The sequence below is a fragment of the Eupeodes corollae genome, chromosome 1 (genome assembly GCF_945859685.1).
Source record: "Eupeodes corollae chromosome 1, idEupCoro1.1, whole genome shotgun sequence".
In the NCBI taxonomy this organism is placed as follows: Eukaryota; Metazoa; Arthropoda; class Insecta; order Diptera; family Syrphidae; genus Eupeodes; species Eupeodes corollae.
This window is the reverse complement of record NC_079147.1, coordinates 15,546,275-15,668,924: the sequence shown is the minus strand read 5'-3', so window position 1 is coordinate 15,668,924 and position 122,650 is coordinate 15,546,275. Positions and strand designations below refer to the sequence as shown.

General features: G+C 34.2%; 3 protein-coding genes across 3 annotated transcripts; 1 reads left to right on the top strand and 2 right to left on the bottom strand.

Annotated features, from left to right (window-relative positions):
• Positions 1–29,637: 29,637 nt before the first annotated feature.
• Positions 29,638–98,242, bottom strand: LOC129938652 (major royal jelly protein 1). Its single transcript, XM_056046324.1, has 7 exons — positions 97,867–98,242; positions 31,372–31,718; positions 31,059–31,270; positions 30,868–30,995; positions 30,624–30,810; positions 30,376–30,570; positions 29,638–30,321 (listed from the first exon to the last, which is right to left on the bottom strand). Exons 2-7 carry the CDS (start codon positions 31,675–31,677, stop codon positions 29,808–29,810), a joined length of 1,542 nt encoding a protein of 513 aa, XP_055902299.1. The 5' UTR covers positions 31,678–31,718; positions 97,867–98,242; the 3' UTR covers positions 29,638–29,807.
• Positions 41,514–46,649, top strand: LOC129945741 (uncharacterized). Its single transcript, XM_056055675.1, has one exon. The coding sequence runs from the start codon at positions 41,514–41,516 to the stop codon at positions 46,647–46,649; it is 5,136 nt and encodes a 1,711-aa protein (XP_055911650.1).
• Positions 98,243–116,940: 18,698 nt separating the features above from the next.
• On the bottom strand, positions 116,941–117,601 carry LOC129945667 (uncharacterized). The gene is made up of 2 exons (XM_056055550.1): positions 117,000–117,601; positions 116,941–116,947 (listed from the first exon to the last, which is right to left on the bottom strand). Exons 1-2 carry the CDS (start codon positions 117,599–117,601, stop codon positions 116,941–116,943), a joined length of 609 nt encoding a protein of 202 aa, XP_055911525.1.
• Positions 117,602–122,650: the final 5,049 nt, after the last annotated feature.

Sequence of the window (122,650 nt, the reverse complement as noted above, 5' to 3'; positions counted from 1 at the left end):
TTCCGATTTGAATGTTTTAGAAGTGGTTCTTTACAAGTTGTTTAAATAAATTATCATCTGTTTTCCACCATTTTTTCTGTTATCACATGTTGTAAAAATATTTTCTTTTTAAATTACTGACAATTTTTTTCTTAAAAGGTATTTTTAATTATATGATTTGTTTTATTTACGTGATGGTTATATAAAAATAAAATTAATTAATTTCCCAGAAACTTGTCTCGTGCCAAAAGAAGATTAATAAAATAATTGTTAGATAAGTTTGTTTATTATTTGAACTTATACATAATAATAAAAATAATAATAGTTATTATTTTAAAATATTATAATAAGTTTAATAATAATAAAATCTAACCGCAAAGTGGTCAAGTGGACATTTAGTTGTAAGTTAAGAAAATAACTAAAACAGCTTTCGTTTCTGTTTTGTTTTGCTCAGATAAAAAAATATAAATAAAAACAATAAAGAAGTAGTTTTCGATTTGTTATTAAAATTGTAAATTTCTTATAATTAAAACTTCATTTTATCTATTATCTATTTTTTTGTATTTTTATACTTATTGAATAACATTTTCTTAGATCAAATTATAAAAATTAAAATATATAATTTCAAAACAACTTTTTTTCAATCCAATGGAGACATGCCAAATTCAGTCGAAAAAAAAATTTAAATATTTTTTAAATTTTAAATGATTCATTAAGATTAAACAAATATAATAAAGATCAATATTTACAAACGTTTAAATTTAATTGATTGCAAACAAATAAAGATAATTTATTTTTAACGGTAAAAATACTTTGAAACAATACAATATCAGATTTATTGATTTGATGGAAAAACCCTTCGGTTGCAAGACGTCAAATAATATAATAAAACAAATATTTTTGTTTTTGTGACTAACAATTTCAGCATCACAAGTGTTAACAAAATATTGAACAGTAAGTAGAAAAAGGTGTTTAAAGTATAAGATTTAGTGGCACATACATTTAAAAAGGTCTCCTATGAATAATTTGCAATAAAATTGAAATGTACATATTGCACGAATGAAGTATTGGATAATTTTGGAATTTCAAAGGAAATTAAATGTGTGATTTTAATAAGTCCTAACGTGGTGTAGAGAAATTGGAAAAGAACTTCTTCTGATAAAATTATTACTTTCAATTTAGAAAATTAAAATTATTACCTTACATCTTCATGTAACCCGGTTGAGGATGGTTTATTATCTTTGAAAACAAATCTTGTGATTGAAGAGATACAAAAGTTAGGTAGATAAGTGATTTTTATTGAAGTTATTTACGTGTATACAAAGTCAAATATTGAAACAAAAAACCAACCAAAAAAACGATCTGCCAATTGGCAATAAAAGAGTCTAGAATCAAATAGATATTTACATAATGATTTTAATGAACCTTTATTTTTTTGTAACAATAATTGGCAGAAAAAAAATGGAAAAGGAGTGACAGAAATTCATTGATACCTAATTCTTTGCCTATAAATCAGGGCAATTTGGAAGTACTCAAAAATTTTGAAGGCATCCACCACATTTAATTATAATATGACTTGATTATCTTATGTATGCTGCTTCCAAAAATGCATCTTCTAGTTTCACTAGGTTAGGTTAGGTTAGGTTTAAGTGTTTGCGGGTACAGAACCCACACACTTAGGCCAAAAGAAAAGGCCCATTGTGACACCACAGGAATCTAGAGAATTAGTTCTTACTGTTACTAGTCGAGCCATTTTGAGCTTTTTATAAAGCGAAAAAGATATTTGATATCCTTATTAGCTAGTTCACTGGGATTATTAAAAAGGTAGTCTCCCAGATGAAGTCTGCATCTGCAAGTGCACAGAAGTTGAGAGATTGTTTATTCTTTTTCCCCATCCATAAAGCTCCTGTAGCAGTCATTTGAAGCTACACCAAGTCGTATTGCGTGTCTGCCTATAAGACAGTGTCCCGTAAGGACTTATCAGGGAGCTAATATAAAGTCTGCTTTGAGATAACAAGTCTTTAGAGCGCTTAAGGTCCAGTGAAAGCCATATGAGTTTTGTGGCTGCACACGTTGGTAAATTGTGCCACCTGGAGTTTGTTATCGTAAGAGCTGCTTCTTTTAGCAGAAGTTTACATGTAGCTTACGGTATACCTATCTTCACCCGGTTCTATTTTTAGCGAGTTTATTGGCTCTACAATTTCATGTGATATCTCTGTGGTCCGGCAAAAAACAGAGGTGAATGTTAAATTGCTGCGCTATCTCCATAAGAGACGATAGACAATCGAGGGCCGTTTGAGTGTCGGTTGAGACACTGCCAAGAGATTTAAAGCAGCCTGATTGTCAGAGAAGATGCGCATATCAGAAGTTGATATCACGTTTTCTCTTAGCCAGGAGAGAACCTCTTTGATCGCCAAAATTTCCGCTTGGTACCCGCCACAATGATTAGGGAGGTAGAATGAGATGCTTAAATTAAGCTTTTCTGAGTAAACAACACTACCAACTCCCTCATTTGTCTCATTTGGATGCAATGGATGCCTGGGAGTTTTTCCAAATTGGGTCTTTGGAATAGTGTGGTCTATGTACTTTGGTATAGAAGCGAAGTATTGGTTGGGTGACCGATGTGTATGGCCAATAGGTTATGCGAGGTTGAAAACCCCATTTGCTTACTATGGTTTTCTTGCAAGTGAAAAGAGCTACTGTAGCTTTCTTAACTGTTCCCTGAATATTAGGTTTCCAATTTAATTTTTTGTCTAATCAGACCTAGTGTCAGTGGGTACTGGACACTTTTTGATAAAACGTATTATATCTTTCCGTTTACTTAAGTTCCATAGGCTACATTCTAGCGGTAGATCCGGTCTTAGTGGAATAAAACTTAGATTGAGCATTCCACTCCTTAGTTTGACCCTCATCAGTTGTATGCTGTTTAAAACCCAGAAGTAATTTTTTTGTGTAGATTGTGGAAAAGTCTGCTATAAGTTGGTCAAAACAGGGACTTTCCCGATTCCACTTCATACTTAGCTCTTCACTGTTCATCAATAAATCAAATCCAGTATCGTATCGCATCTTTCCATCATCCTCAAACGCCCTGCATACAAGCTACTACGGTCGTAAATAGATTTGAGGTTAAATTTCTTACTAGAGAAAATTCAGTCATCCTCAGGACTTTAAGCAAATAGTCCACTTGGATTTTAAGAGTTTTTCGAGCATGACAATGTGGTTACTAAGCGTTGTGTTGTTATGGTATGTTTATTGCTTGCTTGGCCTTTTCTAGCTTATCACTGAAATTTTTCTCATGTTCATTCTACTCGCAAATTTTAACCCAAAATATTTAAACTATTTGAATATTTCAATACATTCACCACTGAAAACCCATCTTTTATTCGCAACTTGTCTTCCTCTTTTGAAAATCATAACTTAAGAATCTTCAGTGTTGAGATTACATAGCTAGTTTGTCAACTTTGAAATTTCCTGGAATGTCTCTATGACCCGGCACCCAAATAAGATAAGTGTTGAACTGCTCCGCCATCTCCAAACCAGATGGTTTCGACAGTTTAGGACTTTAAGTAAGTTTATTGAGAAAGAGTTCAATTATTTTATGGTCAGCTTGGCTATATCTGAGAAGATATTATTAAACTAATAACAAAAGATAATTGGGACTTTAAATGAATTTAAGACATAGCGACAAACTCTGGCTGTCTGATAGCCATTGAAAACTTTTTAAAACTGTTACATTTAACAGAAGTTTCTTTTTAATGTAAAGTTAGAAACTTAAGTTTTATCTTTCCTAGTCTGATAAAAAGTAGCTCGTTTAATTACATACTTCTTTGAAGTGTGGTTAGAATGTTCATATTGTCTACATCCGAGGAACTCCATGCAGATGAGATACCGGAAAAAAGCAAACATGACCAACAAAACAATATATTTATTATTTTTATTCTCGCCTTTAATAGCTATTGGTAAAATTATATATTGAATATTGGATTTCACCAATATAACAAATCTGTAGACATAAGAATGCACTTTCTTAAGTCACTTTCCTTTTAGCGACCCTCAAAAGAATTTTCCAAACAAAAACTACTTCCTATTAAACATTTGAATAATCCGCCTTAACTCCATAATGTTCAACTTTTGAGTTTTGGTTAGTAATTCTAATACCAAATAATGTACATATTACAAAGTATGACTATGAGGAGTCGCCCCTGTCTACAGTGAGGAGGCTTTAACTCGAATGGATTTTCAGAAAATGATCAGCCTGTTACACTGATCATTTGCTGAAAATATCTAGCACATCAATTGCTCCACTTATACATGAGCAAATTGTTCGTTGGACATTTCTGAGTTGTCAAAGTTTATTGCTGTGTCCAGCGCAGTCCATTATACTGATACTTCATTTATTAGTATCGAAATGTATAGCCAGTTTGTAATACGGTTTGTAGACCCCATTTATCACTAACAGGCTTTTACCAAGAGAATAGGACCGAACACCGTATTGTATCGGTATAACATTTATGTAAGGAGGGTCTGTGTAGGGGATTTTTTAAATCCTAGTAAAGAGGACAAAAGTTCAGTTTTGTGGGAATAAACACTAATTCCACACCGTTCTGCCCAGTTAATGAGATTGTTTAAAGCAGTTGGTAGTAGTTCTTTCAGTGTACTTATATGCTTCTAAGATACCTCGATACTTTTTCTTACATTGTTAGTAGTTTTATCACTACTAGGTTTTAAAGAAGAGGAGAAAGGACACCACCTTGTGGCGTACCTCTACTGATAGCTCTTCAAGCAGTTAAATTATCCAGTTTTTTGCTAATCCTGCTTATCAGCATTAGACGTATCAACCTGCTGATTGATTTATTTTTTAATTCATTTTTATTAGTTTATTCTTAAACCTATCTTAAAGCTAGACAAAAATTCATAAAACTAGCCTAATTATCCATAACTTACAACTAACTTAATGGTCCCATACGGACACTCTAAGTTAAACTATAACACTTAAAACTAATGCCTTCGGCCCTTAGTTCTATTTCAACTTAATTCAATTTTATTTATTTTGTATTAATTAGAAAATTTAAAAAACTAATATCAATATACTTTTTATTTTTGCTTAAAAACTCCTTAAAATAAGGTCCCTAATATAAAACTTAAGACTAACTTAAACTACCTATTCTACCTATAAACTACTTAAAACTAGAACAACTACAGCAGCAAATCTAACGTTTTTTGTTTTAATATTTTATTGTCTTTTTCTGTATGTTTTTTTTTTATATCCCATTTTTTTTTTTGTTTTTTTTTTATTTTGTAATTTTTTTTGTATTTTTTTTGTGCCACCATGCCTATTCTACTTAAAACTAAACCCTAAAACTATAAAAAAAAGTATGTAAGCCGGCCAAGACTTAAAACCCCATCCCGACTACCCAATATCAAGTGCCGATTGAAGCCACCAAAACTGGTTTTCCTGCTTCACCCTATGAGTACGTTCGGACACAGCCCTACTGAACCCAAGGAGCTCTGCTCCGCCGTACAGGAGTCGCCTATCCACGGTTCTTCGTCTGAAGTGTTAGATTAGCGGAACTGCCAATCTATCCTGTATCAGACCGCATCTGTCTAAAAAAAGGAATTCCTCTGGTGGAATGAAGCCGCTCAAGCATGCACTTTCAAAATACTCGTCGTTCGGATAGAACACCCCGTAAATAAAATTGTTGGTCGAACGAGTTTTATCACGAAATTGTCAATTCTGTTGATTCGAGCCCCGTTGTATAGGGCCTCGTTGGAATAGTAATGCACATAAGAAGATACGGCTGTTCGATATAAGCCGGTACAGCGTCGTAAACACTGCCGCTCGAACACACAGGACAACCATAAACGATCATTGGCGGTATGAGGGCCATGTAGCAAATTACCTTCACTCTGGGGTCAAGCCGACTGCTAAAAAACAGCTGTTTCGTCAGAGCGAAGGCTCCTCTGGCCCTGGTCAGAGCAGCATTTATATGTCTGTCAAAATATAAATATTGATCTAACCAGATACCGAGGTACTTCACTACATTTTCGCTCGCTAATGGCTGCCCGTGAAGATCATACGATGACCATCTTGCGCCAATTCTTACACGTATCCCTCGTGGCCCTAGCCAACGGAGTCCGGAACAGAATTGTCTCCGACTTCTGGACATTTATTTTCAGTTTCCAGTCGTCGCAATATCGCTTAATCTTGTCAAAATCACGCTGCAAGAGAATTCTAATAACCTCAACCTTTCGGGCCGTTCTATACGCAATTAGATCGCCGGCGTACACAATTGCTTTGTAAGACTACCTATAAGATCGATGGTGTAAATGCTGAAGAGAATCGGCGAATTTACCGCTCCCTGTTGAAGACCATTTTTAATTGAGAATGTTGTGGTAGAAGTTACATTGTCACTTTTGACAACAAACTTTCTACCGTTAAGCATATCATAAAGAATATACAACAATGGCTTGCTTATGCCAAGCCTGCTCAGTTTTAGGTAATGACCCTCTAACCATACGGTGTGAAATGCCTTTTTCAAATCAACTAGAACAGCGCCTGTGCATTGTTGTTTTGATTTATTCCATTGGATATCAGAAACGAGTTTAGAAGCAGCATGAATTGTGTCATGACCCGCCTTGAACCCGAACTGTTTATCCGGAATTATTTTCTTGTCCGCAGCCCACTTAGTCAGAGCCCTATTAATGATCTTTTCGAAAACTTTGCTGATGCTCGGAAGAAGACTTATCGACCGATAAGATTTGACGGGTTGGAGTTGTCCTTTCCCTTTTTCGGGAGAGGATGAACCACAGCGGTTTCCCAATGCACTTTATAATATGCATTATTCAGTGCATTATTGAAGAGCGTGGTGTAAATGTCAATTGCTTCCATCGGTAAATGTCTTAGTACAACGCTGGATATACCATCGACACCTGCTGACATTTTGTTTTTTATTGATTTGAAAATGAACTAAAGCTCAACCTTCGTCACTAACAACGGACTTGCTCCCGTTTGCTCGGCGATTATGGCATTTACCAAGGAATCGTCATTGAACCGCATGAAACCGCGGTTCTCAGATAGCCATTGTCATATTATTTCGAAGGTAAAAGTGATTAAGTAGGGCTCTGTTTTCCAGGTCGTGGTTGGGGCGAATGCTAATATTTACCTTGTACACTTGCTGGAAAGCAGCTCCCACCGCCTCCCCTTTTTCCTTCGGATTTTCAATTATATAAAAGTCATCGTCAAAGATGGCTTCTTCTGGATCAATTTGCGCTGTCCTCAGCACGTCTCTTGAGCAGTTTCTACAAATGTCCCTCTATTGTATGCATGTTGAGCATTGGATACGTGAAATGAACCTCCTCATCAATTTTGTCGAAAGTTTTTCAAAATAAGGTCAATTTATGTATAAATGTCATTGTTCTGCACTGATTATATGGGATAACGTATAAAAACATAGTTTGAGGAATTATAATTTTGTATTATTCGTGAAATGATATCATTTGATTTGCAATTTTAATGTTTTATCCACATAATTTTTTATTTCAGTTTAGTTTCATGTGTGCAAAAATTAATTTCTTCAGAATTCTTATGATTTCAATAAAACAAAAGACTCTGGCAGCTAAGCCATTTTCTGGAATCAGGAACAAAAGAAGAGTAAAAATAAAAAAGTTACCACCCAAAATGATAAATAAAACTGTTGTTAAGTAAGACTTGCGAGACTTAAAAAACTTCAATCCGCTTTTTGAAGGCGGTACTTTGTAAACTTTGACTTGACTATAATTTGTTATAAAGGTACATACTTTGGTTGGGTTATATTCCTCTTTCCATATTGTTTTGCATTTAAGATTAAAGAGGACAAAGAATGCATAAGTTAATATATCTTTTTAAGAAATTGATACTGATTAATGTCAATTGTGGATTTTGGAATTGTAAGCTTAAGACTCACTTCTTTTAAAAATGTTTTTTAAATCAAAAATGTATTAATGCAACAAAAATAAACTAAGTTAACAACGTTCCTAGTATAAAACTATTATAGATAAATGTGTAACCATATAAATAAAACAAAAAACCCAAAGACCCTGAGTGATAAAACTATGTAAATATAATTGCTTTACCATAATTTGTAGTAAAAGCACCTATGTACGACGTACGTGCGATTCATCTTTTAATTTCTATATTATTAACATATAAGACAAACAAATAAAAACATAATCGTTATATTATTAAAAACATCATTTATTAGAAGCATAAAACATGAGTTAGTAAGCGTACTCGTATGTTGTATACGTCACTGTCTCATTGACCGTTGAAATGTTGATTCATCGCGGGAAATACGTTGTATCTTGTTTACATTCCGTTCAGCTTCAGGGTAAAAAATCAATGAAGTCTATCTAAACAATTCCACGCCCAATATGAATTAAGACCCTGAATATAATTTATGCTTTTAAATCCACTTATACGTCACTTGTAGTTTTATTATGCATTTAAATTTAAATATTTTATATTTATCGAAAAAGGTCTTGTAAACTTTTCAATCTTCTCATCATCATTTTTATGGTAGAGAAATTTTGTATCATAAATCAAATTAAACATACAAAAGTACGTAATAACCAAAGACCAGAATAAAAATGATACACAGATGATTGATATTAAACAGGATCGGAATCTCATCAAATATTCTTGGACTTGTTTAACTTTTTGTCTCGGTTTTAATAAAAATAAAATCACAAAAAAGCCTGTCAAAAAAAATTAAAAGACGTATAGAAGGATATCATCTGAACTTGAAACCGAAACTGAGTAAAGCAAAAGCAGGTTAATGTGGATGGTGAGCCAAATTATGTGTAATTTGAATTCATAAAACAACATTTGAGTACCCCCAAAATTTAAATATCTATTGAATCACACCCAATCTACATCTTATATGAATGTTTATTCCAATATCAGATAATTGTGGTATGAAGAAGACAGACTGATTATAGTTTGCGTTTGGATCCTATCTATACCAGGGGCCCTACCATCTTATTCGATTCTATAGTAAAAATGTTCGAATTCGCAAAATCACTACTCCGTAATTCTTTAAGGAAGTTCTACAACCGAAAATCGAACAGTTTTAGCAGTGGCAATTATTTTTTTTTGTTTTCTTAGCGGAAAATTGGAACTATATACTGTTAAAGTTAATGTCTAGTTCATGCGAATGTGCAATTAATTATTCTATATTTAATGTGTTTGCGAGGAGATCAATTCGAGAATTTTTTTTTCAAAATGTAAGTAAATAAAAGTTATAAATTAATAATTCGTGGAATATTTCATAAATATGGTATTTTGTATGTATAATGTATGTTTTTTTGTCCCAAGGACTGCAAATACAAAAATATCGCAATTTGAGATTCTAGTGCATCATCCAGATTTGTCCAAAAATCGAAACATTTGGGGACTAATTTATCCAAAGATTAAAATGCTGAAGAGCCGACGCACGCACTTTGGGGGAAATGCGGACAAAACCTATTTTTCTGAAAGTAGGATTTTTTTTAAACAGAAAATGTTTCTTAAAGTTAATTGGTTGTAGAATCAGAAAATGAACACCGTTTTTCAAAAAAAAAATGTATACCAAATTTCAAATATCGTGAAAAATGATAAAATAATGGTATTCCTTAAATGATAAATATATTGTGAAATTTGAAAGTTTTAAAAAAATTTTTCGCTAACATGATTGAAATAAATAGAAAAACACTACTTTTTTCAATAGATAGTGTAGGGTCTCAGCAACATTTTACAGTAAAAATCTCATCCGGATACGTCCGGAAGCGGTTTTTAGAGCAATTTCAGGTTGGGAAGTCATATAAAAAAATAACAATAAATTAATAATTTAGATTATGGAATATTTTTAATTAACCAGTTCTGACGATCTTATAATGGTAAAAGGACGATTATGTGAAGAAAGTTCTTAACTAACCCAGCACTGAGTAAACAGAATTATATCAACAAGTTTCGTAGAAAGTACTCCGATTTTCTGAAATTGAAAGTGTCGTAATAGGATTTTATGGTACTAACAATATGATATAGATCAGCTACACTCAACCTGCAGCCCGAGGGCCGCTTGTGGAAATTTGCTATACTCTTGGTAAGCACATGAAATCGTTCACCGATGCAGAAATTGTCAAAGAACGTTTCGTAAGTGTTGCCGATATACTGTTTGATAAATTTATCAACAAAAAACAAATATTGTCTGAAATAAAAATACTACAGCTGTCTGATTCAACATGTGTAAGACGTTTCCAAACATTTCCAAATATATTCCAAACATTTAATAGAGAACTTAAGGAACTGTATTTTTTTTAGCTTGGCTTTCGATTCCAGCACTGATATTTCAGCAACATCTCAATGCTCGGTGTTTGTTAAATATTGCACAGAACAGAATTTAATCTTCGAAGAATTTTTCAAATTCCTTCCGATAAAAGTACAGATGGCTGTCCATCAAGGAAAACTAAATAGCCATAATCGAAATTTACAAGAAAAAAGTAACATAATTTCACATTTGGCAAGTAAAATATTTGCTTTTGAAGAAAAGCTTAATATTTTTCATGAAGAAATAAGAATTAAACAGCTGAAAAAATTTCCAACAATGGTGACAGCTATAAAGGACCTCATCGACATCTCTGAAGAAAACTGCTCAATAATATTGAAGTACTTAACAGCACTGTCAAAAAAAATTGAAAAAAGGTTTCATGACATCAGAAAACTAAAAACATGCATCTGGAAACAACGACTATCTCACAAGTGGCTTCTGTTTCAAATCAAGATCAGGAACAGTTTTTTTATGAGTTCATCGATTTTAAAAACGTTTCAAATCTTGGAGCTCTGTTTAAGGAAAAAAGGGAAAGAGTTGAATACTTAGAATTTTGAAGCATCGTCCCCGAAAAATACGCAATCGTCTAAAGAAGTTAACAGATTCTGCTGACATTATTTGGATCTATATTTGTTTGCTAACCTTCGCTTTCCAGAATGAATTGTGCAGAAAAAATATTGACTGAAACAAACTTACGGACTCCCACTTAGATGATGTCATTAGGTTGGCATGCAGCTACAAGCCAGATCTAAATAAAGTTTTAAAAATGTGTTCTCAATTTCAAAAATCGCATTAAAATATTTTCAATAAATAAATAAATACATAATGTATGTATTTATGCAAATTAAAATGAGTATTATTATTTACGTTATAAAATTCTTCTGGCCCGCGGTAGCGTCACAAAATTATCAATATGGCCCATTGAGTTGGTTGACTGATATAAATCATCGGAAAAAATAAGATAATGTGGTAAATAGAGTTTTATATCCATCCTTTTTTTAGCTTTCAATTATTTTGTATTTCTTCTCTTTCTCTTTACCTATCCTTAAAGCCATCTATGGAACAGAATACGAACTGATTTTTGGTTCATAAAAAAAGCTCTCATTAGAGAGCTATGTATATCGATTGTTGCTTTTGTTTTAAAAATAATAAAACACGGTTAATATGTAGATACTTTTAAGTATCAAATTCAAACCGTTATTTTTATCATACGCGGTTAGCTTTCATCAATTTTGGTTAGCACTAACTGAATAATTTCCAAAAGAAACCTCTTCTGGAGTTGAAGAGTTTGCAATCCCAGTTCTTTGTAAGACAATGTCAATAATAACTCCCCATCCCGTCTGTCGATTGTTGGAAACAATAGTTCTTATAAGTTAAATTTAACTAGTGGCCATAATCTCAAATTTTTGAAAAGATATTTAAGTCGAAAATCAATTTTTACCAACTTTTGTTAAATTTTCTTTTAAGTTCTTATTTTCTGTAAACAAAACTGTCAATTAGATTTTTCTCTGAATTTTTCAGAATGTTAAAACAATATTTTGTATAAGATAAAATAAGTTTGAAGCCATAATGTAAAGTTTTTGCAAAGATATTGGAGCCGAAATTCAATTTTTATCAAACTGCGAGTAATGTTTTTTAAGGTTTTTATTTTTTATAAAAAACTGTCGATTAGATTTTTCTCAAAATTTTACCGGATGTTTAAAGCGTTGTTTTTCGTTGCAAAAAATTGTTTTGGAGATAAAATCATTTTGTCTTCGTTAAATGCATGTCTCTACCTCGAGATGCTAATTTTTGTTTTCAATTTTTTTGATTTATGAAAAAAACTGTTAACTCAAGCCTCTAGCGTTATTGGTGGTTCGTAAATTGTTTAGGGTTTTCACCTATTTCTTAAACTGCTGTGGTAAAAAAATTCACATACCCAATTTTCTTGGGAGTCCTTTCTGCATCTTTCTGCATTATTATCTGTATAACAAAATTTATTTGAAATCGATATCTCTTCTGATTCTTGAGCTATAGATGACGAAAAAAACGTCACGAACGTACTGAGGTACGAACGTACGTACACACACACGCACAGACATCTTTCTTAAAATCTTTTATTTCGACTCTAGGGACCTTGAAACGTCGAAAAAAGTCAAAATTTTCAATTTGACAAATCGGACCCATTACAATAACTTCTTATGGGAAGTTAAAAATGTTAAGAAGGTTACTCCGACAACTAAAATTAAAGAAATACACGACCACATCAAAAGTTTCCAAACAGTAGACTCGCATTATTGCAGGGCAAGTTCAGGCCGAAAATATTTAGAAAGCCACCTCAACATCACAAAAATGTACAACTTGTACGGAGAGTTTTCGAAAGATCCGGTTAGAGAAAATATGTACCGAAAGGAATTTAATAACTCATTCAATTTGTCATTTAATAAGCCCGAAAAAGATCAGTGCGATCGCTGTTAAACTTTTAAAGCAAAAGACAACCCAACGAATTCTAAAATTGTTGATTTTAATATGCACAGGGATGAAAAAATATCCATGAAAGCTGAGAGAGACCTTGATATGAACAATTTAGACCCAAAAAACTTAATAATATTTTTTGATCCTTGGAGCTTTCGAAAAAAAAGAAGTTGAATGTTTTTAATTTGACACCAACAATCTGTTCCTCTAAAAATCCAAAGATTAAATATTGTGCTATTTTGAGTGAGGTGCACAGCGTTAGAACTGGTGATGATATTTCCAATGCCTCAATCAAAATTTTGAAACAAGTTTTGATTGATTATGAGGACATTGAAGTGCTGACCCTTTGAAGTGATTCTTGTGTGCCACAAAATAGGAATACAATTATGACTGCTGCATTAATGCACTGTCTCCACAAGTCGCCAAACTTAAGAACAATACTCCAAAAGTTTTCTATTCACGGCCATTCACTTATATAGGAGGAAGACTCGGTGCATAGTGTCATAGACAAAAACCTCAAACACATTGAAGTGCACAGTCCTTTGTCACTATTTCGACAACTTGAAAGCATGAACTATATAAAAACATCTCTCAAATTAATTCAAATGCAAGCTTATGATCTTAAAGCATATTCCGCAAAATCAGACCACTTGGTCTATGCGAAGGATTTAAGATACGAAATGTGCTCAATCATTAAAAAAGCCACAGACCTGCACAATTGTTGTAATTACGATCTGAAGCCTATTAAATATTAAATTTTGCAAGTAGTCCTTTTACTTCATCGGGGTTATTACTTAGTTATTGCAAGGGTGAATTGTGTTATATGGTAATATGGCAATAAAGGACACTTTTAAAAATCAGATAAAGTAGTGTTTTTATTCAAAAGTTTAAGGCTTATAAAATACACATATATCTTTTTCTTAATTACTTTACTATCTAAAAACTTATCCCATTGGATATTTATGAAAAAAAACTCATTAATAACTAATTAATCAAATTTTATACACTCATTTAAAGTACACAAATAATGAACAACAAATAATATGAGCTAAAGTCCAATTTTAACGTGTTCGAGTGAAATATCTTAATTGAATGCAAATCTTAATATATACATACATGTAAATTACTTGACACGATGTTTGTACTCCATGGACTCTTAACTTACCTGAACGATTTTAATCAAATTTGTATACTATATGAAGTTTTATCCAACTTGAAAGATGGGATAGCTAACACCTCTAGATATGATCGCAATATTATTTTATTGCAAATTATAGAAGTCTATTATTTGACAGAATATTTTTTCGGATATAAAAAGTAATTACTTGAATCTATCAGTCATCGGAATATAAAGTTGATGTTGACAAAATTAACTTCCTGATACAACAGTTGTTACCAGGTGTTCTGATGTCTTCTAAATCAATCGATACTGTTTTTAATGAAAATGATAGTGTACATTTTATAAATAATAGGTATATACAAATAATTTAAATATTATTATATACACACATAAGTGATAAATTACTTTTAATAAGATATTACAGTTTTTTAATAAAATAGAATCTATGTAATCTAATAATCTATCGGGTGCCTAGTACCTCAACTGGAGATTGGGTTCCAACCCCAGTGGAAAGTTGTTGGGGGCAGCAAACGAGAGAGGTGTGGAGAGTGTTTCCACTAAGGCATCTCTATTTATCCAGACGGCAGCGGAGGAATTCCCGAGATGGAATTAACGGTGGCGTCTACAGTTCCAGTAAGGTTGAACTACTTAGTGAACACCTTATAGCGCTTCTTCGACTTATTCGGAGCCAAGGCCTGTAAGGAGCGGTTTTATCCGGCTCCCCATCCTTGAAGTTATACTTAGGATCTGGCCCTCCAGGTTGGGGGTTGTGCGTCGGGGTGACTTCCTGGCCACGTAAAAGCTTTCATAGTTTCGAAGCACCAACAAGCCTCGGATACGGACGGATTTACTGTTGACAACCAACGCAAACGAATAAAGGAGTGTTAGGTCCCTTAACAGACCAGGTGCGGCCGAAGAATTAACGGAGGCTATAAAACGATATAAAGCAAATATCACCGCCATCCATGAAATACGATGGAATGGGCCGGGCAAAAAGAGGATGAAAAACTGCGATATTTACTATGGTGACTGCTACCACGAAAACCAACACCGCTTATTTGGATGCGGATTCGTCATCGGAGCCATACTTAGGCAAGAAGTCTTGAGCTACAGGTGCATCAATGAGCGCCTCATGACCATAAGCATCAAGGATGGAGAATTCACTCTGCTCCATAAAGGTTGGAAACAACTAAACAGAACCTTTTGATGTCAAAAAAGGTTTTAGACAAGGTGATGCGCTGTCGTGCGATTTTTTTAACATCGTGCTTGAAAGAATTGTGCAGAGCTCACACGTCAACACTAGAGGCACTATCTTTCAAAAGTCTGTCCAATTACTGGCATATGCTGATGACATTGACATAATCGGAAGAACTCAGCGTGATGTCAATGGGGCTTTTGTGAGTATCGAGGCAGAGGCGGCAAAAATGGGTTTAACGGTTAATGAGGGCAAAACAAGGTATATGCTGTTGTCAAGAAAGGATATACAACGCCGACGTCTAGGTCAAAACGTCACCATCGACAGACGTAACTTTAAGTTAGTCAAGGACGCCGTCTACCAAGGCTCCACTGTAAACGCAGAAAAAAACACCAGCGCTGAGATCAAACGCAGAATAACTCTTGCTAACCGCTGTTTCTTTGGACTAAGAAAGCAATTGAGTGGTAAAGTCCTCTCTCGAGGGACCAAAGTGTTGCTATATAAGACCCTTATCATCCCCGTCCTGCTATACGGTGCAGAAGCATGGACCATGACAAAAGCGGATGAAAGCACCTTGGGTCGCTTCGAGAGAAAAGTTCTTCGTGTGATCTACGGTCCCGTATGCATGGGAGTGGAGGAGAAGATGGAACGACGAACTGTACGGGCTGTACAGCGACGTAGACTTAGCCAGAAGAGTAAAAGTCCAACGACTAAGATGGCTGGGTCACGTAGAGCACATGGAAACCAATGCTCCGGCCCGGAAAGTCTTCGAATCCGCACCCACAGGACAGCGCAGTACAGGAAGACCGCGGATCAGGTGGCGCGCACAAGTGGAAGGTGACCTCACCCAACTTGGAGCGCGAAACTGGAGACATCTAGCTAGGGACCGAGCTAGATAAAGAAGTTTGTTGTGTGAGGCCCTAGTTCACACAGGACTGTAGCGCCACCTTAAGTAAGTAAGCAAGAATCTATGTTAAAAGCATGGTGGTGCCCAGCCCATGTCTGATTTTCTCCTACCGTTTCCCTTAAATACATAGCTTAAAATAATGTAAAATGACAAAACCGTAAGCCACAGCAACGCGTGACCTGGTCAGCTAGTAATATGTAGTAAAACGCACTACTGGATCGCAAGAACTGCACGAACATCCTGTATACAAAGAGTCTATTTAAAAATAGTACCTGTAATTACAAATTTGATAATATGTATATATGCAAAATATTATTTTATAAAATTAAAAAAAGTTAGATCGTTTTTTGTATATTAATTTTTGGTCAATGTGTTAAATGTTTCAATTAAAAAATATTTATAAAAATCAAAAAACAAGTTTTTGATTATCAAATATTTGTATACGACACACAGACACTGCCCATTGCCCACTGCCCACTAGAGGTGCATTTACCACTGACCACTGACCACTGACCACTGACCACTGACCACTGTCCACTGACCACTGACCACTGACCACTGACCACTGACCACTGACCACTGACCACTGACCACTGACCACTGACCACTGACTACTGACCACTGACCACTGACCATTGACCATTGACCATTGACCATTGACCATTGACCATTGACCATTGACCATTGACCATTGACCATTGACCATTGACCATTGACCACTGACCACTGACCACTGACCACTGACCACTGACCACTGACCATTGACTATTGACCATTGACCACTGACCACTGACCACTGACCACTGACCACTGACCACTGACCACTGTCCACTGACCACTGACCACTGACCACTGACCACTGACTACTGACTACTGACCACTGACCACTGACCACTGACAACTGACCACTGACCACTGACCATAGACCACTGCAGGTGCATTTACCACTGACCACTGCAGTTGCACTTGCACTTACCACTCACCACTTGTATTTACCACTGACCACTGCCACTCAATGTTTCACAGTTAATTCATACTTGTAATTAATAATTTCATGATGCATAGTTATTTAAAATTATACTACACGATTGTAGTAATCTAATACTAATTACAATTAAGAGGTAATATTTAAATATAGTTTGATGCGTCTATGATGAGAGCTGATGATGAACTCTCTTAATAAGTATTTAAGCTGAAGCTGAGCTTGTTGACGGATGTTTGTTTTTATACTCATCAAACACACACAAATATTTTTTTAATTTCAAATTTAGAAAAATAATATTTTTAAACTGAGACAAAGAGTTAGACTTTCTTACTAAAACATTTTTTAAAAATTTTTGATGGATATTTAAATCTGTTAAACCCATCTAAAAATACAAAAAAAAAAAACGTTCCAAATTTAAAGTTTTATTTTTATTGTTCCCAAAAGTACACCTTTTTTGAAAAATGGAATGGCAACGAAAAGTATGCAAAAAGTAGCTATGACTTTTCAGAATTTAATTAACTACCTTCAGGAGTAAATCAAATTCTTATATGCGAAAAGTTTCGTTTTTATTTGAGCAAACGCAAAGTAATTATAATATTTAAGAAAATTGTCCAGAACTTTTAAAAGTTGCATACAAACACAGTACATGACGTTGTTAAGAAAATCAGGAAATATCAAAAGCTTTTAATGTCAAAATGGAAGATAAAATTGGAGGCTACGCATTCCACATTGCTGTTGTCTGTTTTAAGAAACAATAACTATTCTTAACAATATTACATTAATTAATTGTTTGGCCAAACAGTCCATTGAGAACCAGGGTCTAGTGACTTACAACTCTCAACTATTCTTGTGTGCGAGTACTGTTGTCAAGGATGGAGGAGACCTGCAGCTCAAGCGTGCACTTTTAAAATACTCGTCGTTTGGATAGAACGCCCCGAAAATTAAATTGTTGGTCGAAGACATAGCTCTTGCAATGTGATCGAGCCACGTTGTATAGGACCTCGTTGGAATAGTAATGCACGCTAGAAGATTCGGCTGTTCGATATAAGCCGGTACAGCGTCGCACAGTGGTGCGAGAGCGGAAAAAAGTCTTTTTAAGAAGTTATATTTATCCTTTTAAATTTTATGTTTAAGTACTCTTATATAACCCGAGCGTATGATTTAAAAGTATTTTTCAACATATATATTGTATGTTCTGATTTACAAGCCCTCAAAGTTGAAAAATAATTTTACTCAAATCGCGATCCGTATTTTCAACAAATTTTGAGATGTTTTTTTCCGAAGTTCCTTTAAATAAATTCTCTAGCTTCTTAAATAATTTAATTGGTCTATTTTCGATTATCTAAAATAAAAAAAAATGATTATTTATAAAAGATACCTTCTATAAGTAGTCTGAAGCTTAAGTACTAGGAAAAAATGTGTTTTTTTAAACTTTTTGATTTCAAAAAAAAGCTCCAAGAGACTCCAAGAAAGTAAGTATGCCAGCATATGCTCCATGCATTTATGTAAAAGCACAGAAAAAATCAGCTGCAGATACGTGCAGATGTGGAAGTTATGATCAAAAATGTTTCACTGAATCGGATTTCAAAAAACTGCGTTTTGACGGTGGTGTTTACCAAAAAGTTTGATTTCTTCGTTATTAATTGTCAGAATGAACTGGTTAAGCCCATTATTTTAAGAAAAAATGTCAAACTTTATTTTAAAAATAAAACAAAATTAATACATTGACACAGGTCTGAGAATTTCGATTTTTGCGAAACCATTTATTTCTGCCCGGAAATTTTTTTCAACTTTGAACTCAATTTTCTTGGAAAGAACACACGAAAAGCAATATAGTTTTATGATATTTTAAATTGTATGATAGAGCTTAAAAAAAATAAAGAAAAGGATTAGGGATAATCCTTTATTTTTTTAGTTTTTTGCTAAAAGTAGGGCAGGTAGAAATAAAAAAGGTGTTATTTTTAAAGTTTTATTGCTTTGTTTTTGTTGTGTATTGCGTAATTTTGTATTACCTGTCTTATTAGAATAAAATCTCTTACTTAAATCTATATATATAAAGGATTAAATTAAAAAAAAGTCAGTATTGATCATCATTGTCGATCTTGTAAAACAAGGTACGGGGACAAGTAATGACGGCAACACCTCCAGAAGATTTTTTGCAAATCCAACCATGACTTCAGAAATCACTGGAGTTAGTGAATCCCTAATTCGGCGGTTTGCTGTTGTCCTTGAAGTAATAACGTCGAATGAAAAATTAGATTTAAAAAAAAGTGCAGCTTACATGTGGGAAACTGCTGAATTGTTTGTTGAGAAATATAAATGGTACAATATGCCAGCAACCGTACATAAGATTTTGATCCATGGAGAAGAAATAATTAAAAGCTGTGCATTTCCTGTTGGATCGCTCTCCGAGGAAGCCCAAGAATGCCGAAATAAGGATTATAAAGCCTACCGCAGGTTTCATTCGAGAAAATGCAGCCGAATTGCGACGAATGAAGATGTGATGCATCACATACTCATATCCTCAGATCCAATAATAACAGGTTTAAGGCCACAGGCAACAAAGAAAATACTTCCAATCAGCGTAGACGCTAAAAATCTCATTTTAGCGTCATAAAATTACTACTTCATAATTGTTTTTTATTTATTTTTTGTATGTATTTATCTATTTATTTATTTAATTTTATAATATACATAGTTAGTAATAATATTTTGTTCAAAATAAAAAAGTTAAGATTTTACTTAAAAAAAAACTTTTATTTAAATATAACATCAAAAGCCTCAAATTTTAGAAAAATGTCAATAACTTTTTTTCTAATAATTTTTTCTTGACCAAATTTTGACCAAGCATGTATAAGACTAATCTTAACATGTGTTTAAAATTTCATTAAAATTCGTTTAGAAGTTCAGATTTTACAGACTTTTTTCCGCTCTCCGTTCAGATTTTACAGACTTTTTTCCGCTCTCCCATACAAACCGAACCACTGTGCGTCGTAAACACTGCCGCTCGAACACCCGAAACTTCTTCATCAGGAAAATGACAACGTTGAACCACACAGGACAACCATAAACGATCATCAGCTGTATGAGAACCACGTAGCAAATTACCTTCACTCTGGGGTCAACCCGACTGCTGTTTCGTCTGAGCGAAATTTCCTCTGGCCCTGGTCAGAGCAGCATTTATATGTCTGTCGAAATATAAATACTGATCTAACCAGATACCGAGGTCTTCTCCGACTTCTGGACATTTATTTTCAGTTTCCAGTCGTCGCAATATCGCTGAATCTTGTCAAAATCACGCTGCAAGAGAATTCTAATAACCTCAACCTTTCGGGCCGTTCTGTACGCAATTAGATCGTCGGCGTACGCAATTGCCTTTGTAAGACTACCTATCAGATCGCTGGTATAAATGCTGAAGAGAATCGGCGAATTCACCGCTACCTGTTGAAGACCCTTTTTAATTGAGAATGTTGTGGTAGAAGTTACACTGCCACTTTTGACAACAAACTTTCTACCATTAAGCATATCATAAAGTATATACAACAATGGCTTGCTTATGCCAAGCCTGCTCAGTTTTAGGTAAAAACTCTCTAACCATTCGGTGACAAAGGCCTTTTCCAAATCAACCAGAACAGCACCTGTGTATTGTTGTTTTGATTTATTCCATTGAATATCAGAAACGAGTTTAGACGCATGACTTGTGTCATGACCCGCCTTGAACCCGAACTGTTTATCCAAAATTATTTTGTTGTCCACAACAAACTTAGTCAGAGCCCTATTGGTTATGTTTTTGAAAACTTTGCTGGTGCTCGGAAGAAGACTTATCGACCGAAGATTTGACGGGTTGGAGTTGTCCTTTCCCTTTTTCGGTAGAGGATGGACCACAATGATCTTAAAATGTACTGGAGAATATGCAATATTGAAGAGCGTGGTGTAAATCTCAATTGCCTCCATCGGTAAATGTCTTAGTACAACGTTGGATATACCATCGACACCTGCTGACTTCTTGTTTCTTATTGCATTAAAGATTAGCTGAAGCTCAACCTTCGTCACTAACAAGGGACTTGGTCCTGTTTGCTCGCCGATTTTGGCATTTGCCAAGGAATCGTCATTGAATCGCATGAAACCGCGGTTCTCAGATCGCCATTGTTTCATATAATTTTGAAGGTAAAAGTGATTAAGTAGGGCTCTGTTTTCCAGGTCGTGGTTGGGGCGAATGCTTACATTCACCTTGTACACTTGCTGGAAAGCAGCTCCCACCGCCTCCACTTTTTCCTTCCGATCTTCAATTATAAAAAAGTCATCGTCAAAAATGGCTTCTTCTGGATCTATTTGCGCTGTCCTGAGTACGTCCCTGTTCTCTTCAGTTCTTTGGAGTTTCAGAAACGGAAGGTCATCATTTTAGGGAACATGTTGCGGTCCCCGTACTTGTTAATTGATAACCTATAGTTCTGCTCAATCAAAAGATTGACATTTTTTTTGACTTCAGTGTCCTTACCTCCAAGACAATCACTACAACAATAACAATATGGTATTCCGAAATTCGGCTCACTAGTAAAGTGTTATGAATACCTAGAAGTCCTAGGAGTCTAATAAAATGATCTTACCAGAGAAACGCAAATACATAAATCTATTTGATTAGATTATGGTTTATATAAAATAATGAAAGTCAAGGAATGCAAATGTTTTTGTTATATGTTTAACATTTTAATGTGTTCTTTTGATTGTTACTCAAAAGATTCTCTTTTATATTTGTATCGTTTTTGAATTTGTTATTAAAATCCACAGCAGAGCATTTAAATCAAAATTAACCTATGAAATAACAATTATAAAACTCTTACGAGTAACTATTTAAAAAGGTTTCCATAAGCTGATACCTTTTAAAATATGTGTCTTATGAGACAAATGTTTTTATTAAGTAAATTAAAAAGATACATTATTTAATAAACTGAAAGCGAAAATTCAACCAATATTGTTTTAATTCATTGCACGATTATTTACATTTAAATCATCAAATCAACTTCGTAAGAAACAAAATAATTTGAATATTTGATTAGTTAATTTTTGCAAAGAAGATAAATTTGTATCCATGCTTTGCTAATGAGGATTCAAAAATGCAATTGATAAGGAGCGCTTTAATTTCTTTGATCTTTTTTTCATTTTGCGAAATAAAATTTACTCTAAAACAATCTTTTTTTTTTAGTTTCATAAGTCAAAACTGCAAATGTTGGTTTATTTTTAATCTTTTAAGAAACGGAATATTTAAAAATGGCTTTGACTTTATTTGTGGTCATTTTAGTTTTGCGAAATGTAATTTTTGCAGCTGAATTTAGGAAATAGATCCTTCAAATTACTGTTCAATGCATTTAAGTAGTACCGAAATACTTTTCTACGTATTTCTTGGTCGTGGCTAAAAATTCTCCTGAACAGAACCGTCACCCTGTTGATAGGGCGTCATGAATAAAAAAATTATTAAATGAAACATATATTAAGATTTAAAAGTAAGTAATCGCTTTATTGTTTATCATGTGAATCATAATTATTAACAGAAATCAGTTTTATTATCATTGTAGTGCTTTGTGATATACGATGTTTTTTGTTTGATTACTTAGACAAACAAATTTGACGGTTTTTTAATTAATTAATAATTAATTAATTGAAGATTGTGAGGTGGCAATCCTGGCAAATCCAGCGAGTTTACAAATTCCGGTGGATAGTTGACTACATCATCTTGGTTAGTAGGCGGATAAACTGATTTATATATCCTCGGTTCGCTTGTAATTTGTTCTTGAATTTTGAAATTTAATTCATTTACATCTATGTTTTTGCACCCAACATAGCTCGTTGGCTCAACCAATTATGGATTCTGTAACTTTGAGAAACATCTGCGAACACCTTCTGAATAAGTTTATCTTTTGACTGCATTAACTGACAACAACTTTGAGGAAAGTTAATACAGCCAGTCAACATGCCTATAGGAAATTTGACATTACCAATGTCAATGAGTTGTTTAGAGAATATATTTCCAGATTGGTCATTTTGCAACTAGACATGCATATTCTTATTTAAATGAACTACTATTGACATGTTTCCGCAAATTGGAGGACTTTAGACATGCATTGATTTCATCAACTGGCGTTGATCGTAGAATTACTGGCAATTTTTGACGAAAATCCCGTTAATCATTGCATCACCAAATATGATATTGTTGATTCGTAGATCTTTTAAAGTTCTGTCTAAAGCCTCCAAAGATTTTTTATGTGACATCGCACATTCATCCTAATCAATCAATTTACATTGCTACAAAACGTTTTACATTGCAGAGTTCTTCGAGATGTTGCAGGTTGGAGTTTCATTGCATATTTTATGGCAATGTTAGTGCTGAATGGGCTGTTCGACCACCTTCAAGCAAAGTTACTGCGAATTCCGACGAAGCGAAGGCAAGTGCAATTTTATTTTGTGAGCGAATTGTTGCTAATCATCAAAAAAGTTTTTCCTGTACCATCAGTTGCATCTAAAATACAAATCCCTCCAGTTTCATCATTTGGTACTTTCATGAGGGTATCAAACACATACTTCTGTTGTTCAATCAACAGTCCAACTCTTGGTTAAAAGCATCATGTATTGGACGATTAGGCGCTGTCAAGCCTAATAAATTGAACTAATATTTTGTTTGCCATCATCAAGCACATGTCCTCAATTGAAATCAATGCTTCATAGCAAATTTCTTTACTGATTTATTTGGATTTCCCATTCTACTCCGTATTCGGTACAAAATATCATCCCACAGAAGCAAAAAGAAAAGCGATGTTGTTATGGTTTTTCTGGACACTATTTGAAATTTTCTCGCCGTAAAAAACATCCTCGAACTTCAATGAACATTTAAAAAAAAGAATTGGCCAAATTGGTCCAGGCGTTGTTGAGTTATGCGCTTACCAACACATTTTGCGATTCATTTTTAAATATGTATATAAAAAGATGATATGGTCAACTTGAAGTTATTCTCCAAAATATGTAATTATTTATTATTAAAAAAATCAAACTCGCTCATAACTCACTTTGTTAATTTAAAAATAACTTTCCACAAAAAATATCCATTAAGAGGTTTTATTTTGAATAAACTGCTATTTTAGCAGCTGTCACTCTTGAATCTGTCAATTTGCGACATTTTCAAAAAAATTACTCCTGGCCGTGTTGTTTCTCTAAAAGCTGATCTTTGAAACTATATTTTTTTGCCGTATTTAATTTAAAAAACATTGTCATTCAAATGGTAGATATGTGGATTGAAGAGGACACAAGCGCCCACAGGTTTAAGAGTTAAATCAAGGCCGGTCCGAACCTTCCGAGGAGCTAACATCGACATGTACCTTGTTGTAGCCAAGGTAGAACTTTGGGTTTCCAGACCCAAGGCAAAAGAGGAAGATACTGGAAGAAGAAACAACGCCGAATGTTGAGTTTGGAGCCAAAAAGTCTACAGTCGATAAAGTATTCACATCACGGTTTTTTAAGTGATTGGTAAGTCATCTTAAATACATATAAGGTATAACTGCTTGCAAGCTTTACGAGCAGAAGAGAAGAGAGGAACACCTGGGCTTCTTAGATGGAAAAAAGAGAGCATGAGAAGCGTGCGATCGAGGAGATAGAGGGATGTCACAAAAAGAATGAGGTGAGTAAGTTTAACCAAAAGGTAGAAAAATCCTCCCAAATGTACAAACCATTAACCGAAGTCTAAAAGGACAATCAGCGGAACATCGCAGTCTATGTTGTGAATATGGAAAGACCACATTCTCCAAATTATATAACGGTGATGACGAACCCAATTCTGTTGCAGGGGAGATACAATCACTTAACCTAGGCGACGCAAATCAACAATTCCGCCTATCCGACCTTAACGAAGTGAATAAGATAACTATATCTAAACTAAATTCAAACAAAGCTGCTGGAGCTGACGGTATCGATTCCGAACTATTTAAAGTACCAGGCCATGACTTGGTAGGGAGCATGCACCAACTCATCTGCAAAATATGGTCGGAAGAAAGCATGCCCAATGAGTGGAATCTCAGCAAAGTAAAAGAGACCCTCTAAATTGCGCCAACTACAGAGGCATCAGTCTCCTTAATATTGCATATAAGATCCTTTCTGCCGTATTATGTGAACGTGAGCGTACGTAAAAACGTCGCGTACATGAACTTATTTAAAAACACAGTACAGAGGAGATTAACAATGCTGCTAAAATGACTAGACTCTATTCTGATTCTCCTCAAAAATCGGATAAGACTTTAACAATGCAGAAAAGCCTAGCATTGTACTTAGATTTAGATTTGTCACAAAGAGTTTTTTCCAAGTTATTATAAACTACAAATATAAAGCTGAACTATTACCTGAAAATGCTGCTATGTCAGACACAATTGATGAAGTCAACCTTCAATCGCTATGAAACAAAACTTCTAAAAGCATTGTTGAGATTATCAAGGACAATCTGTCATCTATATGGAATACGAGCACTTTATTCGATCTTATATGCAAATGGGGCTTTGATGGTAGCTCTGGACACAGCAATTATAAACATTTGTAAATAGTGGTAGTACGGATAGCTTCTTATTTGTTACTGCTTTCGTGCCATTAAAATTAGTGGATACTATAAACGGCATAGAAGTTTGGATAAATTCCAAACCACGTTCCACTTATTTCTGTCGGCCTATGAAATTAATTTTTCAGAAAGACAAAAATGCCTTGGAGGAGATTCTTGAACATCTTCAACATCTTCTATATCCATATTGATGGCAGGGACATTAATATTAAATACACAATACTAATGACGATGCCTGATGGCAGTGCAATAAATTCAATGAGCGGTACTTCGCAAATGAACTTATCTGCTTCAGAAGATGGAACAAAAAACACGAATAGTTACAGATTTGGCCTTTCATCTTTACATTCTTGGATCAGATGTTTCGAGTGCTTATTGCACATCTCCTACAGATAACCTATTAAAATTTTGCAAATACGCGGTCCAGAAAATAAAACAGCGTTAGGAGAAAGAAAAGATTGAAAATAGGTTTACTTGTCGACATCCCTAAGCCTGGATATGGAACAAGCAATGACGGAAATATTGCTCGACGAATTTGTTCAAATCCTGAATTAATCTCGGAGATAAAATTGGTGTTAGAGACAATTGCAACTTGTCGTGAAATTAATGTGGAAAGATTCGTGAAGAAATGAAAAATATGTATCTTTCCCAATATAGTTGGTACTACATGCCAAGCAGTATTCATAAGCTTTTGGTTAATGCGAAAGATATTAGATCTTTTTCCATTTACCTATTGGTGTCCTTTTTGAAAAAGTATTGGAAGCAAGTCATAAGGAAATCCAAAAACCAAGGTTGGATGATAGTCGACAGTGCTCCAGAATAATTAATAACTCTTAACCCACTATCAAATATACTTTCCAAAAGTTTGCATGTTTCCAAAGTCCATCCAGATATTGATCAATATCTAGTCAGTAACAATAATTAAGTCTTAACGTTGCCAATTGATATAGATTTGAAGGATATTAATTATATTTTATTTTTATCATAATATAAATAAATAAAGTTTGAAGTTTATTAACCATATACATTTGTTACTGAAAAATAAAGCTTAGTAAATATTTAAAAGGTAAGAAAAATAAACTTTAAGTCCAAAAAGAAGTTCGTTGATCAACTCTCGGTCTCGGTCAATACGTCACCATTGACAGACTTAACTTTGAGGTAGTTAAAGACCTTAGCTCCGCTCTATAAATACAGAAAATATCACCAGTGCCGAGATCAAACTGAGAATAACTCTTGCTTTATAAGACCCTCATCATCACGATGCTGCTATACAAATTCAGAAGCATGGACTATGGCGAATGAAAGGACCTTGAGTCGTTTCGAGAGAAATGTTTTTCGATTGATGTGCCTCGTATGTTTAGAAGGTGAGTGGTGAGAAGATGGAACGACGGGCTGTACAGCGACGTAGACTTCGCCAGAAGGATAAAAGTCTTACTTTCAAATCCACGCCCTCAGGATAACCAAATAAAGAAAACCAAAAGGAAAGGAGATCAGGTGGCGCGCACAAGTGGAAAGTGACCTCACCTAACGTGGAGTGCGCAACTATCAACAATTGTAAGGGACCGAGCTAGATGGAGAAGTGTGTTGGGTTAGGCCCTAAAGGTGGCGTTACAGCACGACTATAACGCCACCTGTAGGAAGTAAATATTGAGGTTAGAAGTTTTTTTTCATAACTAAACACAGACTTTTGAAAATTTCAAAATACATTATTAAATTCTAATACAATGGACTTAATAATGCATAAATGCCAGAAGCATACAATACAATTCTAACTTCAGAAAGTGTTCGCATCCACGCTCACAGGACAACCCAATGAAAACAGCCGAAAGGAAGGCGGATCAGGTGGCGCGCCCAAGCAGAAAGTGACCTCAACCAACATTGAGTGCGCAGCTGGCGACACCTTGTAAGGGACCGAGCGTGATGGGTTAGGCCTTAGTTCAAGCAGGACTGTGGCGTCAAATAAAGTAAGTAAGTATTCTAACAGACAAGCTGTTTCGGCATTGAGTGAAACCCCAGTATGTTAATATTCGAATCCTGCTGAATTTGTTATTAATGGGTATTGCTTGGTGCCATTATTCTTCTCACACCATGGTCTCTCCTCCAATACGGTCATTGTACCAACTCCCTTTTTAATTTCATGTGGTTAAAACTTTCCGTGAATAAGCACATCATTCACTTTTGTTTTCTTTATCGGAGCCCAAACCTGGACAGAGTTTCAACTTCTTAGGAATTTGATGCTCTGTCTGACACCACACAAAAAATTGTCTCCCTGTATCCTCACACTGAAATCGTTATTTCAATGTTCAAAATTCTTCGTGGCTTCGGGCCAGACAATACCCGATGGAATGTGTGCTGAGATTTTTGCTGAGTTTAACCATCTTACTCAGCTTGTCAATGAGCCTATCAGACGTTAACGGCCGAGCAGAAAATACACTTGACTTGTTTCTCACTTCTGATCCTTATAAATACACATTTAGTGAATTGACGCTTCTAGGTACATTGAACAACAGTGTCATATCAGCTAATTTGCCATGTAAAACAAACCCAGTTAAATAAAGAGCTCCAAAGATAACCGTTTGGCAGTACGAGAAAGCCAACTGAGACGGTCTCAATAATTGCTTTAGGATCTTTAACTGGTCGCTATGCTTCCTCGGTAGCGATGTAGGTTCCAGTGCAGATATGATTTCTAGTATGATTCATCTGGAAATGGAAACCTTTATTCCGAATAGTGTAAAAAGTATTAAATCCAAGGTTAAATCATGGTTCGATTCGAGCCAACCCAACAGAGGAAAACCGGAAAAAGTTTAAGCAAGCCAGGAAGGCCTGCAACGCCTATTTTCGAAGGACCAAATTTTTCATGACCAAAAATTACGGTGAAAAATACTGCAATGCCCCGAAGGCATTGGTCATTTATAAAAAACATGAGGAATTCTTTCGCTTTCTCGGTTCTATACGCTTGTTGTCAATGACACTCCTTTAGTAAGCTCTATTGATAAAACCAACTTATTTTCAAGGCAGTTCGTCAAAAATTCCAACTTACCAGATAGTATTATGGCTCCCCCACTTTTTGAACTGATTCTATGGGCCCAATCTTTTTTCGTACTCGAACTGCGGCGAGAGTTCTCAAAGATCTCAACATTCATAAATCCGCTAACCCAGATGGTATGCCCGCTATTAATCTTAAGCTAGCAAAACCACTACGTAAGCTTTTCCATCCATCTAATTCTTCTGGGCTTTTTCCGAGTAATTGGAAAACTGCATTTGTTCAGCCAATCCCAAAAAAAGTCGAATCTTCATCTCCCACAAATTATCGATCAATACAACTAACGTCCCTTCTTTTCAAGGTCATGGAAACGCTGATTAATTATCAGCTTAAGAAATATCTTGAGGAACGGAAGCTTCTTAATAACCGGCAATACGGCTTTCATAGCAATAGGTCCACTGGTGATCTCATGGTTCATCTCACCGAAGAGTGGAACAAATCCTTACATCTTTTTTAAGAAAGTTAGACTATTGCAATTGATATTTTAAAGGCATTTGATAAAGTCTGGAGTCTTGCTCTCTTATCGAAAATTCGTGCTTTCGGTATCGACGAATCTCTTCTTCGTTGAATTCGAAATTTTCATTTGAACCGTTCAATACAAGTTGTTTTGAACGGATTCAAGTCTGAAACTCATAAAATAAATGCTGGTGTGCCCCAGGGCTCCGAAATTTTTCGAGAAATTTGGTGACATTAACATCATCAACTCGTTTACATCACTTAAACATGGACGAAAAGTTTCTTGTCTCACCCTTTTCTACCGTTATTTTAATGGACTATGGAATGTTCATCAGTTTACCTTTGAGCCCAACTTCGACGGTACTATGAAGTACAGAGATTCATCTTTTAGCCGCACTTCGTGAATGTGGAATGCCTTGCCACCTCCTATCCAACCCTTCACTCTTTTCCTAATGTTCACACTGTGTCTTTGGCATATTCAAGGTATACAAAACCCTTTTAGTGTTCGCTAATTATACAACCAAAAATTGAACTTAAAAGATTTTTTTAACATCAAAACACAAACTTTTGAAAATTTCAAAATACATTATTTAATTCCTAAAACAATGGACTTAATAATTCATATATTTACAAAATTTACAATGTTTTTCCAAAAAAATAATAAAATAAAATAATATTAACACACACTTTATACAATAATAATAAATAATGTTTCAAAAGAGAATTTCTCTTCTCCTAATTTATCATGGCGTTTTTCTCTTCAGCAATACTTCTGGAAAATCTATTGTAATGATATCCAGTCGGGGGCAAATTGTCAAGAAATGACCTTTCTGCTGGTTGTCTGGTCAACTTTGTAGCTAAAGCTTCACTTGGGTTCAGTGCAGTGAATGGGTTTCTTGATGATTTCGGGAACAAACTAACCGACTCATATCCAAAGGGACTTAAATTGGGACTGGTGAAGAAATTACCACTGCTCACAGTTGAAGCAAATGAAGATACTGGCCGTTTGTCAATGGTATTGGTCGAATAATAGGCGTAGTTTGAGGGTTTCGTTGCTGGAATCAGAGGTGTTGGACTTGATCGGCCAATATTAATGCGAAGAATACGATTGTTGTACTCATTACGATTTAGATTCTTCAAGAAGAAACGCTGGAATTTCGAAGATACCATATACAAAACACCAGATTCAGTTAGTGGTGTGGCCAGATCGGCTACAAATTGAAGTCGTTGTTGATCTGTTGCAAGAGTTCTGGAGAAGAGATTTTATGAATACATGGATTAAGGAAAAATTCTTAAGACTTACTGTTGACGCCCTGTTGATGGGTTCCATGATGCAACAGCTGTTTCGGTGAGAGGACTAAACAAAAGACTTCCATCGATTGGAGACACAGCTAAGGTAATGCCTTGCGAAGACTTCTTACCAACAAGCTTCACAGGCAAAAGTTGGTTAAGGGCTATCGGTCCCGATCGAAGGACTTCACGGGTTACAGAAAAGACTCTACAAAACATGTTTCTTAGTTTTGGATTTATTTTATTTCTACGAGTTAATACCTGTCAGTAGCCAAGGGCTGATAGTAAATGATTCCAGATTTTTGATCAAAGGTCAAACCCACAACACCATCCATCAATACAAAACGGTCTCCGAGAATCTCCGATTGAGCAAAATCCGGATCAGGGTACATAGAAGGATGGGAAACTCTCCAAGTGACATCTTGCTTACTGTCATATACAACGATGGCTGAAAAAGGTGACTTTTTGTGGTTTAATGATAACAAAAATTAAGATTTGAACTTACCAGGTTCAACAGTATCCGAAATGTAGACGAAGACATCGTCACAGTTGCCTGGCTTGGATGTTGTTTCATCCACAATTAAGTTGGTAAACAATGACTCGCCTCTAAGCACTTGCCGTGGGAAGTCAATTCTGCAATGAAGTCACAACATATAAGACCCCACATACAATCAACTGATGACCAATTTTCCAAACCTTCTAACAACTCTATTCGTGTTAAGATCAAAGACCAAGATCTTCGGTGGACAAGTGACTTCGTAGTCCTCCAAAGACCGTGATATACCAGCATCCAAGGCCCACAGCCGGTTGCACGAGTCAATTTTCATCCTATACACCGATATCAGCTTCAAGTCACTGCAATTAAAGTCTTGTCGACCGGCTACTGCGTACGACCAATCTGGAAAAACCTACAACAAAAAAAAAGCCATATCAAATGAGGGTGTGTCATTTCCAAAAACTCGACTTCACATCGTAGGAAAATCTCTACCAATGCGAGATTGACATATACCTCCAAAACTGGATTATCACCAGCTCCAACCTTCGGTATACTGCTAACAGCTGCAGTAACACCTCGAAATAATTGCGGCGTAGCAACGAAAATCCTATCATAACCCACAGCTAGACCTGTAATTAATATGTTTTCCGGGCTGTAAAAGTTTTGATCGGTTGTTGGCGATTTCGGGGGGAAATTGTACGAAATAAGCTTCCATTGGGTGATTGTTTCCAGTGAGCTTGTGTCTAGTATTCCGCTGACCAAGTTCAAGACCATCAGCACTAGATAGACCAGAGTTTCCAGATGCCATACTCGTACCATTCTTCTGCGGTTTCGAATTACAACTTTATCTTTAAAAAAACCTGTGAATGAAACGAAGAGGAGAGAAAAAGAGGAATATAAGTTAATTGAATTGACTTAAAGCCGGTAGATTTGTTATATGGCTAAAAAGAAGACAGACAGGCGGCGCGGCGCTTATGGTTGGCGAGGCGGCTTGTATAGCTTCGCATTGCGTTGCCAGTGAAGCTCAAAGGCGGTAAGATACGTTTACATTGAGATGAAATTGCGCGAGTTGATAGCGCGTGCCAAAACGTATAAAACTGCCACCGGCTGCGGTGCGGTTTTACGACGAGAAGCGACCATAAAAGAGAGAAACCACTTTGATTGCCTGATGGCTAGATGGAAACGTAAGTGTAATATTCAGAGCTTAAGAAAAGCCAAGCCAAGTCAAGCCAAGAAAGCACACTTGTGGTAAGATGATGTTGGGCTGGAGGTTTCAGTGAATGAGCCATCATCATCATCGTCGTCGTCATATTCATGGCGCAATGTTCGAGTTATTTAATGTGTTAATGCGGTTTGATTGATATGTCGGAGCGGTACGTATGTAAGTAAGTATGAAAAAATTGTAATATCAAGAAATCTCTACAAGATGTGAATTCTTTTTAAAGCCTATAAGCCAACTTATGCATTTCAAGCAAATGAATGGAATTTTACTTGTAATTTAGTTCGTAATAAGTCTACAATAATTCCACTATTTCAGCTACGGAAATTATTACGTTACGTCAGTTTGACGTTTTTGTTTTTGTATGTGACTTTTTGACAGATTGTTTTGTAGGAGTGACAGAAACTGGAGTAACTTTTTGATGGTTAATTGTTGGGATGTGTCAAAATAGAAATTGTCAGTTAAAGTGAAAGGTTGTTTATTAAGTGGTTACAATTTATTCAATGCAGGTTGTACTCGTTTAATTGTGACTTTCACATGCATTTTTAAGTGAGTGTCAGACTTAGCAATGATAGTTGTAATTATTTGCATGTTTGGCCTTGAGAATAGAGTAATATACTGCAGTTATGGAGGTTTATCGTATAGTTCAGTGGCCTTTTTATTGACAGAATCCATTTAAATTTGCATTTTCCAATAACAAAGTGCTTTGATTTTCTATTTATTATGTTTAACGTTTATAAATTTGATATCTTAAATCAGTAAAACATTTTTTTTAAACAAATGTTCTAGTATCATGTAGTAGCTCGATTAAAATTGAAGATAATATGTTGTATAAAGTCACTGTTTTCCAAAATGGTACAAATAAAAATTGTCGAAAAAAAGAGGATATGACAAATTCTAAGACTTAAGCTTTTATTACATATAATAGTTTATAAAAATGAGGCGGGAAAAGCAGATTAACCTCGGATTGGGAAATAAGAAGCTCTTTCATAAAAAATTGCGAAAATTTCTATTCCTGAGTACCTTCATTTTTACACATCCAATGATGTTAACGCTTTTCCTAAAATGTTCATGGTGGACTCATTCTTCTATCTTGAGTTCACGAACAGATGAACTAGTCTTTTACCTATAAATTATGTATTATAATATCCGAGTCTCATTGAATATTGGTCATTTATTGTATTTTTTTAATGTTGCTTGATGCGCTCGTCTTGCTTTTGATATCAACTCGAATGAAAGAAATAAAGTTGATTGAAATGTCAAAAATTAAACAAAAACCTTGGTTGCAATATTTTAGCTTAACCAATTTTTTCGTATTCACAGACATCATCGAATATTAAACAGAAGAAATAAGTTACAGCTTGATATAAATAAAGTATTTTCGATACAACTGTGAAAAGAAGGCAGCTTTTGCTTGCTAGCTTAAACATATGTTTACGAGTAATGATAACATAATTTTATTGTCAACACTTACTTTTACTAAAAAAAAATACTCTTTAAACTTTAATATCTGTGTGGTTATTTTTAATGTCTGGTTCTCATGAATAATAAAACATTCTAGCAAACTCTCATAAACCTTAATTTTTTAAAGAAAATCTACGTTTCTCACAAATCATTCAAAAACGCACAAAAAAGATGTAAAGGCTTAATCTTTTCAAATTCATTTGTATTACTTCAATCTTAAACCTATCTTAAAGTTAAACAAAAATTCATAAAACTAGCTTAGTCAACCATAACTTGCAAACTAACTTACTGGTCTCATGCGGACACTCTAAGTTAAACTATAAAACTTAATTCTGATGCCTTCGGCCCTAAGATCTATTGAACTTTAATTCCATTTTGTTTAATTTTGTTTTCATTAGACAATTTAGAAAAAACTAATATCAATATCCTTCATTATTTTTACTTAAAAACTACTTTAAATAAAGTCCTTAATATAGAACAACCAAAGCAGCAAATCTATCTATCTACCGATTTTTGTTTTTCAGATTTTGTTGTCTTTTTATTCTTTTTTTATTCCATGTTACTGTTTATTTTTTTTTTACTTAAAACTAAACCCTTAAACTAAAAAACAAGTATGTAAGCCGGCCAAGGCTTCAAACCCCATCCCGACTACCCACTATCAAGTGCCGATTGAAGCCATCAAAACTGGTTCTCCTGCTTCACCCTATCAGATCAGTTCGGTCCCGTTCGGACACAGCCCTACTGAACCAAATATAAGTACTGATCTAACCAGATACCGAGGTACTTAACCACATTTTCGCTCGCTAATGGCTGCCCGTGAATATCAACGATGGCCGTCTTGTGCCAATTCTTGCACGTATCCCTCCTAGCCCTAGCCAACGGAGTCCGAAACAGAATTGTCTCCGACTTCTGGACATTTATTTTCAGTTTTCCGTCGTCCCAATATCGCTGAATCTTGTCGAAATCAAGCTGCAAGAGAATTCTAATAACCTCAACCTTTCGGGCCGTTCTGTACGCAATTAGATCGTCGGCGTTAGCAATTGCCTTTGTAAGACTACCTACCCTAGAATTCACCGCTACTTTTGAAGACCATTTTTAATTATTGTTGTTTTGATTTATTTCATTGGGTATCAGAAACGAGATTAGACGCAGCATGAATTGTGTCATGACCCACCTTGAACCCGAACTCTTTATCCGGAATTATTTTGTTGTCCACAACCCACCTAGTCAGAGCCCTATTGATGATCTTTTCGAAAACTTTGCTGATGCTCGGAAGAATACTTATCGACCGAAGATTTGACGGGTTGGAGTTGTCCTTAACCTTTTTCGGGAAAGGATGAACCACAGCGGTCTTCCAATGCACTGGATAATATGCATTATTCAGTGCATTATTGAAGAGTGTGGTGTAAATGTCAAATGCCTCCATCGGTAAATTTCTTAGTTCAAAGTTGGATATACCATCGACACCTGCTGACTTTTTGTTTTTTATTGAATTGAAAATGAGCTGAAGCTCAACCTTCGTCACTAACAACGGACTTGCTCCCGTTTGCTCGGCGATTATGGCATTTGCCAAGGAATCGTCATCGAACCGCATAAAGCCACAGTTCTCAGATCGCCATTGTATCATTTTGAAGATAAAGTGATTAAGTAGTTCTCTGTATTCCAGGTCGTGGTTGGGGCGAATGCTAACATTCACCTTGTACACTTGCTGGAAAGCGGATCTCATCACCTCCACTTTTTCCTTGGGATCTTCAATTATGTAAAAGTCATCGTCAAAGATGGCTTCTTCTGGATTTATTTGGGCTGCCTGAGTACATTTCTGTTCTCTTCAGTTCCTTGGAGTTTTAGACACGGAAGATCACTATCGGTCTTTTTCCTGAATATCTTGTTGATTTTAGGGAATTTGCTTGGATCACTGGAATTAAATAACCTGATCTTGCAGTCCCAGTAATTGGTTATTAATAACCTGTAGTTCGCCTTAATCAACAGATTTACATTATTGACGACTTCAGTGTCTTAACCTCCAAGTCGTGTATGCCACTCTTATTTCTTCATGGTGCGTCAATAGTAGCGTTTCTGTATGCGTCCATTTGGTCCCATTCTTTGTACTTTGGTATTGTCCGTTCTATCGTTCGTTTTATTGTTTCGTCCATCTGTTGTGAATATTGGTCAATTTCTGTATTTGTGAAGTTTCTGTTTGGTTGGTGGGGCTATGTCACTCGAACGAAGTTCTTTCGATAAGGCAATGGTGAAACGAGGCCAACGCATCTTACTGTAGTTGTAAGAGTGCATTGCAACGTATTCCTCCAACTCCATGCGTTCGTTCGGAATCTGCATTGCGGCAGCCAGTCCGCAGTGATCACTGTCGTACTCTACTGTCTGTAAGCAGTTTCGAGGGTGATTACCCACTTTGTCTGTAACTGTCAGTCTGGTGTCGTAAAGCAAAAGATCCAGAAAGGAGCCGCTTCTTGGATACGATGTCTTTTTAGTAGCCAGACAATCCAATGCACTAACCATCATGCCACGGGTACAACGGGGTAGGTAAGTAGCCAGATTATACATATGTATAATATATTTGGTATATAAGGGAGAGAGCTTTTAAAAGGTGGTTACGGTGCACATTGGTTTCGAATTTCTGAATATTGGAATGATTGGGAAAGAAAGAGTGTGGTAAAGCATTTCACATTCATGTAGTACGGCAAAATGAAGAATCTCTGTAATTGACAGAAGGACGGAAGGTGGGCTTTATTGTTTACTGATGAGCATTCCTAGAAGCCCGAGTACTACGGTTGAACTGGTTAAAAGGAGGAATGCAAATTGTTTTTTCTTAAGGGCATAAACCGTTAAAATACCGATGAAAATTGGTGACACAAGAAACTGTGTGACGAAGTTCAAGCGACGTAAATGAACCAAATGATAAAAATATCACTAATCAATTTAAATGCGTTCAATAATGTCTAAAAGGCTGAAATAAATTGCTAAAACACCAGCCACGCTTTGGACGTATATGGGTCTTGTAAGTAACAGCCAGATCAGAGGTCTTGTGATCGTTTCACAAGAGGTGTTTGTTGGTAATATAAATATACCGAGAATGTCAAGGTTTTCAGTCTCCTTGATGCAAATTCGACTCATGGATATTGGCAAAGGTGGTAAATTATTTGTTAAGGACAGTAAAAACTATTGAGTTTTAGACGCAATAAATACCTCTTGATTTTTATTACCGGTTTAAAAATGCTGTCTAGGTCATAATTCAATTAGCTTATCATATATTGCCATTAAGGTCCACATTTAAAGAGAAGGGTTGTGAATCTAAAAACGAATGTGAAAAATTGAGGGTACTTTGGTCAGCTTAACAATGTAATGGATTAGGATTTGCAGATATTAGATCATTTATATAATAAATATTACTTTCTACAACGATGTAAAGAGTTTCTCCACTGTTCTGTGTGATGAACCATGGAGCTAATGCTACAAAAGCCGTACTGCAGGTCATTAGCAATCTTTTGATCTACGAGATATTTCTTGAGCTAATTTTTCGGCGTTTTCATGACCTTGGAAAGAAGAGGCGTAAATGCAATCGATCGATAGTTGTAGTGTGAAGAGGATTCGCCTTTTTTGGAAATGTGCTGGACAAATGAAAGAGCTTATGTAGTGGTTTTGTCAGCGTTGAATACCATCTCTTCAGAAAAATAGCGGTATAGATGAGAATCAGCGGAATTAAATATGTTGTTGTGACTTAATTTACCACAGTATTAATAAATAAATTTGGTGATGCACCAGTCCGTTAAGAACTAGCGCCTAGTGACTTACAACTTTAAATCATTACTGTGTGCGTGTAATGTTGTCAGGGATAGAGGAGACCTACAGTTTTAAGCTGAATCCGAACGGTTAGTTTGAGACAGTACTTTTCGTGATAATAATTTCTCTAGGAGGATTGGTCAACACTTTAGATGGCACAGCAGGAACTGAAGCCAAGATCCCTGGCATCACAATCCTATGTGCTAACCATAACGACACGGGTATTACCTCGCCACAGTATAAGTGCTTAAAAAGATTGGTACCATTGAATCACTTACTTGCTCACGTACGGGTTGAGTAATAGCAATCATTGGCAGCGTTGAATTATCGGCGAACTGTCGAGCCAAGAGATTGGCTTTCATTGTTATTTTCATTGACAACGTGCGTAGAATTCCAAGAAGAGGAAGAATTCCTCACGTTTTTTACGAATGACCAAAAATGTTCACTACCATTGGAACATTGTAGTATTTTTTGTCGTAATTTGTATTCATTCAAACTGTTGGCCCGTCGAAAATGGGCGTCTTAGACCTTCTTAACTTTCTTAGACTTAGACCGGGTTTCCTGAGTAGGGTTGACCTTACAACAACTTAAACTTACTTGTTTAGCCCTAATAGCTTATTTGCAGCACAAATGAAACCATGCGTTAATTAGAACTTTTAAGTTTCAGACGAATATAGGCTTTGTAAATTATAGCCCAGATCAGATGGGGTACAAAACTTCTTGCATCGTCGCAGGAAACCTAAATATTTTTTTGGCGATGTCAAATAATGTGATCACTCCACAAGAGATGGTTTGTTATGCATAAGAGTTCCCATTCCCAAGATAATCAAACTGGTGATCATATTAGCGCTAGCAATAACGTTACTTTCGAAGAATAATAGTGACCATTGAAAGATTATGAAATAATTGTTTCTTCAATTTTTAAATTAATTTTATTTTCAATGAATGTAAACATAACATTTTCTTCGACTAATACGATCAATAAAAAGAATCTGATGCTTTCTTTTTAGCAAGTTTGCGATAAACGAAGAATTACGTACATGATAGGATGCATGTGTTATTACTTTATGAATGGCAATGCTTTTAAAACCAGAAAAGATCCAAGCACTCTAAATACAGTCATTTTCAAACATTAACAAGATGAAGAAAAATTTAAATTGCGAATAAGTATCCCTCAGCAAACATATTTCTGCAACATAGTTGGAAATTATTAAATAGTAGCACGCAAATCAGTGAAAGTAGATTCGAGCAAAGATTTAAAAAGTTGAATGCAACAATTTATCTAATGAACGAGGTTCCCCTTTCCACTTTCAAACTAAATGACGCGTGTTTTCAAAGTAAGCCAATCAAAATTTATTATCTGACAGATTTTTTAATGATGATGACGGAACATTGAACTTGATACTTGATGGGAGGTAATTGATCAATATCTATTTTATTCATGGAACATTAAACATAGCAATTTAATTGAGGATTGGTCTTCGTTATTTGAAGTCCTGGATTTATGTGAGAAAAAAGTTTAAATTCGACAAAATTGGTTCATGTCTTTTTTCGGGCATGTGTACATAAAGTATTTGGAATCAGAATGTGATCAAAATACTCGTTTCTGCATTAAAACCCAATTAAAAACCTTGAACACCAATCTTAAATTGAAAAAGTGAATAAAACACTTTAATTTACGGCATACTCTGTCTGTAATAAATATTTTTGGCAACAAAAAATGCAACTTTTCCGGTTTTAAGCTTCAGGTTTAGTGGTTTTTTGTTTTGGGTTGAATTGTTTTCTTATTTAAGTTGACCACTGACCTGAACGCCAACAGCTGCAGCATTGTTATTTTTATATTTTGTTAATTGGAACGTATTTTAAATTTAATTGCAGCTTAAGCTTTGGTGGGTTCCGAGTCTTAAAATTGAATTTAATACGGAGTAACACAATGAAGTTACGCCCAGTTGAATGATTCTCGTTGAACATCAGACGAGAGCGTGCATTTTTATTTTTGCAGAAATAATTGAGGAAAACAATAATAATAATATTAATTTAGATATTATGGGAGTGTCGAATATAATTGTAGGAGATCCATTCACCAAAGTGACATGCTTAGGGTAAACAATGAAATTATTTAGCTTTTAAGACAATATTTACATTTTGTCAAGGCTATGATGGCTTAATAAAGGATGTATGTAGCTTCCGGATGTAGGAGTAAGAAGGTAATGTTCATGTATTTCAAATAGTTTAGCCAAATGTACACAAAATTAATATTGTTTATAAATACGGTGTTTAAGTTATTTCAGTAGTGTTTTGTCAATACAAAATGTTCCTAAAATTAAAAATGATGACTAAAGTTTACCTACAGTAATAGATAGAATAAAATAATTTTGAAGACGAAACTCACTGCAGAAGTGTTTTGTTGGGATCCTAGTATTTCGTTTTATTTTAATCATTTCTGTGCCTGATCATTTTCCTATAACAACATATGCTCTTTTGGAGCCTTCCGAATCTAAATTGGGAACAAATTCATGACTGCAGCTTCTAAGTTCCAATAAGCGCGTGCAGCGGCAAATTGCGGCTAAAGAGTGAATCTCCAAACTTAACAGTAAATCCAGAGCTGGGCTTAAGGGTAAAATGATGATACTTTCTAGATGTACCGGTATTACGGTTGAATTGTTTGAGGGATTGAACACTATTTCACTGGCTTTTTCACTAAAGCATTGTTGGTGAAAATATCGATAAAACGGTGATAGGCATGAAACCTTGCGGAGGTGTTCAAAGAAGAAATGTCTCAGCAAAAGAACGATCACCTTTTATTTTCAAAATTTAATTTTTCAATTCTATCCAAAAGACTTAAGTACTTTTTTGGGTGTACCAGACCAAATATAAAAATTATGCTCGATTTTTGAACGAATAAAAGCTTTGTAAATAATTATAGGTAGATCAGAAGGTATACAAAACTTCTTGCACTGTCGCAGAAAAACCTAAACACTTAGCAGCATTTTTGGATATATACAATATATGATTTTTCCACAACAATTGGTGATGTACATACTTAGAACTGAAAGTAGCACCAGTGGATGGTGGCATATGGGGGATGGTTACGCATTTGCGACAGAAGTCAACATTAAGTTTTCGAAGCATTAAATTCTACACCGTTTTGGATTCCCCATTGGTAAATGCTGTCAAGGTCGGAATTTTTATGAGCGTATCATACGCTGTCGTTGGTAGTCCACATCCCAAGAACAAGGATGAGAATCCAAAAACAAATATGAAAAGCTGATGTTACTGTCATCAACGAAAAAATGTAGTGGGTAAGAATTTTCAGACAAAAGATCATTTATAAACATAATGTTGAGAAACGAAGCTGATATTATTTCTATTCATACATATATACATAATATGTCTTATTTATTAATGTTTAAATCATTATATAATTTAATTTAATTTTTATTTTGTTTAAATTGCCAAACATTTTGTAATTGCCCTATGCTCTATCTACTGTATTGGTTTTGGTATGACGGAAGCTGTTTATGATATATTTTTTGTTGTTAACATATTTTTTGTAAACATATTACATACCTACATAATCTATGCATTGCTTGCTAAGACCGTTGCATTTAAGAAAAAGAATAAACCGCAATGGTACATAGGTAATACCTTTGATATTGGTATCGTGTGCAAAATACTGGTTTTAGCAAGTGATGCATATGGGTTGGCTTCAATTTAAAGATGATAGAATCTTTCTCTTTTCTAGCAACCACCAAACCAGCCAGTCGCAAAATTAATTGTTCTTCTTGATTTGTTTGCAATGATTTAAATTTTGGAAATTAAATAATTTATAACGTTTCTTGATTTTTGGCGTTTTCCTAATTTAAATTTAAATTCTTAAACAAAATTGGTCCTTCGTTCCTGGATATTTGGAATCGGCTTTTCGTTTTTTTTTGGTTGGTGGTTCTTAGACCTGGGATTCCTATACACAGATAAGTATATCGCAGAAATCTGATTTTTGCCTGGTGCTCCACTGCGCTTTCATGGATGATTTTTTTTGGGGGGCTCGATTTGCTGCTGCTGTTATCTGTTGATTACTGTTGCTGGAACCATAATAAGAGAATTTTGTGCATTGTGAGCTGTTAGACTTTTGTTTGTTAGAAACGCATAAGAAAAGGTATTTCTAAATGCCAAAATGGAGGTTTTAAAACAAGCTCGTGGACATTACAAAGGCTCCATTACTAGAGTATATACATACGCGCAAGAAATTCCTGAAAGTGCCAATAGTTTAGAATTGAATGTGCGTTTGGAAAGGTTAGAGAAGGCCTTTAAAGACATTTGTAGTTCTCAATCGGCTCTTTTTGAATTTCATGCTGAAGAGGGTTACGTTGATCCAGAACCTGAGTTTGAGATTTTAGAATCGAAATATATAGTAGCCAAGTGTGCTCTGTTAAAACGTTTAAAAGACATTACTTCAGTGGAAAGCAATGGGGAAACGAACGTTTCGTTGAAGGAATTAGTTTCTTCCCAAGCCGAATTGGTAGATCGGTTAGGCCAGTTAGATAAAAACCCTACTAATATAAAGCTGCAACCTATGCACATTACACCGTTTTCCGGGGATTATCGGGAATGGCCAGGTTTTCGCGATGTGTTCTTGCAAACGGTGGACTGCAACACAAAACTTTCGAGTGCCCAAAAGTTTAGGTACTTGAAGTCGGTTTTGCGCGAGGACGCTTTTAATCTTTTGAACGGTGTTAGCATTTCGGATTCCAATTACCAGCTAGCTTGGGAGAAATTAGAAAATCGTTATGATAAACCACTTTTTATAATAAATTGTCTTATCGAACAATTCTTAAAATTGCCAAACGTCGGGTCGTGTGATGGCTCTCAATTGCGTAAGCTAGTGGATAAAGCTGATGAAGTTATTCGTGGTCTTGAAGCGGTTAAGTCGGAAGGTAGGGATCCGTGGCTTGTTTATTTATTGATAAATAAAACAGACTCTGAAACTAAAAAAGCTTGGGCTTTAGAAAACAAAATGTCGGAAGAGTCGACGATTAAAGACCTTCTTGATTTTCTAGAAAAGCGTTCTAATGCCTTAGAAGCTAGCGATCCGAAAACTTCTCGGGTCAAGAACTCTCGTACGTCAAATTCTTCGAATATAAAAAGCCTCGCCGTAGTAAATACCTCATGTCCAAAATGTAAAGGTGAACATTATCTTCCACAATGTCCAGATTTTATTTCAATGTCGGTTAGTTCCCGTCGTAATTTCGCTCGAGATCAACGATTATGCTATAACTGCCTCGGTACTAAACATTCGTCGAATCGATGTCGATCGAAAGCACGTTGTACGTCATGCAATTCTCGACACCATAGCTTGGTGCACTTAGATAACCCAAGCACAGCTAATGCCGTTGATCCTACGCAAGGCTCAGCTTCCGTCGTAAGCAACCATATGCAAAATGGTTCGCGTTCTTCGGTTATATTACCAACCGCTGTTGTAAAAGTGTATGACGTTTCTGGAAAGACTCATCTCGTTCGCGTTTTGTTGGATAGTGGTTCTCAGGTTTCGTTCGTAACTGATAGTTTGGTGAAAAGACTTGGTCTACGTCGTTCTCATGCTCGTTTACCAATATCCGGGATTTCGTCTGTTGAAGCTGGTGTGACTCAAGGTGCTGCTGAGTTAAAATTAAAATCCCGCATTAACTCACATACTATGCAAGTTGAGGCATATATTCTCAACCAAATAACTTCCCAAACGCCATCGCTTTCGTTGGAAGCCAGCAATTTCACTTTTCTTGACGATCTTTTGCTAGCGGACGTAGGATTCAAAAACCCAGGTCCCATTGATGTTTTGTTGGGGGCTGACAAGGCTTGGAGTATTCTGCTAAGTGATCATCGTTCAGATCCAGAAGGAAAGGTGGTTGCTCATGAGACATTGTTTGGATGGGTTGTAACGGGTTGTTTGCCAGGAAATTCGTTAATTTCATTGCACGCAGGTGTTGACCTTGATGTTATTTTGAAATCCTTTTGGGAAATTGAAGAGGTACCTCTAGGAGGTTCTTCCTTTAGAGTAATTGAAGATGAGGTAGATGAAAACTTTTCAAAAACTCTAACTCGTACACCTGATAATAAGTACATGGTAGAACTTCCTTTTCGACAAAACCATGTTAAGTTTGCTAACTCCATATCTGGAGCTTTGTCTAGACTTCTTGCAATGGAACGCCGGTTTTCGCGTGATAAAGACCTACAAGTGGAATACTGCAAGTTCATGCAGACTTATTTGAATCTGGGACACATGGAGCGTATCCCTGATGAGAAAATAGAACCTACGTCGGGAAGTGTTTTCTATTTGCCACATCACGCTGTGATCACAAACAAAATTCGTGTTGTTTTTGATGGGTCTCATAAAGATACCAAAAACTGTTCTCTTAATGAAATGCTTCATATAGGAACTCCTCTTCAACGAAATTTGGTTAACGTTTGTATTCGTTTTCGTCTTCACCGTTTCGTATTTTGTGCTGACATTGTTAAAATGTTTCGGCAAATTTGGGTGCATCCAAAGCATCGGGATTTTCAGAGGATAGTTTGGAGAGAATCCCCTGATAGTCCAATATCGCATTTTCGTTTGGCTACGGTAACATATGGTACTTCACCTGCTCCATATTTGTCCATGAAAGTTCTCCGTCAAATAGCGTTTGATTACAAACACCAGTTTCCCTTAGCATCACATGCAGTTTTGCATGACATGTATGTTGATGACCTAATGACGGGGGCTGATTCGCTGTCGGAGACTTTGGAGCTGAAGAAGCAGATCGTAGAGATGTTGTCATGTGGAGGTCTTGAGCTCAGCAAGTGGAGCTCTAATTGTTGGGAAATATTGCGTGACATCGACTGTAAAGAAGCTGTTTCACTGGATTTGGATAGTTCTTCTGAGTGTACCAAGGTTCTCGGTTTGGTTTGGAACCCGTATCATGACACCTTTACGTACAAAATTAGTTTACCCGAACACTTTGTGCCTACAAAACGGAAACTACTTTCAGAGGTTGCAAAGGTTTTTGATCCTTTGGGGTTTTTGGCTCCTTCCACTATTTTGTTGAAAATACTGTTTCAGGAGCTGTGGACCGCCAAGACGAAAATTGATTGGGATGATCCTTTGCCCTTCGAAATCGCAGAAAAATGGAAGCTATATCGGGAGAATTTGACCTATTTTGAAAACTTTAGGATTTTTCGAAGGTTTACCCAAAATTCTAAAAGCTTGGAGTTAATAGGTTTTTCGGATGCTTCAGAAAAGGCTTATTCTGCAGTGGTTTACTGTCGTAGTTGTTCGGAAGATGGTGTTGAAGTGAAGTTAGTCGCCGCCAAGACTCGAGTTGCTCCAGTAAAGCAGTTGTCTATTCCACGCCTGGAACTTTGTGGGAGTCTCCTTTTGTGTCGTTTAATAGAACTTATTCGGTCGTCATTAGATGTGAAACCAGTTAGAGTATCTGCGTTCTGTGACTCTCAAATTGTTTTGTCATGGCTTTCATCCTCGCCACGAAAATGGAGTACGTTTGTAGCGAATCGTACCTCTGAAATATTGTCTTCGTTACCTCGCTCGTCTTGGAGTCATGTCAGTTCATCTGAAAACCCTGCTGATTGTGCTTCGCGGGGTCTCTCGCCTAAGGATTTGATGGAACACAAATTGTGGTGGAACGGGCCAGAATGGCTGGTTCATAGTATTGATGAGTGGCCAAATCATTCTGAAACTGAAATAGAAGATATTCCTGAAGAAAGGAAGAAAGTCCATACAGTTCACGTTTCGGTTGCGGTGGAGCATTTTCTTGACAAAATTTCGCTTAAAATTTCTAGTTGGAGGAAAATTGTGAGAATAGTTTGCTATATTCGTCGCTTCATCTATTTTTGCCGTTTGCCTAAAGGTGATAGAAGGTGTGGATATCTTTCGCTCTCAGAGCTACGCCTTGGTAAAATAATCTGCCTCAAGTGGACTCAAAGAGAGTTTCTTAGAGAAATCAAAACTCTTAAGACTGACCGTTGTGTTGACAAGGCCTCAAAATTGTGTTCGCTTTCGCCTTTTATTGATGTCATCGGTTTATTGCGTGTCGGTGGTAGAATTTCAAATGCTAAAAACGTTCCCTTCGCGATTAGACACCCTATTATCCTGCCTAAAAATCATCCAATAACTCTGTTAATTCTCTTAGATGCTCACAGGAACTTTTTACATATCGGTGTTTCTGGACTTTTTGCACTGATTCGCCAGGAGTTTTGGATCCTCGGAAGCAGAAATCTTATTCGAAAACTAGTTCATGACTGTCAAACGTGTTTTCGTCAACGGAAAATTACTTCAACGCAGCTTATGGGAAATTTACCATCATCTCGCGTAAATCCATCATTTGCTTTCGCCCACACAGGATGTGATTACGCTGGCCCGATAACTCTTCGTTCATCTAGAGGAAGGAAACCAACGTTGTCCAAAGGGTATATTTCATTATTTGTCTGTATGACAACTAAGGCGCTGCACCTTGAATTAGTATCGGACCTGACCACAGACGCCTTTTTGGCTGCCCTAAAAAGATTTATCGCCAGGCGTGGTAGATGCAGCGTTTTGTATTCCGATAATGGTACGAACTTTCAAGGAGCGGCTCGTGTGCTATCAGACATGTATAAACTGGTGCAGTCCCAAAATCACAACAAAAAGGTTGCAGAAATGTTGGCTGGAGAAAGCATCGATTGGAAGTTTATTCCTCCTCACAGCCCTCACTTTGGTGGGCTTTGGGAAGCGGGGGTTAAATTAGTAAAACAACATCTTCGGCGAGTAGTTGGTGATAGTGTCCTTACCTTTGAAGAAATGTGTACCTTGCTAGCCCAAATCGAAGCCCTTTTAAATTCTAGGCCCCTTTGTGCTTCTTCCGATTCAGATCTTGATCCATTAACGCCTGCTCACTTTCTTATAGGTAGACCTTACACGGCGATTCCCGAGCCAAGTTATTTGGAATTACCCATTAATCGATTGGGAAGATGGCAGCTACTACAAAATATGATGCAAGGCTTCTGGCGAAGGTGGCATACCGACTACCTCACATCTTTGCAGCAGCGACCAAAATGGAGAGAAGACCTAAGAGATTTTGAAGTTGGTGACATGGTCATTCTGAAGGAATCTAACATGCCACCATCCCTATGGTCCTTAGGAAGAATAACCGCAGTTCATCCAGGTGAAGATGGACACGTACGGGTGGTTACATTGCGCACCAAACGAGGCACTTTCACGCGCCCTATAACCAAACTTGCCCTCTTGCCATGTCCTGAAATTCCTTCAGCGGGGGCGGCATGTTGAGAAACGAAGCTGATATTATTTCTATTCATACATATATACATAATATGTCTTATTTATTAATGTTTAAATCATTATATAATTTAATTTAATTTTTATTTTGTTTAAATTGCCAAACATTTTGTAATTGCCCTATGCTCTATCTACTGTATTGGTTTTGGTATGACGGAAGCTGTTTATGATATATTTTTTGTTGTTAACATATTTTTTGTAAACATATTACATACCTACATAATCTATGCATTGCTTGCTAAGACCGTTGCATTTAAGAAAAAGAATAAACCGCAATGGTACATAGGTAATACCTTTGATATTGGTATCGTGTGCAAAATACTGGTTTTAGCAAGTGATGCATATGGGTTGGCTTCAATTTAAAGATGATAGAATCTTTCTCTTTTCTAGCAACCACCAAACCAGCCAGTCGCAAAATTAATTGTTCTTCTTGATTTGTTTGCAATGATTTAAATTTTGGAAATTAAATAATTTATAACGTTTCTTGATTTTTGGCGTTTTCCTAATTTAAATTTAAATTCTTAAACACATAAAGAAGAGTGTTGGAGACAAAACGGAGCCCTGGGGTACACCAGCGTTTATTTGAACCCGTATAATACTTCTTGAATTAAATTATTATATAGAAGACTCCAGTTTTCTCCGTTGAAGATTAGCAGGATTTCGTCCAACGACAGTGTATTGCTCTTCGTATTGGGCTAAGTATGGGACAGGAACCCACGAGTTGTTGTACATCTTCCCTTACTCTTAAGTTGTACATAGTGCACTCCACATCTGTTTCATTGATGTATGGCAGGTAATTTAAGTATAGTAGTTCTCCCCTGGTTTTGAAAATGGTAGATATCATATCTAGGTTAAATCTATCATCAAAATAATTCTTCGGACCAAGGTCATGCTGCAATAGTCTGTATGTTGTTCTTGACTAACTTTGTTCCCTTTGGTTCTTAAATTCATTTCGTGTAGACTCTTCTGTTTTTGATATTAGATCTTGTATCTTACTCCTTGAGGGCACCTCCAAAATGGTGCTGTGGACGCTGCTAAGCCTAGCCCATTCATTGAAAAATTGCAGATTTCCCCTTTGGAGATACTTCAGTACTTTGTGAGGTCCCTGGGTTACTTAATTTAAAAAATAGAGCTTTCCTATCTATCGAGTCGAAGGCAGACTTAAAGTCAACGAAGAATGCGTAAAGTTTCTTTCCTCTATCCAGGAAGGACTGCGCAATGCCAGTAAGGGAGAAAATATTGTCCACGGTGGAGTAGTCTTTTCGGAAACCCGCTTTGAACTCATTGAGTAAATCGTTGTCTCGGATCCAGTTCGTCAGTCTCTCCAACATAATCACAGTAAATATTTTTGTCACTGTATTGAGGAACGGGATTCCTCTGTAATTGCTTGGATCTTTTGGGTCACCCTTCTTTAGTAAAGGAATTATTATATTTTTCTTGAATCTTTCCGGTGCCTTTCCAAAATTAAAAATAGAGCTGTAATCCTTTGTAAGCTCTTCTAGAAAAGTTGCAGTTGAATTTAAGAAGAATTCATATGGAACACGGTCTTCACCAGAACCTTTGTTAGTGTTTCAGCGGGAAATGACTCTGCTTACATCTTGTGCAGTTATTGGGCGATCTAGAAGAGCTAACTAGCTAGCTTCCAAAAATGGCAGCGCAAAATATCTAATGATGCTATTTAAGGCTATGTTTAGTTTATTTTTGCTGATGGAATCGCATCTGTGAGAACAGGTATAACGTATAACTAAAGTCCTTGCTAGCATTAGTCTGGTTTTAAATGGAGTGTTGTTTTGAGCGATCCACCGCGTTTTAAACGTTCCATAAGTTTTACCTATCGATTGGTTGATGTGATCATTACAGGTCAATGTTCTGTTGAAGATTACACAGATTTTTACTGAAATTTAGAAATTCTAATGGGTTTAGAAAACAGCTTGCTTCCTATCATTCGAAAAGGAAGAAAGCAGTTTAATAGCTTTTGAAGATATGTTGAATCTGTGACGCAATTTATTCAGAAGTATCGAGTGATTCACCATGTCGAATGCTTTTGAAAAGTCTAGTAGGACTAAAAAAGTTAGTTATCAAAATCGAGTTCAGCATTATCTTTTCACTGACTTTAGATAGAAAAGGAAGTATAAAAATCGGTATAAATTATACATCGAGTTTTCGGGAATAGGAACCTTTTTTGTTTTGTTTTCCATTGATGCCGGAAAATTTCGGTGGTAAGGATTATATTCATTACATGTGGAAAGTAGGGTTGAAGAAATGGAAGAATAGATTTAATGAAAATTGGATCCAAATCATCAGCACCGGTGGCATTGGTCTTTATACTTATGCAACTTTCAACTATGTCTAAGGCGTTCACACAATCGAACCTGAACAAAGTGTCTGTAGGAGTTGGTGGTATCGCATTGAGAGATACATAATCTCTTGGAGTTATTAAAGGCGTAGAAGCAAAATTACTGTATTCATTGCAGCTGGAAAATTATTTCTTTGTTTACCTATTCCCAGCTGGTAGAGGTAAAATTGTACTTTTGCGCGTTTAACCTTTTAAACTATTTTATTTCATAATGATTTGTACAACCCACTGAGTTCGTTAAAACGGAAACGTTTTCAGAGTCGATATGCTAGATCACGCCTTATAAGGTCTTTAATCCTAGGTATAAGGAAAATGTCATTGATATTCTTCAAATCTCTAAACTGAATTCTAGAAATCACTTGATTTACACTTGAATTAAAATCATAGAAAGAGTTTCATGAATCAAACTCAATAAACTCTTCTTGTTCATCTTCAGTTTTAAACTTTCATATTGAAATTATATTAGTGTTTTATTAATGGTCTTGATGGTGTACTATCCGCTTTTTCTTTGTAGAAAAAACCGTTGTTTTCGAGGGTCGTAACCTTTTTATAAACGTGTTAAAGGTAGCACAACCTTAAACACGTTTTTAGAAAGTTCGCTTTTTCATTTATCAGTTAAAGCTCAGTGCACAAGAAAGTTCCAAGCTATCTATAATATACCTTAACTGCTTAAGTCAATAATGTGTGATGCACTCGCCTTTCAATTATTTGTTAAAACCAGCACGGTTTTGGTAAAAAAAACTTTCTACTGTTACTAAATTATTTAATTTTACTTTGAAACTGTTTTAAATTTTAAAATATGTGTGTGAGCCGTTCTGATTAGCTGATTCAGTTGTCAATCGTAATTTAATCAATTTCATTTTTCCTATTGTTCTTTATGTTGCATAAAGTTCATATGCCAAACTGTAGATTAATAAGTATTTAGTTCTAAATTCTTTTAAATTCGTGTTACACGCGTTACCATAAATTATAGAAAATAGACATTGTAAGATTTACAGACGTAATTTTATGTTACTAGCTAACCTTATAAACGTATGTAAAATGTAATATAAACATTTCGTTTTTTTGTGTAATTGGTGTTTTTCTTATACCCTATTTTAATAGTTATATTCTTCTACTTGTGGAAGTTACAAAGCCGACAAAAAACGAAAAATCATAAGAAACAAGTCAACAGCTTGTGAGTTCAGTTAATGTTGAATATAGCTTTGGAATTTTTGTTTTCAACTCGTGATTTTGGTTATATTAACTCAAAGTTGATGTTTTCAACTGCCGACTTTTGAGAGACTTTTGTAACTCCCAAATAAAATTTAAGTTGAAAATCAAATTTGATATATTGATATAGAAATGTTGATTTCTTTTTGTATATTTTTATAAAAACAAGGCTATAATATATAAAACAGTTCCGAATAAAGTTGGAATGTTATTATTTTAAATGGTTTAATGTTGTCTTAAAAAAAAACACAATCACAACCAACGGAGCGAAAACAAATTGCCCTTCAAACATTTGAAGTCAACTTTTTACAAAAATTATGTTGTATTTAGTAAAGTGAATTTTTACTTTAAAATAAAAAAAAACGTAACCCCTAAATTATTTTAATATAACCTTTTCTGAGAGAAAAACAAAATGTTCACATTCTTCAGAACAAACCTTGAATAAGAGAAAGTCAACTTAGTATTGTATTTCTTTCTATGCTATAGAATTGAAATTAAATCATGAATTTGAAGAATATAAATTTTCCTGTTAAGTGATACTTTCGTCCAATTAATGTTTATTTTGAAAACTTAATGAAAATTTTATACCTTTTATTTAAATGTGAAAGCTTTGAATACACACAATTTCATTTCTGCATGAAATACATCCAAACTGTTTAAATCTTGGAATGCTTTCATATTTATGGAGTTGTCCAAATTAAATAGTAAGACCAGGACAGTCATGTTTTAAAAAAATCTAATAACTAAAATTGTCACTTTAGAGCTTGAAATATATAAACGTAAGGTTAAATTTCACATTATGTTTTTTTTTTTTATTTTTTCAGTCTCCTTAATTACTAAGTATTATCCAGGTAAAAATTCTGAATCCATTCTCGAGGATAATTTCACATTCTAAACTAGGAAGTTAAAAAATAAAGTAAGTAGTTTGTTTTCTTACCCCATAGTTGTAATAAACCCTAAAATTGATCAAATTAAAATGTTGTCTTAAATTTATCAATAGTGAAAGAAATCGCTCTAAATGTACTGGCATCAGCTCGTTTTTGTTTTAACAATAATTGAAAGCAAATTAATTTTTAAGAAAATTAATACAGCCTTACCTCGCAGCCCGTGCATCCGGAGCTTAACAAAAATATAAATGTTTTTTCTGTAGCACAAATTAATTTGTACAAATTGAGGAAACCTAAAGGTCAGAAATATTAGTGCATACATGTATTGTAAATTTAATACTCTACTTCTAAGTAATTAACTTTTTAAGTTAAAAATACCTCCAGCAACCTTCAAAACATTTGGTGCCCTTTGATTACTTTTTAAAAAGGGGAAATTGTAAAAAAATAGTGTTTTTGTACTTGAAAATGTTGTAACTAAATTTATATAGTCAAAGAAGATAATTTATTGGAATGATGTTGAACTTGGTTAAACCTAAGACCCATACTCAAGCTCACATTGTTTGTAACTTCATTCACTTTCATATGTGGTTTCCGTTAACATGAGACTTATAATAGCTGTAGGTACCTTTTACTCCAAAGAAGAAAAAAATAACCATTAACAATTTATTGTGGTCTGCAACAAGAAGGTCAATCGTCACTTGGTGTTGTAATTAAATAAACATTGCATATCAACAATACTGTGACCTCATAAACTAATATTCAGCAGAGCATTCCACCTCATAATCCAAACCCATACACATTTAACAATTCAAAGGCTCAAAAGTATGTCGATCAGATAAGATTATATCTTTATATACGAGTACGAGCAGCTACTCGTACTCGTTCTTTTTTATCAAACTGTTTCAAATGAATACAAATAACTTTGAAACTAGAGCTTGTGAGTCTTTTATTTTGTTGGTTGGTTTATTCAACAGTTTTCATTTTGGTGCACTTGGGAAAAGCATGACAATTTTTTCTTTTTGCAGTCTCCAGAGTGAGATTTAATCTTGATATTGTTAATCTGTGATCCATTGTTATGTCGATCAGATAAAATTTTTCTCAAATTACCACATTCTACATCTGGTAGATGTAATTGAGATGAAGTTATATTCCATTGGTATTTATAAACGAGTACCGATGTTTGATTGGGGCAGCAGTGTGGGCCTCAATTTTATACTACCACACGAGTACATACCGTTTTGTAAGGAGACTCCAGGGCACGTATAATTTAAATTCAGTTCTATTTTGTCATCGTGACTTTTCTAATAGATTTAACGATTGGTTTAAATTCAACGTAGTTTCAATGGAGACAACATTGCACTCACATCCACATATGATTGAGTTTATTGAACAAATTGGAATAAAATCGTTAAGTTCAAACGTGATTAAAAAGTAAAAAGTAAAAACAACCGTGATGTAGATTTATAAGATAAGTCATCTTCATGGGATTTTTTAAAAAGGTAAATACAATGTTTTAAAGTATTTAAACTGATCTGCTTAAGAGCGTTCTTAAAATCAAATTCTCAGTGAAGTAATTGTAATTGTTTTAAAACTGAAAGAAATTAAATGACCGAGCAGAGTTGTATTAAGACATTGGACTTCCATCTTTTTGGCATAAAATAAATAATATAAATAGGAGTTATTCAAACAAAAGTCACATAAACTTATTGGATTAAATATACATTTCAAGATAATTTTAAAAACACTATTAAGAGTACAAAATATAAATACAAACAAAATATATAAAAGTGAACTAGTATTTTTGTCAAATAAATAGTAAATTAGTTTAAGTAATTGATTTAAACAAAAATCATAATAATTAATTCCCATAAAAAGTCAGTTAATCAAAGATCAAAGTGATTGTGTCAGCATTTCAATGTTTTGATTTTTGAGAATTTAACTGTCATTTATGTTCTAACAAATTTTGTATAGTATATTTCGTCAATAAGGTTTAATATTCAAAGAAATATAACGGGTCTCTAGTAATAAACAAAAAATGAATTTTAATGAATGCTGTCTTCAAACAATTTCAATTTTATTTAAGAATATTCCATACAAAATAGTAATTTGAACACTTTGAAACTCTAAAATTTGTATCCCATATTTAAAACTAAGATTTTTAATACTTAAAATAATAATAAATCAAAATAGATGAACGAAAGAACACATTATTAGATTTAGGAAACAACACGGCACAAGTCAATATATAAAAGGAAGTCTACAAATAGAAGGTTTTTCGACATGGACAATGCACATCCTTCTTGGTATGTTGTAGTTCGTTCCTAATAGTTCAGGATTGTAGCCACAGCTTTGTACAAAGTACATGTGGCAGGCAAACTGATTTCCTTGTGCCACAGACTGACAAGGGCAACTTCATGTGTTCACGATGCGACACTTAATAAAAGTAATTAAATGTAGTAAAGTTTAAGCATTACATATAAAATCTTTCCCAAAACTCATAGATAGACATTCGAAAGAACACACAAACAGAGCCCTCCAATCACAATTCCACGACGACTATTACAATTGATATTATAAGCCAAATTACTTTGATGACAGTAACTTAAATAAAATAAATTAGGTGGGGTAACAGTCCATGAAGAACTAGGGCCTAGTGACTTACAACTCTCAACCATTTCTGTGTGCGAGTAATGTTGTCAGAGATGGAAGAGGCCTACAGTTTAAACCACTTTTTCATGACAAGAATTACTCTTGGAGGATTTGTCATTTTCTCTTAAGGGCAGTACCCGTGAAGAAACTTTAGATGGCGTAGGCAGGGATTGAACTCAAGACACCTTGCATGACAGTCACTAACCATCACGTTCCGGGATGACAGTAACTTGCTTAATCTTAATGCAATAGCATTTGAAGTGATCTGTAGGCATTTGTATAATAATAAACCTTGATGCTCCTGAAAATACATATCACTTTCTTGGGATTTTCAGATCTACAGAAGAGTGATCAATTCCTCAAAATTCTATAGACAAATCTAAAGTCAACTTTATTACTTTTTAAACTTCAACTTTTTAAATTTGTACTACTTTTCAAACTTTAACAAGCGTCTAGTGTTTTGTATGTTCTTGATGATTTTATTCTAAATTGAGCGTGTGTCGAAATTTTTTACTTCCCATAGTAAGTTATTGTAATGGGTCCGATTTGACAAATTAAATATTTTGACATTTCTCGACGTTTAAAGGTCAATAGAGTCGAAATAATTTTTTTTTAGAAATATGTCTGTGCGTGAGTGTGTACGTACGTTCGTACACCGTACGTTCGCGACGTTTTTTTCGTCTTAAAAAGCTCTACAACCAGAAGAGATATCGACTTCAAATAAATTTTGTTATACAGATAATAAGGCAGAAAGATGCAGAAAGGGCTCTCAAGAAAATTGCATTAGCGGTTTTTTACCATAACAGTTTAAAAAAAGGTAAAAATTTTGGTTAACCCTAAATATCTTACGAACCAAAAACGCTAGAGACTTGAATTAAATTTTATATAATATATTCCAACGTGATTTCAAACAAATATATTTTTGAAAAAAAAACCAATTAACGGTTTTTTTTATAAATCAAAAAAACTGAAAAAAAATGTGTCACCTCGAAAATGTTACGAATACAAAATGATTTTATCTCCCAAAACAATTTTGTGCAACGAAAAATAAAGTTTTCAACATCTGGTAAAATTTTAACAAAAATCGAATTGACAGTTTTTTTTTATAAAAAATAAAAACCTAACAAAAAAACAATACTAAGACTTGGTAAAAATTTTCTTATGACTCAAAAAGCTTTTAAAAGTTAAAAATATTATCTACCAACTCTTTTTATTTTACAGAAAATGTTGTTTTCTATATTAAGTATTTTTTTTATAAAAATCCAATAGTCCTTTTTTCCATAAAAAATTAAAATCTACAAAAAATAGTACGCAAATTTTGTAAAAATGGATGTTCGGTTCTTGATGCCTCCCAAATTAATTTTATTCATCCAATTTGTAAAAGTTTAAGTAATGCTACTAAAATTGGTAAAAATTTGTTTTCGACTAAAAATCTATTTAACAAAACTAGATTTTCAAACCAAACTATTTCTTTATCTGAAAAATATTCTTGGTAATTTTTAAAATTTGTGAGAATAATTCAACTGACAAATTTTTTAACCCAACACAAAAAACTACAAACTTTTAAGCAAGACAAATCGACTGGGAAGTTATCAGTGTGGGTCGCATGCCAGCCTCTTTTTAATTTTTAGTTTCAAGCAGTGTTTTTTATGTTTCGTTTTTATTATCTTTAATTTAAGATCTTAGGAAAGAAGTGTTAAATTTGGCATATAAATTATATAAAGTCTAAAATTAGAAGTTACATTGTTATTCAAAGCAATCAAATTAATTTACATTGGTTTTATTGTATTCAAATAAATTTGACTTTTTTTTTATTTCGTCGTCATGCTTCCTAAGCTGTTATAAATTTGTTAATGTTTAAACAAATTTCTTTGATATCGAAACTTTATTTAAAATGTTTTTTTTTTTCAAAAGTATAAATCAATTCTTAAACCATGAACTCGACTGGCAACGTATTAAGCAATGGTAATGTAATGTAATTTTGATATAATGGAAAAAAATATTTGTAAAACCTGTTTGAAAAAGAGATTTTAATCATCTATCTATTTAGTTTTATAAAAGAATCTTCAAAAGCAAGTTCTAATGTACTCTTAACTTTAATAAGTAGTATGAGTAAGTAGCTACTACAATAAAGTTTTAAGGCTTACAACTTCTGATAATTGTACATGACCTATTCAATCTCTTCAAATTTTTCACAATGTTGCCACAAATGGCATCGCCTGATTCACCTCCCTTTTAAATAAGTTTCAATTAATTTAAACGAATTGGTAGATTGTTAAAAGGTAAACTGTTGTTAATGGCGACCATTCAACTAATATTAAACACTTAAAATGACAGCTGAGTTCGAAAGGTGTTAAATGCCTGCACAAGGACGAATCCAGATTTTTAATCAGGAGGGGGCCATACACTTAACTGTGTTTTAATGTTTTGTAAAGGAGACTAACAAAATTTAAATAAAATAATGTGAACATTAACCTTATATTGACACATTTCAATTGCTAAACAACTTAAGTTTTAAATTATTTTAGAACATTGTTGTCCAGTAATGTATAGTCTAACTATTGAATTTGGATGACTCCCTTCATATGAAAGCATTCCAAAATTCCAACAGTTTTCTAAATATTAAATACTTACTACTAAAACAAATAAGTTTAGAGGGTTTTGGTGCATTTCACGCAATTAATGCGAAGAACGCTACAAAAATTCAAATATGTAGAAATGTCCTTTTTTTTTAGTAGTGTTTTCAAACTCTGGGACTGGGTACTGGGATGCCGAAAGCGAAAAGTATAAAAATAAAATTAAAACAAAAACAATGTTTGGGAAAACCTCTAAGAAAAATACAAGGATGTTGACCAAAGTGCCACTCTGGACATCGTAAACAAAATACAACGCACTTAGATCCTCCTACGGAAGAGAGCTGAGCATTAAGAGAAGTGAAAAATCCCGGAGAAGTGTATGTGCCAAATTTATGCTGTTTTAATGACATAATTTTCAGTCTTACATCCATAACCTGTTTTTTGTTTTATTTTTTACATGAATGAATTGTATAAGGGCAACTACTTCCGCTTGGTTTTCAGACATCCTTCCTTCTTGAACAATCATCCCGAAATTAATTAACGTCGTTGTGTTTGTCGAACATGTTCGTTTGCGTAAGCCCAAACGAAGATGTTCGCTGAACATGTTCATCATGTATGTCCAGCTTAAATCTCAGTTCTAGAGCATCCAAAGCAAATTCACTTCAAAATTCAACATAAAATAAATTTTGAAGTAAATAAAATGCACGACTGTGTCGCTAGAACTTGCTTATTTCTTTCAAATAGTCTGTTAAAAAATATTTCCTATATTTTGAAATTTAAAAATATACCTGCAAGATAAGTTTATCTCAAAAATTTAAATGCCATTTTATTTCTCAAAAAATCTCAAAAACTTATTTTTTTCAAAAATCATTTTAAAGTTTGACTTACAAAAATTTTTGGTAAGCACCAAAAAAAATGCTTCTAAATAGACATTTTGCATTTAAAAAATGTTGACCCCTTTCTGAGTTATGAAGTTTAGTAAACAAAATACATATTTTTGATTTGATCATTGACAAGAGCTTGTACAGAAAGAGAAGATTATTGATATCGGTCAATTACTTCTTGAGAAAACTCAAAAACAAAATAAAAATTGTATGAGGGTTACCATCATAAATATAAAATTTAGAAAAAGTTTTAAAAAAATCACATATTTTAACAAACAAATTTGTATGGGGAGCGCTGTTATTTTGTATATTAACAAAATGAAAAAAAGAGGCTGGGATGCGACCCACACTGATAACTTCCCATCCCGTCTGCCGATTTGTCTTGCTTAAAAGTTGGTCTATATGTACTCGTATCAATTTTTACAAAATTTGCGTACTATTTTTTGTAGATTTTATTTTTTATGAAAAAACGAACTGTTGGATTTTTATATAAAAATTACTAAATATCGAAAACAATATTTTTTGTGAAATAAAATAAGTTTGAAGCCAATATTTCAAATTTTTCTCTTATTTCGACTCTAGGGACCTTGAAACGTCAAGAAATGTCAAAATTTTCAATTTGACAAATCGGACCCAGTACAATAACTTCCTATGGGAAGTTAAAATTGTCTCACGCTAATGGACTGAAAACCTTAACATTAATCAACATAATTGTTTGGCCAAGAATAAAAGACAGACGGACGGAATCGGTGTACCCACTTTTTTCGACTTTTATACCGTGTCGTAACGTCATGTTTGATTAAAAGCTCTAGATCGACATTTTTTATTAATGCAAAACTTGCTATATAGTTCCAATATGTCAAAAAATTTTATAATAAAATTGAAGGCTAGTTTTGGGAATTTTGGGTAACTTAATATAAAATTGATGATCTCAAGGTTTCTTCTTAAATAAATATAAATATTCTAAACAAATTTTATGAAAATAATTTAAGGTCTGACTATATTTTTTTCAAATTCTAAATTGATTGAAAAAAAAATGTTAGTTGTTTTTGACAACAAACCACTTTTTGGTGAATTTCGTTAAATTATTAACACATTTTTTGTTGAAATCTTTACTTATACAACTTAACTGTATAAGCTTTATGGCTCATATGACTCCCATGGATCGTAAATTGGTCAAAAGTTGATGAACTTGTGCTGTGTTTTTGGAATAGGATTGAATATCTGATTCACATAACGTTACTGGTCCAGTCTTCAGTTAAATATATATAAATATAAATATTAATATTTATTTACATTAATATATGAAATAATTTAAATATTACGACTAGATTTGCCAACGAATAAATCACTGAATGTTTGTCATTATTTTTTTAAAACAACATTTTACAAGATAATTTTTACTGAGAAGTATACAATGGTAACTTACAAATTTACAGTATGCCACTATTCTGTCCATGCATTGTATAATATTGTACAACTTGAGAAAAAGCTAATTCTTGAATCGTGTTTTACATTTAATGACTGAGCAGTGTACATGATCAAAGATCAAATTGTTGTCGATATCACAAGTAATAGAGGTTAAATTGTATGGTCTACCTTTGTACGTACTTATGCCCAATTTCGTATTTCAAACAAATGAGATTATTTTAATGGTTTAAATATAAAAGGAAAAACTCATACATAAATATATGTAAATATCTTTGAAGCTTAACAACGTTGTCTTATTTAATATAATTTCATCAACAATTTTGTTTTTATATAAAATAAATGTACATAATTATAATTTTGTGAAATTAGGTTGCTATTTTATTTTATTTTCTGTACGTCAGTTCACTTAACTAAATGACCCAAGTATTTTGTTTTCAAATTTTAGTAGCAAACATTATTCATCAATTACCTGCCTACTTAATTTTATGATTTATTTATTACAACGCCGCGCCGTAAAGTTTAAATAATTATTTTCACAGACATTATTTTGTTTTCAACTTAGTTAGGCTTCTTTATGTGACAGAGAATCTGATATACAACTGCAAAATATAAAGATATGACAAAAATGGTGTTATAAGGCGTTAACATCCTCTTTAACTAGAAAAAAGAAAGATAATTTAAAAATGCATGGCTTTTGATACTAAGTTAATAATGCAAAATTTGTATTTAAAAAAGCGAGGATGTAATTTTTTGATAAATCTTGTCGTGATAAAAATTCTTTAATCCTAGGCTCCACAATTATAGATATAATCCACACTTAAGACGAACTACTCTTTAGACTCTGGCGCTGCACGATCTACTTAACGAATTTTCGAAGCATTGATGTATCTTAATCGAAAAACAATCCGGTACTGATTGTTGCCTAGAATAAATGTAATACATACACAAGAAGTGGATAACTGCCTAAGCAGGAAACTAGTCTAAGTCTAAGTTTTAAAAGTTCAGCACACCTTAGAAATGCCTCTGGGTTAATTTATTTTTCACAAGAAATAAAAAACAAAATCAAATGTATTGCAATAGAATTTAATAATAGTGGTTAGTGGTTTAGATATTACTTTATATGTTAAGGGGTGTTTAAATAATGGGCTTGGCCTATGATTATACAGCCTACATAAGATTTGCTTTTTTCTTATGGAATACAAATAATTTGATCGTTAAATGATCTACAGCTTCGGTTGATGGATTTAATGTATCTTTCTATTCGTTTTTCTTATCGGGGATCATTTGTGTGAGAAAAATGAATTTTTTAATTTGTAAAGTTTCCATATCAGCTGCATTTCAAGCTTGTTTTTGGCTAAATTAAAGATGGAATGAGATATGTGAACAATGAATGCAATATTTATTTCCCAATATTATTTTTATGATAACTGATCTAGTTCGGAAATCAGAGGACAGGGTGCCCCATTATAACTTATCTCAGTTGGCTTAACACACATATTGTATTTTTTAAAAACAGAATTCAGTTAAGAAACATTGCCAACGTAAGTTTTGAGAGTTCTTACGACGAAAAAAATTCACAGAATTATGGCCAGTAAATAAATTTAGTAGCCAATTTCTTCTACAACAAATATCGCATGCCTTAAACTTTAAATAAATAATTCATTTATGGGTTGAAACAATATATCGTTAGTGTTTTTACCGCTCGTCTAACTTTTGGAGAAACGGACACCAAAGATTTTTGTTTTTTATAATAAGCGCACACTTCCTTATTATGTAGACAGAGTGTGAGCACTAGAAAAGGGAGAGAGGGATTCAGAGGAGGTGTACGTGTACATTGGTTTTGAATTCCTGAATATTGTAATCTCAGTGCTTAATAGTACGACCGATGTTCGTCTTGAGGGTATATTGTGAGTATTCCTAGAAGCTATTTAAGATATGTCCGCAAAAACTTTTCGAAAAAATGTAATAAAAACATAATAACTTAAAAACAACAAAATACAATTGGTTTTTAATAAATTAATTTAATTTAACAATTCCAGTTCTTCAATTGCACAATTTAACAAAACCTAGAATTTTGTTAAAAATATCTAAAGCTTGGTTCATTACATAAAATTCTTTTAGAATCGGATATCTGCCAAAAAAATTAATTTCTTCTCTTTCCTTGAGGTTGCAGGTATTGCACAAAGTAGGAAGACCAGGACGATGTGGAATGCATAAGAGTAGTATCAAGCCGCTCATAATTTAAATATTGCATTTATCATTGATAGAGACCAACGATTTAAATATTTAAGGAGTATTAGTAGGATTTAATCCCTATATTTGTAACTTGAGGGAGCTACATCATCCAGTAAATTATCAAACATATTTCTTAGAAGAGCGGGTACAATGCCTTTTAGAATCCCCTAAATTCTTCCAAGTTTTTGACTAGGTTGCTTCTCATAGTTATCATCGACTTGAGTATTAAATTAGGTAGTCTTCTTTCATCTATCTGCAGAAGCTGCAACATATGTAGTTTTAGTGTTTAAACATAAAGGTTGCAAAGTGGTTTCAAGATGAACCATGTAATTTGAAGTTCAGGCCAACAAACGAAAAATACGTTTAAGAAATTATTTTTAACACTTTTCAACCATATCGAGGAGAACTAGCGTCCCTTCTATTTCTATTCCTTCCTTATTATAGTGTCAGCAGGAGAGATCAGAAAGAGTCGTCATTCATTCAAAATCCATCCGCCAAGAGGATAAGACGTGTAAAAGTTTTGCTCTGTTGTTTGTTATTTTATTAAATATAAATTAATATTTGACCTAAGTAAATAAAGAAACCCCGAGATAATAGGAGCTTGAACCCCACATACATGGTAGTTGCATCTAAATACGTAATGAGAAGTCAACTCTTTGAATTCCAAAATAGAAATCAATGTTCATAAATTATAATAATATTATGATAAATTATTGGTCATTGAAAGTTGGTGAAAAGTAATTTTATGTCAGATTTTGTCGTTTGAGTAGTTAACATCTGAGGTAAAGTATGATGGTCGTTAAAAGAAAATGCTGGTTTGAGGCGGTCTCTGAAATAGTTTTTTTATCCTTTAATCTTGAGCTTGTAATACTTGTTTGCCTTCGACTTTACAATGTACAGTCCATCATGGGCTTGCGGGTTTTGTTGGTTGGTTGGTTATTTTGCATATTGCATATTTTATACATATATTGATATATCGCTTGAAATTCTAAAAGTCTCGCATAAAACAATTAATGATGTATCGTAAACAAGTTCTGCTAGGGTTACTTTGTAGTCTTCTTGTAGAGACGATCTTAGATCGAGCAGAATAATTGAGAGTTTGGGAACCCAATCTTCAGTTGCATGGCATTTGATTACAGTCTTCAATGTTCGGTGGAATCGCTCTATCATTCCATTTGCCTATGAGGATGATAAGGCAACGAACGGTGTCTCTTTATACCTAGAAGTTTAGATTGCTTCGTTTCTTGGCAAGTCACAATATTCCAAACCTGGAGATCAATCCGGAGAAAAAAGCTGTCGAAATTGCTTCAGCAGTGATATCAGAGAGAGGAATTACTTTTCGACAACTTGTAAATTGGTCAATGAATATGAAGGCGTATGTGTTTGATGGCAATGGCCCAACTAGATCAAGATGAACATGATACAATCTTTCTTTACGTGATGCAAAATTATCAAAGGGAGACGTTGTGTGTTACTCAAACTTGCTTGTTTGAGCAGCTAATGCATGTTTTGGACCATTTGAGGGAATTTGCCTTCAGGTCCGGCCAAAAACATATTTTGAGCATATGAGAAGTTTCTTAATTTTGTCATATGACAAGTTGTTGATTTCATTAAAAGAGTGGTGTCTAAGATTTGATGGAATATATGGCCGCACCTTGCGCACTTGAAGATGGTGAACAAATTGCGTTTATTTCGGATAGAGCATCAGCCACTACGTTATTCTTGTCATTGAATTATATTTGTTGGAAAATGTCCGATGTTGCTCAAATGTCTGCTGAATTGACAAGGGCTTGAACAAATTGTTTTCCTTTCAGCATGTGTTGAAAATCCTTCATTGCCATGTAAGCACTTAAGAGATCGTGATAAAAGGCGCTATATTTGGTTTGAGTTTGTGAAAATTTCTTTAAAAGAATCGAAGAGGTTGCCAATGTTTTGATACAAATTGTTGTATTACAGCACCCAAAGCTGTGTCAGATGCAACTGTCATAATTAACAATGGAGCTTTAACACCTGGATGTGCAAATAGTGTTGAATTGGTTAGAGCTTCCTTGCAGTTTTGAAAAGCTCTAAAAAGTTCGGGCGTCCAGTTGATAATGATTTTATCATTTTGTTTTGTTGCCGCATGGATATGCATGAAGAGGAGCTTGAATCAGCTTTGGAAACAAAGCGTCTGTAGAAATTAAGCATTCCTAAAACCTTCTTAACTTTGGACTGTTGATGGCTTTTTGTAGGCTATGATGGTGTCAGCTTTGGATGGCATTGGTTAGATCTTTGTATATGAAAGATATTCAAAGGTTTGATTTCCTCTTTATTGTCAAGACAACCTAAAAAGTTTACATATGAAGACTCTAAGTGAAATATATGTAGTACCCGTGGCATAATGGTTGGTGCTTAAGACTGTCAAATCTTTGAAAATCTTTTTCACTGGTACTGCCTCTTGCGAGAAATTGACCAATCCTCAAGAGTATTTCTTGTCATGAAAAATTCTTTCTCAAATTAACTGTATTATAAGCTGTAGATCCCCTCAATTACTGCAATTACTCGCACACGGAAATTATTGAGAGTTTTAAGTCACTAGGCCTTGGTTTAAAGTAAACAATATGATTGAAGGATCACAAAACTAAGGTACTTATGCTCTCGAAAAATTTCAAAATTCTGTCTTTTGTAGGCCCACCCCCAGAAAAACAATATTGTCCTGCGAAAATGAGGTATGTCATTCGCAAACCTCTGAACTGAATACCCCATCTAATTTAGTCGCTGATATCAAAAATGAAGAGCAAACTACTTAACACCAATCCTTGTCTTATTCCCATTTGTCCCAAACATAAGACAAATTGTTTCAACAATAAGAAATCCTGTCATTTCCCAAGAAGCTCTCAACTTGTGTAAACTGGCCGTTAATCATATCTTTGCTTTTTGAGTATGTAATAATAATGAGTACGACAGTCTAGATGAAAGCCGTGATTTATAAAAATAGTGCAACACAGATGGGAAACTAAATCTTGAACACCACGTTTTAGGCTAAAGTTTATCATTTTCCAGCTATAATAAAAACATTGTTATTTTTGGTATTTATTTGTAAATATTTTAGGTGTTTAATCATAGACAATCAACTGTTGTTTATTTTTAAAGCTTCTGGTCAAGGTAATTATACCATTAGTTTGGCTGAGTTCTTAGGTTAAGCAAGTTACGACATTCACTTAAACAAAAGAGGCTTTAACATCAACCTTTTAATCGGTTAAAGCAAAGTAAAGAAATTAGTTATAAACTACCTTCCAAACCGACTTAGTAGATGAGGAACCTAATTAAGTACTTTTAAACATGTCTGATGTACATAATAACTTTTAACAAAAACAATGCATGTGTATTACCTATTTTTGTTAATTAATTTATGACTCGCGTGATTGGCGCTCATACAGCACTTTTTATTATTTTATATTAATTTGTTATGTTGTGCTAACAACAATATTTGAAAGGAAAATTTTTAAATTACTCAATACATTTTTATTAAAATTTTCTTTACAAAAAAGAGTTCAGGCACATCATCTTATTTTATAAATGAAGCTTCTTTCTAACTTCCTTTTTCAAATGCAGTGCGGACTTTCACTTATCCTGCTCTCAATTAAACTTTGACCATAATTAATTGAACACTTGTGAATTCCTCTAACATTCATATTTCAAGAAAATCTCGGATTTAAAATATTTCAGGGGTCAACTTTGACAGCAAAAATTGCGTCTGACATCGTGATATTTTATAGAAAAAATAGTATAAGCAGCGTTTTAAGTTGAATTTTATAAATTCACTACATTGTTGCAAATAAATGTACAAATATGGTGCAACAATGAAACACCAGGTGCAATATTGCCGCTTATACTGTGAAACATAATACATTGTTTCAATTTTGGCTAATTGCCATCAGGATGGAAGCTGTGCGAACTTCGCCACGGCGGCGCGGCGACGGAGACTGCAAATTGCCTTTTATTGTGCGGATATTTGTGTAGATTTATATTTGATTCAACTCTATAGTGTCACAAAATAATAATAACCCCAAGCTATTCCCAGTTTGGAGAAAATCAACAAAAAAAGAAGTCCTATAAAGTTTTATTTTTGTACCACACACGACATGATTTTGAAATGGATGGTGTTTATATTTTATAAGCTGATGGTGCTGCAGGCAATAAATTCTTCAGAAAGAGTAAGAGTTAGACAATTAAAAAACTGACTTATGAGCTAACCTATGATCTATAAAAATGCTTTTACTATACGTATTGTTAAACAATTCTGACTTATTTCTTTTACGTATATTAAACAAAAGTTGTTAAAACTATTTAATAGAAAAAAAGCTTGAAATGTTTAAACTTTTTTCTTATCCATTACTCGCACCTGTGATTTTTTTGCGTCACATACATTTATATAGTGATTGAAGCCCCCAATTACCTCAATGTTAACAGTTTTTACTGTTAAAAGTGCAATGGGAGAATTTCAATGAGTTTTACTTAATCTTTTTATCTTCTGGGGTTTATAATCCTATCTGCATTTGCGAGTTAAAATTTGTTTGAAAAGGTGCTTAAATAATAGAATAACCCATCAGATATAGGAATATAACATAAAATATAAGGAAGCAATCAGATAATTACAATGATAGTTACGATATTTATGTAACGTCTTGACACTTATAGTTAAGGTAACGCTAACAATCTGAATAAGTTAATTTTCCAGTAAATTACTTACTATCAAAGATTGTTTGACAAATGTATAAACTTATTTCAATAATTTTGGTCAATATTATCATGAGGTCGACAGCCAGGATCCGATACTGTTATCGTATCCTAAAAGTGAAAGCCATTCAGCCGCGTTTCTGCAGGCTTCGTGCGTAGGTCTTATAATCCTTCTCTTCAGAGTAAGGCTACAATAAAGTGTACCTCAAGACTTTTCCAGCGAGCTAGGCGCCCAGCCCATCGGAGTATACCAAGCTTATATTGTATCACGATATCTGTTTTCATATTGCATACAGTTCATGATTGTAGCTCCTCCGAAGTGGTACTTCCTCACATAAGGGAGGAGTGGGGAATATGATATCTAAGAGAACTACGAAGACCTCTGATCGTGTTTGGTATTTTTATGTACATATATAGTTTTTCGCTAAACATTTTGCACTCGTTTCGTGAACCAATGAAAAGCTGCTTTCTAAACAGCCAAATTCATTCAACATTTGTAATTCTTAACGTAGATTAAGAAATTAACATTTAATATTTTGTTAAAAAAAATGGGTTTTTAACGCCGCGTTTTTAAAGTCGTTTAAGTTCATGTTAGGTAGGAAATTCACACCTCGAATCTCGCGCTTCATAGTAATAGGAAAATGCCTAGTTTAGACTTCTTCTCCATTTTTGTTTTTCTTTGAACTTTCACGAGAAATAAGAATAGTTGGGAAGGGGTCTGAACTCCCCATTATGTTTCGGCAAGTTTTGCAAACTCATCCAACAACTTGTCGAATCCGTGATTGTGTGTGTGAAAGTAAAGTTTCGCTGAGAGTCAACAACGGTGGCTTTCCTGATGAGCGTAAGGCTTCCAGGAATCCGCGATACCGTGACCGACAATCACGAAAACGGATGCTTGTGTTGGATAAATGTGTGTGTGACTGGAATGGTCGAGGGAGGAAGAAAGTAATTTTAAATTAGCTTGGAAGGCACTCTAGATAGAGCCTTTCAAGCGACAAGTAAAAGAGGAGGAAAAAGTTCGAGGAATTGTCAAGGAAAAAGAAAAGTCGAGAAGGAGGAAGAGAAATTGGAGGTTATTGAGGAAATCGAGAAAAATAATAAGGAAATTGGAGATTCGAGGATAGAGGATCGAGGTGTAGGAGGAGGTAGGAGGATTTTGGAAAGGAGTTAAATAGAAAAATAAAAAAAGAAGATAAGTAACTATTTTTGTTTTGTTCTTTGTTAATTTGTTCGGTACGCGTCCGGTGTTAAAAGCCCATTTTCTTTTTTTAATTTGCTTCTTTTTATTATTTAAATTTTTTGTTATTTTCACTTTTCTTTTGAAAACATTTTGGGTTTTAGTCCAGGGATCTTCAATCCCACGGCTTCCCAAAGAAATAAATTATTAAATTCAAAAATCAAACGTTCGTTACTTTTTTTTAATCGCTTCGCTCATCATAAGAGTTTTGGAATTTTCTTCTTCGGCTTGTTAAAAAATTTCCTAGCGCCCATTTTCTTTGCAACGTACCCCACTTAAGGTACTTGCAATAAAATACTAGATTCAATTGTAACAATTTGATTGATTTTATAAATCGATTAACATTGTTATAATAATTTTATATAAATAAATTCTTCCAAAAGAACCCAGCCTAGCTGAGCAGCCGCGGTTACAGCTTCGTCAACGAGCTGTATTGTTGCACATTTTTTTGTTCTCTCTTTTGTGTCGCGTTCGAACTCATTTGAGTGCAAATTCGTCGCTACACAGCCGCCGTGATTTTAATTATTTGTCTCCAAATAATTAATAATAATAATAAAAAAGTGTAACAATTTACCCATCTGAATGGAACATATGTTTAGATATAAACATTCTAGAGAGGTTAAAACGCAACTTAATTTAAAATAATTTAAAAATCGAATACTAACTTTTTGATATTTGTTTTTTGCATGTTTTCAAGAAATTCGGGAGATGTACTCCATTTTAAAATGTCTCCGAAATCTGAAATCACCCAATTTTACGTTGAAGAATAACTTTTTTAATTGATCAACAGCTATCCAAATTAATAAGAGCGTAATCAGTCTAAAAAATTAGTTAGTGCAACAGTCCGTAGAGACCTAGGGCTTAGTGACCTACAAATCTCAACTAATCATGTGGGCGAGTCATATCAGGACTGGAGGGAACCTACAGTTTTTTTTACATAGAATTCGAACGGCAAATTTGGGAAAGAACTTTTCATGGGTAGATTTACTCTTGGAGGATTTGTCAGTTCCGCGCAAGAGGCAGTAGTCTTGAAAAAAGCCTTAGGTGGCACAATACCAAAAACATGGCATGGCCGGTACTACAACTTTCAAATTTTCAAACAACTGGTAAACTTACGTCTTTATATGAATAGTCATCCAAATACCTTAATTATTTGAATTAGAAAATTAATCAGCGTAGGTTGTTTTCCCAATAGGTAAACAGTTTTTTCAGAAAGTCAATATTGTATAACCAATTTAAAAAAAAAAACGTATCCCTGGCGTTCCATTGGATAAAATAGATCGATTAGTTTTTTGATTTAAAGTTATGTTTGTAGGGCTTAATTTATGGAAAATATTTATTGAATTACTCAGAGATTCAGAGTAACCTCCATAATTCCTTTGCTGTTAAAAATATTTGTAAAAATTGCTTAGAAGCTAATTTCTTGAAAAATACGAGTTGTTAACACCAAAGCATTCAAGTTTTTGTAAGACACAATATTTAAAAGCAATCGAACAGGATCATGTAATATTCTTAGTTTTACTAGTTTTCTCCAAGGCTTCTGAGCACATCATACTCTGCAACCAAGTTTTCCCCAAATGAGGTTCGTCTGATATACTCTCTCTCATGGAAATATTGGGAAATTATAAAATAAGCCAGACATTTTTTTATTTAATGCCAATAGAGTTCCTCAAGGATCCATACTTACCCCACTTCTCTTTTCAATTTTCGTTAGTTCTTTAGTTAAATATTGTTCACCTCGGTTATACGCTTATGATAGTCAATTATACATATGCTGTCTCTTGGGTTTTATTGATTCTACAGTGACTTGTATTAATGAAGACCTCGAAGAGCTTAAGCGTTAATACAACAATAATAAATCATTGATGAATGCAAACCAATGAAAATGTCTAATAACATTAAAAAGTAAGTTGGATATTTGGATATGTCTTACTTTCCATTCATTTTCTTTGATAATTTTATCATCGAGTTCGTAGGAACGCCAAAGAACAAAGCGTGATTTTTATCCGCAATAAGACTTGGAAAAATCACGTATTTTACATAGTAGGCAAGGCATATGTAGTTTTCTAGGACGTTACATTACGAGCATTACTTGAAAAAAACACTCTTACTATTATGGCTGAATCACAAACACGTTTCAGCTTCTGCTTCACCTCACAATTACGAGTTCAGCCATAGGAATTCAATGCAGGCTATCACAATAGAGCTTCGACCTCAAGTTTCGTTTGCAAATCGTAAGAAAAAGAACGTAATGTGACTCCAACCGGAAGGTCTAGTTCAATTATCTGAACATACGCTTTGTTTGACAGCTCAACAGCTGTAAAGAAATGTCATTCAAAACAACCTCGAAGCAGGCCCACCGTAACGGAGACGAAGCCGGAGCTGAATCGTGTTTGTGATTCAGCCATTAAAGACTTACGGTTGTGAGATCTTCTGTAATTGAAATTCTTTTAAAATATTGGGCCTTAGCCCTAATATCGGATATACTTTTTTACTACCAACCTTGAGATCTGTACGTTTTAATATTTTAATTTCGGAAAGATAGTTTTTTGTTAACTCAGCACGCCTGTTAAATACATTACCACTTCAGATAAGAACAAATAATGGTACTTAATCTTTGAAAAGCAACAGAAATCATATTTTTTTAATTTGTATAACTTCACCTTCTAAACAGGGCAGCGCACTAATCGTGCTACAAAAATAGGACGTAATGAATTTGGATAGTCCAAAAGGAACTTAGTTAGGAGTTTAGCGGTACTTTCCCGGGTAGATGAAGAATTATGAGGCTGTTGAACATATTTGCCGAATCTGGAAGCATTGCACAAGGACCGCACCATCAAGATCCCAATGTTCGTATTCAGGATACAATCGCCTCTGTAGCTTCGGCAATACAGGTAAATCCAAACTTTTCGAGTCAAAACTTGTCGGGGAAAATTGAAGTTAACAGAGCTCATTTCAGCGGATACTTCAAGATGAATTAAGCTTGTATCCGTACAAAATCTAAACTACAAGCAAGTTAAACCCTCAGTTTTGCCACCAAATGATTTCAGTGGCCGAAGAAGACAAAACATTGATTAATTATTTGTTCATGTCGGATAAGGCTAATTTTGACCTAAACGGCGATGTAAATAAGCAAACTTGACCTATCACATGCTTAATGTACCGGAACTGCACCCAGGACGTGGTGTGTTGCAGTTTCATCAAGGAACATTGTAGAGCCATAATTCTTTGAAGAAAACGGTGTAACAGTAACTGTCATTGTGTACCGTTAATTAAAGACGTTGAACTAGTTTCTTTTTTGCCCAGAACTGCGTCGAAGACGTATCCAGGTCCGTTCCGCCATCGAGAGCTATAAAACTTCCCAGATAATCAAACTGCTCGAACTCCTCTATGGTCCTCTGCCTTAGAATATCTTATTATGTGCTTTGGCCCGTAGTCATTACTTTGGTCTTATTTGTGTTAATCCTTAAGCCAGCCACCTCTCCATTCAATTGCAGCGAATGACACATCTGATTTAAGCCTGCCGTGTTGTTTGCCATGAGACAAATATCGTCAGCATAATAGCTGATAAAATTGGGACAAGACATCTCCATTTCTCACTCCTTTACGCACATCGAAGGATATATATATTGTGCAACACAAAACACCTTGCGTTGTTGTACAATTCTTTAATAACATCGACAATTTTCTCAGGGATTCCTCGCGCAATAAGCGATCAAACGCCTTCTCAAAATCTACAAACATTGGGAACAGCGGTGATTGGTACTCAGATGATTGTTCGAGTATAATTCGCAAGGTGTTGATGTGGTCGACGCACGATCGGCCACTGCGAAACCCCGCTTGGTGCCTATTGAGGGTGAACTCGATTTGCCATAAACTTCGGAAAAATGGACAGAACTGTGATACCCCGCCAGTTATTACAAGTTTTTGAGGTTTCCTTTCTTTGGTTACTTAACAATAACTCCATTCTTCCAGTCCCTTGGGTAAGTTTCACTCTCCCAGACAGCCTGCACGAGTTTAAGCAAAATGCGGGAAGTCCTTCAGGGTCTGCTTCTGCGGGAATACCATAAAGTACAGCTGCTTTGTTTTTCTTTAGAAGATGTATCGCATTACTTATCTCTGCACTTGTTGGGGGACTGGTGTCAATACGCCTAGAAGATCTGCGCATGTTGTTCAATTGTGGATTGAATTCTGCATTGTGGTCATCATTTAGCAGCGCATAAAAGTGCTCCTTCCATCTTTGTAGCTGATCTTCTATCGTTAATAAAAGGTTGCCGTTAAAAACTTACACGGAATGGTTAGTGTTAGTGCTACTACGCTGTCCGACAATGTCCTTAGTGATGTTATACAGCTGCCTTTCGTCCCCTCTTCCTGCAACATGTTCCACATTTTCCGCAAGTTTGTCCACCCTTGCCCTCTTGTCTCGTCTCACACACCGCTGCACTGTCTTATGAGATGCTCTATACTCATTTCGTAGAATCAATTTCCGCTGAGCATCACTTACTGAATTGATTCCAATTTTAAGTGTTCTTCAATATGTGATTTTGTCCCAGGTGTCTTGGGATATCTAGGAATATCTAGCTCTTGTCTGTCTAAGTATAGTTTCAGTTCCAGCTTCCATGTAAGCACTCTTAATTTGGACCCACATAGCATCTACCGATAAGCCAGCATTTTGTATGTTCGATGCTTTGTCGCCGAGTGTGGGGACGAAATTACGATTTACATCAGGGACATTTATAACGCTTGTATTGAATCTTGGTCTCCTTGGTGTACCCTCTGAGGGACGCGACGCTGTTCAGCAGCTGTTCGTAAGCGAAGCAAATCAGTATTCTTATTTTGCAATGTAAATATGTTGATGTATTTATTTAAATTTAACTTTCTGAGCGTATTATGGTATCTATTGTTAAAAAAAAATTCATATAAAAAAGATATTGTGTCTAATATTGTAGCTTATTGAAAAGAAGATGGCTTTAAAATTTAGACAACTTATTATAAAGGGCTTAGCATTTATTTTACCATTTCACAGTTTTCTATAGCTATTCTAAAATCATTATCGCTATGCTAATTAAGGGGGTATTCTGGTCTAGAAATTAAAAAAATCGATTTTTTTTTCTTTTCATATTTTCATAGTATAACTATTTTAGAATATGTCTACGAGAGGATTTTCCCAAATTCAAATTATTTTTTTTAACAAATCGAATAATGTTCAAAAAAATGGTAAATTTTTTATATTTTTCTTTAGACAGCCGCCATTTTGTAAAAAGAAATGTTTGTAACTTTTCCGTAGTTCCAGACATTGCGACATTATTGTAGATTAATAATCTTTTTTAGTTTTTGATTTCAGATTTCTAGGAGAGTTAAAATCGTGGGTGTGGTCACGCACCAAATTTTTGAGACGCACCACTCCATGAACTGATAACTAACGGAATTTTGATTTTTTTTTTTACTTTTTTATTTTTTTTGTCTGCTTCTAACGTGAATAAATAATGTATACAAAAATGTATGGTAAAATTGTTGCTTGCTTTTTTCTACAGCACTTCAAAAATTACCTAAAATTCATGTCTCTAGACCAGAATACCCCCTTAATAACGATTCTTCTGAATATCATCTCTAAACAGAGACAGTTCGTACAAATCAAAGACTTCAAATGGATTAATCAAATTAATAAAAGTGAAAGCTGCCCTTTTATGATTTAAACTTCTTGTAAAATTATAAGAAACACAAAATATGCTTACATATATATAAAATTAAATTTTTTGTTTTTTAAAACTATCCACAAACAAGGGAAGCTTTAAATTTTGACTGAGCACAGAGTGATTACTAAAACATCAATAGGTAATTAATTTTCTAAACGACTACATATTCCTCGGATTGATTAAAATTCATATGACTTAGCGAAATGTCTTCACTAAAAACCTCTCTGAACATATCCTCACTATCAGTATGACCAAATCAAATGGCCACATGGAGTTAAACAACTTTAAAATACTTAATTAAAACGAATAAACGAATAATTTGCAATAAGAAATTAAAGTTTATTTAAAATGTCACTTTAACTCTTAATCATATACAAACTAAAAACTCTTATGGAAAATTTACCAAACTGTTACTTAGTTGCAAAAACAGCAGCAAACGCGTCTACGAAATAGCAAGTGGAAAATTTCCGAAAATCCACTTGACTCCAAATATTTCCTGATGTCTTCTTGTCTAGATGACAGAAAGTCGTATGCCAAAACTATTTAAATGCGTGATGGAGTTTTATTTTTGTCTACGCATAAAACTTCAAATAGATACGAGTTAGAAAAACGAAATAAAATTACTGGAGATATACATTTTAATTTACGACAAAATAAACAACCATGGACGCGACAACGACGACGCTACGCGCCATTCGCAGGCGGTCCGATGTGGCTTATGTGCGATTTAAAATGAAGTAGTCTCAAATGCGGCGCTGCGGCAGCTTATGTCAACATTTTGTAAGCGCATATAAAGCGTTGATCACTTTCTAATAACACTAACTTCTTCATTTATTTTTACTTGTTGTGTTTTTTGGTTTTCTTTAAGAAACTTAATTTTATGATCATAAGAAAATGCGTTTGATCGATTAAAATCAATGTACAGCACCTGTTGAGCAAGCAAGACTAATGTATCCGTCGCTGTCATTCAAAGAAATATATTAAGCTGCCATAGCATAGTGTAGTACCTTACTTAAATAGTTTTTTTTTAAAGCAATTAAAACGGTACGTCAAAAAGTTATAGGTTGAACTCACCACCATCTCAGAGTTTTGTGGGTGTCCAAGTCCGCGTTGAAGCTTAATATCAGATCAAAACATACGCTTGAGTTTCATTGCACGCTCCATTAACACAACATGTCGACATAGTTTTTCTAAGCGAAAAATTAAATCTACTTGACAGATTAAAAAGAAAAACCGTAGAACTTAAATGGAGTACACAAAACAAAAAGTAAGAAAACAAAAGTTGTAGTCGGTGATGTAGTGTTGCGTTTTTCAGAGACGTCGTTTTTTAAAGAAGACACAATTGGTTTCTATTAATTATTAAATCTGGAATACGAATTTGCTCAGACGATTTTTGAATTTAAAATATTGTCAGAACGACCATTTTCGCAGATGTCTTAACATATGACCTAAGCTTTTGGGTGACAACATTGCCGGAAACGGAAACGTCATTTTTAAGCAATACATGTTTTTAATATCTGGATAGAGATAAAAAACTTTTAGATGCTTAATTGAGATAACTTAAGGTGTTCACAAAAATAACACACACATTTAGATTTCGAGGTCCAAAGTTGTTGGTAAATACAATTTTAAATCAATAATCTTTATAATTCATATGATTCTTACCAAAAAATAAACAAAATTGTGATCGATTTCTACACGTTTCTTCAAATTCAACCAAAGTGTGTTGAATCAACAGTTCTATCAGATACTTATGTATAACAAAAAATTCACATGTAGTTTTGGATTTTTTTTATTAGAGCAGCTGTTATTCTATACGTAAAACACTTACAAAAAAGTATCAAAGATTATTTTAAAGTGTCCGATGGAAAATTGACATAAATATAATAAATATTTAATTTTCCGTTACGTCATGGGGTCCAGAGCATGTTTGAACCTCGTAACTTTTTTGTTTTTTTAATTTTATTTCTATGGGATTAATGATAAGTGAACGGAATTCAATTTTCTATTAATTTTTTGTGTTTATATGATCTTTTACTTATTAGACAATTTTTCGCTCATTTTTCTGGAAATAATTCATAAAACTTGCACGGGGATCATTGGTACAACAATATTCTTTGAGAAAATCCAAAGATACGTGAGTGGATTGGCCAGTTTCCTGTCATCAAGAAATTTCTTCGCTACAAGAGGGTTTCAGTACGTATCTTTTCATTTCGCGGATTTTGCATAAAATGGTACGATCTTGTATCGTGCAACTCTAAGGCCAAATCCGCAAGTGTAAAGATATTATCGATGTCACCACATCACATCCAATAAAGCACTGTGCTTCGATGAAAGCTTAACTTTAATTACCCCTTGTATACCCAAATATATAAAAGTTATAAGTCACTTTTTACACTTTTTTAATTTAAGTATTTCCAATTAAATTTTGTGCAAGGCACGATTTTACATTTAAAGCCAAAGCTGTCAATTGTAATTGAATAAACAATTAGAAATATGGGACCATTAATGTACCTACTCAACATCTTGAAAACCCAGTGGAAGGGTTGAACATTGTTTACAGGTCACTAATTAGGGCAAACCGGAAATCCCTAAATCTGCGCGAATGTTTAAACTTATGGCATTTCCTATCAGTCAAACAAATTGATATTTTCAAATGGCCTGAAAATAAATGTTCTATTAATATCTATTCATATCTATTTAAAAAATAGAGCATGGGATGCGACCCACACTGATAACTCCCCATTTCGTCTGTCGATTTGTCTAGCTTAAAATATTTTTGGGTTTTCGTGTTTTGTTAAAACATTGTAGTTAAAATTATTCCAAAAGATTTCAAAATTACTAACAGTATTTTCCATTTCATGAAATAGTTTTAGGTTACTATTGTGTGTACGTACGTTCGTACGTCCGTATGTTCGCTACGTTTTTTCTTCGTTCATAGCTGTAGAACCAGAAAAGATTTCGACTTCAAATACATTTTGTTATACAGATAATAACGCAGAAAGATGCAGAAAGAGCTCTCAAGAAAATGTTTTACCATAGCAATTTAAAAAAAAGGTTAATATTTTGTTTAACCCTAAATTGACGGTTTTTTCAATACAAAATAAAAACCTAAAAAAACATTACTCAAAGTTGGTAAAAATTGATTTTCGACTCAAATATCTTTTCAAAAATTTGAGATTATTTATTCCAACAAAATTTTAACTTTAAAGAAATATTATTTTCAACATTCGGAAAAATGTTGGGAAGAATGGAATTGACATTTTCTTTTACAAAAAATAAAAACCAAAGCATTTTATTTCGACTCAAATATTTTTTAAAAAAATTTGAGATTATTCCTTCCAATCAATTTTCACTTATAAGAAATATAGTTTTTAACATTCGCAAACATTTTGAGAAAAATCGATTTGACCGTTTTTTTTTGCAAAAACTAAAAACCTTAAAAAAATTAATAAAAGTTTGTAAAAATTGATTTCGATTCAAATTATTTTTCAAAACTTTGAGATATTGGCTCTTAAATACTTTTATTTTTAAGAACATATTTTTATCAACATTCAGGAAAGCTTTGAGAAAAATCGAATTGTAAGTTTTTTACAAAAAAACAAAACCTAAAAAAAAATAATACTAAAACTTGGTACAAATTTACTTTCTACTTACATATCTTTTTAAAAATTAAAATTACTGTCTTCAAACTTTTTTCATTTCACAAATAAATATTGTTTTCGATATTCAGTAGTTTTTATTCCAAAAGTCCGTTTTTTCATTAAAAACAATAAAATCTTAAAAAAATAGTACTCAAATTTGGCAAAAATTGATATCCGGTTCTTGATATCTCTCAAGTTAATTTCATTCATCCAGTTTGTAAAAATTTAAGAAATGCTACAAAAATTGGTAAAAATATATGAACAAAATTGTTGGTAATTTAAAAATTTAAAGAATAATTCAGCTAAAAAAATTGTTTGGCCGCCAAAATGACCACCACTCAATGGGAGCTACCCTAAGTTTCCGCAAAGTTAAAGTTCGAAGATCTAACGGAATAACACGAGCCCCCAAATTTAACATTGCCAGATTAAAGGATCCCATAACCCGTCAACAATTCATTGACCACCTGTCTCACGAAATGAGAACAATCAGCAGCACAGTACATGACGACATCGAACACCATTGGAATGATGTGAAAAATGTTTTCGTTTCAGGTGTTGACAGAATATTCGGTCGGTAAGAAGGAAGCAACAACACTTGACTTTCAAAAGAATTTTGGGCAAGGATCAACGAACGCAAACAGTTAAGGGCTCGAATAACTGCAGCACAAGAGGAAGAAAGAAACGAACCGGAGTCCTCGTACCACATGAAAAAGAGAGAGATTCACCGCAGTGTGCGCCGCCGTGACATGCGTAACTACATCAACGCAGTGGCGCAATAAACAGAAGATGCTGCAAACAGATGCGACAGCAGGACCGTTTACAGTGTAGCCAAAGAGCTGACTGGTGTACATAGCTTAAAGCAACACCTGGTAAAAGAAGTAGACGGTACTGTGATAAGTTCGGTGGATGAGAAAGTCAGAAGGTGGAAGGAACACTTAAAGATGTTGAGTAAAACCGAGCCATTGCAAACAACGTGCAGCCAATGCCTTCTGAAGCGCACGAACAAACTAGTAAAAATGAGATCGTTGTCGCAATTAAATTAAAGCACTTAAGAACAACAAAGCGGTAAAACTTGATGGAATTCCCGCAGAGATTTTACGAACAGCTCCAACGTCATCAAGTAAACTACTTCATCCGCTCATAAAAGAAGCCTGGGTCACCGAAAGCTTCCCCGGGTGAAAGAAGGGAATTATTGTCAAGCTCCTAAAAAAAAGAGATATAACAAATCGCGAAAATTGGAGAGGAATTTGCGTTCTACCTGCCCCTGCCAAAATAGTAGCAAAAGTCATACTAGTACGCATCAGAGAATACCTAGAGGCCAAACTCGATGCCGAACAAGCAGGATTACGCGCTAAATCCTCCTCGACAAAGCGAAAGTGCCGTTCGGTATGCTGTAAAACATTTGGAGCAATAATTCTATCAGCTTATAAGAACAAATCTACTACTGTTGCGCACAAATGTCGAATATGTGCTTCTTTACTTGGAAGGTTACTTCAGCCATAACAAGAAAGCTGCAAACCTTCGTGAATATCTTCGTAACATCCTAAGGATTTTCTGGCCAAACCGTGTATCAAATGAGGTCCTTAACAGAAGGACAAGCCAGAACCAATAGACTCTATATACAAAGGCGTAAGTGTCAATGGATTGGACATACGCTTCGAAAAGGTAACGACTGCATTGCAGGCCAAGCAATGTTGAAAACGGGTATTTTAAAACTTGTACAAATAGTTAAAATTTAAGTTCGGATTCGATTTAATTCAAGGTTTACTCAAAACCTTATAAAGGGTTAAGTAAAGATTCATAACTAATGAGAGTTTTTAGAACTTAGTAAGATACTACAATGTTTTAAATTGTATCTAGAAGATTGGTACTTTGCAAAATCATCATTCAATTTATTATTAAGAGATATTTTAAATTTTAGGACATCTTAATCAATTCAAAAAGAAATTTTTTGTTTGTGGGATGGAACAGACTAATCATCTCACGAAGGGGTTATAATCTAAGAACAAAGAGAAAATATTTAAGTTTAAAATTCCTGTGATTTGGTGAAAAATTAACACAAAATTGTATCAAAAACTACCAACGTTCTTTTGATGTTGTCACACTCAAATATGCAACTTAAAGTCTCAGCCTATGATTATTGGTTTTTTGGCTTTAAATCTTGATTAAGAATGGGGAATATGGCAACAGCAATAGCAGAGCTCAGACTTATGCTACTTCGACCTGTACTGTATAATCATATGGCGCATTGAACTAAAATCCTTTGTCGGTTGGTGCCACAATAATCTATTCGAACTTAGGTTAGTAGGTATAGAAGTTTACTATTGGTTCAAGCCATACCATCGAAGTGTATAGATTAGATACCTACCTATATTTTTTCTCACTTAAAGTGTAACAGACTCGTTTCGTGTCGAATGCAATAAAGCAGAGCACTGTTGAGAGTTAAAATATAGTTCACAGACTAAATTACGCAATTTTTATTTTTATCTTTATTTTGTGTATCACTGTAATACGCCAACAACACGGATCGTATAATGAAAAGATCTTAAGCCAAAGCTAAAGCAAAAGCTAAGCAAACTTCTATATAAAGGTTTAAACACATAATTCTTTGTATAGACATATTTTTCATTATTACTTTATTTTGAGTTTGCGTGGAAATATTGGAGCATTTTTTCTTCAAACCCTGGGCACTCCAAGAATGGCCTTGTTCAAAAGATAATATACCCATATGTGTAATGTTGGTCTGAAGAATTTTCTTATGGGTTTGTTGTTTGAAAGTAATCAACGGCAAAACATATTCGTATACTTGAAGACATATTTGTTGGTTAACATCTGTAAAAGGGAACTATTTTTTCTTTGAAGCTATGTACATACATTTTTTCGATAGCTAATTATTTTTTGTTCACAAAGGTGTGGCCTTCAAGAACTTCGTTTGAAAAACTTGTTGCATAAGGGAAAGGGATTTAATTAAATTAATAAAGGTCTAAAGGGTTTTTTTCCAGACCATATATGAAAAATCGACAGAAAAAATCTGTATAAGTACTTTAATGAAATTTTGGAGAGTAAGGAACACAACTTTTCGTGTACTTGTAGAAAAATTATAAGAATTGACATTATCTGACATGGACTTGTCACACTTTAATTGTCCAACAAGCGCATTGACATAAATTGAATTTTAGGATTCAGATTTCCTATCTTTGGATGGAGAACAACAATTGCACACATTGATTGATTATGTTTTATGGCCAATTATGAAATAAACAAAATCTTGTAGTTGCCACAGAAGTTTTGTAGTACACAAGAAATCATAAAAAGCTTCTAACTTACCTACATATGTATTATACATAATGCATTGTCCAAGATAACTTGTTGAAAATAACTTTTTAAAAATTTTACAAAATAGTAAATTTGTTTGAAATGTCATTTCATCGTGCCATGAAGGGAGTAACTACGGGACAAAAAGTAAGTATTCTTTTACCACAGTAAATAAAAATCACCAGAAATAGACAGAAATATTGAGAACTGTAACTGTAAAAGTAGAATATAGAAATCTCGTCGGATAATCAAATAACACTTTCAGGGATTATTTAACATCAGGCACATTAAGTAACAACTCCTAACATACACTGCCAAACACTAGAATGATTTCACACATTTAGGAAACTATTCTTGCTTGTATACATGGTATAGAAGTTTTGTACCCATAAACTTTTATTACTCGTAAATAGAAATTTAGGACCGTTAGAATGTAAACAGCAAGAAGCCTTAACACAAACAAAACAGGTGTTGCTTTCATCTGTTTTGCTTCTGTTAAGACTTCTTGCTGATCCAAAAAAATATTGAAAACATAAAAAAAGGAGTACGAAATCACAACATCAAGAGATAAGTGGTTAAATAAGGGCTGAGTAGCAGCCAGTACAACAAAGGTTCGAAGGATAACACAAAAAAGTGATACTATTCAATGTATACAAGAAGCATAGGATGATTTTTACAGTGAATAGAAACGCGTTGACTTTTTGCATGGAAAAAAGTTAAAGCATAACAGTCCCGATGGTAACAACTTTTATTTCCATGATCTGAGAAAGGAGGAAACAAGGAAATAAACATATTATAGGTATCGCAACAGTCCGTTGAGAACTAGTAGCTAGTAACTAACAACTCTCAACCATTCATGTGTGCGAGTACTGTTGTCAGGGATGAATAGGGCCCTACAGTTTTAAGCCGAAACCGAACGGCTAATTTGAGAAAGCACTTTTCATGACAAGAATTACTCTTGGACGATTTTTCAATTTCTTGTACGTGGCAGTACCGATGAAAAAAAATGTAGATGCCACATGCAGGGATTGAACCCAAAACCAACCCAGTCCAACGCTAACCAATTACAAAACATCATTTTCATTAATTCGTATAAGTATAGCTAGCAACACCATTTTAATAATTGTCTCCAGTAATCCAGTGGACCCAGACGTAAAAAATAAGCCTCGGATACGGACGGATTTACTGTTTACAACCCAAGCAAACGAAATAAGGACAACGAACTTCGAATCTGTACGTGAAATGTTAGGTCCCTTAACAGACCACGTGCAGCCGAACAATTAGCGGCCGCCATCCAAGAAGTGCGATGGGATGGACCGGGCAAACGCAAACTAAAAACAAACAACGGCGACTGCTACCGTGAACAAAGACAGCGTCTATTTGGATGTGGTTTTGTTGTTGGAACTAGACTCAGGCAAAAAGTCTTCAGTTTCAACAGTGTGAGAGAGCGCATCACGACAATCCGCATCAATAGTAAATTCGCCAACATAAGCCTAATATGCGCTCATGCCCCAACAGAGGAGAAAGATGAAGATACCAAAGGCATATTCTTCGAGCTCTTGGAATAGACTTATGAGCAGTGCCCTGTCTAAACTAAACTATCTTAGGAGATTTTAATGCCAAGCTAGGAGAAGAAAATATCTTTAGTTGCACAATCGGGAGATACAGCCTGAACGACAACACCTCCGACAACGGATTCAGGCTGATCGATTTCGCTGCGAGGCGAGACGTTCTAGTAGCTAGTACGCACACATTTTGAAATCCACAAGGAGACATGGAAATCTCTTGATCAGTCAACTGTCAACCAGATTGAAGCATGACACTTCTCCGGAATTCATAATGTCCGAACATTCCGAGGGGCCAACATTGACTCGGACCACTACCTTGTTGTAGCCAAGGTACGGCTACGGATATCCCGATCCAAGACAAAACAAGGAAGTACTGTGAGAAGTTTCGACGTTAGACAGCTTCAATTTCGAGAGTCTGCTATGTCTTTTTCCGACAGAGTCTCTAATAACCTCATAAAGATTCATGCCTGCATTAAGCATTGAAAACCAGTGGCAACATTGCTTTACAGTAATCAGAGAGCGCTAGGTTTCACACGGCAACCACATCGAAACCCCTGGTTTGACGACGAATGCCGGCAAGCGCACGCAGCGAAACAACAGGCATACAAAATGGCGCTGCGAAAAAAGGACCAGAGCTCTACTCGAGCTCTACGAAGAGGAGAGAGAAACACCGGTTTCTTAAATGGACAAAAAAAAGAGCGATCGAAGAGATAGAGCGATGTAACATAACAGGAATGATGTGCGTAAATTTTACCAAAATGTAAAAAATCCTCCCAAGGGTACCAGCCACGAACCAAAGCCTGTAAGGACGATCAGGAGAACATCGTAGTAGAACCCGAGTCTATGTTGAGAATATAAAAAGACTACTTATCCAAAACGGCGATGACGAACGGAATTCCGCTGTAAGGAGATAGAACCACTCAACTTAAGCTACGCAACAATCAACAATTCCGCCTACTCGACCTCGAAGAAGTGAAGATAGCTATATCTAAACTGAAGTCAAACAAAGCTGCTGAGATTGACGGCAATGCTGCCGAACTGTTCAAAGCAGCAGGCGATGACGTGGTAGGGACCATGCACCAACTCATTTGCTAAATATGGTCGGAAGAAAGCATGCCCGATGACTGGAATCTCAGTATAATTCGCGACAACTACAGAAGCATCAGTCTCCTTAACATTGCATATAAGATCCTCTCCTCTCCTATGTCAACGTCTGAAGCCGTTCGTCAACAACCTGATAGGCCCTTATCAATGTGGCTTCAGACCAGGAAAGTCCACTACCGACCAAATATTCACACTACGGCAGATCTTGGAAAAAACCCAGGAACTTCATTATTTTGGGCCTTTTTATCAACTCAATTTTATTTCAAAGTCAATTTTAACATTTGATCAGATGGAATCAAGATACAAAAAAAATATCTGTGAGACTTCTTTTGTTTATTGGTTCTAATTAATTCAAACCAATTTTCAATAACATTTCACTTTTGGAAGGGGGTAGAATTTTGATTAAAAAGGCTTTTTGATACCTGATGTTTAACCGAAAAGATTTCATAAGACGTAAAATACAAATAACCCATAAATGAACTGTTATTGTACTAATGCAAATATTCTTTCTTGGTCTCAAATTAAGAAAATAAAAATAACTTTGACTCACATAAACATTATTATTGTCTAATAGTATGATCGTTATTGTAAACAAAGTCAACGAGTAGACAAAGTAAATAAACGGTACATCGTTTTACGACAATATTGCCCAAAGTGTGTTATTCGTTTGACTGTCAACGTTTTAGGCATTGTGAACGTTTATTGTGGGTGAACAGATTACTTCAACGCATCAATAAATAACAAACGTTCTATTTTTTATATTAATTAACAAATTTAGAAAGCGCATGAAAATAAAACAAATTTGCCTTAACTCATTGAAAGTCAAGATTAAATGCCTTAAGAACTAATATCTTAATCTGACAAAAAAATTGATATATGAATTGAAAAATCTTCCAAAAAGTATTCCAGTTTTTTTCTGATTCTACAAGACATTCGTTTCTTCATATTGATATCAAGGCAATGTATTTTCAAACAAAACCTTCAAAACAGTTTTTGTTCATATTTAAACTTAAAGACTTAAGAAGTCGCAAAAAAAAAACTATGACAATGTGGCCTACCTGTGAACTTGGTGATAGCTCATTATCACTCAAAGTATATAATTTATTATGCAAATGACTCGTAAAAGACATATACATAATTTTTATATACGAAATATTTTCAGTAGCAAATTTGTATGGTCACGTTTTTGGAAATCTAATTTTGTGCTAATTTGTTTTGAACTGATTATTAATCTTTTTTGACAAATTGGTCAGCGGTCAAATTAGTAATATTTCATATGAAATTACTAGTTTGCAAATTAATTATAACCTCCAGTTCAAGACCATCAATCAAGTAGCAGATTTTAACTATCAAAACAAATAAAACAAGCTGCTTACAAATTTGAGTTCAATTACCTCACAGAGAGCTCTTCTGATGCACAGAAGCATAATTAAGGAGCTCAAGATTCGTGCAAATAAGGTTCATAATGACTCAACTCTCTAAACAAATCACTTCAAGAGTTCGCAGCGCACCTAATTACAATGATCAGATTATAAGATACCGAGACGAATAGGAAACTTAACACACGCATTGTAAGTTGCGACTCCGGCGCTTAAAAAATCGACAACTTTAGCACCATCTGAGGTATAAATATTTGCTTTAAATTAAATTTTAATAATTTAAAATAAAAGCTTAAAGCAAATAAACAGCAGAGATAATCACTGTTATTTACTCTTGAATGCGTTTTTCATATAATGCCAGCAACTAGAAGAACACCACAATTAGTCATACCTGCTTGCTAAGACTTAGCACACTGCATTTATTACCTTCTTGGTTTTCAATTTAATTATAATTCTAGTTATCGGAGCAGAGGATTTTATTTCTTGATATTATTTACAGAAGAAACCAAAAAAAACTGTGATATGTACGTCAGTTCAATGAGCGTGCAATTTTAATTTCTTCAGCTGTTGTATTTTATATTTTTCTTTATTTTTTTCTTATTTTAGCGAATCACTTAATTAATGGAAATTTTTCACACCATTTTGAGATATAAGACTTGAAAAATATCGCACGCAAATGATATTTCGATCACCAACGACGACGACGAAACGAAAGAGCTGATGCAAAAACGTTTACTTTAGCTGTCAAATAGACATCATTTTTATGTCAGAAAATTATGTCGGTAAACAACTTAAATAATATGTCAACAACCTATACATGGTGCTTATCGTATAAATATAGCTTAACCACGCAACGCAACAATAGCTGTGTATAGTTGCAAGTCTAATGCAGTAGTTGGTAAGTAGCAGGTACTTTACTCATTTGTTGAATTATTCAAGTGTGTTTTGTGAGGCGTGTGTCTTCCGCCATCGCATTGCATCCATTAACATAAAAGCGTGAATCGGTGCGAATCTCAGGGATGGGTGATTTTAATAAGTGGGGGTCGGGAGATACTACCTATATAGTTTTCTACTTAACTTATGCAAGAAAAGACGACGACAAAAGTAGCCTAATTAGATATGCTTCCTTATAGTTGTGATTTATGAATAAGATCATTGTTGGAAAGTAAAAAATGACACAAACGCATTACATTAAAGAAATGCAAGACTGCGTCATGTCACGTTGTCGCACATACTTAATAAAAGAAGTTGAGAAAAGTTGAATAGTTTTTCGATGGTTTGCTATTTAGGAAAGATTTTACTCTTGTTTATGAAACTAAAACTTTTTACTTAAAAATCCGTTACAAAATAAAGTTAAACATTTCTAACCTCAACATCATCCATCAATCTTTCACCATCAGGCATGGCTTTCAACAAAGACGCGAGATGGCAACACAACTTCCGCTATTGTTATTATGGAATTTTTAAATTCAAATTATCTATATGTAATATCCGGTGGACATGCAGTTCACTGTCAGCAACCAGACATGAGGCGGAAGGAAAAGTTGTAAGCCATCTAAGATAAGCCATAATTCATAAGCCAACAAAAAGTAGATCTCCAAATATAATCAAAAGTACAAAAAGTAGAAACAACATAATACAAGTATTACCATGTTGTATAGAGACATTGAATCAGTGTCTAGCGAAACTAAAGTGGAAATAACATTTATCAGCTGGAATAGATGGAAAAATATGGTTGAGGTTTAATTTTTTCCAATATCTATTTGTCTTTAGATTATGATAAGAGTGGCCAACTATAACGCACAATATTAATTTGAGTCACACCTTGCACTGTTTTGTTCAACATTATTCGACATTTCTTTGTTTCAGTTATTGTCAAACTGAACCATAAAGAGGTACACATCTGAACTAAGTGTTAAATTCTTGAAGACGTTTAAATCAAAATGTATTTCAAACACTTTGACCAAATGTGTCCACAATCAGGAGAATTTAGAGCAAATTTCAGCACATGCATCGGGTTCAAGGGAGTGATGAAAACACCTTTTAGTTTGTTTTGCGGAAAAATCTACAGGTTATTGCGCTCTATGTGCTGGCGGCTTTTATCGTAGCTAGTTTTTTGTGGCCAGAAATTAAGGATATGGATCTGGAAACAATGCCTCTTTTGAGTGAGAAATTCAATGGCCATGTTATCTAACTGTGGCAAAATCAATTGGCTAAATGTAAAATGCATTTTTTAATTCAACTATGGACTTGAGCTTTAAATTTTGCAATCACAAATAGTTTGACCTTAATAAAATTAAATAATTTGTATATATTAATGCAATCAATAGATTAAAATCATTTGGGGCTTTTTGTACTATTAAAAGAACATAAAAACGGTCAATAAGCCAAAAATTGAAATGTAGCCTTCATTGCAAATATATGGATTATCGGATAGATTTATGCTACCCGAGCATTTATTCGAAAACCAAATCGCCCAAATTAAAAACGTCATAGCGTCGAGAACAATTGTAAAGCGTGTCCCAAAATTAACGCAAGATTTGAATTAAATAGAAAACGCCGTTTTTAGTCTTTTGATAGTTATATTTTTATTGACTCGTAAAGTACATAGGATAAGGTTATGTATAGAATAACACATCGGACAAATGGCCTCCACGGCTTTGCATGCACATGCGCACTCTTTTGTTGAAATTTTCCATGACCATTCTGCATAAATGTGGCTGAATTTCGTTGATGCAGCGTTGAATCTCCTCCTTTAATGCACGGATGGTTGTGGGCTTGTTGACATAGACTTGTTATTTCAAATAACCCCATAAAAAGAAGTCTAATGGTGTTAAAACACACGATCTAGGAGGCCAAATTTGATCACCGAAAGGAGAGAGTACACGACCTGGAAATGTCTCATACAGTAATTAAATTGCTACACGGGCTGTATGACATGTGGCACCGTCTTCTTGAAATCACATATTGGACACATCAATATCATCCAATTTTGGCAGAAAGAACTGTGTAATCATGTCGCGATATCGAGCACCAGTAAAAGTCACTGCGTGACCAGAATCATTTTCAAAAAAATATGGCCCACTTATGCCTTCAGCCCAAAATCCACACCATACATTCACGCGTTGTGGGTGCATTTGTTTTTCGACAATCACATGTGGGTTCTCCGAACCCCAAATGTGGCAATTTTGGCGATTGACAAAGCCATCAAGATGAAAATGTGCTTCATCGCTTAGGATGATTTTGCTCGAAAAATCAGGGTCCATTTGTTGATGTTCAATAATCCATTCAACGAACTCTCTTCTCTGTCCATGGTCATTAGGCTTCAATTGTTGTGTTAATTGAATTTTGTAAGCATGAAGACACAGATCTTTGGTGAGTTTACGCTGTAGAGAGGTTCTTGAAATTTGCAATTCTTGTCCACGACGTCGAATTGAGGTTCCTGGATTGTCAGCAACACTCTCACGCACTGCTTCGACATTCACATTTGAACGGCTTGTTTTTGGACGACCAGTGTGTTTGGCGTCTCCAACAGATCCAGTCTCCATGAATTTTTCAATTAATCTCTTCATAGTTGACGAAGTTTAAACACTATTCCGACCATATTTTGTATGAAATTTTCGAACTGCAGCCTCCAAGCTTTCACTATTTTTGAAATATTCTTTAATAATGAAGACACGTTGTTCTATCGTGTAACGCTCCATTTTTAATAACCCTATACTGTTAGCTGTCAAATTGCTTTTTTCAGGGCTGCCAACACTTCACTGCACAAATGGCGGCAAATTTAAATCTTGCGTTAATTTTGGGACACCATATATTAATATTTTGTTGTCGTTCGAACTGGGCACTATTACCTTTGGGCATTTGAACTTTTTTGGATTTTATAAAATCCCAAATAAAAGGAAGGTTTCAGTCTTATTGCCAAATAAAATAACGCAAAGGTATAAAAATTGTCATATTACCTAAAAACTTTTTCAGATGCAAAAAAGCCACAAAGCCCAAAATCAGTACGCTTGTGCTCATTTTAGTATTTAAAAGAAACAATAAAACCTGAACACAACATCGCACCTAATCCCCAAATCCTATAGTGATCCAAGCTCTTTATATAGAAATATTATTTATTTCGTTTGGTGATAAGACATAAAAAAGAATTGCAATAATATCGAAGTAATGACCAAAATAAATGTCATAAAGCCCAGCCCCTATGTCAAAAAGCCCAAATTTAAAATTTAAAATTATTCTGGACAAAAATACAACTAGCAATTTGGGCATTCTTTTCTTTAAAATTTATTTGCGAGTTACGGCATTCGCTTTGGGCAAAAAGACCTAATGCCTATGAATTATACAAATTAAGTAAACGTGCGGGTGCGCCACACACGCACCATTATATCAAATTCATTCGGCAGTGCAAGCTTTTTTTCAGCCGTGGACGGGGCTTATCGTTTGAAAATGGTCGTTTTTTACGATTTAACGGTCAAAATGATAACCTAATGAGTGTTACGTCAAGTAATCAGAAAAAAATCTCCTAACTACAAAATTGTGTTTCCAAAACGTTTCACCTTCAGCTTTCTCCTTGCCAAACGCATTTTAAGCTACAAGTTGAAAATTAGACTTTGGTTTTGTAAGCGACGTAAAAAGGCTTTTCACAGCAAGCCCAAAACCCGGTTTTCGCAAAATTAAAGGTTTTGGACGAAAACTTACATCGAAAACTCGAGTTTTTCCATACATTTTTGGTACACCACACGTTTTATATTAAACTTCTCGAAAACTAGTAGCAATTCAAAGTTGAACTTATAAAACAAACCTTTCGAAACATTCAGCACACAAATTAATGTAAACAAAACAGCTGATGGTTGTTGTCAAAACAAATATTTAATTTTGTTTTTTATTTACAGAATATGGAAAATTTGTCAATGTGGAGAGTTTCAAATGCTCTTTGTTAAGTGAGGAACCGGGATTCACTATCGCTACTGGCGTTACGACCCCAAGAACGAGGAAGACTTGCCTATAATTCGAAATGACGTTTCCAAGGGATGAGTCTTCGAACTCTTTCGCCACAAATATGTTCGACTGTTTCGCTTCCTACCTGGAGAAAGACTTTCCATTAACTCCATTCAATCACAAAGGTTTGGGAGAATTGAGAAAGGAGATAAGTTCATTTGTGGAGGAGAATAAGTATGAATGAAAATCTCTGGTTGAGGCTAAGTCACAGCGGGCTAGAAAAATGTGTGCCAAAATATTTTTCCAATGTGGGAATGATTGTTCCAAGAATGAAACTACAACAATGGACTATCGCCCCCTGATGGACATCGATGCCAACATCAAGAAGATCCTCAGTGCTTTGGAGAAGCCAGGCGAGTCCAGGCGAGGCGAGGAAGAAGCCAAATAGCCATGGAGAAATTGCAGCTGATCATAATAGCTTCAGTGTTGGTACGAATCTGGAACTAGTAACCTTTTCTACTCCGGCCATAAGGACCTTCACGAAATCGTTCAAAATCTTCGCAACCACAATAAATAGTGATTTTGAAGGCACATTTGGCCAACAGAAGCAATAGTCACAAGCTCAATAATTTGGATTGAGTTTAATGTGAAAGAAGTAGAAAATGTGTTAAATAAAATTAATTTTATTGTATTGGTTTTGTTTGTTGTTGATTCTATGATATATTTTCTAGACAATTAACTTCTCCTTAGTGAATTGTTCGGACCGGTTGAAGTAAACAAATAACTGCAGCCAAGCGAGCTTGTAGTTCTTGTTGGTTATAGCGTGAGCCCATTCCACCCGATCCCAGAACTTCAGTTGAAACTCTTCTTCGACACGAACTAGTGTTACGGCCTTGTCTGCTATGATGTGCTGCTCCATCACAGCACAGAAAAGGATTATCGACTTAAGGGTGACGACGGCAAAGACAAATCCTTAGGAGAATGTTTGCACTTCAAGAATTTTCAAATAATTTAATTTTGATAGAAAACATGTCATTTAGAACATCTTCACTGTGTTTAAGGAAGTGCTTGGTTATTTTCATTTTATCCGCATTCGAGACGGTGGGTGGTGATATACTGGGAGTTTTTGTATGTTCCTATCAAATTACTCAATGACGGGATCCCAATCGTTCTTTTGGAGCTCGTTTAGAACTTTATCTTCCTGAAAACCAACTTGATAATTACCTACATAAGGCTTAAGTTCGTATCTTGCATTTCCAGATCCTTTAGTTCATTGCAGAGTGTATTGAAAGTTCTGCGGCTCACTCTGAAATGATTTTTTCAACAATACAGAATTTGACAGCCGGTGTTAAACAAATTTAAATGTCAAATGAAAACGTGTAAATGTTCGGTGTGAACCATTGGCGGGTCGAAAACTTTTTGCCGAAAACCCAGTTTTGGGTTTGGTATGAAAAAGCTATAAGTTGATAATGCTGATCATAAACCTCAAACAAATGTTAAAAGTCAAATTTGATTCAAAAAATATATGTAAAAGTTAAAATAAAAAAAAAACTACGAACGTAAATATGTTTTATTTTACGGAAATCGCTTATCAATAATTCTGATTAACATGAAAATTATACTTTCATTATTAATATGTTATTCAAATAAGCTCGATTATTATTCATTAAATTTATTTTTGCATATGAATTAAAGGTTAATTTGTTTATAAAAAAAAATAATATGAGTTATTCCAACTTAATTTTATTAAACTACAGACGACATGCACAAAATACGATTTGTGTGTTTTATCATTTTTGAATAAATCAAAAATTAAGCCTATTTTATTGACTTACTTTAAAAAATGTTAGTAATGTGAAATTTTAAGGTTTGATCTTTTCACATCGTTATAAGTCGAAAATTTAGAGCTGAAGATTGAGAACGATCATTTTTTTCCAGATTGATATTAAAAAACAAAGTCTATGACTTTGCTTTGTTGCTTACGTCATATCTTATTAAATTCAAGTTTAGTTTTGTGACTAAAAACTGTTTTATATATAAAAGAATATATCCAGGTAATATGTGGTAGCTAAAAGTGCTTTCAAAGAAACATATTTTAAGTAGTATGTAAGTAAATAAGTAAGTAAGAAGGTTTGAAATCAACAAAGAAAGCATAAACCTTTGTATTCCTAGCTTGCAACGCTTTTACAATGGTGGAGATGAGCTTAAATATTTGATCTACTGGTAGAGTAATTCCTTTTCAAGCTTGCCTAGAAATCAAATATAAAGTTATTGCCTTCCAACCATTTTTCAAACCTTTCAACCATAACACCGCAAAATATTTTTATGAAGAATATTCCTCCATAATTTCTAGCAATCTCTAATTGTCGGGTAGATTATAGAATTCTTAAAGGAAGAAGGAATGTGCGTTGTGGAAAGAATTTTGCCTTCTTCTCCTGGTTTGTGATATCGCAGTCAAAGACAGATTAGAAGTTTTGGCAAGACAAATTTGAAGTTATTTACAAACTTATTACCAGAAACGTTGACTCCGATTTTGCAATTAACTTCTTTATTTTTCCTAGCTATTTCCAAAAAAAAACTTTTGAGTTAGGATTGTTACCAAGTAGAAACGCTTTCAGAGCTTCAAAACATATTTTATTTATGGTACATAAATAAAAATAGGTTTTGATCGTTGCTTAAACGAATTGCTCTTAAAACTGCGAACGAGTTTTTACGAGCTTTGAAGCAATTATTGTTAATCAATTTTAATTTAAATTCGATTTGTGTATTGTATTATTTTTTTAATGCAGTTGGTAATATTGTTTTGTAAGCTGATTTAAAAGTGTTTCGGTAGACTATTCGAGGCTTGTTAAAGAGTTATTCAAATTATGTTGAACTTTTCAAGATAGACGAAGGAGTATTTTCAGATTTACTCCTGAAGGTAAAACTTCATTAATTGATTCAACTACAAGAGGTATGTGATCTAAGAAAGTTTTTGTTTTCAACTTCGAATCAATTGACACAATTAATCCATTTTTCTCTTACACAAACAAAAGTCAATCACTCATTTGCCCTGACCACCTATGAAAGTTAAGTGTCTTTTCATATCATCTTTTGTTCAACCATTAAGTATTGTTAAACACCCTTTTGAAGTAGTTTAAGGAATTGAGATCCATGATTGTAATGTTCTATATTATCTTGAGCTCTTAGCAAAGTAAAAGAATATCATTGGATTGAAAAGATTTCAGGATACAATTGTCTTAAAATAAATATTTTTCAGACTTTTCAGTGCAATTCAATTACTTTTATATCTTTGGCTTAGGAAAATTAAAAAAAAATGAATTCAGGTTACAAATACAAATTTGGAATTATCAGTACAGAACAGATCAATTCATAACCGACACTATAAAGTCGAATTTATCTTCTTTGTGAAGCTGTTATAAAAATAAAGTTTTTCTGGACGTAAGGCACACTGATAGTTGCTTTATTTTAATAAGTTCATTTCCCGTCATTTTTTAATTCAAGCTTGGAATGAAAACCTTTTTTCCTTAAAACACACCGATGAAAGTAAAAAACGTTTGAAGCTTACTCGTTACTGTTAATCCGCCAGCTGTTAAAACGCAATAAATTTATAAATTTTGTTTTCCGTTAATGAATATATGAATGTTTCCGTTTCTACAGATCGACGTCCAATTGAGCATTTAACTATTAAACTTTATTGATTTTTGTTAAAATGTTTGTTACAAAACTTCAAAAATTTCCGTTGTATCCATTTAAATAGACGAATCTTAACATGTATAACAAAATAACGACGACGTCCTAATATTTCAAATTTGTTACGCCTTCATGAAAATAATAAATAACATGAAAACCGAAACTTTAAATCCCATTAACGCAGACTATTTGCAGTTCTTCGATACATTGTAAATAATTACCAATAAATTCGTTACTTTATGATTTCGTTTCGATATGGTCAATAATTTACGTATCTAGTTTTCGATAATAAAAATATCCTTAACTGAAACTTTGAAGTTGCAACTTTTCAAAATGTGTCATTTGGCGCAACTCTTTTAATTAAAATTACTTTGTTAATGTCTCTGATAACCACCGCATGGATAATAAAATCAAAATTTAATGAAATCAAAAATACATGATCAATTTTTTCAATAAACTAAATATAAATGTATCTATCTATAGTAAGATAAAATATGCGATTCAGTTGAGTTCATTATGACGAGTGTTTTATTTTTAAACTACTGAATTTAGTTTGAGTTTTAATTTGAAAATGTGCGAAGTCGCGGTATTATGATAAAATAAAAACTGACAGAAACTTGTTATTATAAAAATATTCATATTCACAGAAAGTAGCGTGGGTATTTTTAAGGAGCTGGTTTCGGCAATCTACAATAAATAATCATCTGCTTTCTAATTACAAAAAAAAATATATTGAATTTCTTATAGCAGTATTTATGCAATTGTGAATATCTAGGTTGTAAAACCAAGTCAGTAAATTTTAATATCGATATAAAACAGAAGGTATAAAGGCCTTTGTAAAAAGCACTCTACATTCTTGATGTGTTGCTTGAAAACGAACATCTTATTGTGACCTCATCATAAACTTATTTATAAAACATCTTGATTGTTTATATAATAGAAAAAACACAACCCCGAAATCTTAGTGTTTAAGAAAAGGGCCCTATTCTACAAAATACTTATCAAATTTTAACTATGCACTTATCAAATTGGTTTTGTTGGCAAAATGATAAGTTATTCTGTTCCATGATATTCTTTGCAAATTTCAGTTTGCACGAAGAACATTTTTGCAAAATCTTTTCATAATTTTGTCTTAATACATTTGTTTTCGTCATTAAACGTTTTGTTTCGAGATTAAAAACCGATTAAGAGAGTAACATTTGTTATATTTGGTTTCGAATTGTAACTTATGAGTTGTAAATATTCTCTACTTAAACATTACTACTTAACTTATCTTCTAGTTAAATTTTAGTTTTTCAATGACGAAATCGTTTACCATGAATAAATGAATTGTTGCAATTAAGACGTTAAATTATGTTCATATCCCCATCTGTCCGATTTTTGTTTTCAATGGTTATTTCTTACCTAAAACGTTTGACTTTAATGAGGATAGGAATAACAATTCAAATTTGCAAGGTAGAAATGGCGATCTCAAGACAACCTTGCCTGAGATCCAATTAGCGCTGTAGTGCGCAAATTTGCAAATTGATCTTTTTCTTTGACTTTTGTTAAACGTTTCAAAATTGACTTTGCAAACATTGGATTTAAAGTTTTTGTGAAGCGCAACAGCGTAATTTTTGCAAAGTCCTTGCAAAAAAAACTTATCAATTTTAACTTTGCACTTTGCAAAAATGCCATTTTCATTTTCCACGTTGCACTTATCAGATTTTATAGTTCTGTAGAAAAGAAAGTTTTGCAAACTGACAAAAAATTTGATGAATGCAAAGTGAAAAAATGAAAACATTTTTTCTTTTAGAAATCGAGTGCTTATTCACACTTTTCACCTTTTTTCCTCTTTGTAAAATATTTTAAACGGAACTTAAAATTGCAAAATGTAAAGTCTTTTCTTAAAAGTGAAAAGTGTTGTTATTTTTTTTAAAGTATTTTAAGCTTTTCAGTAATATGCAAAGAAAAAATTTTATTTTCAAACAGGTTTTTGTTTTGAAAAGCTGTCGAAAACTATTACAAAAATAATTTAACCGTTTTAAAAATGAAGAAGTAAATAAAAGTGATCAAAGAGTAGTGAAACTTAAAATTAACTTTGATATACTCATATTTTAAATGATTTTCCACAAAAAAAAATGTTCGAATAACAAAATGTATAATCGAATATCTGTTGTCTATTATTGGAAACAATTAAAAATTATCTTTGATTTCATTTGCAACGAAAATACGAATTAATTTCAAAATTGTATTAAATATTGGAGAAACACTTTTATTTTTCAAATAAAGTCTAAAAAATTAAAATGCGAAAGGTCTTTTTACTTTGCAAACTTTGTGAAAAACTTTTCACTTTAATTTTTCAGAATAGGATTTTTTTTGCAAAACTGCAAAGTTACTAACTGAAAAGTAAAAGGTTTTTCATTTTATTAACGGGATCGGAAAACATTCGAAATTTTGCGCTCATATTTGGAATTTTTATGCTTAACTAACAGTTTACTAATAATGTGCATCTCTATTTGGTTCCTTGAAAATCGTTTTTGAATACAACATTTCATAATAAAGAACGACTTTAGAGTTCATAGTAGTAGTAGTAGTAGTAGTAGTAGTAGTAGTAGAAGTAGTAGTAGTAGTAGTAGTAGTAGTAGTAAGTAATTCATTTATTTACATTTATTTACAAAATTCTATACAATATTTTGAATTCAGATGCTATGCTATGTCGTCAGCCAGGTTGACAAAGCAAATTAATTAAGAATTTTTAAAATTTATATACGTTTTAAATTTAATAGAATTCTGTCATTAATAACAATCTATACTTGTAACATCTTTCAAAAATGTATTTAATATTTTCCAAATATACTAGTTAAGGATGTTTATAGTCTTTTGTAGGGTAAGAGTATTTTTTCCGAAAAAGTAGCGTCTTTCAGTTTTGAATATTGGACAGATACCAATGAAATGTAGAAAATCTTCTTTTGATTTTAAGTTGCACACAACACAGAATTGGTTAAAACTACCATTGTAAGTACTTCCATTTAAGTTGAGAACTTCCCATCTTGCTTTAAAGATTAGGGAAATCTCTTCATAACTCAGTGAATCCTTGAAATAATTTCTGGAACCAAGATTATAGATGAGCTGATTTTAGATAAATCTTCCGAATGAGGCTTGAGCTTTTTTCTAAGTTCATAATATTTTCTTTTCAAGACTAGGACTTTTTTTATAAAATAAAATATATACTTTCATTTAACTAAAACCAAATCAGTGATCATAAATAAAACATATTTTAAATTTTTAAACATGAGACCACAAAAAACAGTCACAATATTATTTCTAAATAGATATGAATGTCTGGATAGATTTGGTGGCAAAAAAAATACGAAGTTTGGTCTTTAAACGCCCCCGATTCGACTATAGAAACCGAACAACATGGAAAGCAATTCTTAAAATGTTTCTTAAGATATTTTCTGCATCAAAACGAAATCAAAACTTTGTAATAAACAAAGAATATTGATTAATTTTGAAATTTCAATCTTAGTTTAAATATAGGCGATCATTTAGAAACCAAAAAAATATAATCTCGTTTTTAAATATTTTAAGAAAACACTTTTAATTGAAGTTCCAAAAATTATAAACTTCCCATATAAATTTATTCTAATCGTGCAGATTTTTCAAAATGAAAATTTTTAAATTTCTCTTTGTTTCAAGATCCATAGAATCTAAATTAAGAAATCAAAGATTTTCTTAGAGATGTCTGTGTGTGCATATGTACGTAGGTTTGTACGTCCAGGGTACCATTTTCATCGTCTTTATCTCAAGAACTAGTAGAGTTATCGACTTTAAATACATTTTGTTATACAAATAATACCCGTGTTTAGTTGGAAAATTTAAATATATTGGCTTTAAATTGATTTATTTAAACAAAAATATAATTTTCAGCATTTAATAAAGTTTTTATAAAAATCAAACTGCCATTTTTTTGATAAATATTAAAATCTAAAAAACAAACACACAATTTGAAAAAAAAAAAAAAAATGATGTTTAATTCAAGATACCTCGTGAATAAATTAAAGTATTGGCTTCAAACTGATGTCATTCTGTGCTTTATTTTGTTGTAAACGTAAGATAATGGTCCTTAAAAATCCGATCTGTTTTTTTTATATAAGAAATAAAAGCAAATAAAACCTTTTAAAAGCTGTTACTAAAATTGGAAAAAATGAGATTTTGACTTAAAACAGGAACAGGTTTGGAAATAAAATTCATTCTATCTAATTCAAAATATTGTTGCTAACTTTAAGTTGATTTTTTAGAAAAATGTTCGACTAAAATAAAACAAAAAAACATATTGTCCCATAACTTTTGTTTTTAATAAAATTTCGTCTTCGCTTAAATAAATCAAAAGACGAATGGGCAGTTATCAGTGTGGGTCGCATCCCAGAATCTTTTTTAAAAATATGTTTGGAAAAGATTTTTTACATACAATATTGGTCTTAGGCCACTCAAGCAATGTTGTTTATTTTATTATTTTATTTTAATTACATTACAAAAATAATATTATTTTTATAAATATAATAAATATTTGTAACTTCTCATTCAAAGTCATTGTATCAATTTAAAAAAATACATAATTTGGTTCATGTGTAAACAATTCTATCGACTTTAGTAAAATTTTATTGAAAACATAAAAAACTATTTCTTTTACTAATGGCGTTCTGTACTTTTATTTAAAAACTCATACTCTTTTAACAAAAAATAATAATGTGCCTAAAACTCTAAACAATTAATTCTTCACTCAAATTTGTTGAAAACATAGAATGATTTTGACTTCAGTTTGATTTTTTTTTATTAAAAAAAATGGGTTAACACCTCATACATATTATAGAAAGAATCAATTAACAGTTTTTACTACAAGATTTGAAGTCATCCTAAAAGTAATACTAACTTCAAAAAACTAGACTATAATTTTTGATTGATTTATTTCACTTTGAGTAATTTTTGATTAGATTATAACAGGAAAAAATCATTAGAAAACTTAAAAGTTGTTAGAGTCGGTAATATCTAAGCTCTTTTTTAAAGTTTCGTTGGGATATAGGTTTGTTTCAAATACACAACCAAAAGACACTGGAACCTTATGAATTACATTTCTGCATGTTTTTTCTCAAAAAATTGAGTCCTTAAAAAAATAGAAAAGTCTGCTTAATTATCTCACAGGACATTTGTAAAACAAAATTAACGATTTTAAATCAGCACCAATATCTTGAAATTTAAGAGTCAGGTGAATTATATAAAGATGACAATCTTATTTCAAAATAAACATTATTCGTTTGATAAACAGAGATACTAAAATCATAGTTTGTTAAACCTTAAATCAAATATATCTGATTTTTAAAAGACGCCACCGTTCGCAAATCAAAAGTGTTACACAAATTAGTCAAAATGTAAAAAAAGCAATTATCTCAAACCCTTTTTGTTTATTGATCATTAAAAAGCTGAAAGAAAATTACAGTGGTAATTTAAATCAAACGCAAGAATGATTAATTTTATAAGCTTCAACAAAAAAAAAGTAAGAGGAATTTAATTGTAATCATTAAAATACAAATTGTTATGAATCCATTTGTTTCTTTCTTTTAAATTAATAAAGTAATTAATAACACAGGATGGTTTCTATCTATAATTAGAAATAAATACAAATATTTTCATAATGCTTGCCTTATTTTAGTAATAGTTGGTAATATCCAAAATTGTAAAATTTGTATCCACAGAAAAGAAATCCTTTTTATTGTTTCGAATGTAAACTGATCAACTTTACATATGGGGTTAATTTTTAACAATTTTAATTTATTTATTTAATTTTTATAATCGTATTTAAATCTTATTTTATAATCACTCCACAGCACTTCACTTCACTTATCAAAGTGAACAAAATCGCTATCAGTGCAACTCTTTATTATCAAAACAGTTGAATTTTATTTAAGATTTTACACTTTCAACAAATTAAACCGGAATTAAGACGAAAACCCCGAGGAATATTAATTCAAGCGCCCGAATACCGAACAACTCAAAGACCGCGAACTGACTGTTAAGAAACAATATCCGCAACAATGGCTTGGACCCGTAGTGAGTCTTATAGTCTTATGTTATGTATGAAGCTTAGTCCGCTTGTGCCAAACCTTTGGCATGCTATATAGACTCAAGCTTCTTAGCTTAGATATTTACCTGTGGACTAGATGAAGCTATGCCTATTGAGTCTTGTGTTTGGTCTGTCATCCACTAAAACTATGCTGGAGTTGGTGCATTCACATCATTTGTTCCAACTTTCGGTTTCATTTCAATGACGACGGAGGCGAAGACGATGGCCATTGGGTTGACTTGAGGAGACTATACGAGTATTATAAGAGAGCATAGAAAGCTCTGTGTTATTTAAACTCTTCTAGTATTGTTATGTAGGTCGAATAATCTTTCTCTTAAAAAGATGGTTTAAATTTCACATGTGTCAAATGGAGAGTTATAAATATCATTCTTGTTCTCGTCGATAATAAATTGATGGCTATCGTTTTTGGCTGTCTGCAAAATGTCACTGGCTTAGGAGTTTAGTGGATTTGCTTAACAATTTGTTTTTTGAAGGTTTGTTATAATGGCATTTAGACAACTGAGTTTTTATCTTTAGTGGTATGAAGACCAATAAGGTTGCAAACCTTAAGATCTATAAGGGTATTGATAATAAAAATAAATTGGTTGTATAATGAATTTGGCTATATTGTTTATAATAATATTTTTACATGTTCCATTGGTCAGGTATTAGGAAACTGCAGGTAACAACATTTGTCCAGAGTCACAAACATACTATAAGATAATCTATCTGATAGTTGGCCAAAAGTTTATTCTTGAATATTCATCCTTTTGACTTGCGACATATAGGAACTATATGGCCAGTTTTAAATTCATAAAAAATTGCCAACTCGAGATTTGCATCAAACATGATATTACGATGGTAGAGAAGTCGAAAAAAGTGGGTCCCGCCGTTCCATCCGGTCTGTTTTGTCTGTCTGTCCACGCTCCTACAGCCTAAACCATTGGGTCGATTGAGTTCAAACATGGAAGTTAAGGTTTTGAGCAGATTCGCGTTAGTCGCTCTATTAATTTTTCTTAAAATCAAAACTAACAGTGGTCCCCATAAAATTTTTTAGGTCAAAAAACGAAAATTCGAAATTTTCTCAAAAACATACCGATAGGTTTTTTAATATTCTCTAAAATTTTATTTTTAACTTCCTATAGGAAGTTATTGTAATGGGTCCGATTTGTCAAATTGCAAATTTTGACATTTCTCGACGTTTCAAGGTTCCTAGAGTCGAAATAGAAGATTTTTAGAAAGATGTTTGTGCGTTCGTGTGTACGTATGCTCGTACGTCCGTACGTTCGCGACGTTTTTTCGTCGTCCATAGCTCAAGAACCAGAAGAGATATCGATTTCAAATAAATTTTGTTATACAGATAATAAGGCATAAAGATGCAGAAAGGGCTTTCAAGAAAATTGCGTGGGTGGTATTTTCACCATAGCAGTTTGAAAAAAAGGTGAACATTTTGGTTAACCCTAAATATCTTACGAACCAAAAACGCTAGAGAATTGACTTAAATTTTATATAATATATTATAACGTGATACCACACAAGTATATTTTTTGAGAAAAATCAATGTCACGGTTTTTTTTATAAATCAATAAAACTGAAAAAAAATTTGTCACCTCCAAAATTTTACGACTGAAATATGATGTCATCTTCAAAACAATTTTGTGCAACGAAGAATAATGTTTTTGACATCTGATAAAATTTTGAGAAAAATCTAATGGACAGTTTTTTTTATAAAAAATCAAAATCTAAAAAAAACATTACTCAAAATTGGTAAAAATTGAATATCGATTCAAATATCTTTTCAAAAATTGTAGGTATTGGATTCAATCTAATTTTATCTTATAAGGAATGTTGTTTTCAACATTCAGTTAAAGTTTGAAAAAATCGAATTGACAGTTTTTTTTTACAAAAAATTAAAAACCGAAAAAAAAAATTAACAAAAGTTGGTAAAAAATGATATTTGAATCAAATATCTTTTAAAAACTTTGAGATAATAGCTTCTTACTATTTTTTTTAAGAAATATTGTTTTCAACACTAGGACAAATTTTGAGAAAAATCTAATTGACAGTTTTTTACAAAAAAATAAAAACCTAAAAAAAAAATGTATAAAAGTTGGTAAAAATTGATTTTCGACTCAAATATCTCTTCAAAAATTTTAAATATTGGCTTAGAACTAATTTTATCTTATAAGATATATTGTTTTCAACATTTGGTAAAATTTTTAAAAAATTCGAACTGACAGTTTTTTACAAAAAATAAAACTCTAAAAAAAAACAATACTAAAACTTGGTAAAAATTTACTTTCGTCTCAAATAGCTTTTCAAAAATTTAAAATATTGGCTTCAAACTTATTTTATTTCACAGAAAATATTGTTTTCAGTATTCAGTAATTTTTATATAAAAATTCAACAGTCCGTTTTTTCATAAGAAATAAAATCTACAAAAAATAGTGCGCGAATTTGGTAAAAATTGATACGAGTACATATAGACAAACTCTTAAGCAAGACAAATCGACAGACGGGATGGGAAGTTTTCAGTGTGGGTCACATCCCAGACTCTTTTTATTTTGTTAGCATCAGATCAAAAAATATTTAAAATAAATTTAACTAAACCGTGTGAAAGGTTAATTTTTCATCCAAAAAAGCCGTAAAAGTGCCTTAACGATGCCAATAAGTCCAAGCATATTCGATCAATGAGTTTGCTGTCTAGATAGAGTTCTTCTCTATTGTAATATCAAGTGCAGGTAATTAACTTTGTTTCTCCATAAATGTAGCTATCAGATCATTAGAGAACCTTTTCCTACAAAAACTCCTTATTAAGAAGCTCTTCAAGATTCAACCCATATGCGCCCCAATTGACGTTTTCAAGTATACTCTCTGCTGAATTCTCGACTAAGTGGAAATTAAGCAAAATTTGTTCTATCTAGCGATTTTTATACCAGAACTCTGTGCTTGCACTCCTAAAGGTGGGTAAATGATACATGCTTTTAACTTTCAAACTGCAACACAAAAAACCAAAACTTCAAGAATGTCTGTAAAAAAAAAATAAAAATAACCAAAACCTTTTAATCTACAAAATGTTTTCTGTGGGTGTGTTGTGTTGACATTAAATTTAAAAAAAAGGCTTGACTTTCAATTGCCATATCATGACTAACACCCAAATGGAACAACATTTCAAAAAAGAACTTGCACTTTACGTCGTCGTCTTTGTATTTGCAACCAGTCTATAGCTACATTTAGAGGTATAGGTATGTATTAGGTTCTGTATAACAACCTGAAAAAGATTTCGTGCTGAAAGATCTTACCTCAATTGACATTTGAAGCCATTTATAGAATAAGAACTTGATCTAAGAAGAAAAATACAAAAACATCGATACATACACCTGTAGAGTAGACGACCAATTTTCAACTTTGGTAACTTCTTAGTTACGATTTTACCATGATGTGACGAATTTCAAGAAAGAAGTGGGTAAGTCTTAATATAAAAGGGGATATGATATAAAAAAAATGATGTTAATGTTGTCATTGATTTGAGTTACTAACTGTTAAGAAAGAAAACCGAAAGTTCTTCCCAAAAAACAAGGAAATCAATCAGGAGAAAGTGTTTAAATTAATTTCGACACATGGACTCACTCACTCCCAGCACCATCACCAAAGGCCTGATGTTAGGTTTACAACCCAGTCAATGTCAAAGCAATACAAACGCCGCTTATACATTTTCTTAAGTAAAAAAAACTTTTAAATGTCACTTAATCTTCGTTTGACTTTAACACTTGAAGGCATTTCCAGTACCATTGCGTTATCCACAAAAGACCGTTTGTAAAAACTGAATAAATTGTACAAATCAATCAAATGACACCCTTTTGTCTTTTTGTTATTTCATTTAAACACAAATAACAACAAAAACAAAATTAACAACAGGTGTGCACCTTTATACCAGCTTCCTTCAATGGACTTGATTTCTGTTCAAGCTAAAAACTTTGACCACCAATCCTTTCACTTTGACTTGACTTGGCTTGAATTGAATTAAACTGAATTTGTTTCAATTGATTTCATCAAAACACAATACCAAAAATAACTATATCCAGTTGTTATTATTAAAATATTTTATAATATTATAAATATCAGACATGTGGGCAAATAAAATAAATAAAAATAAAGTTAAAAATATTTTTGTTACAGTATCAACACTTTATATTATTGGAACCATTAAAATCAACGAACAATACTGGTTAAAGTGTATTTTTGTTTTGTTTTTGATCTTGAAACTTGATTTTATTAATTAGAATGCATGCAGCTTGTTTGGTTGACCAACAACGACGCGACGCGACGCCACAGAGACAATCCTTGACTTAGTTCACGTGGAAGAAAAAAAACCATTAAGCATTTTTTGACAAGACACGAAAGTTTCATTCAAATATTTTTTCGCAGAACCTACATTAATTGTAGGTTAATGTAAGTAATACATAATTTATGTTTAAGACAAGATTTAAATTCTTCTTAAGTCGAAACATTTTTAGATTAAGTTTTAGATTTTTTTAATATGATAAAAATGTGAAAAAGCTAATCACGAGAGTGTGTCTGTTTTTCTCTTTCTGTTGATTGTTATTTCGTCAGTACATATACATACATACAAACAATCTTTAAGACATTCAAGCTTCTAAGGTAGTTATTAATTCATTTAATCCTTACATAAAATGAAATCCATAACTTAACGCAGTTTTATTTCGAATTGCTTTTTCCTATGAAAACTCTTAAAAAACCCGTCCTGTTTCTATTAATAAAAAAGTAGGCTGGGCTGCGACCCACACTGCTTTTTGGACCAGTGCCCGTCTGTCGATTTGTTTAAAAGTTTAACAAAAAATGTATGATAACAGTTTGTGTGACATTAAAAAATTTGAAGTCAATACCTTTTTTTTCTCATAAAACTTGAGTCGAAAACTAGTCTTATGAGTTTTTTTATTCTTGTACGTTTTCATGTTTTAAAAAACACTGTCAATCGAAGTTTTTTTTTTTTTTAATTACAAGAGTAAGTAATATTTTGCATAAATGATAAAATAAATTTTATTTCAAAATCTGTTTTATACTCGAAAAACAAATATATATAAAATATTTTAGTATCATTTTTTGAAAGGTTTTATTCCTTGAATAAGAAAATACAGTTTATTTTTTTTTAAACCATTACTTACTTAGTTAAGTTAAAACACACAATTTGGCAGAGACTGAAATCTTTTTGAAGTCAATACCTGTATTTATTCACGAAATATCGAGAATTGAGCATCAATTTTTACCAATTTTGTGTAGTAATGGTGTAGAATTTAATTTTGTAAGAAATGTAATTAGTAGATTTTTATACAAATCTTACCGTACGTTTAAAACAATATTTAAAAAAAATGAAATTGGATTGCAGCCAATATTTTTAATTTTTGAAAAAATAGGCAAAAATTAATTGGTCTTTTTAGTTTTTTTAGCAAGGAAACCTTTGCTTTGATTTTTCTCAAAATTTTAGCAGATGTCAAAAAAGTAATTTTTTTAATTTCGAGGTCAAAAAAAATTTCTTTTTTACGTTTTTTTATTCATAAAACGATTAAATTGAAATGTTTAACATTAACAGCATAAATTTGGTATAACGTCACATTATATAATATAAAATTTAACTGAAATGAACAATTTCAATTTCAATTTTTAAGTTCCTGCGCAGTTGAAAGTCCTTTTTGCATCTTTCGATGTTATGATCTATATAACAAAACTTATCTTAAATTTACATATCTGGTTCTTGAGATATGGACGACGAAAAATGGCATCCCGAAAGTACGGATGTACGCACACACAAATATCTCTCTAAAACTCTTTGATTTACATTCTAGAGACCTTGAAATGTGGAGAAATGTCAACATTTTCAATTCGACAATAAATCGGTAAAGATCTATGCAAGCAAAAAAAAGGTACTTTATCTAAGGAAAGCGGCTAAGAATCTCATTTATTGTAGGGACTGGTTCAATGTCAGGGTATTGGAAGGGCGTACTAAATCGGTATCATTATGTGTGTGCGTTGTTCAGCTCGTTTTTTTATCTTTAAAACCCTTTAATAGCAGATCCAAACCAACATTTTATAAGTTGTGCAATCCCAAATGTCATTATCACAGAATTAGACTCCAACCTTACAATAAATAACTAAATAAATACGGTGACGCAACAGTCCGAAGAGAACTAGGACTTGTGACTTACAACTCTCAACCAGTACTGTTGTCAGGGATGGAAGGGACCTACAGTTTTAAGCCGAATCCGAACGGCAAATTTGAGAAAGCACTATTCATGACAAGAATTACTCTTGGAGAATTTTTTAATTCCTCGCAAGAGGCAGTACCCGGAAAAAAACTTTTAGGTGGCATAGGCAGGGATTAAACCCAATACCAATGGCAGTCCAACGCACTAACTATCAAACAACTTTATAATACCTCAGCTATTTATATCGTTAGGAAAGTCAAGAATAAGTGCAACAATATTATCAATTGTTTTCAAGCAGATTTCCAGTCAAACATTTCGAAGGTGAATCAAATATTTGCCTTAACGAGGCCGTTGCCTAGTCTCTGATTAAGCTTCGGTTCCAATCGATCACCGAAATCAAGCTCTCCTTTAATGTTCGTCTTTTATTAAAATGTTATTATATTCTGATGATCTTGTCATTTTTGCTGAAAATCAGGAGACACTTTAGTTTTAAGTAAACAAGCTCAAGGTGTCGAAATCCAAAGTGTTCAAAGCCACAATTAATATATGTTTCTCCTATGGTAACGAATTTTACAGCTATCAATAGATGGAGGATTTTGAACAAAGTCAAATATTTTTCTTCAAAAAAATATTAAAATTACCTTCGAATATTACAAACTATACTTTCTACCTTGAGTCTGGTGTACCTCTATTTAACTTCCCATAGGAAGTTATTGTAATGGTCCCGATTTGTCAAATTGAAAATTTTGACATTTCTCGACGTTTCAAGGTCCCTAGAGTCCAAATAAAATAAAATTTTGTTATACCGATAATAAGACAAAAATATGCAGAAAAGGCTCTCAAGAAAATTCGGTTTGCGTTTTTTTTACCAAAGCAGTTTAAAAAAAAAGAGTCTGAGATGCGACCCACACTTATAAATTCCCAACCCGTCCGTCGATTTGTCGTGCTTAAAAGTTTGTTTATATGTACTCGTATCAATTTTTACCAAATTTGCGTACTATTTTTTTGTAAATTTAATTTTTTATGAAAAAACGGTTTGTTAAATTTTTATATAATAATTACTTAGCATTGAAAACAATATTTTCTGTGAAATAAAATAAGTAAAAGAAGTTTGACAAATTTTTTTGATAATATGATTTATAAAGAAAAAAATGGATTTTTTTTTTTAAATATACTTCTTTGATATCACGTCACAGCATATTATATAAATTTTATTCAAGTCTCTAGCGTTTTTGATTTGTAAGATATTTAGGGTTAACCCTCATCTCCAAAATTTTACAACTAAAATATGATTTCATCTCCAAAACAATTTTGTGCAACGAAGAATAAAGTTTTTGAATTCTGATAAAATTTTGAGAAAAATCGAATTGACAGTTTTGTTTATAAAAATAATAATCTAAAAAAACATTACTCAAAGTTGGTAAAAATTGAATATCAATTCAAATATCTCTTCAAAAACTTGAAGTTAAGGATTCAAACTTATTTTATCTTATAAGAAATATTGTTTTCAACATTCTGAAAAAATGTTAAGAACAATCGAATTGACAGACAAAATGAAAACCTAATAAAAAAATTAATGGAAGTTGGTAAAAATTGATTTTCGACTCAAATATCTTTTCAAAACTTTGAGATATTGGCTTCAATTTACTTTTATCTTTCAAAACATATTGTTGTTAACATTCAGTAAAATTTTGAAAAAAAGTCGAATTCGCAGTTTTTGCACAAAAAATTAAAAACCTAATAAAAATTTAACAAAAGTTGGTAAAAATTTACTTTCGACTCAAATAGTTTTTTAAAAATTAAAAATATTGGCTTTAAACTTATTTATTTCACAGAAAATATTTTTTTCGATATAAATTTGGTAAAAATTGATACGAGTATATATAGACAAACTTTTAAGCACTACAAATCGACAGACGGGATGGGAAGTTAGCAGTGTGGGTGGCATCCCAGCCTCTATTTGTTTATAAAACCTGAAGGCTAATGCTTACTTTTTAACCTATATTATAAAAGGAACTGACAAAAACTTACACACTACAATAAACCTTATTTCTCTTCGAGGCGGTTATATTGCTTTTTAGAATTATCAAGAACTTGCTTTGGAACATGAAATCCGAAGCAGAATGACAAAATATTTTGTAAGGGTGCATTGCAAAAGTAAACGAACAGAGGTATCTGATGCATATTGATAAGGCTAGAAAGTCAAAGTTAACTTTAAATTTTAAGGATTTGAAAACAATTTTAAAGAAACTCGCAAACTTTATTTGAATAAAATGTATCTTTGACATGATAAATTTGTCAGGGTCCTCAATGAAATTATGGATGGAAGTTGCTGGTTCTATTTATTTATCAAGCCAATAGTTACAGATTGGTAGTAGTACCCGTGGCATGATGGTTAGTGCGTTGGACTACTCTTACAATTACAGTAAGATGCGTTGGCCTCATTTCACCAACGCCTTAGCGAGAGAACTTCGTTCGAGTGACATAGCCCCACCAAACAACAGAAACCTGACAAATACAGAAATTGACCAACATTTACAACAGATGGACGAAACAATAAAACGAACAATGGAAAGGACAATTCCAAAGTACAAAGATCGCGACCAAATGGACGCTTACAGAAACGCGACTATTGACGCACTATCGTAGGCACAAGAGTGGCTTACTGACAAGACTCAAAAACTTGTACAGACGACTTACAGACCCACGCGACTTGGAGGTTAGGACACTGAAATCGTTAATAAAAAATGTCAATCTGTTGGTTAAGGAGAACTACAGGTTATCAATTAACAAGTACTGGGACCGCAAGATCCGGTCAGTTAATTCGAGTGACCCTAGTATGTTCCCCAAAATCAACAAGATATTCAGGAAGAAAAACGATAATGACCTTCCGTGTCTTAAACTCCAAAGAACTGAAGAGAACAGAGACGTACTCATGACTGCGCAAATAGATCCAGAGGAAGCCATCTTTGACGATGACTTTTACATAATTGAAGATCCGAAGGAAAAAGTGGAGGCGGTGGGAGCTGCCTTCCAGCAAGTGTACAAGGTGAATGTAAGCATTCGCCCCAACCACGACCTGGAAAACAGAGCCCTACTTAATCACTTTTACCTTCGAAATGATATGACACAATGGCGATCTGAGAACAGCGGTTTCATGCGGTTCAATGACGATTCCTTGGCAAATGCCATAATCGCCGAGCAAACGGGAGAAAGTCCCTTGTTAGTGACGAAGGTTGAGCTTCAGCTCATCTTTAATTCAATAAAAAATAAAAAGTCAGCAGGTGTCGACGGTATATCCAACGTTGTACTAAGACATTTACCGATGGAAGCAATTGACATTTACACAACGCTCTTCAATAATGCACTGAATAATGCTTATTATCCAGTGCATTGGAAGACCGCTGTGGTTCATCCTCTCCCGAAAAAGGGAAAGGACAACTCCAATCCGTCAAATCTTCGGTCGATAAGTCTTCTCCCGAGCATCAGCAAAGTTTTCGAAAAGATCATTAATAGGGCTCTGACTAAGTGGGCTGCGGACAACAAAATAATTCCGGATAATCAGTTCGGGTTCAAGGCGGGTCATGACACAATTCATGCTGCGTCTAAACTCGTTTCTGATATCCAATGAAATAAATCAAAACAACAATGCACAGGTGCTGTCCTGGTTGATTTGGAAAAGGCCTTTGACACCGTATGGTTAGAGGGTCTTTACCTAAAATTGAGCAGGCTTGGCATTAGCAAGCCATTGTTGTATATACTTTATGATATGCTTAACGGTAGAAAGTTTGTTGTCAAAAGTGGCAATGTAACTTCTACCACAACATTCTTAATTAAAAGTGGTCTTCAACAGGGAGCGGTGAATTCGCCGATTCTCTTCAGCATTTACACCAGCGATCTGATAGGTAGTCTTACAAAGGCAATTGCGTACGCTGACGATCTAATTGCGTACAGAACGGCCCGAAAGGTTGAGGTTATTAGAATTCCCTTGCAGCGTGATTTCGACAAGATTCGATATTGCGACGACTGGAAACTGAAAATAAATGTCCAGAAGTCGGATACAATTCTGTTCCGGACTCCGTTGGCTAGGGCCACCAGGGATACGTGCAAGAATTGGCGCAAGATGGTCATCGTTGATCTTCATGGGCAGCCATTAGCGAGCAAAAGTGTAGTGAAGTACCTCGGTATCTGGTTAGATCAGTATTTATATTTCGACAGACATATAAATGCTGCTCTGACCAGGGCCAGAGGAGCCTTCGCTCTGACGAAACGAATGTTTTTTAGCAGTCGGCTTGACCCCAGAGTGAAGGTAATTTGCTACATGGCCCTTATACGGCCAATGATCGTTTATGGTTGTCCTGTGTGGTTCAACGTTGCCCCTTCCCAGATGGAGAAGTTTCGGGTGTTCGAGCGGCAGTGTTTAAGACGCTGTACCGGATTATATCGAACAGCCGAGTCTTCTTATGTGCATTATTTTTCCAACGAGGTCCTATACAACGGGGCTCGAATCAACAGAAATGACAATTTCGTGATAAAACTCGTTCGACGTCACATTGCAAGAGCTATGTCTTCGACCAACAATTTAATTTTCGGGGCGTTCTATCCGAACGACGAGTATTTTGAAAGTGCACGCTTGAGCGGGTTCATTCCACCAGAGGCATTCCTCTTTTTAGACAAATGCGGTCTGATACAGGATAGATTGGCAGTTCCGTTAATCTACCACGTCAGACGAAGAACCGTGGATAGGCGACTCCCGTACAGTCGGGACGTCATGGCACAAGGCGGAGCAGAGCTCCTTCGGTTCAGTAAGGCTGTGTCCGAACGGGACCGAACTGATAGGCTGAAGCAGGAGAACCAGTTTTGGTGGCTTCAATCGGCACTTGATAGTGGGTAGTCGGGATGGGATTTTAAGCCTTGGCCGGCTTACATACTTGTTTTATAGTTTTAGGGTTTAGTTTTAAGTAGAATAGGCATGGTGGCACAAAAAGAAATAGAAAAAAAAATAATAAAAAAAAAATAAAAAAAATACCAAAAAAAAAAAAAAAATTAAAAAAAAAGAACATTAAAATAATATAATAAATAAATATAAAAAATAAAAAAAAAAAAAAAAAAGACAACAAAATATGAAAAATAATGTTAGAAAGTTAGATTTGCTGCTGTGGTTGTTCTAGTTTTAAGTAGTTTATAGGTAGATTAGGTAGTTCAAGTTAGTTTTAAGTTTTATTTTAGGACCTAATTTTAAGTAGTTTGTAAGTAAAAATAAAAAAGGATATTGATATTAGTTTTTTTTCAACTTTTCTAATAAGTACAAAAATAAATAAAATTTAAATGAAGTAAAATAGATCTTAGGGCCGAAAGGCATTAGTTTTAAGTTTTATAGTTTAACTTAGAGTGTCCGTATGGGACCATTAAGTTAGTTGTAAGTTATGGATAATTAGGCTAGTTTTATGAATTTTTGTCTAGCTTTGAGATAGGTTTAAGAATGAATTAATAAAAAATGAATTAAAAAAAAAAAAAAAAAAGTGCGTTGGACTGTCATGCAAGGGGTCTTGGGTTCAATCCCTGCCTGTGCCACCTTAATTTAAAAAAATTAATTTTCGCGGGTACTGCCTCTTGCGAGGAATTGACAAATCCTTCAAGAGTAATTCTTGTCATGAAAAAGTGCTTTCTCAAACTAGCCGTTCGGATTCGGCCTAAAATTGAAGGTCCCTTCCATTAATGACAACAGTACTCGCACACAGGAATGGTTGAGAGTTGTAAGTCACTAGGCCCTGGTTCACAACGGACTGTTGCGCCACCCCATTTGATTTTGAATAGTTACAGATTTGAATTGTTCGTGTATAATACACATCCTATATAATTTCCGTTTAGCTAAACTAAAAGCCCTTAAAATTAAAATTAATTTTAACATTTATTATATTTGGCTAAACTAATAGCCCTGCTTTTGTCATCTAATGTTTTTTTTTCCACAGGTACTGCCTCTTGCGGCTATTTGACTAATTTTTGCCTTTTTCCTTTCTATGGACTTAAAAATAGGTCCCCTGCATTACTGACAACATTACTCCCACGCATAAATGGTTGGGAGTTGTAAGCAAAAATACTAAATTTAACAATATGACAATCTCAGACTGACATTTCTGTTTGGCTACAAGCTACTGAAGACTAAATGTAAGAAAGTGTGCGTGTTAAAACAAAACACATTCTCACATTTAGTCTTCAGGCCCATCAAAATGCTTCATTTTAGTGCTCAGTCCCATCTACATAAATGGTTAGTGAATTAATTATAATAAACTGATGTTGAACATGTCTTTTTCAAGACAAAAATGTACAATATCAAAATGACTGGTTGTAAGTCACCTGGCTCTAGTTCTCAACGGACTGTAGCGCCACCTAATTTTTTTATCCTGATTATAGATCGATCTCATAATTCGTTTTCCTATCTTCTCTATTGCATCCCTTTTAAGATAATTTGTAGTGGTTGGACTTATCATATACATAATACGAACTTATATTATCGTACTTTTATTTTAATCGAAATCGTTGTTGATCTAAAAGAGTGTTAGCTTCTGGGGAATAAATTCCATGTACAAAACTATAAACAATATCTTTCGCCTCAAGCAAATTTCTACCTTTTAAAAATGTGTCCACAATTTTGATGTATCTCGTATTTGTTTACCATATTTATATGCAGTTCCTTATCTCACATTTAGTAAGTGTTATATTTTAATTGTGTATTTAATTATTTAAGCCTTTTTTTGATATTTACTTGTAAGTAATTTAAGCCACACCTTTAATCCTAATCCAAAACATAAAATTATTCCATTAAACCATAAACAAAACCACAAAGTGTAACGATAACCATAACCATAACCATAACCATAAAAAACTCCTGTATAGTGTTTTCGATGAACTGATAAATAAATAATTTGTTTAGATGCAAATCAATGATCGACGATATATTTTTGTTATGCATGATGATAATTGCAACTACCTCAATCACCTAAAGTAAAATCAGAAAAATTTCAAATACAAGAAAAAGGCTTATTCGAAGCTCTAAACATATCACTTATGTAATCGTATAATCGAATAATCAAATACACAAACGACCTTGTATATTTTTTAAAATTTTCCATAACATTTTCATATTTAAAAAGCATACAAAGTAACAAAATATTGAAATATTTATAATTGCAATTAAATCGAAACAATGTAAGGTGTTTATGTTTACACGAAAATCAGTTGAAGTAAGAATTTTATGAATTCATATTGAAACTCATAATTTTTATTAATTGATTTATGCGTGCGTAGGTTTTTCATTTACAATTAATTGTAATTAAAAAAAAAAATACCAGGCGTCTATTTTAAAAAGAAAGGAAGGAGTCATCTGTATCCAGGCCCTGCCTTTCTAGATACCACTACGAAGCTATGGAGTCATTGCTTTTTATTTTATTCGTGTATGTACTTTAAATTTGTTCTTTAATATTCATTGAGGTTTGAAATCGTTGTTCAACAAATTAAAGAATTAATATAGTTTTTCAGTTCGAGTCATAAGTTTTTAAAACGTACTTATAGTAATAGAAGCAGTTATAAAAGGTAGTTGTAGTAGCACTGATAGTATAATCACTAGTAATTTCTTTTTTTGTAGAAGTAAATCATATTATAAAAAGTAGAAGATAACTATCGTCTTTTAGGTGACTGAAATAAGTTCTTTTCCTTAATTAATGCGGCCCTGATTCAAAGCTCCACTTGACGTCGCCATCGCTTGAAACTAAAACTCTATCAAAACTTCAAATTTATAACAATATACGAGTAAGTACGACTACGAATTTATTTTCCGCTAGCTGAATATTTTATTATAATTGTTTAAGTTTAGCAACTTAAATTTTAATTTTATAATGTTTTTAACGCGGATATCAATTTCCAACTAGATTATTGCTTCTTTTTGAAAGTTAATTATTTGATTTGTTTGTTTTTTTTTGTTTGTTTTTAAGTTGTTCATTAGTAGTAATTTATGTCTGTTAAAAATGACCAAACTTCATAAAGTGGCTTAACATACAAGAGTTTGCAATAGACACCCATCATATGAATCTATTAATCATGTAATTGTGTTTTTTTTTTGTTTCAGTTTTGTTGAAATATGATTTATTGCTTTTATTAATTGTTTAAATAACTCATTTTATGCAAGACGAAACATGGATTATGTGTGTGCAGAACTAGAACATTAGTTTTTGTTACAAAGTTGCAAACATCGAATGACTAGCAATCATAACTCAGTTTAAATATCATTTGCGTGCACCACTAGCCGCTCCATCCTTAAGGTGGCCATATTGACTTTCTTTTAATCAAACCTTGTCCGGCGATATAGAGTACTTGTAAATGTTTAAAAGCGAAGGCTATAAATATAACATTATATGAGTAGTGGATAATATTATAAGAAGAAGCAAAGTTGGTTTGGGCTTTGATATAGTTGAGTAAATTTTTGTGACCGATGCCGACAAACGGACAGACGACGCAGAGAAGGCCTGAAGTTTCCATTGATTACCATGAATGGTCTTTAGTGCTTTTGATTTATGTAAAAACTTGCATCGCAAGCCTTGCATGCCTGTCTGACCAAATATATGAAATTTGAGTTTTTGATTGAGGTTTTGCAATAAGAATTTTACAACTGTTTCTTAAAATAAAACGCAAGCTAAAAACCGAAGATCAAACTACCAATTTGAAGCATTGATTCAAATATTTGACGGTTATTTTCATTTTGATTAACTATAAAAGCCAACTCAAAGACACCATAAAATTGACAACAAATTGTGGGGATGCAGAAAAGTTTATAAAAGCACTTAAGAGTTTTGACCTTTGTGCCCAAATTCTGTTTTTTTTTTTAAATTTCAGCCAAAAGTACATGTTAAGTCGTTCTAAGATGAAATACTTTATTAATTAATAATATCGTTTGTACAAATCTTAACTTAAACTTAATATAATTTTTAATTTCACAATGCACTCACTGCAACCTTTTGTGTCCACGTCTCGGGAAAGAAGAAGGAAAGACATCTTTTTTGATGACAGCTGCTGCAAAAGCTTGCAGTAGGTGTGTTTGTTTTAACAGGTTTCTTGTAGTGCGTTCTTTTTACTGGTACTTGTCGCTATAGGGCTCCTCCCTATGTGAGAGCGAAGCGTTGTGGTGTTTTGATTGCTCTCCCAGATCTTGTTGTTACGCTTGAGTTATTTGAGTTTGGTGTTCTTACTCCGGGTGCTTTAGCTGGGTTGGTTTGACAATCAGAACTTGCTAGTTTGTAGGCAGGCTTAAGGCGCTGGATAGAGATGAAAACGTTTTTGTTTGGCATAGCAACTTTGAAAGCGAGTGGCTGGCGTTCTAGAACGGCTAAAGGTCCAGAATATGCTGGTTGCAGGGGACGCTGAACGTGATCGTTGCGAACGTAGACGTGAGACGATGTTTTTAGTTCTCTTGGGATGAAAACAGGCCTTGAACTGCTGCTGGTAAACGATGGTGAAAGTCGTTGTAGGGTCTCCCTCAAATCTCGAACAAAGTTGACTGGCTCATTAGAAGCAGTTGCTTAAAAAAAATCTCCTGGAAGTCGAAGTTCTGTCCCGAATATTAGTTGAGCAGGTGTGGTGCCAGATTCGTTCACCATTGACCGGAGTCCAAGGAGGACGGCAGGTAGGGCAGTCACCCAACTCTCAGAATGATTTGCGGTTAGAGCTGTTTTTAGTGAGCGATGCCATCGCTCTACCACCCCGTTGGACTGCGGATGATAAGCCGTAGTGTGGATACGTTGACAGGCGAGAACTTGTGATAAACGATGGAATAAGGCAGATTCAAACTGCCTGCCCTGATCCGTAGTTAGGCGCAGTGGACATCCAAAACGTGCCACCCAGTTGAAAAGAAACACGTCAGCCACTGAAGCCGCAGTGATGTCAGCCATTGGAATGGCTTCTGGCCAACGTGTTGCCCGATCGATGCAGGTTAGTAGGTAGCTGAATCCGTTGCAGGTCGGCAATGGGCCGACAATGTCGATGTGGACGTGTTCGAACCTTTCGGCTGCGGCAAAAGTTCCCAGTGGTGGGTTGGTGTGCCTATGAACCTTGCTTTGTTGGCACCCATGACAGCTCCATGCCCACTTTCCTATATCCACGTTCATAGATGGCCAGAAAAATCGGAGTGCAATGGTTTTGCGAGAGGCTCGTATACCCGGATGGCTGAGGTTGTGGACAGACTCGAATGCGGCTCGTCTGAAAGTCTCAGGAATGAAAGGGCGCGCCCGGCCAGTTGATGTTTCGCAGACCACTTCTGTTTCACTGCCGGGAAAAACAAAATTAGTGAAATTTAGTTTGGAACTTACCGATTTCAATGTTTTCAGCTCTGGGTCGTTGTTTTGTGCTTTGGCTATAGCATCGTAGTCCATGCTAATTGGTTCATCTATAGCTGCAATACGAGACAGTGCATCTGCTGCCGCGTTCTCGGATCCATTGATGTGACGTATATCGGTGGAGAATTGAGATATATATTCCAAATATCTTTGTCGCTGTGGTGTCTCTGAAGCTGATGGTGGGTTACGAAGAGCAAAGGTAAGCGGCTTGTGGTCAGTGAATATAGCACAAGACCGTCCTTCGATGAAGGGTCGGAAGTGTTCGATTGCCAGCTTAATTGCCAACAACTCCCGGTCGTAAGTGCTGTACTTCTGTTGTCGCGTCGACAAGGCCTTTGAAAAAAATCCAAGGGGTTTGGATTTCCCTTTTACGACCTGGAGAAGTGCAGCCCCGACGGCTGTGTTTGAAGCGTCTGTCATGAGGCGCAACTCGGAGTTTGGAACAGGGTGTGCTAACGAGGTGACATCGGTTAGAGCTTGGCGGCAACGCAGGAAAGCTGTTTCTGAAGATGTTGTCCAGGTAAGCGGTGTGTTATCCTTTTTCTTTGAGCCCTGAAGCATTTGGCATAGTGGTGCTTGATGTGATGCCGCATGCGGCATGCTAAGTCGAAAAAAATTTATTGCACCAAGGAAGCGACGGAGCTCAGTGATTGTTGTTGGCTTCGGATATTCTGCCATGGATTTGACAGTGTCTTGCGGTGGTCGAATGCCTGTTTCATCAACTTGGTACCCGAGGAATGTTATAACCTGCTTTCCAAATTCGCACTTTTCTTTGTTGAGGGTGATGCCGTTTTGATCGAGACGTCTAAAAACCTCCTCCAAATGGGTCAAATATTCTGCTGGGCTGTTGGATGCTATGAGCATGTCGTCGATATAGGTGAAGACGAAGTCTAGATCACCGAATATCGAGTCGACGAAGCGCTGTTGGGTTTGTGCCGCATTGCGCAGGCCGAAAGTCATCCGAATGAATTCGTATAACCCGAAAGGGGTTATAATTGCGGTTTTCGGTATATCTTCAGGAGCCATGGGGATCTGGTGGTACGCGCGTGCAAGATCGAGGCGACTGAAGACTGACTTATTAGGCAGAATGAGTTGAAAATCCGTAAGGCGTGGCAGTGGATACCTGTCGGGGCGAGTTACGGCATTAAGTCGCCTGTAATCACCACAAGGTCGTATTGAGCCATCCTTTTTAGTTACGATATGTAGGGGACTGGCCCAAGGACTCCTCGAAGGTCGACATATGCCATCACTTACCATTCTCTGAAACTCAGCCTTTGCTTGCATGTAATACTTAGGTGGAATTGGTCTGGCACGACAGTAAACGGGAGCACCAGTTGTTTCCAAGTGATGTTGCACTGCATGCTGTGGAGTTTGAAGGTCGCTGAGAGGTAATGTGATAGCAGGGTACCGCTGAAGCAAGTTGATGTAAACGTCATTGTGATTGATGGCATTTACCGAGATTGCATCTGTTGACGTGAGAAGAGGTGAGGTACTGCTGTTGGAGCTCTGATCCACAAGTCTGCGGCCGTAAACATCAACTAAAAGTCGGAAAAAACTCAAAAAATCTGCTCCCACTATTGAGTGTGGAATCGCTGCACGGGTGAAGGCCCAACGGAAAATGCGCCCTAAACCGAAGTCTAAAGCGAGTGTTGTTTTTCCAAAAGTGCTTATTTGGGTTCCATTGACTGCCCGCAACCCGATGCGATCTGGAACTAGTTTGGTTGTGCTTTTGATGGCTAAAGTTGATATGGCGGCTCCACTATCTACAAGGAAGCGATGGCCAGAAATTTTGTCGTGAATAAAGAGGCGATTTGACTTACCAGCAACCGAAGAAGCCTCACCTAAAGTTGCTGGTTGGCGTTTCCCTGCTTGTAGGTACATGGTGATGTGCATTTTCTTGCCTTTGAGCCGTATTTTCGGTGAAACCAACAATGACCAGGAGTGGTGTTGCGCTGGCGAACTCCTGAATTCTGGTGATGGGTTGTTGATGGCTGGTGTGTGGATTTGACGATGGCGTTTTGTTTGATCTGCTTTTCTAGTGTGCTTAGCCTCTGCAAAATACTGTTTATACTCTCGGTTACAGAAGTATTTGCTTTTGAAGACGTCGGTGGTGGTAGCGCAGCAATAGTTTTAGGAGACGATGAGTGGCTCATTATTTTATCCGCGACGTCGGCCAGTGTGTTCAGATCGCCTTTGACAGCGGAAAGAATCGATCTCACATTTGATGGCAAACGAGAAAGCCACATGACCTGCAGCACCATATCGGGAGTGCCTGAAGATCTTGAAAGGTCGCGGATGCGCCGGAGAAGCTGAGAGGGCTGAGAGTCGCCCAGATCAAGACCTTCTATTAGGCGCTGCAAACGTTGTTCGTCACTCTCTTCATAAACTTCAATTAGCCTAGCTTTGACCAGCGCGTATTTGTTTGCTGATGGCGGAGTCAGAAGAATGTCTGACACTTGTTCCAGGTCCCTCCGGTCAAGATTGGCAACGACGTACTGAAACTTTGTGTCGTCGTTCGGCTTGGAAGCAGAAAGAATAGCCTCGAGCTGTGCAAACCATAGCGACGGTCGGTCACGCCAAAATTGAGGCATTCGTGCAGCTACAGAGAGTCCAGAAATTGCCATCGGTCGGAGATCTGCAGGTGGATCATCGGCGGGTTTTCCCTCGTCGTCGCCTGTTTTGTCTTCTGCTCCATTTTTGCTCATATCGTTGCCTGGGTCTTTTAATTAGTGATAAGACGAGAAAACTAATGAATTATTGCACTAATTGAAGCAAAAACTAATGCGCAACACAATTCTAGCAATATTTGGCAACGATATAAGTAGAAAAAGAACAAAAATATGCCGGGATGCTGTTGATTCTGGTGGATTAAAATTTGTTTTTTTTTTTTTTTTTTGGCAGCGATGGCGAGGCTGGATGCACTGGTTGAGGTTAGCAGTGAATGCAAACAAAATAAATTAAAATGTTCAAACGCGGGGTCACCAATGTTAAGTCGTTCTAAGATGAAATACTTTATTAATTAATAATATCGTTTGTACAAATCTTAACTTAATCTTAATATAATTTTTAATTTCACGATGCACTCAATGCAACCTTTTTTGTCCACGTCTCGGGAAAGAAGAAGGAAAGACATCTTTTTTGATGACAGCTGCTGCAAAAGCTTGCAGTAGGTGTGCTTGTTTTAACAGGTTTCTTGTAGTGCGTTCTTTTTATTGGTACTTGTCGCTACATACACTTTATCACTCACTTTTTTAAACACTTAAATAGATATTTTTGAAACACTGTCCAATATTTGTTCAAAATTGTATTTTTAACTTCTCATCGGTCCGATTGGAAATTTCAAGGTCCCTAGAATCTAAATAAAACATCTGTAGAGAAATGTCTGTGCGTGCCTGTGTACGTATACATTCGTATGTTCGGGAAGTTTTTTTCGTCGTCCAAATCTTAAAAACCAGTAGAGATACCGACTTCGTATACATTTTGATATATAGATAATAGTGCAGAAAGGAATCTCAAAAAAACAGTGAAAATTGTGGTTAACCCAAAATATCTCTTGATAATTTTAGCGACTTGTATTAAAGTTTATATTATGAGGGGTATCCATTTTGCTGTGTCAAAAGTAAATGTTAACAAAACACTTATAAAATATTTCTTTATTTGTTATAAAGTTTGAACGTTACCATTTTGTGTGCAACACTATACATCATTTATATGACCACCACTCGAATTGTTGCTTGCAAGCATTGATTCTTTTGGTAATTTTAGACCACTTTTTGACACATATTGGGCTGTGTCTCAGCCACAACTTGATGAATGTTGGTTTTCAAGTGCTTAAGAATCAATGATTTATCTGCATAAACACGGTCTTTTGCGTAGCTCTACAAAAAAAGTCCAGCGGTGTCAAATCGCATACTCTTGGTGGTCAGTTCACATCGCCACGACAAGAAATTAAGCGGCCAGGAAATGTCTATTGCAATTAAGCCAAATTCGCTCAAGTTGTGTGGCATGTAGCACCGCCTTTTGCTAAAACGACATATTCTTCAAGTCGTATTCTTTAATAGCAGGCAAACAAAAGTGGGTTATCATATGACCATAACGCTCCGAATTGACGGTGACAGTCAATTTTGGAAGAAGTATGTTCCAATCACACCTCCGGACTATAGATCGAAACAAACAGTGACTTTTTGTGGATTCAATTGGCTCTCTTTAATTACTTGAGAATTCTCAGAACCCCAAATATGACAATTTTGTTTATTCACATACCCACCAAGTAAAAACTGGGCTTCGTCACTGAGGAAAGATTTTGTTCGAAACATTGTTCAAGCATTCATTCGACGTATTTAATACATTGTGAATGGTATGCTGGCTTCATATGTTGTGCGAGCTGGACTTTATATGGATGCAAATACAAATATGGAGTTCTTTATTCGTTTTTTTTTTTTATAAAACAAAGTAAAGCTCAACATTCCTGTGTGCGTGTAATGTTGTCAAAGATTGATGAGATCTACAATTTTAACCCGAATCCGAAGGGCATTTTGGGACAGAAATTTTCATGACAATTACTACTTTTGGAGGATTTATCAATTTCTCGCAGGAGGTGGAGAGGGAATGTACTTGCATAAATATTGCATTTCTTTACAGAAAAAAATATAAGACCCATAGATGACACAGAAAATTTCATACCTTCCGATTTAGTTCATAATCCCTATATTCAGAATCAGATTGAATATGATTTCCCTTAAAAACGAATTATTGCATTAAACTTGCCCATTTAAAGTTATATTACCAAGTTCTTTTTTCTCATTTTCATAGTTTTTGAAAACTGTCATGAATCTGAAAGGCAGAGTGTGGCAAGGCATTCCACATTCACGTAGTACGGCTAAAGAATAATTCTCTGAACTTGACAACTCGATCGCAGTTGGGCTCGAGGGTATATTGATGAGTATTCCTAGAAACACGAGTATTATTGTTGAACTTTTTAAGGGAGGAATGCAGCTGGCTATTTCTCTTAAGCTTAAAAAAAATAAATAAATTAAGTTGCGCAACAGTCCGTAGAGAACCAGGGCCTAGTAACTTACAATTCTCAACCATTCCTGTGTGCGAGCAATAAACAGAGCATAAACCGTTAAAATAATGCTAAAGAGGGCGAGACAAGAAACATTTCGATCCTATAATGGTATTATCACCAATCAATCTAAATGCTCTACGTTCAATACTTTCCAAGAGGCTTAAGTAAGTTGCAGGAGCACCAGCTTAGATATGGGAGTTATACTCAAACTTTGGACGTATATAAGTCTTGTTGATAACAGCCAGAACAGAGGGGGAGAAAACCTCTTGTCTTGCTTTGGAAACCCCAAACATCTTGCCGAATTTTCTGGCAACATCGCCATCCATGGATACTGGCAATGTAGTATATGTAGCTTTAATGATACAAGACAGCATTGGGTTTTCGAAGCATTAAGTTCCATGCAGTTTTTAATTCCCATTGTATAATGCTGTCTAGGTCGGAATTTAATGAGCTTACCATATTTTTTCGTTGCAGTTCTACATCCGAAGAAGAGGATATGAATCTGGAAACAAATATGAAAAGCAAAGATTACTATCGTCAGGAAAACAGTGTATTGGATTAGAATTTGCAGACAGGAGATCATTAATCAAAATGAGAAAGAGTGTTGGAGATAGAACAGAGTCCTGGGGCACACCAGGATTTTTTTTATATTGTACGCACACTTAAGTGGATATAAATACCCTTATAATGATTATACACAGTGCGAGTATTTAGGAAGGGAGGATAGGATTTGAAACGAGATACCGATGCACAAATATTGAGTCTGGTAAAGCATTCCACATTCGTGCAGTGGGACTAAAAAAGAATCTCTGTACTTTACATTTCGACCAAAATTGGGCTCAAGGGTAAACTGATGAGCATTCCCAAAAGAACGAGTATTATGGTTGAATTGTTTGAGGGGAGGAATGCAACTGGCTATTTCATTAGAGCATTGCCTATGGAAGTAGCGATAAAATAATGAGCGATATGAAACATGTAGGATCACCTGCCCAAATATGGGAATTGTACTCAAGTTTTGGACGAATATAGGGTTTATAAATTATAGCCAGATCAGAAGGGGAAAAAAACTTCTTGCATTGTCGACAAAAAAAATTAACACTTTGCAGCATTTTAGGCAATGTCAAATATGTGATCACTCCAATATTGTAATACACACACCTAGGCCTGATAGCTGTTCAGTCTCCTCGATGCAAGTACCACTCATGGATAGTGCCAGTGGGGGAGGGTTATGCTTTTGCGACAAATGAGTTTTCAAAGCATTAAATTCTACGCGGCTTTTGATTCCCCATTGAACAATGCTGTCAAGATCAGAATTTAATGAGCTTATCATACGCTGCCATTGGTAGTCCATATCCGAAGAACAAGTTTGAGAATCTAAGAGAATATGAAAACCTGAGGGTACTGTCCGCGAAATAATTTAGACGGTTAGAGGTTTCAGATAAAAGATAAATGATTATAAAAATGAGGAACAAAGTCGGAGACAAAACGGAGCTTGAATCCATCCAATACAACTTGTATTGAACGATTAGAAGGGTAATTAATAATCCAATGAAGGAGGAATTCAAGAAAACCGCATTTTCGATAAGGGAGCCAAACTCTATCACTTGCTTTTGAAATATCAATAATCTTACTTTCTACAAAGCAAAGTCAAGATTTGCTCCACTGTTCGGTGAGATGTACTATGAGATCACCAGTGAACCTATTGCTACCAAGGCCGTACTCTCAGTCATTAAGAAGCTTTCGATCTTCGAGATATTTCTTAAGCCTTTTTTGGGAAAAGGCAGTTTTCAATCCGATCGGAACGAGACCTGGGGAGTAGGACAGATGAAAAGGCTACGCAGTGGTTTTGCCAGCGTTCACCCCTTCAGAACAATAGCGCCAATACCATCCGTACTAGCAGATTTATGTATATTAAGATCTTTTAGGACTCTCGACACAGTAGAAGTGCGAAAAAAAATTGACCCCATAGAATCATTAACTTGCCCAAGTACAGGCGGAGTCATAACATTAACTGGCGTGGAATTGCGGGAAACTGCCTAGCAAAGAGATTTGCTTTCTCTTTAGAGCTAACAAATGGAGTGTCATTCACAACGAGCAGAGGAACCGACGAAGACGAAGAATTCCTCATATTTTTTACAAATGTACTGCCCTTGCGACATTGCAGTATTTTTTGCCGTAATTTTTAGTCATGCAAAAATTTGGTCTGTCGAATATGGACGTTGCAGGCCTTCCTGACTCGCTTGAACTTATTCCGGTTTCCTCAGTTGGAATGGCTTTAAAACAACTGAAACTTACTTTTAACACTATTTGGGATAAAAGTTCTCATTTACAGGAGAATTGAACCTGTGATCATATCAGCACTGCCATCAACGTCACTATCGAGGAAGCAAAGTGACCAGTTAAAGATCCGAAAATAATTATTGAAACCGTCCCGGTTGGCTTTCTCGTATTGCCAAACGGTTCTTTTATTAGCTCTTTCTTTAACTGGAGAGTTTTTACACGAGAAATTTGCTAAAATGACTTAATAGTCAAATGTGCCTAGAGGAGAAAGAACATTAATAGTGTACTAACCATCAGGGTCAGAGGTAAGAAACAAGTCAGGAGTGTTTTCTGCTCGACCTACCACGTCCAATATTCGAGTGGGCTCGTTGACTAGCTGAGTTACGTGCTTCAACTCAGCTGAGAT

Coding starts and splice junctions, on each gene's coding strand:
- LOC129945667 (XM_056055550.1), bottom strand. CDS start 117,601: ATGAGCAAAAATGGAGCAGAAGACAAAACAGGCGACGACGAGGGAAAA.
- LOC129938652 (XM_056046324.1), bottom strand. CDS start 31,677: ATGGTACGAGTATGGCATCTGGAAACTCTGGTCTATCTAGTGCTGATG. Junction 30,996..31,058: donor ACGAATAGAGTTGTTAGAAG/GTTTGGAAAATT, acceptor ACTTCATTGCAG/AATTGACTTCCCACGGCAAG. Junction 30,811..30,867: donor TTCGGATACTGTTGAACCTG/GTAAGTTCAAAT, acceptor CACCTTTTTCAG/CCATCGTTGTATATGACAGT.
- LOC129945741 (XM_056055675.1), top strand. CDS start 41,514: ATGGAGGTTTTAAAACAAGCTCGTGGACATTACAAAGGCTCCATTACT.